Source organism: Aquila chrysaetos, chromosome 2, assembly GCF_900496995.4.
Source record: "Aquila chrysaetos chrysaetos chromosome 2, bAquChr1.4, whole genome shotgun sequence".
Lineage (NCBI taxonomy): Eukaryota > Metazoa > Chordata > Aves > Accipitriformes > Accipitridae > Aquila > Aquila chrysaetos.
The window spans coordinates 28,153,805-28,297,983 of NC_044005.1; the positions used below are offsets into that span (position 1 = coordinate 28,153,805).

General features: G+C 40.9%; 3 protein-coding genes and 1 long non-coding RNA gene across 8 annotated transcripts in view; 1 reads left to right on the forward strand and 3 right to left on the reverse strand.

Annotated features, from left to right (window-relative positions):
- Positions 1-30,366: 30,366 nt before the first annotated feature.
- TTC6 (tetratricopeptide repeat domain 6) lies at positions 30,367-93,980 on the reverse strand. Its single transcript, XM_030005044.1, has 32 exons — positions 93,759-93,980; positions 92,232-93,386; positions 86,037-86,105; positions 85,237-85,329; positions 80,402-80,532; positions 76,841-77,050; positions 68,778-68,937; positions 68,173-68,277; positions 67,075-67,176; positions 66,046-66,108; positions 63,694-64,121; positions 61,510-61,996; positions 59,753-59,882; positions 58,105-58,280; positions 57,540-57,676; positions 55,239-55,408; positions 54,070-54,190; positions 52,599-52,749; positions 51,106-51,188; positions 49,925-50,001; positions 48,890-49,050; positions 46,700-46,834; positions 45,236-45,385; positions 44,833-44,973; positions 44,078-44,191; positions 42,417-42,536; positions 39,874-39,947; positions 37,801-38,011; positions 34,363-34,515; positions 33,989-34,159; positions 32,324-32,549; positions 30,367-30,934 (listed from the first exon to the last, which is right to left on the reverse strand). Exons 2-32 carry the CDS (start codon positions 93,042-93,044, stop codon positions 30,798-30,800), a joined length of 5,499 nt encoding a protein of 1,832 aa, XP_029860904.1. The 5' UTR covers positions 93,045-93,386; positions 93,759-93,980; the 3' UTR covers positions 30,367-30,797.
- Positions 93,981-104,550: 10,570 nt separating this feature from the next.
- Positions 104,551-105,685, reverse strand: LOC115338572. 2 transcript variants are annotated; one of them, XR_003922433.2, is made up of 2 exons: positions 105,494-105,685; positions 104,551-104,876 (listed from the first exon to the last, which is right to left on the reverse strand). It is a non-coding gene; the product is annotated as an uncharacterized LOC115338572 (long non-coding RNA). The 2 variants fall into 2 exon arrangements; XR_003922432.2 differs by having other exon boundaries at positions 104,551-104,879.
- Positions 105,686-106,175: 490 nt separating this feature from the next.
- Positions 106,176-111,203, forward strand: FOXA1 (forkhead box A1). Its single transcript, XM_030007205.2, has 2 exons — positions 106,176-106,656; positions 109,140-111,203. The coding sequence occupies exons 1-2, from the start codon at positions 106,585-106,587 to the stop codon at positions 110,400-110,402; spliced, it is 1,335 nt and encodes a 444-aa protein (XP_029863065.1). The 5' UTR covers positions 106,176-106,584; the 3' UTR covers positions 110,403-111,203.
- Positions 111,204-138,157: 26,954 nt separating this feature from the next.
- Positions 138,158-144,179, reverse strand: part of MIPOL1 (mirror-image polydactyly 1) — a 195,291-nt gene continuing 189,269 nt past the window's right edge. For all 4 annotated transcript variants that reach the window (XM_030033201.2, XM_030033183.2, XM_030033194.2 and 1 more), the window contains one exon: positions 138,158-140,686. In XM_030033201.2, the coding sequence (XP_029889061.1) occupies positions 140,620-140,686 (67 nt within the window). In that variant the 3' untranslated portion in view covers positions 138,158-140,619. The remainder of the gene's footprint in view (positions 140,687-144,179) is intronic.

Sequence of the window (144,179 nt, forward strand, 5' to 3'; positions counted from 1 at the left end):
AGCCAACACTGATTTTTAATAACATGCTGTGATTCACTGGGCTACTGAAGATGTAAAGTACATTGCCCAGACAGTCAATAAGTAGAGCTAGACAAAGTACAGCACAAAGGTAATTTCTAAATAGAATTTTAAGCAATCATTGTTTATCTTTTTGCCAGCCACAGGCTCTAATATCTTTGGGGCCTGTCTGGAACAACTCGAGGGATCTATCAACTGCTATCAATTAAAAATTATTTGCCTTTTATTTATAAATAAAATTTACATAGATGATTCACAAGTCACAGAAAAAAGTAAATATCAGAAATTAGGTCCTGTCCTTGCCTGTGCCAGATCTTCCCAAATACAGACTTGGTCTTTCTTGTCCTCATCTGGTCCCTGTTTGTTTGTATTTTTTTAAGGCTATATCCTCAGTGTTTGACCTTCAGACAAACATAAACTAAGCCAGCCAGGAAACCCTAGTGACAGGAAACAGGAATCCATCAAAGTATGAGTCAGTTCCATCTCTAAGTCAACAAATATGTTGCCCTTGATTTCATAAAACGTTCAATTAGTCCAAGAAGCAGCTATGACCATCCTGTACCCTTCCCCTACATGCTCACAGTTGCACAGCAGTTAAACCCTGCCTTTCCTCACCAGCTGTCCATGCAAAATCCAAATTTGGATATTTATTACTGAAATAAATCAGTGATTCATTTGCAAAGTCAACAGCAAACATAAAACCAAAAGAAATTAAATCACACATATTTCTATGGTCTGTAACATAGAAAGGAAACACCTAACTGAAAATTCGTCCTGGAAGCAAAAAACATCTCCAGTAGTATACAGGAAAACATCCCTTCCATAATAAACAATTTAACAAAATTTTACTGGGTTCCCAACTACAAAATTCATTGAACTGGAAAAATAAAAGATCATTAATGTTACCCAGAAGTGTACTGCAGATGTACACAGATGTTTCCACTAAAACTCCTCCTTAGTCCAATGACAAGAATTATACTGTTACAGAGAAATCACAGAGAAAGTGATGTATGTAGGTAGGGCACCTCTCCTGAAACAAGAACCAGCATCACCCCAATGAGATTTTGAAATACCGTCTATATTGGGAAATAACAACATACTACATCAACTAAAATTAGGTCCTTTGGTTCTTTTCAAGTAACCTAAACACTCAGAGGATTTTATACTTGATTTTTAGTGAAATTGTGGTGTTCGGAAATAAAAAAAATCACTTGAAATCACTAATGTCATCACAAGTGGATGGAGGTTTTTGGATCATGTCTCTTGCATAACATTAGATATTCTTCTGTGCAAAAGATAGTTATTCCCCTTAAAAGAAAGGTAAGTGAACTGCTGTGATGAAAGTTTCGCTATATACTACACAACTGGTCCTTGTACACTGTAGGTTAAAGCACCAAACTACTGACACTGAACTTTAGATCAAAGTGTGGATGCTGGCATGGAAAGCTGTTCCCTCAGAGATTTAGGGTATCAAAAGATATCACAGAGCTTCAGAAAGCCTTGCAGAACATATGAGGACAGATATATTTTACAGTGAATCAGGAATAGTTTATCCAAAAGTCAAACAAAAAGAGACTACTACTTCTAGAAAAGAAAAGGAAAAAAAAAAAAAAAGAAAAGAAAAGAAAAAAAAAGCACCTCCTTCCTCCTCCCACATAATCAATTAAAAAACATTTGTTAGCATCACAACATGTAGCCATGCCTCAGCCTGCAAAAAAAGCCAAGTTCTTTAGTCTCATTAGGAAACCAGGACACATTCAAACAGGTCCAGTGAGGTATGGCAAAATACGCAGCCTACAGCAAAGCACAAAGGGCCAGTTCAGAGGTGTGTCAGAGCGATTGTTTTCCTTTTCTCACAGAGAGGCTACTATACAGCCAGGCTAAGGAATAAGTGGTACCATTTTGTGAAACGCTGCAGGGCTAAGAGGAAATAAAAGTACTCTGAAACAGTAATAAATTAATAGTAAGAGCAACAGAGGAAAAAACAGGTCACTGTATCCAAGCACAGTGACAATGATATTGATAATTTGCTAAGTGTCCGTTTCAGATTTCAGCATTGCGGTTTATGTCATTACTGCTTCCAAAACTACATTGTAAACACATTGTTTAAGCATTTGAACAGATATATTGCAGAAAACATTAAAAATTTATTTTATCTTTCCATTTGCCTATGGAGCTCATGGAGTTTTCTCCAAAATTAGTCACCATTTCAGAATTTGACCTTGTCAGATAACACAACCAAACACTAGTGTCAACTGCTATTTGGAAACCGCAAGATGCTGTATATTTGGAATTGGCAATCTTTCTTCTAATGTCACGAGATAGCATTACTATGTCCAGTGCTTTTTCAGGAGAGTGACGGTACACCTTGCGACTCTCTGCAACCATAAAAGATTTCAGTGCAATTTTTGCAAGACTAGATATGGTGTACACCAATGCTCTGTCCAATTTTCCTCTCTGCAAATTATTTCTCTTTAGTCTTTTTAAAGATTTCATCTCTTGGTATAAAATACTCTTTAACCCAAGAGTTGTACCCCTCAGAAGAAGAAATGTCAGTTCATGGTAGTAGTGCCTTTGCCTAATGTTCCACCTTTCTTCTACATGAAGGATTGTCCTGGTTTCATCTGGGATAGAGTTAACTGTCTTCCTAGGAGTTGGTACAGTGATATGTTTTGAGTTCAGTATGAGAAGAATGTTGATAACACACTGATGTTTTCAGTTGTTGCTAAGTAGTGTTTAGACTAAAGTCAAGGATTTTTCAGCTTCTCATGCCCAGCCAGCGAGAAGGCTGGAGGGGCACAAGAAGTCGGCACAGGACACAGCCAGGGCAGCTGACCCAAACTGGCCAACGGGGTATTCCATACCATGGGACGTCCCATCTAGTATAGGAACTGGGAAGTGGGGGCAGGGAATCGCTGCTCAGGGACTAGCTGGGTGCCGGTCGGCGGGTGGTGAGCAATTGCACTGCGCATTATTTGTACATTCCAATCCTTTTATTATTGCTGTTGTCATGTTATTAGTGTTATCATTATTTGTTTTCTTCTTTTTATATTATATTAAACCATTCTTATCTCAACCCACGAGTTTTGCTTTTTTTCCCGATTTTCTCCCCCATCCCACCGGGGCGGGGGGGGGAGTGAGTAAGCGGCTGCATGGTGCTTAGTTGCTGGCTGGGGTTAAACCAGGACAAGGATGCAATGCAAAGACAAAATGTTTTCATTGTAACCAAGATGGTCTTAATCAAAACCCACAGATAAACTGAATTCTTCAACAACTCATTAGCCCAAAGCTATATGCAGCTTAGGTAGAGTAGCTACAAGCATGTTTTGGAAAGGAAAGGAAAGAAATTATGCAGGCAGGTTGATGAGGGGTTTAGTACTACTTTGGTTCTCATGGCAAGTACCAGTACAGCCGATTTCTAAGTGCATCCATGCCTAGAGTATGCTATGTTTTAAGCAGGTTACATGTTAAACGCTGTGGGTATGCTACATCTATCAGCTTTCTACTATCAGTTGTATACTATGCTCATACTTTCTTTCCAGTGTCACTGTAACCTGACAGAAAGCTGAGCAAGCTGACCTGATTTTTCAACATGTGAAAGACCTACCAGAAGTACTTCTGACAGCCAGGTCACTGTTTAATTTATTCCTTCTTCCAAGGCAGAAAGAGCTGGGTAATATTTTTTGTTCACTGTTTCTCTCTTATTTTCTTCCTGTAAGCAGCATATGAAAAGGGAAAGAAAGGATTTCTATTCTGGACTGACCAGATCACTATCTTTATTAGTAATTTGGAAGATGTGATAAACTGCCTGTGACTTTAATCCACAGAATTGGAATGTACTTGATATACTGGCAAATATAAATGAATAATACAAAGCTGTCCTTTCAAGCCTTAAGCATCGGCACTGCTACCCTCTTGCTTCTCTCCAGCTCCCCAGTTTTCCTTTGTCTGTGATGTCATGTGCAGAACACCAAAGCCTATTCCCAGCGTGTGGCCCAAAATGCATCCCATATATCAGGACTGCAGTGGAATGACAGACTCATTCAGACTGTCTGTGAAAGACTATTACAGAGAAAAAATGGTGACTAATTAACAAAATACTGGACGGGGTGCAATGGTGTGAATCAGAAATCAGTTGGAAATAACTACTTAGAAAACGTCAATGCAGGAAGGGGCAGCCGTAGTAAATAAACCACAAGAAGGAGAGCTGAGAGATTCAAGTTCACAATTCAGCTTGGCTACAGACGTCTTGAATAGCTTTGGACAACTCAAATGGACCAAGATTTTTTTAATTTGGATGCCCATATCTGTGCATTAAATGTCACAGTTTCACCAGAGTTAATACTTCTGCACGTCTAATAGTCACTGCATTTTGACACCTCAAATACACGTTTAGAAGTCTAAAGTTCAAGCACCTCCACTTGAAAAGTAATTTTTTAATCTTAGTGTCTCAGCTTTTACACTGAACATCGTGTAGTAGATGCTAAAAGATCTGTTGTGTTGGCTGAGAAACTGATGGATTAATGATAATTATATCGATGATGACAAAAAGACCAAAACCCTAAACAGAAATAATGTACCAAAACATCAGTGGTATGGGAAGCTTCACACTGAGGCCCTGAGGAAAGATCATTCTATTTGACACAGCATTAATGCGGTCATTAGAGTGGTAATTTAAATTATTTGCAATACCATATCTTCTGCTAAGTGTATTTCCCAGTGGAAAAAATACGCCAACAGACATGATATTTGTTAGATTAACAACTTCCATCTAGCCTTATTTGGAAAGAAATAAAAAAAAAAAAAGGATGTGGTCTGTAGGACCTAGGCTGCATACTGATGCCCTCACACCACTCCCCAATTCTGACATACCCACGCATGCCCAATGGAAAATGACGTAGTTGAGGTAACACATAAGCAATCTCATTTTCTCACATCACCATTGTCTATGGTGCACTTTGTGGTCTCACCTAGGTTGTTCAGGAGGTCCCTGAGCCATGGCCAGTGCATAACCAGCAAAGATCGTACAAGCTTCACATCTGGTGTGATAGTGGACCTTTACAGCATCATAAAAGAGAAGCATAAGCATGGTAACAGTTTTGCAGATAAACCTCAAACTAATTCCTCATGCCAGTTCGTACCTGAAGAGCTATTTCAGGTTTTCATCTGTCATTTCAACTTACTGCTGATACCTGAAGTTTAGACAACCTTGCTGGCTGGCTAAGTCTCAGTACCAAACTGAAAGGTACTTTTCAGCAGGAGCAACTGGAGAGAAGATGCAAAATAATGTAATGCTACAACTGAATACTGTTTATTTTTTTAATGTCTGGTTATGCTTTTGGAAACAAAAAGTGTATGTAAAAAGTAAGACTTCTATCTTACTGACAGACTCATATGAACCAGTTTCTCCTATTTCAATGTTATATGCTTAATTACATTTATTGCACCTGTTTCTCCATGCTGATCACTTGCCTTCTTACACAATGCTGGACACCGTCCAAACAGAATTACAGGCAGCCGCAGTCCTGGTCTAAACAGGTGAGAGATGGGGAGTGGAGGCAGCAGTGGTGCTCAATATGATGAAAACAGACTGATGAAATCAATGTTTTACCTAAGGCAGTGTGAGCTAAATACAAGCAGATACAGGGATAGCCCAGGTATGCTCCAAAGCTGAGATGAAAAGGCTGCAGAGGAAAGAAGGGCTGGAATCAAATGCTAGTCCACATAAAACAGGGAAAGTCCAGCCCGAACTGGTGTTTTTTATTATCTTACCATAGGTGGGTTCATAGCAGCTGCTTCAGATCACTAAAGTCTCTAGCAGTCCTCTATCTACAGAATTTTTTGCCCACAAAGTTCATTTTGGGAGACTTCAAGGGATTACAAATGCCAAATCATGTGTAATAATAAATAAACAGCTTTTTACTAACTAGACCAAGACCACAACTTATCATACATTTTCTGGGTTTGACCCAAAATTGCACAGCATCCTCCATGCCCTAACTCAGGCAAAGTGCATTGGTAAGGAAAATATAGGTATTAAAAATTGTAATTCAATTAGCTATCAGACAGATTTGAAATGCTGACTAGTTAACAAGGAAGATTGCTGGAAGAAAGGTTTAGAAATAACACTTTGTATTCATAGTCAGGGAACTGAGTACTTGGTTCCTTCTGCCTCCTTCTACCAGGATTTCCCACACAGGAGGTACTGGAAATCACACAGATGTTCCATTCTGGCAATTTTCATTTGTAAAATGACACTGTAATAGGTGTGCAGCCATCTATGATTTAGAGAAGCTCTGGAGACACCCCCAGATTATAGTGGAGACTGAACCAGCCTCTTGCAGTGTCAGTAATCACAAACACACATGGGGAGCTAAGCTATCCTTGCATCCAGCCTCTCCTTGGGTTCTCTTAAGCAGAGCTGACCTAACCATGTTGTTCAGAAGACACTAATGAAAGCATACTTTAGAAATCAAAATACCATGAAAAGAAATCCTGTGGAGAAGTTTCTATGATATTCAAGCAATTACCCCCAAATACTGCTATCTACAGAAAATAAATTACTTTATTAGCTTCTGTTTGAAAAGACAGCTACTGGGTTGTGTTGTCATCGTAGCAGATAACAGCGATGCTGCGCCTGCAGGCACAACATTTGGGCACGATACAGAACAGAAAATAGCAAAGTTACCTCTTATAAATGCACCAGTTTTTGAACAGGAGCCTGGATGTTTAGGCAAAATTCTGCTTCTACTGCCATGAAGGTACTAATGCATTTTAAGACCCCTGAGAACACTGACATGAACAGAGCAGCACAGATATTCACTAGTGAGAGATCCCAGTGCTTGCTTTCTTAGAGTCCTTGAGTTATGCAGAACATACAACAGAATTAATTTGTCTTCAGTTATGCCTTTTCTGCAGTACACTGCTAACACACACTCAAATCAGAGCTGCTCCAGCAACTACTCAGCTTCTTTCTTTCACCTGTATTTACTGTCATAGCAATATACGCATGCTTGGAAAACTTTTATTCTTCTCTCTTTTTAAATCTGTCAGTTTATGCTTGGCCTTCCAAACACTACTTCTTCAGTCTGCATCTACCTGAAGTCTCCTCTCTGAGCCTTTCAGCTTCTCCACTGTGAACTCTAATTTCTTTTTCAGATCACTACAACTCCCATGTTTATTTCTCAGACAGGCATATTGTAGAGTGCTGCTATGTACCTACTGCTTCCTTTTGCTTCCATTTCTGCTTTGAAAACACTGCAGTTCTAGCAGGGTATTGCAGATAATATCTTGGCCTTTCTCTAGACCAGGCTTCTGCTGTCCCCATTCCCAGAATAATTTAGAGATCCCACACACTGACTTAACTCTTCATAGATAACAGTTTCCCCTCTTCCCAAGCTCACTTAGGAGTCCAGTAATGGAAATGTGTGCCACATTCATTCCTTCCAGCCAAATTCTTAACATTTCATTCCAAATTTTGGAAAACATTGATTGGGATATAAGCACAGTCTTGTCAGAGGAGAATTTGGGTCTCTGCCAATGCCCTTCATTAGAAAACCTGCTTTCCTTTGTCATTTATATACACTCACTGCATGGCACTAAATATGCCTAAATTTATAGACGACTGTTAGAAAAGACCCAACATCATTGTATCAAGTAAGTCTATTCTCTTGTCAGTGCAGGACATTTCCCTGTAGTTCAGTCTCAAAGCCGTTACCCTCTGTAGACTTTTAAGCAGTTCAGAAGGTATGAATTCCATCCATTACTTCTCAAAAGCATCTCATCTGCAAGCAGCCATTACCGATGCAATATTATTCATAACAGTTTGCCCAAATTTCTTTTGAGGGTTGTTCTTGGGCTTTTGGTGATTATTTTTACTGATTATTTTCTCCTCCATTAATTTAGACAATGAATTTATGTTTATGTGCACCAGGTTGGTTGTCATCACACAAAGAGATAGTCACAAATGCTAGGGAAGATAGGCGTCTCCTCTGGTGAATGAAGATGAACTTCCCCAGGCAAGTAGTAAGCTCGTAAGTCTAATCTGACTGGACTCTGCAAAAGTTCATCTCCTCCTTTTGACTATAGTAAGATCCTAGGTAGATTAGGCTTCCTAAGCTGAAATACTTTCTGTGAACATAGTCCATATTTCCTAGAGATCTTCATAGTCAGCTTATGTAAACTTGCCTTTTTTAAAAATAATTTTCTATATAAATTAGCTCTGCCTGACCTTTGATCTTTTCCTGTTATTGTTCCACAGGCTTTGACTGTATCTAAAAACCTCTTCATTGCTGAGCAATGCAGGTGGTACTGCCTGTGCTGATCTACGATAGGGTGTTTCAGTATTTACACCTCAGATTTGCCACTGTTTTTCCCTTTTACTCATATTCACCATTAAACTATCAGGCATTATGAATTCTAGTTTTACTTTAGCATAACTGCCTTCCGGGTACTGCTATTTCACTGTGCATCCTGATATTTTTCAGTGAGTACATTTTCCAAGAAGTATATACCTCCATTTGCCACTTCTATTTCTGTACAAGACTTTACATAATTGCTTTCACTTGCCAGGTGTTTTTACATGAGGTATATCTGTGAATTAACTCTTAAAGGAAAAGACAAATGAGCATATCTAAAAAGCGATTACCTCAAAGTAGTTCACATGCTAAGTTTATCTGATAGCTTATCTCCCAGTAAAGTATAAGTTTTTCACTACTCTGAGCTGGATTTGTTTATTGAGTTCCAAAATACCTGCTTATTTCTGTTTTCCATCAACTTCTGTCTTTTTTTCCCAGCCAAAACCATCTTTGGTCTAGTTACATCTTTTGAAGGACCAATTGATTTGCTACTCCACTATGTCAAAATTCTGTTCCATTAAAAGATGTTTGCGTGTTATGTTTTACTAATGACACTTCTAGGCGCTAAATGTCAAAACAATTTGATCAGTTTAAATAATTAAAAACATGAGTAAAGGCAATTCTACTGCATTACCCCTCACTCTGTTATGAATAGATGATCCCCAGTAAGAAGTCCTCATTCAAAGCACAGTTCTGGTCCCAGTTTTAGAAATGCAAATAAAATGGAAACAATGTGTTAATTTGTATAGTACTGAGCCAGCCTAGCAGCTCCATAGCAACCCTCTTCCTAGGTCCTGTGCAGGGAAAAAGGACCTGTTTAGCATGAATCTGTACAAAGGATAAAATTAGTCTTTAGCTGGCTGCAACATGCTGGAGCCGAAAATCTGCCTGAGGTATGTTCCACACTTTCCAAAAGCAGCAGCTCTAGATGTGCAGTTATAGCTGCTTATATTTTTTATTGAACATCTATGGCCTATGTTATAGAGGAGGTTAAATTAATTGACGTCATGGTCAGTTTGGGTGTTATAATTGAAAAAAATCTATGTTAACAAAGTAGCTTAGAAAAGACAGTTTCCTAGCTTCCCAAGAAGGATAACTAACGACATAAAGTCAAGTAAAAGACAGGCTTATAGTGGGAGTTGTTTTAGTTATACCGATGACAAATAATCAATAACCAGAAGACATAGATATAGAGAAACAATTATTCATTCAATATCAAGTAAATCTGTTGCACTTACCTCTGAGGAACATAAAACATTTTCTTGGAGATCTAATAAGTTTAATTTGAGACTACCATCATTCTTACATTCTATGTGATTATCTGAAGTATGTTCGACCAACAGTAAGGCTTTCAAATTCTTGTTTAAGTCCTCGTTTGTGTACTGTTAATTATTCCACGCTGCTTTCTCTTCTGTCAGAAAATGATTACATTAACTTTTACTTATATATTAACTTATTATTTGTATTAGCTCAGTATCCTGCATGGATTCTGTATAAAGCCAGCAAAAACTGTAACAGTTTTAAACCTGAAGTGTAAAAATGGATATGAAGTTGGCCATCTCCATCTGTCCATCTTAATCTCCCAGCTGAGTCAGAGACAGATATACATCATTAGTTTCCCTTTATAGCTCATAATCATTCAGGATTGGGCAAATATAACCATTTCCAAACGTGATTATAAAATTATTCAATGAGTTCTGATCCTGCGAGGACACCTAGTGAGCAATTCCGTATAGAAACAAAATAGTAACTGTTCCTGTAACATAAACTATGAACAAACATTTTCATCAAGCCTTTTATTGCAGACAGGTATTATTATTGCTGGTTGTATTACAGCAGCTTCTAAAGCCAGGCAGTAGTTGCAATAGGCTCCCTATATGCTTTCCTATAAGCGTACAGAAAAGAGAAATCTGTGTCCCAAAAGTTTACACTCTAAGGGAAAATTAGCTCACACATTTTCACGAGCACTTACACAGTCTCTGCTAAAATAACTTTTACAGCTGGTTTTAAATATTTATCCCGCTGTTATTCCTGTGACTGCCACGGGGCTGTGACTGTAGGCTTTCCCTGGAGCACCCCCCTTCTGGAGGGGCTCTCCAGGGAGGGAGCGAGGAGGCAGCTGCCAGCCAGGTGCACCCAGGCGCTCCGGGCCAGCAGGGAAAGCAGGCAAGGTGCAGGGGAAGGGATAAGGAGAAGGTCGCGTGCATTTCGCACAGACTGCACAAAACTTGACAAGTCTGTATTTGCAGAGGAAAAGAGAATGTCCCTGAGACCCAGAGCTCGATCCAGCAACCCTCTGGATTCAGTTAAGAACAAGGCATGGTATAAAGGCAGGCATTCTCACCCACGTTTTCTCATTTTTTCCAGGCAGGTTGACTCTCCAGGTCACTGCCATACTTTAATCTGCACGTAGTATTTGAATGTGGTTGCGATCACTGCTTTGTTCATGAGACTGAAAAAGAGGGACAGAAAAAAAGCTCTCAAAGTTTACAGAGTTTTGATAAATCATTCTGATGTTTGACCCTCTCTAGCTATAAAATATGCAAGCTTTGTATCAGAAAAGCAAGTACAATCAACAAATGATCAGCTGTTGAGTACCTTAGCTACAAAATATGCCATAACATCTTAATGAAATTTCAAAGGAAGGAAACATTTCAAAGAAAGTCTGTTACATTGTGTCTACTTGTAACATCTTAAAAGTTGGAAAATTTGGAAGAATACCGCATTCACCCTCCAAAGACAAGATTTCATTTTGTACAGTACATAAATAAAATGTTTGTTGAGTTGTGTATACAGCTGCACTTCCCTAAGGTTTTTTTCTGTTCTTTGCAAAGGCAGTTAACTCTCTCATTGAAAGACTGCATATAAGAGGCTCTGGGACTCTTCTAAATCAGTAACGCCCCAAACACTGTTTATGGCAGAAGTCTTAATTGATAAGGCCTCCAATTTCCACCTAATTAGTGCACTAGCCAATTTGTCCAAACCTTCACTAATATTTAAGAAGTTGCCAGGTAATGCAACAGCTTGATGAAGAACAGAAATAAGCTATAGAAGGAATTTTTGCTACACCTCATGGCATGAGCATAGGGAATCCAAAATACCTGTAAAACCTGTGAAAGGAAGAGCACACAAATAGATAAATGCTTCGGTAAATTCATTAGTTTTACCCTGTGCTGAGATTTTGCATGCCTGCCCTTTTTGGGTCATCCAGACACATTGTCGTAGTTTAACCCTAGCCAGCAACTAAGCACCACGCAGCTGCTCACACATTTCCCCCGCCACCCAGTGGGATGGAGGAGAGAATCGGGAAAGAAAAAAAAGTAAAACTTGTGCGTCGAGATAAGAACAGTTTAATAGGACAGAAAGGAAGAAAATAATAATGATAATAACGATAATAAAATTACAATATTAATAATAATAAAAGAATTGGAATATACAAAACAAGTGATGCACAATGCAGTTGCTCACTGCTTGCCGACCAATGCACAGTTAGTTCCTGAGCAGCGATCCGCCCCACCCCAGTCAAGTCCCCCCAGTTTATATACTGGGCATGACGTCACATGGTATGGAATATCCCTTTGGCCAGTTTGGGTCAGCTGCCCTGGCTGTGTCCCCTCCTAACTTCTTGTGCCCCTCCAGCCTTCTTGCTGGCTGCGCATGAGAAGCTGAAAAATCCTTGACTCAGTATAAACACTACTTAGCAACAACTGAAAACATCAGTGTGTTATCAACATTCTTCTCATACTGAACCCAAACCATAACACTATGCCAGCTACTAGAAAGAAAATTAACTCTATTCCAGCCTAAACCAGGACGCACATTTACACTTTCAGGAAACCTCCAGTCTAGAGGTGGTAGCTCTGTCATTACATTGAAAATTGCCCCCTTACATTAGTGGAACTAGCAGAGAACAAAGGAGTTAGTGTATTTGAAAAAGTTAATTAGGTATTGTTGGAGAAATATCTTTCTTAATCTTTTGTGAAAGCCATTCACAGAATAAACAGTAACATGTTTGTAAAAATAAGCAAGATTTAAGAATGGGTATGGAAATTCTTAAAGCGTACATTATTTTTTTTCTACCATATATGCACTGAATATTAAATAGTACTTACTGAAACGATTGTCTGAAAATATTTTGACAAACTTCAGAAAAAGAGTCTTGATGCTGATTTTATTTATGTAATTTTGTTAAACATCTGAAGGACAATTGCCATGTTATGTTATTTGATGAGTTATTTTGTAAAGAGTAACCTAAAAGAAGCTTATTATCTGGTATTGTTTCTGCTCTGAGTCTTTTTAAAGTTATCCACAGACATTCATAGTTACTTGAAAAAACTAACACTTGGGAAATAAAAACATTTATAAAAATTGTTGCAGAGGTTCTTTTGGCATGAGTCTTCATGTTAGTAGTCATGAATAGTTGGACGACCCAGAAATGGTAATATCGTAGACCAATAATGATGTGAAAAGTGAACGTTGGAAAGAATGGCAGAGAAAAAGTTAATAATCCTGATATCAACTCAACATCCAGTGTCTGCACCCAGTTTACTAAAGGAAGAAAAATCTCCATTGATCAGCAAAGCATCATTGATTCTGCCTCTCACAAAGTCTATAGCATCTAAAAGGAACCTGACAGATTTGAATAGCTATCTAGGGCAAGAGCCACTCACTCATCAAAATTAATGCCTCCTAAATGGCTTTGAAAAAGTGACCCTTGACAATCATTATACAGAATGCATAATATACAGAGAGCTGCACATAAAAATGATAATGCCTTATTTCACTGAGGGAAAGGTTAAAACATGACCTCTCATTTTACATAACATCATTTACAAAACTGTTATTTGATTAAAAGACTACTTAACATCATCTATGTCTAATTTAGTGTGTTTTAAATTTCCCAGAACAATAAATATGAAGATCAAATAAGCTGAATAATCCAGGAGCGCTTTCTGTCAGAACAGCCAAACCACCCTTACAGCACTGGCTGATGTAGCTCAGGCTCTCGTTTTTCTTATTGTTTCTGATTTCATAGCATGGCCAGACATCCTCATCCAGATGCAGCCAAGCTGGATTAAACCATTCCTGCCCTCACCAATGTTATCTCCTCAGCTTTGTTTGAAAAGGGGACATGGTGTGCCACTCTTAAACTGTGCAAGTCAGAATGGTATAGCTGAAGTGACTATGTTTACCTAAAGTAGTGGAGGAAGTGCTCCCACCACCTACTTCTACTAGCAAAGCTATGAACACTTCCAATGCACCTCACAGGTGTGAGGAGGTATGGTATCGTTTTTAAGCAGCACACAACCTTGGAAATAAAGCGGTTTAGGTGAGTGGAGCTTAATTCAGGCACGCTGCTTTGCAAATACACTTTTGCTGCTTCCACAGTAGGCTCAGATCCCCTTGCATGAGGCAGAACCAGCAGGGATCCCAGGGACTTTATGCAGACTTCTGCACCCCATTCTTATCATCAAAAGTGCCAGCAAGCACAGTGTGGAGAAGCTCTGCATGAGGTGACTGAGGTCAGCTGGGATTTCGAAAATCAGCCATGCCATCTCTCAGGTGGTGGGTTCCAAAACCTCCCTGAAGCCTGTTCCTTCAACTTGCTCCCTCGCAACTCCAGGTCCAAGAGTTCACTAAAGAAGGTGCAGTCACACAACAGTGCAGAGATCCATCTTGTGTTCATTGCTTCCTCTGCCTTCACACTTCTCTTTGAGAGCACTGAGGAGCAGAGAAAAAGGAGATACTTGATATGGCTATACAGGTGCCAGCCTACATGTAGTGCAGCTTATGCTGCACTGGATCTGAACCAGGCTGTGGGGACACCACTGTTGTAGGAGGGTTTATTTGCTTGACTCAAGGGTGGGCCTGAGTTGGCCATTTGTGTTTGCACCAGTAACTCTCCTAAGTAAATCGACACCTGGTTTTATGAGAACTTTCACAGTTATGCTCTTTGTCTGCATCAGTTTATCAAACTACTCACTTCAGTATGGCCATTGTTGGACATCGGACATCCTACTTCCATTTTGTTTGCCATTTCCCCAGTTTTCACTACAGCTGAAACACCTGAGTATTCACCATTACAGTATCATAGACAAAGGACTCCCTTTTACAGCGACCATACATACCTTAATGCCAACCATAGGAAGTGGAAGAATAAAGCAGCAATCCTTCCCTTGGTCGTTTCCAAAGCTGAATGCGTTATCTCCTCATTAGAAAACATATAAAATTATGGCATAAAAAGATGGGATGCAAACACCAACATTCAGTGCAACCTACAGCATGCAATGACATCGGTCTTTTTGGCAGTTATCATGTATGAATGTATCGATCTTAGACTTTCATTAATTTAAATGAAAATATCTTGCATTCAAGAAATGAAAGCTACATAAAAGCATTACAAAAAAATTTGCTCATTGCCAATGAACTTTATCAAATCTTAATACCAACTGTAGCTGAAAAAATGCCTGCAAAATTCAGTTACAAGGGAAAATAATAATGCTAGATTCTGAAGGAGTTTTATTTACTAATGTCCATAAATAAAAATATTTTCATCAACATAAAAATCCAATATGTTTATCACAACTCAGTTTATTTTCATACTCCATAGATATTTCCCCCATGAAGTAAGATTCTTACTGGTTTATTTGTTCCTGTTTCTTTTTTTTTTTTTTTTTTTTTCAGATAAACTCAATTAGGAATTTTTTTCCTACTCATTATAGTTAATTTTCTTTGTTAGCTTAGAATTTGAGCTCATGCTTGAATCTGAAGAGAACCATCTGGATCACATGCCTGGAGAACTGAAGCATGAGGATGAGAGGGGAAAAAGGAAGGAACTTTCTCAAACTTCAGACAGCGTTTTGCTTTAATTTTTCTCTTTCACCACGGCTATGTTTTGTTGCAGTAAAATGAAGTACTTACAGGAAAACAGAAATGGTAAAATCATGTACTTCTAAAAATTACTAATAGGTTCTAGATATAACTCCAAGTACACAAAAAAACCCCCACATTCAGAATACCGAGCCAGGAAAACTAAAGCATTCATCACTCACTGGCAGTATGGCACCAGAAAAATCACAAGTTTGAGTAAAATTTTCAAAAGAGAATACTCCCACACTGAGGAGAACTGGACTTTTTGTTTTTACAGAGAATAAAATTAATCTGAAAGCTTTCTACAGTTCAGAGAGTAAACAGGAAATTTAAACACCCTTGAGAAGTGATATTCCAAATGAAATTTTGTTTTTAATGGACTAAGATTTTATTTTAACCTAATTAAAATGTTATTATCTCATTTAAACTCCTTTCAGCTTTTTGAGTAAAGTAAAATACCACTTCTCAAAACAGAAAAGAGCTGTTTCAAAGCAAAGTCAAAGTATCCTGTTCTGTAAACATCAAAATAGAATGCAAATGAATTCTTTTATTTTGCTGGGCTTTTGTCTAAACAAGAATTCACTGACATGGGCATGCTTCCACAAAACGTCTGGGTTTAACAAAAACAACATTTTTGATAGAAAAAACTTTTGTCCAAAAATTTCTGATTAGCACTAATCATACTGTCTTTAAATGAAAGTCAAATTAGCAATCAGCTACATCACAGATTTTCAGATTTATATAGACACCTGAGTATATAGATAGTCCCCAGCTGGAATATTTTAAAGTATGTAAATGTATACATTCCTTTTGAAAATGAGAATTAGCCTTCTAATCCTTTCAGATACTTTTGAGAAATTAATTTAAATCTGATTTCGCTATCCCATTTTGAACTATCCTTGTTTCCTTCTTTCTCAGAGAATATCCAGAAAATTCTCAGTTTAAGCTCAACAGTTTAATTTTTTAATTATATTTTGTTTAAATAAAAATTGTTTTGGGAAATCCTGGCAACTATTTCCCAGAACAGAAGGTAGGAAAGATTCACCATTCATGTTGGACTGTGTTTTGCCATTCCTACTTGACAACACAGAGTCACATCAGTAGCTGGACTAATGGATCATTAGGGAAGGACTGGAATATCAGCACAGTTGGCTCTGCTCTACTCTTGGCTGCCTTGTTTGTTCTAAACAAGTAATCCATCTGTTGTTATTTTCCAAAATGTAGAGGAGGAACTAATAACCAGAGCTATGGAGCTGCAGTTGCCACGAACCTCCTGGCTGGACTAAGCTGGCTGCTCTACATGTTATCCCAATTCCCAGTAACTGACAGAAAATACCGCCAGCATTTCTAAAATAGCCAGCTCTCTTCATCTATCTAAGTGTAGCTTTCATTGCTGCAATATTTCAGACCACCTCAATATTTTTTGAATGCAGCAAGAGTATGTTATTCTATACTTTGCTATAGTATAAAGAATACCAGAGAAATCGAAGCAGAACAAAGAAGCAGAGGAAAGAGAAAGAGGGTGGGTATAAAACTATTTCTTCCAAGCTTCCAGAAGAAATAGCCACCTGCGTACGGACAGGCCTGATTTACCTCACTGACCTGTATAACTCAGTACATAAATCAGCCATGTTGTTCACATTTCATTTTCATTCTGGCGCAGCTCCACCATTCAGTGTTTCCAATTTTGTTTCAGACAGTCAAATCAGTACACCTACTAACATCTGTACCAGCCATTGTAACCCAACATTTCTGCATGCAGCCTGCACAATCTCACCAGAGGCATGTTATCACCCCTTCAAGACAACAAGCTACTTGTGTTCTTTCATTTGCATTCACTTGCCTTTCTCAAAGTAAGAGTTATATGGTCACCAGCAACTGGAACAAATCTTGAGTGGGCTCTGTGCCTCCCTTCTATCTGGGGGAGAATCTGTGAGCTGCCACGTGGAGGGTGCCATGCAAGATGTACTTTAGTTTACCAAGCTGATGTGTTAAAAGCACTTCTGTACGTGGGCCAGAAATGGACAGATGTTCTCACAGAATACACCCTGAAATGTTTCACAGAGAAGGGCTGCTAAGAAAAGTACTAAGAGCTCAGGATTTCAAGTGCTGAAATAGTGCCTAACTGCAGTTCCTTTATGAATGCAACTACATCGATATGGCTCAACATTGCAAATGCTCACATTCCCAAATCCCAGATAATGGCAGCAAAGAGAGAAAAGAGTCTGCAGTTTGTCAGACGAAGATGGTAAGGTATAACTTAGGTGGTAAAAGCCATCAATACCACAGCAACCACTGGAAGCAAGCAAGCGACACAGTGCCACCTGGGATCTCAGCAGTGCTGCAGACCCAGCCTCATCTATGACTTGCTGCAAACACCTCCAGCCCTGTCTTAGCACAGCTGCTACCCCAAGAGTTGCAGTCCTTGTAAGCCTTCAGAAGATAGTTACCTGCTCTCTTCTACCATATCTGCTCCAAAGGATGGCCTCTCCTGATCAGGAACAGGGCTGTTACGCACCCTTGCACTGACCCAGCCCTTTTACACAAACCTCTGCAAAGCTGTGAGAGCAAGAACCCCAACCTGAGATGGAGAGCAAGAGCTGAAAAAAGTTGACTGTATAAATACAGCATAGTCATACCCACATTGCTTGGATTTATATCTCCAGAAAAACAATCCTCTATCTCCTGTCCTTTTCTTATATACGTCCCATTTACTTTTTTTTTTTTTTAAATATATGCACCAGAAGTTTCACATTTATATTTTAAAATCTGACAGACTATTTGCAGTGTCCCTTGATATGGAAATAAACACTGCGATACTTAATGAGATTAGGCAAGTCAGCAAGATTTCAATATTGCTGGAAAATAAAATGTACTTTTTCCTTGTGAGCTCCTGAAAACAACCAGGAGAGAAGCATGGAATATTAGATAATATTATTATTAGAAAGCAAGGCTAATGGTTCTTGTACTAATTAGCTCCCCATTGAGACCACCTTAACACATTTGTTCTGCTTGATACACAGTTTAGTTACTAAAGAGCTAGTCTTCAATGATGCAGGTTTTCTTTCTTTACTTCATAGCTTCTGAATAGCTCTAATTAGAATTACAGTACTATTTGGAAAGCCTCTAGCTAAATCATTACTGGTTTTCTGAGATAACTGGTTATTTAAAGACTAGTGTATGAATTTCTTATTAAATCAGAGTCTATAGTTGATAACTGCATGGACACCAAGCTTGTCAGAGTCATCAGCATGTAAACTAGGGCCAGGCAAAAAGTTTAAAAAGCACAAATAAGATACCATTTGTGGTTTTTAAGTAAGTACAAATGGTTTCTTATTTATACTTTTCAACTCTGTCCTGATAGAGACTGGCTATGAAGATTAGGCAGGACAACACCTCCTACAGCTGCAGTTAATAGTATACATTTGCTGCCATAATTCCATAAAATAAGGACACTAGTGAAGTCGTGGAAGAGTGTATTCTGAGTTTCGTTTCTGCAAACAAGAAATTGTAATTTATCTCACAATGAGCAAGCCAATCAGTAAGGGCAATGTTCGGTACATAAAGCTGATCTTAAAAGAATTTCTCATCAAGCTTTATGAGGGAAAAAATCGGTTATGAAGTCTGGAAAAATGCAACAAAATGAGCTACACTAAAGACATCTACTGTTTTCTATATGGATTTTAAAAGCAGCAGCATCAACCTGAAAGATAATTCTTTAAAAGCTGTATCACTTATTGTATCAGTGGTTTATCCAGTTAGGATGGAGGAAGATCATTCCAAAAGGATCAGTGACTAGAGACAGGGATGAGGAATACATCCATTTCTTCTGTTCAGTAATTTTCCCCTTCTAACCAGGCCGCCATTATGGCTGCTCGCACCAGGAGGCCCCCAGGCTGGCCAGGGGCAATAAGACCTGGAGGTGCCATCAAGGCCCTGACAATAGGAGCTCAAGGGACAGCTGGGCTGGAGGGACCATGGGCCAGCCTGGCAAAGCTCTTGGGCCATTCCCCTCGGCTTTAGGCATGGTGGGAGGGGAAAAGGAACCTACATGCCAGTTATGAGGATATTCGTGTGCATCATCTCAGGAAGAAATGTCTCCTTGCACTGGGGACAGGCCAAAAGGCTCATCCCTGCCTGGAGAGCTTGTCCCTGCAGAAGAGAGTACAACAGTGTGAGCAGGACACGGCTGCTGGGCACACCACATCCATGAGACGTGGCTGAGGGAAGGGCCTCCTACCTGGATGCAGCCACGGTGGAACCAGGCATGCTTGCAGAAGGGGCACACCACAGTGGTTTAGGAGGTCCTGTCCTCCACCAGTTCCATGAAGATAATGCATGTGGTATCCTCCTCCTGAAGCACCTCCACGGTCTGCTGCGGGTGGTGCTCCCAGCAGAACGAGCTGGGGGAAGAGATGGAAAACATGAGCAAGGCCAAGGTTTACAGGTGGCCATCCACAGCTCTGGACGAGGTTTCCCCAAATGCTGGAGAGGCCACTGCCTCCCTGGGACATCAGGCACATGTCCCTCTTGCTACTCCTTTTCTCCCAGTATGCTCCCCACCGAAAAGCATGAGACACCAAAAGGTCTCAGCATGGTCTCAGCAAATGTTTCTATGAAAACACCGGGATTTCCCTCCCAAGGCTCAGGCTCACCTCCCACAAGCCCAGACTCCTAAAAAACAACCCATCACTTTCCACAATGTCCACTGGCCCTTGGATGGATACTGGAAGACAGAAAAGCCCAGGAGCTCATCAGGGCAGCGAGACAGGGGCCAGCACAAAATCTGCAGAAGTTAAACCTGCTGAGAGTTGAGACCATGTGTGGACAGGCAGTGCTGAACTGCAGGCTGGGTGAGCTGCAATAGTCGTCATCTCAGACCTGATCCTGAGCAAGAAGCACAAAGACCAGGAGAGCTGCACCCCAGGTGTGCTGTGGCTCCTCAATCATTTGACCGGGGCCATGGAGAAGGGCTAGGGACCAGCCCCGCAGAGGTGGCTACTATGGCTTCTAGAGCTATACAGATGCCATGCTTGGGTGGCCACAGTGGAGAGCCAGAAGAGAGCTCAGGAAAGCAAACCCTTGAGTTCCCCTGGGTTGGAGGATGCACTTGGGAGGACCAGATTGGGAGGGCTGGATCTCCCGCACACAGGGACTAGGGTCGCTCAGCAGCACTAGCATGGGGAGGCTGTGCTGGGATCTCTGGGGGAGGAGGTGACATCTGCCAAGTGGCCGACATCAGGGTTTCACAGCTGCAGACCTTGGGTGCCCCTTTGGGGAAAGCTGAGGGCAGCCCCCAGGCAGCTCACCATGCAGAAGACCATCATCCTGGTGCATCAGCCCACCAGCATCCAGGTCAGAGTCCACACAGCAGCACAGCACGCACTGTGGAGGCAGGCAGGGAGGGAGCAATGGGGGGCAAGCATCATCCCTGCTAAGCACCTCCGGAGAGGCCTGGGGAGGTTGTCCCTCCCCATACCACAAGCCTCCCTTGCTGAGCACAAGACAGCCTCTGCACCGGCGGCTCTGGGGAGCTCCTGCCTCCCTCCCTCCACCCTGCCCCTACAGCCCCTGCCCTGCCCTACCCTCTGGTTTCAGGGAGCTGCAGGGATAGTTGCTCTCACCATCCTCCCTTGACTGGGGGGCCTTCCTCTTCATGGCAGTCATGCTGTAAATTGGTGCCGACAGCTCCTCTGCCAACCCTGAGGGAAGAGCAGGAGCAGGACGTGACTCCAGCACCTCTCAAGGAGCCTGGGAAAGTCTCCTCAAGGGACTCCCCAGGACTGCGATGAGCAGGAGGTGACAGGCTGGCTGGGGAAGGGTGTCCCCAGGGCTCACAAGTCAAAGTGCCCCTGCACAGTCCTTGAGGATTTGCTGTCACAGCCAGCACCTGTCCACTCCACAACACATCCCACTCCTGCTGAAATGACCTCACCGGGCCGACTCTAGCCCCACGCTCTGGCCCAAAGCAAGGCTCCCTCCAGCACCCCCAGCTTCCATAGCTCCCACTGTCTCCATGTCCTCATCTTCCCCAGCCCTCCCCAGCCTCCTTGCCCGCACCAAGCTCTGGGCAGCACCTGGGTGAGCTGGAGGAGGGTGGACAGGGAGCGGGGGCTCGCTCTGCTCCATCCCCAAGGGCCTTCCCTGGCAGTCAAACTTGTCCCAGGCCAGGCCAGGAACAGACTGATATGCCAGAGCCTGGCAGAATTAGCCCAAGCCCTGCTCCCCACCCAGGTGCCAGGGCCACGTGCAAGCCACTCAGGCACCAGCAATCTGCTCTCCCGTTCTCATCCACGGGCTTCAGCTCCCAGGACATCGGCCCTCACCTCCGGCTCAGCCCACGCAGCCTCCTGGGAGCCAGCAGGGCCAGGACACGTACCGGGGCTGGGCATCAGCACCATTGCCAGAGGTCTTTGTAGCCAGCCGTATGGGTTGTGATTCCCAAAGTCCTTTGCTGAGACAAATGGGCCTGGGCAGAGCCCCAGCAGCCCTCTCCACTGCTTGGAGGAGCCCTTGGTCAGTGCCATCAGATCTGGGGCATCCCTCACCCCCTGGAAGCTCAGTGTCCCTGTAGGAGAGCTCTGTGTCTCCCCTCAACACCCCACCTCCACCTCTTTGCAAGGCTTTCAGAGACCTGGGCAGACCCTGCCCAGGCATTCACCTCCACCAAGGATGTGGGGAATTGCTCCTTTGCAGACTTACCCCTCTTCTTCCCACTGCTCCCTGCCTCCCCAGTGCAGACACCGGCTGGCATCGCAGCCCAGATATACGTTTGCTGCAGTGCTTCTTCCTCCTTCTCCTCCCAAGCTGGCTTCCTGCAAGAGAAGGAGGGAAAAGACGTGAACCTCCCCCAGCCCTGCCTTTGCTCAGCAAGCACCCCTCCTGGAGCTGGGACAGGGTTTGTGCACCCCTGCAAGCGGGCCTGTCTCCTCCTCTCCTCCAGGCAGCCCCTTTCCTTGGGAACAGCCTGGCTGGGGGCCCTTGAGCCATTTCCCTCTCTTTTAGGTGAGGTGGGAAAGAAGAACGGAACCAACATGTCGGGTACAAGGATCCTCCTGTGCATCGTCTCAGGAAGGAGCGTCTCCTGACCTTTGCAGTGGGGACAAGCACGAAGGCTCATCCCCGCCCAGAGAGCTTAGAGTATCTCTCCAACATTCACAGCCACCTGACATTTTTGGGGAAGAGGGACAACAGAGAGGAGCAGAACCCTGCTCTGCCCTGCCCTTCAGACAGGTTTTTCCTCCCTTTGTACCAGACATTTCTGTTTAAAAATAGTAGATGAAACATCCTGCTATTAGAGATGAACCTCTGTAGATAGAGAGCTCATCTACACCACACAGGTCTAACTGGGGAAGTTACTCTTAAGTAAAACAGCATATGAGTTTCCAGTGCATTTTTTTGTTTTGTATTTTCTCCCCATGAGAACAGCCTTAGTAAACAGTACACTTGTGAGACCACTAAATGAAGTTGCACACACTACTTGACAAAAACACTTCACTGCAAAGTTGTTCATATGTTATAAATTTACATTTTAGGAATTGCAAATAAGCTCTTTGGCACACTGTATCACTATCAAACAGATCAGGAAAAGCTGATAAATAGGATTGCTTTTCCAGTAACAGGTCAGTCACACTAGTCTAGTTTTCATAAACATAGGAAAAAGGAATGGCAAGGGAGTGAGTATTTGTCATTCTGTAGCTTTGACTCAAAATTTAGTCAAGCTCCTTTCACTCAATTTAATGAATTCTGAATACAGATTTTAATGACCATTATATGCACATATGCATCTAGTCACAAAAAACATAGAAGACTGCAACTCAAGTAAGAGTCTCACCCAGCAGAGAAACCAGGCTTGCAGCTCTGAAAATGCCTGATGCCTGCTTTTCTTCTATTAGAGCTGACAAAGACTTGCTCTGGAAGGTCACAACCTCTGCTTGCTACTCTAAGCTTGGGGTTGGGGTTTTTTTTTCCTCAGAGCGAAAGCACTTTACCTTTTTCACTCTCCACAAACAAAGCATTGTGTCCATTTTGAGAATGGGGCAAAAAAGGCCAGAGAGGAGGATTGTCTCATGAAGCAAGGTGTGGTCACCTTTTAGCTTTTCTGTTTGAATTCCGACAGATAGCAATGATAAGCCTTTTCCTTTTGCAACAAAAAGAATTTACTGACTCGGTGGAGTGAATAAAAAGAAACATGCTGTAAAATATAACTGCTGGGAGCAGTTAAAAGGTTCCACACCATTTGCCTGCCTTTTCTGAATGCCTCATTTTGACGAAAAGTACCTCAAAAGCAGGAGAGAAAAAAAATCAGGACAGGAAAGGGGCAGTTATTATTGCATGTGTGTATACATATATACATGGGGTGCGCTTGTGCACATGTTCATATACATGTGTTTACATTATAATCTTACAGTTTTATGTTACGCAAGTGCTTGTGAGGTATGATAATCTCAGTTATCATTTTATTATAACAGAACTGTATGTAGCATATCAAAAAGGAAGTGAGAGAACAACACTGTCAGTTAAACCAGAGGCATTAGAAAACACCGATATCAGCGCAATTCCATCCACACAAGGGTTACGAGAGCCAGAGGCTGCTGGTGTAGCCGGTTTGTCACCGGGGAGTAGAGCTGTTCCACTCAAGATTGCAGACTGCCATCTTCTGGCGGTCTGTCTTAAAGTCACACTTTGTAAGACAGCCGTCTTTTGAGTAAGGTGACTTAAAACACCACCTTTATTCACACTGACTTTTTCAGAGCACATTTTGCAAGCCCATTTTTTCCACTATATTTTTTTCCTGATATCCCACGGAATGGCTCAGGTTGCATCCATATTGCTTTTCAAGGTTTGGTCTGTTGCCAAATCAAATCCAAATTCAGTTTGCGTCCACATGAGCCCATGCTCAAGCACTGGCTTGAGCCGTGGGTTTGAAGACATAACAGGTAACTTGAGCTAATATTCTTTCTACCCAGGGATGCTCCTACCTTAAGCATAGTAGATGGCCCAGGTATACCACAGCTCACCAAAGGGCTCACCATACCAGCCTAGACCATCTGGTGTTCCATCTGCCCTTGTGGCAATGGTATACAGACAGTGTTACAAAAAGAAGACAGTCAGAGTGTCCCATAGTAAGAAACATCTTTTGTGTTGAGTCATAGGCAGCCTTTGCTCAGTAATGTCTATATAGCACTGCATGGGCATTATACCCATCCTACATCCTACTTCTCACAGTGTGCACATAGAAAGTTCAGGCAGTTTTGTAGTTGAGCTGGAACCTGGTTTTGGCTCAGCCTTATAAAATGCAGTACAGGTGTAGCATATGCATAAATAATGTGAAAAAACTGACATATTTCTCATTGAAATTAGAAATGCATTACCCACAGTTTTCTTACTCCCTTCCGCTAGGGTGTATTGCATTTGTTTTAATTTGTTGAAAATGACAAATCTGCTATCATTTGGCACAGCCTTCAAAACAAAATATGTTTCTGAAACATGTTTCTTAGGGAAAGAATGTTGAGATAAAAATAACACAGAAACTAAGATTTGATTCATCTCCCTAACCACTCAAAAAGAAAATTCACTTTCATATGCACACCCGGAAAGGCAAGACTAAAACCTGATTGCTCTGCTCTAAAACTACAGTCTAGTGAAAAGCCCATAGCAGCAGCAGTAAGACTATCCTTCTCTATGAAATGTAGTTGCCAGTCTTCCCCCACTTAAATGAACAAAGCCAGCGGTGCATTATAATTTACTGCATTATTTCAGGCCCAAGAAAAGTAAACTGAAAACACTACAAGCTCAGATATAATGATAGACCACTTGCATTCATTATATTTTGAAAAAGAGGTTTCCCAAATTACCTTTTAAAACTCCCAGGTTTTCTTCTAAAGAGTAGCATCTTTCCTGCAAGGCTTGTGCAGTGCAGAGTTTCGTTCACTTTCACACATTTTTCACTTTCACTGTTATGGAAATCTTGTACAGCAATCTTGTCAATCTGCTATCTCAGCCATACAGTCTTCAGCTTCAGCTACAAATTTATTTTCTGAATTGACTGCATTTCTCATAGATGTGGCCAGTTGGGAAGGACTTGTATTTTTTTGACAGGTATCCTGTCCCAAAGACCTGCTTCTCAATTAAAAACAACCCCACCCATACACCCAAACTATCTGAAACTCAGAAGAGCAGCTGACACTGGAGTTCAGCTGAGAACACAATGTTTTTATTTGCTTCTGTTCTGTTTTATTTACTGTTATTGAAGTTTTCAGTTTGTCACTTCAATGTCAATTTTCTTTATTATTGTCCTTCTCTGTAAGCTACAAAAAGCTATGTACAGCTTGTTCGTGCTAACTCCAAGGTGAACCTAAATATTTTTCAGCAATGATTTCAAGAGATTATTTTAAAGTAAATTTTATCTACTTATTTTACAAAGGTGGAGATCTTGAAGACATAAGGAAATCAATGACATTCATCACCTCAAATTCGTGAAATAACAAACTGCAAAATTTGAGCCCCTTACTTTTCTCTCACCAGCTACCCATCTCACTGCCACTGATTGTCACATTCTCTCTCAGACTAGATTATTAAAGTGGAGATATACTATTGCTATGCAAATGGCTTTTTGACTTGAGTTGTAAATAAATTAGATTTAGTCTGATATAAACTAAAGCCTGATCAATAACTTTAGGCAAAGATCTGCTGCAAAACAACTGCAAAAACCAAAACAACTTCCCTAAATTTATAAATAAACTAGTTTCCCACTTTGTTTCAAGAAGTACCACTTTCCTTTGCTTTTCAATGGAGGTAACAAAAGATCTGCTTCATCATCATGTTGGTGGTGCATCCCATCCAAGACTGTAAATTTTAAAATATTGAAAGAAAATGCTTTAATATTCAGTTGATAGATGTATGTAGGTAACTTACTATTCTGTGAAAGGTTATTCAAAACTTCCCATTCCCTTACTGGGCTTCAAATGGAGATATTTGCTTTGGTCCTTTTTTTATAACAAGTCATCTACTTCATTCTCCATTAATCAGTGTTACCTGTTTCCCAGTAATGCATGTATTATCAGTATTTTAAAGAGGGAGGAAAAACCTGAATGCAACTGAGGTTCCTTAGTAACTGTTTTTTTCTAACTACAGTCTATCAAAAGGATTTTCTAGAAAAAGAGAATGAAAGGAAATAAATGCAGAAAAAATGAAGCTCAGATTATCAGATTTTAAATCCAAAAAGAACTAATATGAACACATAGCAAAGGACAAGACCTTCTCTTAAACTGCATTTGTGAAGCAAAATCACTTTGATAATCCCCAGTATGAAAATTTACTGGATCTATTATTAGCAATGGAAGTAACCTCAGAGTTTAACACCTGTCCCATACTGGGTTCGGCAAAATTCAGAATGCCACAAATCTACCGTAGTCCCTACCAACAGGGAAGTTCAAGTGCTATTGTTCAGCCTGCAAAATACAATTGCAATTTATTAGTGGAACAGTGATTCTTAGAGTCACTAATGACTCTATTAATCTATTTTTTTTAAAAAGACATAAAAGAAGTGCTATTATACAAAATATTTCTACCTACTTTTAAAAGCCTTTAGAAAATATAAAATTTCTTTTAGATCACAAAGGAAACTTAAAACAAAGATTTGAAGGAAAAAGGAGCTGATAATCTATTTTTCAAAGAATGCAGTAAGACCATGCAACTTGATCATGCAGTTTGATCATGCAACTTGAAATTTTCATGTTCTATTGTGCAAATAAATTCTCCATCCACTTTCTTTAAAAAGCATCTAACATGGCCCCTGAATTCTGAATGAGAGTGATGCTAAATGATGAAATTGGAAATACAATGGGATACTAGCCATTTCCTAAGCATTGTGTAATTGATGAAAAGCTCTAAAAATTTAACTCCATGCAGCCAACCACAGAATTAATATTCAGTTTTTAAGTATTAAAAAAATAGACCTACATGATCCAGAATAAAAAAAATTACAAGCAGAAGACAGATTACAATAGCCCATATTATTTAAGTCAAGTCACTCTACCAATAGTGAACGATTGCATAACTGCATCATTGTGATTGCATCCGGTTTCAGTTTTTAAATGTGAAGATAAAAATCTTTTATGTGTCCATTTCTGTTTGATGTTCAAGAGAGGTTAAACTAAAGAAAATTTACATTGAATATCACAAGAAAAGGATCCAAGGAAAAGGCTCAACTTCTCTTCATTCTGATTTAAGTTTGATGATGCACTATACATGATGAGGGTACCACTATCTCACAACCCATCAGCAGGTAATTCGTAAGGAGGTCAAAGAAAGGAAAAGGCCATAGCATCATGCATAATTTAGCAATTTCATCAATAAACAATTCTTCAGATAATAAAAAAGAGCACTGAAAGAGGCATGTGGAGAAGGAGAAAGGGAACAAAAATACCACCAACACCATCTTGCAAGCAAACTTCGACTTTCTGTGCCTACAGGAAACTAGGTAAATAATCCCCCAATTTGCATCAACCACCATGACAATCACGCATGGAAATACAGACACACGTATATTTATACTTTGTACATTACACTTGATCCACTTGGTTAAGTGTTGTGCTTTAACCCAGCAGGCAGCTAAACAGCACGCAGCCGTTTGCTCACCCCCCTCAGTGGGACAGGGGAAAGAATCGGAAAAAAGTCAAAACTTGTGGGTTGAGATAAAGGCAGTTTAATAGGACAGAAAAGGAAGGGAAAATAATAATGATGATAAAAGAAGATACAAGACAAGTGATGCACAATGCAATTCCTCACTACCCACTGAGTGATGCTCAGCCAGTCCCCGAGCAGTGGGCCTCCACTCCTCGGCCAACTCCTCCCAGGTTTTTTTGTTCAGCATGACATCATATGGTCTGGAATATCCCCTTGGCCAGTTTGGGTCAGCTGGCCTGGCTGTGTCCCCTCCCAGCTTCTTGTGCACCCCCAGCCTCCTCACTGGCAGGGCAGTGAGAGAAGCTGAAAAGTCCTTGACTCAGTATAAACATTGCTCAGCAACAACTAAAACATCAGTGCGTTATCAACATAATTCTCACCCTAAATCCAAAACACAGCACTATACCAGGTACTAGGAAAAAAATTAACTCTATCCCAGCCGAAACCAGGACAGTAGGTAATGATATCACAAAAATAAATAAAGTAAATAAATAAAAAAGAACAAGAGGGGAAAAGTAGTAAATAATTATTCAATCACCTTGGACTTCACAAACTTATCTTCAGTAACAGTCAACATTAAAGGCACAAAAGCAAAACCTCTGAAGAGTAAAACTCTTTACAGAAACGGGTAGCTACAATGGTCTAATCAGACCTGACATAGTTATTCTGCTTCTTGAATTCTGTAATAGCCACAAAGAATTCTTCCTATTGTGTGTTGCAGTCTACCAGATTTTTTTTTTATTGTAGTGTGGTAAAACTAACACTTCTAAAAGCTATTATTAAAATTTTATATTTCAAATTACTGGAGAACAGAAAAGCAGAAATTGTTTTTTGATCATCCCATGGTCATGTGTTTTAATTTAATTTTAAGAAAAACTGTCATTGCAAATATATTTCTAATAAGTAATGCTCTAATGTATAATACTAGAAAGAAATATTAATATGCAACATCCTACAATGTCTAGAAATAATTTATTTTTTATACCTATAAACATTCATTTTTAAACATCAGGGACACTCATCATGAATAAACAAAAATTAAATACAAAATTTTTTGAACTTGTTTTAGCTTTTATACATCTTAACTATGGTGCATCTATTCCAGTCAACCTTATCACCACAGACCTTGCAGGTGCGTAGTCTCATCATGCTAGATATTAAATAAGAGGATAGTCAAGGAGAGTAGGGATGAGGTCAAATGCTTTACTGAGTTAACTGCTTTTAGCTGTGATAGTCTGAATTTCCTTTCCACAGTATTTTTTTTTTCAACCCAGATATCATAAGGTGACAAGCATAGGAGTTTTTACAATGTCATGTGATATTAGAAATGCAAAAATTTAGATACCAGAACAAAGCTAGAATTCCAGTCCTTGTCTATCACCTTGACTAAACATAAACTGCATAGAAATGCAAGAACAGATATTTTTACAGAAATAGCCTACAGCAATGTGTTAAGTACTCAGAGAAAATAAAATGCAATTCTTTGAGACAAAGCAATGACAACATTTTTTACTTTCATCTCCATAGCACATAAATGAAAAAAATCACTTAACTCCAGGAGTACAAAAAAAGGTCAGTTATAAAGTTAAATGGACCAACGTAACTCTTTAATACTGATTTTATATAAATTAGATGATTTAATTTTGATTTTATTCTGAATTATTCTCTACTATGTAGGGATTATTCCACATACAGAACATTAAGTAATTACAGGCACATATCAGCATGTGTTAGGTCTATTGTTTTGTGAAGGTCCCTCTCACCTTTTCCTTTTGGCTTTTTTTAAGAGGAAAATTGATAGCATTTTACATATAAACCTAACCTGAAATTACACGTACAATTCCTATACCACTGGGATTATGCATTGAAGTGCCTTTAGAAATCTTTCCACTGTATGAAACCACAGGACTGCCTGCATGCTGAATAAGATCTTAACATTCCTCTTTCTTCTCTTTTCTGAGACAAAGGCATCTGTTTTGCTTCATCCTTTTGCTATCTGCACCATACTATGCCAAACTTGGGGGCTTAATATAGTACATAGGTAGGGCTTGACAATTTTTAAATTTTGGTCACATAGATTTACATTTCAATCTCCACGTTTAGGTGAGAGCCTGTTCTTAAGCCCATTCTTACAGCTTAGAACACAAAACTATGATCTATTATTTATGCATTTTTACCTGTCTCTTCAAGCTGGCACAGTATAATATATTTAATTGGAAGCAAGTAGCCTCAAGTATTTACTCACAAACTGAATCATGTCCTTCTCAAATTTCAGTTCTCGGAGTAGTTCTCATGCACTGCAATAGATAGACCTTGCACAATGGCTTTCCCCAACCATGTGAGTGGCAGGGAATAGGAAATCTTATGAAGAGGTATAGAAGAAAGATCAGGAAGAAAGTGAGACCTAGTTAGCAGTCACAAGCATTTGGTAGCCATCTTAGAATATTTATTTCCCAGATGGTCCAGGTGACATATAATTAGCATCACAGTAAGCATTTATATCTGGGGGGAAGGGAGAGTGTACTCTCTTTTATCCTTCTATAACCAATACAGTTGAGGTCTTTTGCCTATAAATTCCTCTTCTCTGTCCTTCATTCTGCAAACAACGCAATCAATTATCTCTTGACACTAACAAATAAAGAACAATCTATATAACTCATAAAAATTAAATGTGGCATTCTATTCTTAAACAACTCTGGCTAGTTTTGCACAATCAAGGTACTTATTTAGGAGAATAAAATGTGTGTAGAATATATAAAAATGAAGATAAATTATAAATTTTTCTTGCATGTTGGACTTTTTAAATTATAGGTCTGAGAAATCTGTAAATAGAACACAAGTGGTATGAGAACTGGTATCTTTTCACATGGAATCAATCTGTTCTTGAATGCTGATTGCTTGTTTGTAGTCTTCTACAGCCTCTTTATAGAAACCCAATTTACCACGAATATCAGCTCTAAATTTATACATCAAGGCATCATTAGGTTGAATTGACAATGCTGTAAAAATAAGAAATAGAATGTTAGGCTTTTTTATAATCATGTGATAATGTTAAAAAAGAGAAGCATCATCCAAAAACTTTTGTCAGTGCTCAAATTCTTCTCCAGACATGCTTTCACAAGAGAAAACATATTACATACATTAAGTTTACATCAAGAGGTAGGCAACTTTGTTATGTTATTTATACTTTGGGGTTTTTTTTCTGGTTTTGATGCCATTTATGAACCCCACTTTACCTTTGCCCCAACAGCAGAAACTATGCTTTCCTCTGAAATACAAGCAAAATCTTAGAGAACTACTACCATCCAACTTCTGGAACATGGCAATGAACCCAGTATCTTATTCAGTTTCTCCATTGTATGAAAAGGATTCAGGTACTTGTTGGAAAGCTTAATCTGCTGTTTTAAAATTCTGCTTCAGAGAGAACATTTTTTGAAAATCAATCAGCTCCCTGGTCTAGTCAATTTTCACCACCTAACACTATGAAAACATTAGTCATGAAAGCCATGAAGTAAAAACACTATTTTGACAAATTTCACTGTAAAAGTAAACTAATTTCTTAAAAAAAAAAAAAAAAAAAAAAAATCTGAAGAGAGTTATCCTTTCAGGAAAGATGATTACCTGTGCAATCAAGTGTTGTCAAATCAAAGTCACATTACTAAATTTTGTTTCAGTGAATTTAATACAAACTAAACATAGCTTTAGTTACTGGAAGAAGTTTGCCTGTGTATCCAGAGTTGCTGAATCTCATGTTAGTAGCAATGACAAAAGCAGCAATGGAGTAATACAGTTCAGCTGTTTTGAACCTGAACAAAAGCTTTGGTTTTTACTAAGATCAAGATGAAAGTTTGATTCAGTTCCTTTTCTCTATGAAACATGTCTATTCCCAACAGAAAAGCTTATGGAAGCCAAACACTGTTTCAAAACTTATTCTACAAAGAGCACGTTCATTAAATTTCATGTTTATATATAAAATAAGCTACTTGGATGCCATTTTCTAGGCACCTACATATCTAACACACACACACACACAAAAACTCACAAAAAATTTTCAGACTTGGTAAGTATAGTATTTTCCCATTAACTTCTTGCTACAATTTTGTTCAGAATGGGGCTCTGTTCAGCTGCTAATGACACATATTATATGAAACAGTTTATCTTCTAATTTACATATTCTTCCAATTTTGAGAATGGAAAAAAAACACAATTAATTAGCATGTTTACTTTAACTTCCTCTTTTTCATCACAATATCTGATCAAATTAGGTAGAAAACATACCAGCCAAAATACACACACACTTTCTGAATCATGAAATAAAGCCAAGTAATTTATCATCATAATTGTTAGTATGCTACCAAACATAATCATGACAGGTAAATAAAGATTACCTGTTGAAATGTCTTTCTCAGCTAGTTCATATTGCTTCAACCCATAATAGAAATTTGCCCTGTTAAAATACACTGCTGCAGAGAATGGGCAGAGACAAATTGCCTTCTCAAAGTCTTCTTTTGCTTCTTCAATACTGTTTAGTAATGCATTTGTAATAGCACGATTCATAACAGCAGATTCATTTCTTGGGTCAAGTTGTAATACCTTTGAATAATAGCAATAGGCCTGCAAAACACATGAAGTGGAAACAAAGTACGCTGTTAAAATTTGAGAAAATGGCTTATGTACAACTTGTAAATTCCAGTTTGTTTCTTTTAGCTGTTAGTATTCTTAAGTCTTTACTCATTCTATTCAGTGTTCTTTGTGCATAGAAGACACACAGCACCAGCATGTTTATCCACAAATAGGTCAATCACCATCCAGACAGACTTTTGAAAAGTAACAGCTGTTTATGCTGAATTGTAATTGTAGCAGAAGAAATAAGCTATACACTAAGGCCAACTTGAATTAACATAGAAAATAGCTTATAATGCAACACCTATTCTTGAACTCCTTTCTTCATAATTAGACAGCCTCTGTGAGACAGTAAGGAGTCACAGAAACACAGTAAAAAGGAAGAACAGCCTACACAAGACCAGTCATGGAAGAATGATATCAGATGCATACGAAAACAGATTATATGATCACAGAAGAAGCCATATGCAGGGCACTGACCTTGGACTCCTAAGGAATTTCTGATCCAAGTCTAACTAATGCTGAAGAGCAACAAGGAATCTAACTCAGAGAAACAAACAAGAACATTAAATTTTTTTCTTACATGACCTATTTCTTGTGCTTTATGAAGTACAATCTAGGTTTAACACCGTATGCCAAGTCTGTACTACACATGATGAATTCCTTAATTAACTGCAAGCTGAAGTGTTTACAGATGCAACTCTAGGAGAGAATTAATTCAAGTAGATGAAATGTGCTGAAGCATCCATGCTGGTTCTGGGTTTCCACAGCTGCTGGACCACAAAGCTCCAATCAAACAAATGCCTGAGCCTATGCCCAGGAAATGTGACTGGAAAACCAAATAAAAATCATGGCACAGGCCTCCTCACTCAGATAAAAATAAATGATCCTTGCCTTCAAGCAGATTTCAGATTCTCTCACAAGAGGAATTTCAGTATCCAACTCTTCTGTATTTGAATATACCCACCATATTCAAGCAGAATTAGGTGATTTAAAACTCCAAAGTTACTGTGGTAACAGGAGGAAGATCTGACGTCTTGATTGATGGTCATCAGCAGGAGATTCTTTTCATTCTCCTTGTCATGGTGCTATAGTGAATCTGGGCAAGTTATTTAATGTGCAGGAATTAGACTGGGGGGGAAGCTACTGAACATTAGTGAGATTTTGGTATCTCAATTATTTACAAATTTTTGTGACGTGTATCCTAGGTGTCATGAAGCTTAGTTCATTCATAACAATGATAAAATACGCAGTAGTAGGGCAACTATTTGTTATTAATTACTACAGATCAATCATCTTCTGGCAGAGGACTATGAAATTCAAAGTAAGAAAGCCTCATGTTAGTTATACTTAAAGACAGCTTTATAACAACAGTATTTATTCAAGTAAAAAAGTTCTGAAGAGAGTATAAAGACAGACTGTAGACTTACCTGTGAAAACTGTCGATTATGGAAGTAGATATTTGCTGCATTGAAATAGGCTAATGCATAGTTTGGGTCAACAGAAATTGCTTGTTGATAGTCCTTCATGGCACAGGGTAGATATCCCATTAACTGACTGATGACACCCCGATTTGTTAGCAGCGGAGCAGTGGTAGTGAGCTGAAAGGAAAACATAGATGCATTCTTACTCAGGGAAAATTTACACTTTTGCAGTAATTTATTCTGGCTTTCAAAGATACATTTACTTTTAAAAAGATTTGAATTGCACCTTCTAATCCAAATTGGCAACTATTAATGTCAGTATTGGCTGGCTTCATAGCAACAGGTTGATTTTAGCAATATCACTTTAAGTTAACATCTACCTTTAGTGCGGCATTTATATCTTGAAATGCAGCAAAAGTTTCACCCATTTGAAGACAGACTGAAGCTCGTCCATCATATGCAGCATGGCATTTTGAATCAATGCAAATGGCAACTGTAAATTGGCTCCATGCTCTCTGAAGCTTTCCAAGGGCCTAAAATGAATTGCAATATGTCCATAATAAGAAACATAAGAAATGTAAAACATACTAATGGTCCCACTTAAAAAAATTACAGCAGAGAATGGAAGCATGCTTATATTTACAAATGCAGTTAACTAAATTTTTTTTAAAATTAGTTCAAATACCTTGTTAATTTTCAAATATCTTGTTAATTATGCAACACTCATTGTCTTTGCAACTGTCATGTATCTGTCACAACTGTTTTAACTGCAAATATTACCTCTTCTACATCACAGAATCACAGAATGGTTGAATTTGGAAGTGATCTCTGGAGATTGTCTAGGCCAACCCCCTGCTCAAAGCAGGATCAGCTGGAGCAGGTTGCCCAGGACCATGTACAGTTAGATTTTTAGTATCTTCAAGGACGGAGACTCCACAACCTCTGTGTGTAATCTGTTCCAGTGTTTGATCAGCCTCACAGCAAAAAAAAAAGTTTTCTGATGTTTAAATGGAATTTCCTGTATTTCAGTTTGTACCCATTGCCTCCTGTCCTGTCACTGTGCACCATTAAGAAGAGCCTGGCTCCACTTTATTTATAGTCCTTCATCAGATATTTATACCTATTTATAAGATTTCCCCCTTGACCCTTCATCTCTCTTTCCCTTCTTGTATGACAGATGCTTCAAGGCCTCAATCATCTTAGTGGCCAGTATGTTCATGTCTCTCTTGTATTGGAGGGCCCAGAACTGGACACAGTACTCCAGATGTGGCCTCACCAATACTGAGTAGAGGAGAAAGATCATCTCCCTTGACCTTCTGGCAATGTTGCTTCTAATATAGCCCAGGGTATCATTTGCCTTCTTTACTGCAAGGGCACATCACTGACAACTTCAGCTTGTTGTCCATCAGGACCCCCAAGTTCTTTTCTGCAAAGCTGCTTTTAAGCCAGTCAGCTCCCAGCTTGTAGCGGTGCATGAGGTTATTTCTCCCTAGATGTAGAACTCACTCTCCTTTGTTGTACTTCATGAGGTTCCTGTCTGTCATTTTTCCCAGCTGCCTAGCACATCATCCCTCTAAAAATGGCAGCACACCCATTTTGTAGATCAACCAGTCCTCCCAATTTTGTATCATTTGCAAACTTGCTGAAGGTGCACTCTACTCCATCATCCAGGTCATTAATTAAGATGTTAAACAGTATTGGACTTCCTACTGCCTGCTGAGGGTACCTCACTAGTGACTGGCCTCCAGCTGGACTTTATTGCACTAATAATGACCCTTTGAGCCTGACAGTTCAACAAGTTTTCATTTCACCTCACTGTCCACTTATCTAGACCATACTTCACCAGGTTTTCTATGAAGACCTTATGAAAGACTACTGAAAGCTTTGCTAATGTTGAGATTAACAACATTCACTGCTCACCTCTCATTCACCAAGCTATTCATCTCATCATAGAAGGCTATCAGGTTGATTAAGCAAAATTTCTCCTTCATAAACTCATGTGGACTACTCCCAATGACCTTGTCCTTCATGTGTTTAAAAATAGTTTCCAGAATTATTTGCTTCATCACCCTTCCAAGGACCGAAGTGAGGCTGACCTGCCTGTAGTTCCCCAGATCCTACTTCTTGCCATTCTTGAAGACAGGAGTGACATTTACTTTCTTCCGGTCTTCAGGAATGTTTACCGATTGCTATGACCTTTCAAAGATAATTGAGAGTGGCCTCACAGTGATGTTGGCTAGCTCCTCAGCACTTGTGGGTGTATTCTATTAAGTCCCATGGGCTTGTGTATGTCTATTTTGTTTAAATATTCCCTAACCTGATCCTTGTCCACCAAGGGCAAGTCTTCCTTGCTCTGGAAGGAAGGTCTGGTCACAGGGACTTGGGATTCCTGAAAGCCAGTCTTACCAGTAAAGACCAAAGTGAAGAAGGCATTGAGTACCTCTGCATGTCCTTTATCACCGCACCTCTAGTCACATTCAGCAGCAGGCCCATATTTTCCCTAACCTTCCTTTTGCTACTAATATACTTGTAGAAGCCTTTCTTGTTGACCTTCATGTCCCTCACCAGATTCAACTCTTGATGGGCTATATATGAGCTTGTGACCTGAAGACTTCACATGACAATAAAATTAAACCACTAGGTTGTTCAGCAAAAGTACCTCCCCTGGATGGCCAAATGGAATTCTGGTATACTGTACATTGTGAAGGCCTTAGCACAATCAAGAAAGTGCTTAATTCTGGGCAAGTAGGCCACTTGGGACCACAGGCAAAATGTAAACCTTTTACCTAATATATGTATTAATTAAGCAAAGGTGGAAGGCGAATCATCTAATTCCTCACATCAAAATACTTCTCCACATGTGTCTATGTTTAAGTCCCCAAAGGTATAAGGCTTAAGAGAAGGCATCTAGTGAGAATTAGGACTCTCAGAAATTAAGCACCTGCCACTATGTGAACTTTCTGAGTTGCCTCCTGTACCTAAGATGTCTAATTCTTACCTAAGTTTTATTCCTACCTACTCACCAATGTAGTCACTCCAGATTTTTCTCTTGCACAGTACTTCCCAAAGCACTGTGAAAGCATTAGTTAGAATTTAAGTGAATTGGCAAAGCTGTAAAAGGAAATTTGCATGACACGTATGCAAGACTACCTGACACAGGCTACTAACATTAATCCCTCATTTACATTGGCAAAAAATAATCCGCAACAAGAACCATGACAATTCAAGACATTTCAGACAACTGGATATAATAAAGCACAGTAACTCAATGACATAAATTAGACAGAGACAAAAACTGCCAAGTCATATCATATATCCCTTTACTAATATAGAAGTTCATTTTCTATGTAGGTAAGTAGTTTTCAGAGATCATTATATATAAGGCCTTTACCAAGGGATTTTAGCAGATTTGCCAACAGTGTAGTTTTGATAATTACATACAAGATTTTGTTTTACACAGATTTGTCAACACTTTGGCTGCTTTTTTACTTCAGTAAACAACTCATACACACAAAACATGCCAGTTCTTAATGTTAGTTTATCAGAGAACCATATACGCAAATCAAACAAGTATAAGGTTACTTGATATTCCATTATTCAAGAGCAGAACTCCAACAAGATTGGGCACAAAAGTGAAAAGAATAATGGTCTATCCATTTACTTAAAAAGACAGAAGATGCCATAAGGTTTGTCTAAAGTACATGGATGATTTTATGTTTATTATGATTATTTTATTTATTATATAAATGTATGCATATGAGATTGATGTTATTTTGTTTGATTAAACATAACATTGACAATGAATTTTGGTGTGTTACCTTAAAGTTGTATCCTAAGCAAATTCTGGCTTTTATACACTTTGGATTCAGGTGAATTGCTCTCAAGAAATCTTTCTGTGCTTGTTTACAACCAGCCTCATGTCCATTTTCCATGTACGAATTTCCTCGTCCAACATAGGCATCCACAGAAACAGGATCTAGTTTGAGAGCCTGGTCAAATGACCTCACAGCTTCTTCAAACTCATTAAGTCTAAAAATAGAGATATTAATGTTTGTTGTTTAAAATTTCTATAAATAAAATTCTTAATTTATGAATAATCAGCAAATACTACGCCATAATGCCCATTGAAAGTAGTTCAATTCTGGCTGAAAGGGACACTTTTCTTTTTTCCTTAAGTTTGCTTTCTGTATGTGCTCCCTGCTGTTTATAATATTGAAGGTAGTCTGTGTAAGACCTTGCAGACTTCAGTTTGAATTCCTTGGCCTGAGAAAGAAAACAGCTAAACTCTCATTAACTTTTGTTGGGCCAAGATTTCACTTTTCCAACAGTTGTACTCAACAGAGAGACTTTATCTGAGTCATTCATGCTGTCCAAATGTCATGACCAAACATGTTTTTGGTAGTCTGTTCAGACACAGATGTTTCAGCCATAAATAATTTACTTCTAATACAAGCCTTCTCTCTGTTTTTTCTCATTCCAATTCTTGAACTTATCCAAACGATGCTAAACTTGCAGGGTAAAGAGACAATATTCAGGGTTCTAAGCAAAGACCATGCTGGTCTAAGAGTAAGCCAAATGTAGAACTCCATTCTTAGATAAAACTTGATGCACCTGAGGTATACCAAGTAGGAGTAAAAAGGACTAAATACCTGAAATGTCAATGAATGCTAGTATCTTTACACATAAAGCAAAAACTTTAACATGTCAAAGTACAAAATTGTTTTACCAAGAAGATACTGAAAGATAAGGTATTGTTCAAATATAAGCTACCCGTGTCTACCTGAAGCACACAGCCTGACTTCTTTACCAAAAGAGGAAAGATTAAATATATTTAGCTAACAAATAACTTTAAGGGTTGTAAACTAAATGCTTTTTAAAAGTTGCAACAACAAATGAGGGCTTCATTCCAAATTTTTTTGATAGGCAGTCATGAGGTTAGAGACTACAGGATGAATCCCAAATGCATCTTAAAATGGGTTATATAGCTGAGTTATATAGTTACTAGGGACTCCTTTTGCCAGTTGAATACAGACATGGGCACCAAAATCATATGCTCAGTTCTTAGAAGCAGGATTCAACATTGCTGTATGAGTTCTACATCATCCAGACACTGAAAGATGGAGTCAGTTATGCCCTAAGTACAGGCATAGTAACACAAAAAGTTTTGATGCTACAGTCCTGAGTATGTCCACCTCCACACTGCCTTCGCAGCAACAAGGTTAAGCAGAGATAGATGGCAGAATAACTGTAGAATAAAATAGATTAGACTAAACTAATAGGTAGATAGCACTTAAAATTTCCTTTTTATCATAGGTGATATTTGTGTGAAATAGGAGCTATCAAATCCAAATGCCACTAGGATAAGTAGACTAAGATACTAATGTACATCTAATTTCTTCCACTTTATATCTATTTTAAGTGATTAACAGATTTAATTTAGTCTTTCTAAATAAACCTCACCTTGATGAAACTACAGTTTAGAATTTCCAAATAAAAAATCCAGGCAAGGAAGACCATTGAAGCTTTTGCTTTTCTTTAAAGGACAAAAATGCATATTTAAACAGAAATTGCACCCTAACTAATTCTGAACAAACCAACCCGACTCTGTTTATCTCAGAATTCTTTGTTCTTCATTCCTTCTCTTGGTTCTATTTTATCATCCTAGTATTTCCTCCTGATGCTGTCATGAACACATAGTCGCTTGATACCAGAAGATTTTAACACCAGTTGTTAAAATTGAAAAGTATCTAATTTTCTTTTTTCCATTCCTCTTTACTATTTTCCCCTCCCACAGTTCTCAGCATACTCAATACAAAAAGGTGAAAAGGAATATAAAGCTCAGGAATTATTTCATTTTTCTACTCTCCATCAGACAAAACTACATATCTTACCTATGATAGCAGATTCCAATAGCTTGAAAGATCTGGCTATCATATGGACTAAGCAACGTTGCTTCTTTAAAGTCCTGAAAAGAACAGATATCAAACCATGCAAACTGATATTGTTTCACTTCACCTACAACTGTGGTTTTAGCTAAACAATTTTATACTTCTATATAAAAACAGAGATGATGTCTGACAAAGGCATTATACATTCAGAAGTATTGGAGATGTATTTAACTGCTTTTATACTTCTTGTCCCAGACTTTGAAAGAATAAAATCTTCAAAGTTATGTGGTATCATGGTATTTCCTACAAAGCTGGAGGCACCATTTCCAGAAACAAAACCTTCCAGAAAGATATTTTTTCTTTGTTTTTAATGGAAATACTGTACCCTAGCTGCTATTATTAAATACATGTATATTGAAAATATATTTTGCTATACTCAATTTCAATAGAATCATCCCAATAATAAAATTACGTAGTTACTTTCTGTTATTACTTTGACAAATGGAGTAAACCAAACTCATATTTGCTTTGGGACACTCTATGCACAATGTTCCACTGAAAGACTTCATAGGGCTTCTGACTTTTGCCTTTTACTAACATTCAGAACATTTTTCAAAATGCTTGTGGTTTTGATATATGTGGTTCAATTGTAAAAACTGTACAGGTGCTTTTAAAATCAAATACAATCATTTCAATTATGATGTAAGGAAGCACTTTAGGCTTCTGCATGGGAAAGCAATCAGTATGTAGTAGGAGTGGTTTAGCTGATGCATCCACTGAACTACAACTTAGAAAGCATTTACTTGTTCAAATTGTAAAAATAAAATTACGTGGAAGATTTTAGTACTTTTGGAATTGCAAAAGTGGCAAAATAATGATATGCATATATATATATGTTAATATTTTGTTAGAATAAAACCTCTCTTTTGGTGAACATGCTATCATAAAATTATAGGTCTGTTTTTAAAAAACTACTGAGACACACTGTTCCCATCCAGCAAAGCCTTTCAAAGAATACCCAGCAAAGCTAATGGGATTCTTCATGTGCACAATTTGGAGCACACACTCTGCTCTGTGTATGGAGCAGAGCAAAATCAGGATCAGAGTTCCAAGGACCAGGTTTGGTTTACTTAAACCAAAGGTGCTATCCTTACAGGTAACTGCACATTTCACAGAATCAACAGGAAAAGACACTTCTATATAGCAATTCAGATCTTATATAGACTGAATTTTAACTTTTCCTTTGTCTTCCAGTGTACCCAATTCAGGAATACACTCACTTCAAGTAGTATGTATCTGTACTTAAGTAATTGCATCCTAATTCAACCAGCACTATATGCATATACAGATATACTCCTTGCAATAAAATATTATCAGAACTGACACATAAGGACTCAAGCATATTTATAATCACTAATGTTTTTCTTAAATAAGCTGTTATTTTTTGTGTCTGTTGTTCAATTACCATTTTGTATATTTGCCTTCACTACAATCCATTCAAAGAATTTCTTGCTCATCCTGCTGGTTCTGCCCCAGTCTCTTTCTACTGGCCTTACGTATCAGTTCGTACCACCTCAGCCTCTTTTCTGAACTATTCTGATCAACTGCACCTTGAAGCATAAAAGACCAATAACACAATATTTCTACTTAAATTATTTCTGCGCAAGGTCTACCAACTGTAAAGAGCTTTTGTTGTGCACTTCCAATAGGACACTTCCAGGTCATTGGAACGGGATTCATATTCATTCTTCATTTTTTATTTGCAAATAAGAAATATTACTCAATTTTTAGAATGCCTATACTGAAATTGTTGCTATCGCATAAAGAAGGTAACACATTTTAAAGTTACTAGTCCATGATGGAAGCAATGAATGCACCAGTTACACTAAAAATAAATAGCACTGCTTTTAAAAAAAAATAAAACTTTTAGAAAACTTTAAAACTATTTAAAATTAAAAAATGAAAATCCATGTGTGTGAAAGAGTAATGTTTAACACTGTTAGGTTTCAAGCCTGCTATTGCTATACCAGATGGAGTCCCACGGAATGAGAGTCACCTGCACTGTGAGTCAGCATCAGAAACACATACTATTTTTTTATATTTAAGAAAATTATCTTGAGGTTGCACCCTTCCTGCCCTTTCAACAAAAATGTTCAGTTACACAAACACACACGTACACAGAGGAACAAAACAAGCCCACTCAATGAGAACCTCAATTTGTTTAGGCTTCTGCAATGAATTAGTACTCATTTGGACTCAACATAAATTACTTCAAGATTAAAAAAGAAGGAAAAATCAGGTTCTTGCTTATTAAATTTTGTGCAACTCCCATGTTTAACTCTAGTAGCATAAAACTGTAAAACAAGTAAAACTGCATTTTATTTGCATCTTCACAGCCAGGCTGGTATTACGTGTTGAGCAAATGAGAACTGGGCACAAACTATTTCAGAAGACTATGAAAACTGTCAAGCTGGTCTTTATATCAGCAATGGCTTACGTTTAACAGAAAACTCTAAATTTCCTTTACTCAGAGAAGGATTTTGTACCTCACATGCATTAGCATAATCACCAAGTTCCACGTAGAGTAGTCCACAATTAATTAACACTTTGAAAGCTATTTCCTTACTCAATTCAAGCAGAAGAAGAATTCCATAATCTTTCAAAGCCTACAAAAACATAAAATGCATTTTAAACCATAATTCATTCAGAGGGATACGATACTTCAAAATTTAAACGACACGCTTACAAATTCCTACAAATCATGTGCTTAAGCACAGACTTCAGTGTGTCTATTCCAATGTTTCACTGTTTCCACATTGAATTTAACTGAATTTGGAGCCTCCTGTAATTACATAGATACCCATTTCTAGAGAACGGAAGCAAAGATAATGCAAATATATTAAATAGACATAATTAAAACTTATTTTGCCATTATATAAATTTCAGAGTTAGAAATAAATCTTAATTACTTCTACTGGTAAATTTTATGTCTAAATTCTTTTTAAAAAATACACAACAAATTATTCTAGATTAATTCATCATTAATTAATGTCAAAGTAAGGTACTTTTAAAATCAAGCATCTTCAAATATAAATTATTGCTATTGAGAAATCTAAACACTAGTTGTATTAACTAAATTTGGGTTTAAATTTTGTAAAAGAGCAAATAGTGATATGATTAGGTAGACTGAAGAAGCCTCAATTCTCAAATTATCAAAACTGAAGAGTATTTCAACAATGCTTGATCTGAAGAAGTTCTAGCCCAACTCTTTTTTCACCTGAAGAATGAACTTATATAGTATACTTAAGAATAACTAGACAGTTTAGAGGTAATATGACAAAAATGTCCTTGATTGCATTATTCCATATACTAGCCACTTAAGAGAAGTTCTATTCTTTGTCACTTCTAAACTAAGCTAGATATTAGAAACAGCTTTAAAGAAAACAATCCAGTTCTTGTTAGATCTTGTAAATTTCTTCTGTCAATAATATACTACATTTTTTCTGCAACTTCCCTTGTACTTTAAGTGGCTTTTCTGGAGAGTGATAGCAAAGAACAACTTTCATAATACCTTATTTATGAAGGACTATCATTTTCACATCTTAAACTTTTACCTTCAGTTACTGTAATCACCTATTTTTCTTTACCCATCTGCATCATTCTTGGCCAATTAACCTCTAAGCACAAATGGCCTTTGCCCAAGGTCGATTTGACTTGAGACATCTGAGCTTAAATACTTCGGAACTAACTCTGTCTTGGAAAACAGGCCTCATCAAAATGACAGTTCAACATCATTGTGTTCCCAGTCTGATGCTTCACAGTGCCTCTGCGCACCCTGTTGTGCCTTTGCTTTATAACAAAGGTAGAAAGCAGAAACACTCAGAGGCAGCTCACAGGCAAGTTGACAGAAGTGTCAACATGTCCAGAAAAACAGGACTGTAAAAGAGGGTTGGATGTAGGCCAAATCCCTGTTTTGAGGTAGTCTTCTTCTGGATATAGTTCTTATATTTTCGAAGGGATATCAAATGCAATTAATATGATAGTAGAGACCCAAAAAACATTTATTTTAAACAATTTCCTGAAGAGCACAATCATTCAGGAAGACATTGCAAGAGGTCATAAATTTAGACTAATTGTCAATAACAGGTTACTAGCTAATATGAACAATTGAGTGCTCGTGTGATGTTGAAAAAAATTAATACCATACTTTTTTGAAGTCCTTTATTTGATGATAACAGACGGCTCTGTTATAATATGCCAAAATGCAGGTTTTGTTGAGGTCAATAGTTTTTGAAAGATCTTCAATTGCAGCTTTAAAGGTCTGCAAATGAAAAAACACTATGAATAAATTGTAATTCAGAGTTCATGGTACTACATATGCTTCCTCAAATAATGGCATATTGTAAAATTTTATTTCATAGTTCTACATTTTGGTTCTTCATTAGTACTGGAAGGCATCCAACCATTTCACTATGTCCTCTATGGACTACTTACTGCAGTCCTTACAGCAGTGGGAGCACTTCTTCAGAAGCTCTATTTGTGCAAAGACTGGGCAAACAAACATTCTTAGTGTTTTCTTACATCACATCCATATACTGCAATACATAATCGATCCTTAATTTTACTAGCTTACATTTTATATCTTAACCTAACATAGAAGGTATCTTTTGTGGAGTTTTGGTACTTCTGTCTATCACTAGGTAAGAATCTATTCCATGGAACTTAAGAGGAGAATAACCAGGTAGATTTCCAGTAGCTTCTCCAACCCATCAATCATTTTCAGTTACACAGAACAACCAGAGAGTAGCTTCAATGCGGAATGGGAAGTATAATAATCAGGTGGAATTCCTGGTTTCCATTAGCAACACTTCTACCATTATTTCACCATTCTCAAGTGTCAAGTAAGACACATTATAAGTTTTAAAGGAGAATGCAAAAGTACAACAACAAAGACAGTCCCACCTTATTCTGATACTTTAAAGTTCCTCGGTAAAAATAAGCTCGCGCACTGCTAGGCAGAATTTTGATCGCCTCATTGCAATTCAGAATTGCCTTAGAGTATCTACCTTTACTTCCATAGTAAGCAGCACGACTCATATATGCCTGTAGAGATGAAGACAGAATGATGACATGGTAGAAAACAGCTTTGTTTAGCATTATAAAACAAAGGTTAAATAGAAGACAGAAATTACAAGTTTATAAAAACATACATCTTACAAAGCTTGTAATTTCTTTTATTCAATGCTTGCCATGTGTTTGCTGGCAGATTACAAGGCAATACACCCATAAATGCAAAACCTTTCAGTCTTTGAACCCATCCAAAAAATCTCCCACAGAACCAAACTATCAGGAGTCTTTATATTACCTGGAAATGTGATGGACAAAGAGCAAGTGTTCGATTGAAATCTTGGATGCATGTAGCTTGTCTGAGCTGCATTCTACACAGCCCTCGCTGATAAAAAGCATCAGGGTAACTTGAATGTAGTCTGATAGCCATACTAAAAGCATCACAGGCCTAAAAGGATGACATATCATCAGGGTTAAATATGGTCTTTTTTGTCAGCTGAAACCATAGCCTAACTAACTGACTCTTTTGTACAGCTAGATATGACCTATTTTTGCAGTTGGAACCCACCATGTACCTGCATTGTTTTTTATCACTTTCATCCATTTACTGCTACTTAAAATTTTGTAACATTTAACACCCTACCTAATGCAATCATAACCTCAAGGAGGCACAATCTAACTCATTTAATAATCTCATTTCTTCAGTGAGACTGCAAAAGTTTAACCACACACATGGTCTTCTGTCTGTAAGAGATGAAGTAGTGAAGTTGTTTATTTTGATGGACAATGGATTAACATGGCTAGTATGCAACTCCTTTAAAATACATCCAGATACTTTTTTCCTCTACATTGTACATTAGGTTACAAAGTCATGGGCTTTTCCAGGATCTACAGCTGTAATATCAGATGTACGTTGACAAAGAAAGTCACATTTTGCAATTGTCATGTATTACCACATTAGATATTTCAGACAATTTTGACAGCCTTCTTCCAAAAGAGTATCACTTTTGACAAATGGGGTTGGAAGCAGACAAGGCAAGAAATTGTTCTCTTCCTTGTGAAATTTTGTTATTTCAAATGTTTCTAGTTTCTGTCTTGAGCCTTTTAGCAAATCAAAAACTGAAACATTTATTAAAATATCAACATAGAAAACATTTGCATGAACTCACACTAGGCCTGCCACAAAGCTCACTGGTAAGCTTTCAATAGTTTTCAACAAAGAAGTCTCTAATACAGTTAAAAGTATTGATTTGTTGAAAGAAGGGAAGTATATTTTTCTTAGGTAATGCAGTTTATTTCTTAAGTGTCATACATAAGTGCCGAAGAGAACCAGCTAGGGGTGTTATGAGCTACAGTAATATAGAAAACAGTTAACAAATTACAAACAACTCCATAATATAATAAACTAGGAATTCCTTTGTCCAAGTTTACTACCAATTCACTAAGCCACCAATACTCCTACATGAGTGTTGTTTGTCTGTAGGATCTGTGAAGACATTGATAAACACAAAAGAAATTCATGTTCTTTATTCCATCAGAATGGCAATTAATGACATACATTAAAAAAGATCATAACATTAATACTGGAAACATGACTCACAAGCTTGCAAGACAGTCTAATGTACATCATGAATTCAAAAGAAAATTGCTAAAGGCAGTGGAGGCTGTTTAGAAATATTTAAATAATTCACTCAGTTATCATGGTGGTTGTTTACAAGCAGTGGAGTCAAAGGCTAATGTATTCTATATAATTAACACCAACCCATAATAAACTTTTTTGCTCCATGTAACACAGGCCTGTGAGATAATACATTTCTGCAGTCTCAAATGTATTAGGCAGGATTTTTGCTGAGGTCATCAGGAGCTTCATAGCTTTTTTAAAACTCCTCACAGCATCCTGCAATACAGAGAACATTAATAGTTGTAAAGCACTTAACTGAAAATCTGCAAGATTTTTTAGACATTTTAAATTATTTTTAAATTTTTTTTTTAGTCTTTCTTTGGAATGTTATGGTAAAAATGACTAGTCTAGTGTTCTTTGATGTTGCTGGAGTTGGACATACCCTTGATCTCTGAATGGTTCATATTAATAACTGATTAGAAAAACAGAAATATTGCTGACTTTTATTTATATATGACAAAGTAGCTAATGTACATGATCTAGAAATAACATACAGTTCGTTTATACCATTATTTAGGTACATATTTAATTATAATTATTTATTAATTTTACTTATATTTATTTCCTTGGGAAGAAGAGGTATACCTTCTGATGGAGTCTGACAATAATAAAGTACTTGTTACAGGTTTCTTTATGTAAATAATGACAAACTATTTATTCCATAGACAACACACTAAATTTAATAACCATTAAGAAATATATCGAAAGGATCAATCCTGTATAGGTATTGAAGGAACTTAAGTGAATAGCCTCTCAGAATTTTACCATGTCTCATAGATCTGGGCAGTAATTTATGCATATTTAATAATGTTTTGGTTTAAAGGAGAGTGTAAGGAGAACAACAAAAAAAATTAAGAACAATTAAAGATAAGCCATTCCTTAGCCTTTGAGGATTATGAAGGGACCACAGTTGAAAGTTTCAATATCAAGAAGAGTAAAAGAATTACAGCATTTTGTTTCTTAACCGAGTCTTTCAAGCTGAAGAAGTATTTGTTTAGAAAAATCAGTTTGAAACACCAGTGCCCATAGGGCTGTCTGCAAATACTACACCTGCCTCCCTAAGTTGTCAGGGTAGTAGAAGTTTTAAACGAAACAGGTCTGCATTCACTGCTATTTAAAAATCATTTTTCTCTATACCTACATCCAAAAATACTCATATTTTAAAAGGAAAAGGAACTGTAGTACTTGAACTCACATATAATTCTAAAGGCACAGCAGGGCACTATAGCATGAAGTCTGATCATTTTCCTATATTGAGAGTATTGTGTTATTCTTCTCCAGAAGAGGTGGCAATGCAAGTCCTCACATCTGGGTGAAGCCCTCTGAGAAATCAGGGAATGACTCTAACACACATCCTCTTAACCACGACAACTGAAATGGGTTGTATTGGAGCGTACTGATGATCACTGTCTTTGACTTAGCATTCTTTCAATAACAGCAAAACTAGTAATGTCCCATTATGGTTTCAGACAAATAAAACACCCACGCCTAATGAAAAAAGCTGAATGGATCAAGATGTTTTATCTGGTACAAGCCCAGGGAGCAGGAGCATAATTTTTGCAAAGTGAACGCCTTTTCATTTAAAAAGAACCTGCAAACATGAGGCTAAGAGGAAACAGAAAGACTATGCCTTTCAAACACAGAACTCAACAGATAGGTAGATTCAAGGTTTTATGAATCTACCTGTTGCTTGCTGTTATTGTGTTTAGGGAAACAGGACTCTGTACATTTTGTATAAACAAATAGGACTGTACAAAAAGAAACAGCTAATCCATACTCCCAATTTCAAAAATTCTGCAGGCCTCAAATATTGGCTAACTGCAGGACTCAGAGTAGTGACAGTATTGGTTAAACCCTACAACATATGAATATTCACAAAGTTGAGAAAACACCTGTAACTATACATTATACATTCAGTTCACATACCTGAATTAAACTTTTGTACTGCATTTTATTAGACAAAAAATGCTAGACATATTTCTGTATTATTTTATTTCAAAAGAAGCAAAATCATTACATATAATGGACCTCAATCTACATAATTGTATCTTTTAATTGATCACCTTAAATGTTTTAAAACTAAAATTGTCTAATTTATGCTGAACTATTAGTGCTGTTGCTGAAAATTCTTACTCAGGTCTTCTTATAATTTAAACAATAAGATACTCTGAAGGTTTATTTATCTATTAGCACGTTTCATAAAATCTTAAAAGAATACAGAAAGAAAAACATTGTCTTACTTGGCATATATATAATGTAAACTTTTCTAACCTTAGTTTTCTTGGCTTTCATTTGTATTTTTCCTAAAATAACAAACATCAAAGGCTCATGTTGAGTTGCAGCAGCTTCACGTAAGCACTCTATGGCCTTATTGTGATTTTGACAAAATGACTGAATGAGTGCTTGCTGAACAGGCTGAGACATAAAGGATTCTGGAAGGAAACCACCATGAAAAACAATAATCTCTTTTTACTTCAACCTATATGTTTTCCAGTATAAAATACCTTTAAATGATATGCAAACTTTAAAATACTATTAAAATATTTGGAGTATCAAAGATTGTTTTAACATCCATAAAAATACAAATGTAAACAAAATTCCTACAAAAGTCTGAAGTTGAACAGTTATTTATCAACGAGTGTAGTTTGATTGCTAAACATCTGCAAATATTTACCTCCCTTTCCCCACATCTAAGAAGGCTTTGCTCTGCAGAAGTATCACCATATGCCTGCTTTGTTTTTATATTCTTGTGTGCCCTGTGTATCCACTCTTAGTCACTACCAGAGACAGGGAGTTAATCTTATACAGTATGGCTATTCATATGGATTCACCAAGAGCTTCAGGATGCACTGAACACTGCCTTTTTATGCCCAGCACATAACAAGAAACTACTATACTGCAACATTTTTACTGTTCAAACACATTGGGAAGGTTCAGTTCCAAAGCTATTTGATATTTTGTTAGGAAAGACTGTACATAAGAACAGAACAGAATCCTTACTCAATATTCCTTTAAAGCAGAAATTACCAATATTGAAAGGTAGAAATAAAAAACAAGAACTCAAAAGATAAAGGAAATTCTGAAATCACAGGTGATAATACAGGCAATAGTGTACACCATTATTACCTTTAAAGGCTTCAGACATGCAAACAAAATACTCTAGATAATAAGTTCCTATATTTTAGCTGATTCATAGTACCTAACCTATTTGCATGCTTGAACTTAATTTTTTTGAACAATTCCTTGGTTACAGACTGTTGCCATGGTTCACAACTACCTAAGAAAATTGATGGAAATTGACATTACCTTCATCCATTTCTGCAAGTTGGTGAATACATAAACTTGCCAGCTCATCTTTCTTCAACTCCATTAAATACTGTCCCCTGTAATGAAATATTTGTTGGATGTAATTAGTAAAACTATTTCCAGGCATTTCTTTCAAAGTGCAAATACTACTGAAATATGTTTTCACTAGTATAAAAAGAGAAAAAGGAAAAATAATGCCTTCCAATAAAAACATCCAAAGTTTTTCCCTTTTTTTAATCAGAAATATCTGACAAATTTTTAATTTTTTCTCTCACATCACAGTACCAAGAAATTATATGCTTACCTCTCTTCAGACTATAGGAGTTTCAAAAATACATTTTCTTTGGATTCCACAGATAGTAATCCTTACAATCTCAAGAACTGCAACAATAATCTTAATAATATTGTTTGTAAAATCCACCACAGACTGATAGCTGATAGATACATTCTGTTTTCAAGGACAATTTTTTGCCTCTTCAGATATCGGCATCAGTATAAGAGGTTATGCTAGCCAAACCACACTGAGAGACAACCTGAGCAAACCCACTCCTAAAACTGGGAAAATACAGTATTATTGACTGGAACATAGTAACTAATTCTCCTAATACACCTGAGGAATAATATCCTAGCATTTCCTCCTTAGTTCTTACAGCTTTTCAGGGGAGGAAACAGGTTTATCTAGTAATTTATTTTTTAGTCTTGGCAAAGGTCACTACTTCTCACTGGGCTGAAGATGGGGAAGAAGAATAGTTCGAACCTTAATTGGTCTGGACTTAATCCTCCACATTCTTTCCATTATGTGGATTCTGCAGACAAATCAGTGAAGGACCCATCCACTTAGGGAAAACATTTAAAATTATTAAATTTTTAAAGGTTCAGACTTGCTTTTTTTGTCACGGCACCTATTTACTTCTTTTTCCCCAGAAACTACATGTACCTCAAAGAGCAGAATCCTGTATATGAAACAAGGTTTCTCCCTCCAAGGTAATGATTACGATAGTTGGGTGACACTATGCAGATTAAGTTCTTCAGGTCTGGAAATGCTATGAAAATACTACATTTTTTTAAACCCATTCAGAGCAGGTTTCAAAGAATACAAGGGTATCTCCCAAGAGCATTCCAAATGGAATTTTTTTTAGAAGTGAGATATCTGTGCAGTTCTCAGCTAATCACTTTCCTACCTTAACATGCAAAGTTGTGATTTATTTGGATAAAGATGAATGGCTCGGTTTATATCCTTCACAGCATTTGGTAAATTATGAATCTGCAATTTATAAAGAACAAACAGCAATTCAATTGCTAATATGAACACAATTTGGAAACACAATTACTATTTCTATAAACTTAGTTCTGCAGGATGTAATGCCCACATAGTAACAACTCACAAGGCACATATGTCCTCTATAAAGGAGCTCAACATGTTTTTAATAAAGGTCTGAAACATTTACGCTACATATTTCCATACTTTCCCACAGGGTAAATCCAAACTCCAGACAGTTTCTTTACTCTTCCAAAATCCAAAGAAGAGTCTGGACTATTGGGAAGGAGACTAGGTCATGAGATCCACATGCACATATGTCCTGATGAATCTTCATTGCTGTAATGAATTTGCATTTATTTTTCAAGTGTCTGTGCATGTGGTCCCATTCAGAGTGCATCAGATGCTGAGGAGAAAGGAGATCATTACAGTGAAGATCCCAAGGACTGATTCATCCAGCTGGGATAGCTGCTAACTCAAACTCTCACTGAAGAACAGCATTGATGGAATGCATGTACTGAGCTTTATTTTACTGCTTTACATTGAAATTTAAAAAGAAAAAAAAAGCCAAAAAAAAACCCCACAAAAAAACACAAAAAACCCCCCTACAATAGCAACCTGAGCATTAGTGGATGACCTCCAATATAAACTATCAGGCACAAGTTCTTAAAAGACAATATCAAAAAAAGAATATCATTAATCCACTTAGACTGTGAGTTAAAAGCCGTTTCCTTTAGTTGTGGAAGAAAAAGAACAGTGTGAGCAATTTCTCAAAACATTTTGAAAACAAACTAAGCACTGTGAGACACAACAGTTGTTTGAATTCTGCCAATGAAATCTACACAACTTAGGTCACATTGAACACTCCATTCCTTGTACTCCTGAGAGGGTCTCAAAAACCCAACTGCTAGCAGAAATTATTCTCAAATCCCATGCAGAAGTAGCATACACTCTGTTTCACAGTAAATTAAAATACTGAAGATGTTTTCACTCCCATTTATGGGGAAGAAAATTTGAGTTTCCTGAAAAATAAGTATTCTCAAGAAAATTCTGTTTAGAAAACACTGTATTTCAAAATGTGGGGTTTTATATTTAAAAAATACAAATTTTCAAAAGAATAGTTTTGAAATATATTTCAAAAAAATTTATTAAAGCTCAGATTAGATGTACACTGATGTAGAAAAGATAAAATGACACTTGAAATATTTTGTGTCATTGCATTACATGGCAACAATATTCTACAATTGCAATGCATGTAATTCCATTATGTTGACAAGGACTACTTGAAACATATTGCTATAAGCAGGTTCTAACACCTGTATAACACCAAGGCATAAGTATTAAAATCCCCACAACAACAATAAATATAAATAAAGCTATATTACGTGGCAAACAAAAGCAAAAGGAATGTATTACCTTATGATATGCTTGCGCTCTGCATACATAGGCTCGAACATTGAGAGGATCAATTTCAATGGCATTAGTAAACTGTCGAATAGCTTCATAGCACTGATCAAGATGCAACAGCAGTATCAAACCAATATTTAGGTAAGCAAAGATGACAGACCTAAAAACAGAATTTTTTTTCCTTTTGTTATTGCACAAAATATGTCATTGTATTAACCACAGCTTACACCAGCTTCATCTACTTTTGTGACATTTACCACACATCTATTTTGTGATCACACTGAGCTAAAGAACTGTAATTGCCAGCAGAGGAGATAGCTCATTAAAAAACCCCACCATTTCAGTAGCTTGAAAGCTAGAAAGCTTGAAAGCTTCAGTAGAGGCTCCCTGATCACCAAAAACAGCACTCCAAATGTGAATTGTGAAGAAATGATGACAAGTCTCTGTCGTAGAAGCTGAACTAGAAATAGAGCTAGCTAGTAATTTTGTATATACTGAATAGACCGAGAAATACTGAATTCTTCAACACTAAAAACACATTGTAGATTTAAAAGACGGACAAAGCTTACACATTTGCCATCTAGCCTGTCCCTTATTTTCTATCATTTCACTTGGCTAGCTGCTAGGGAGACCTGGGTTTCCAAGATCTGCAATATCTTGTGCAGCCCACTCTTGCAGACTGTTTTTAGGCAAAGTTCAAGACTTCCTATAGCAGAACCAAGACAAAGGAAGAGCTGAGGAGTCTTTAGGCCCGACACAGATTAGAATGGAAGCCTTTGCTCAAGACAGGACTGTTGAGGTTGCCCATGACTGAACAAGAACTCAGTACCTTTAGAGTAAGGCAATTAATGCAGCTAACTGGTATGGGAGGGTTGTTGCATATTGTAAGGCCATTTGCATGGCAGGGCTGCTACAGATATAATCTGTTTCTGAAGTATTTTTAAGTGGTAGGAAGAAATGCAATTCAGACAAACCACATCAGCTTCAGTCATCAACTATCAAGGACCACAAACAGCATTTTTAAAAATTTTAGTTCAGGGACACCATTTACTAGCTTTTGCTAAAGAAAACATTGTGGCATTTTCTTTGGGGAAAAAAAAGTAGTTTGACTTTTTACCTGCATTGTGGACACATTCCCTCCCAAAAGACTAACGAAATTATTATTGGCATGAGTAGTCAACTTTACTTAGGACTTCAGTTTCATCTTTTGTCTGCCAGACCTGAATAATTTATTTGGCAAGTTGCCATGTAAGGCAAAATAAAATTTAATTTTTAAATACATTAATAATTAATTTTATTATACTCGGACTATAGTAAATGAGGCAAAAGATACTAAAAGACGACGTTATGGTTTTGTGTGTTTAATTCCAGCCTATTTGCTGAATAATGGTTCTGATTCTACTTTCCTTTATTAGTACTTTTATGCACCCAGATAATCAGAATACAAACAACATATATTAAAATTCTCAAGTCCAATCACCTGTCCAAAGCTAGGACACTTTCAAAGTCACAGATTGCCAGGGACCATTGACACTGTTCTGAGTAAACAATCCCACGATGAAGAAAAGAACAGAAATTTTCCTGAGTGTCATTGATGAGTACTGTGGGAGAGGCAGAATAAAAATCAGCTGTTCAGATATTCACATATATTTCAGTTACTCCATGCAACTTATTTGCACAATACTTCTTACTCTAGTTTTCTCAGAGTTTTATAAAATATCATAGATAAACCATAACAAAACATTAGATCACAACAGAAACTGTTCATTGTGGCACGAAATACCTTCAAGACATATTTGTAATTCTCAGTTACACCCACTTGAATTGTTAAAAGTGAAGCAGAAAAGCTTAGGAAGCAGAGGCAAAATAACTGAAGAAAAACAAGCAGTAAGAGTCAATGTCTGTATTGGGTCTGGCTGAGATGGAGTTAATTCTCCCCATAGCAGCCCTCATAGTGCTGTGCTCTGCATTGGTAGCTAGAAAGGTGTCAATAACACACCAGTGTTTTGGCTACTTCTGAGCAGCGCTGGCACAGCATCAAGGCTGTCTCTCCAACATTTTCGCCCCCCTCAATGGCAGGCTGGGGCTGGGCAAGATCTTGGGAGGGGATATAGCCAGGACAGCTGACCTAAACTAACCAAACAGATATTCTATACCATATGACGTCAGCTCAGATATAAAAGCTAAGTAAAGGGAGACAGAAAGGGGGGCATTTTTGTTTTCCAGAGCAACCACTACGCGTACTGAAGCCCTGCTTCCCAGGAAGCGGCCAGACATCGCCTGCTGATGGGAAGTAGAGAATAACATCATTTGTTTTTCTTTGCTTTCACTTTATTAAACTGTCCTTATCTTGACCCACAAGCCTTTTGTTATATTTTCTCTCCCCTGTCCAGCTGAGGAGCGGGAGTGATAGAGCAGCTTTGGTGGGTACCTGGCACCCAGCCAGGGTCAACCTACCACAATGTCTAAGAGCAAACTTAATAGAAATGAAAAAGAGCAAGTTATTACCAAACACTGAATGACAACCATACATTTCAATGTTTGCAACATGAAAAATCTGTGTTACATTGCAGTACAGTAATTACTAGTGAATTGTCATTCTTCTTTTTAATGATAAACATACACACCATTAAAAGAAACAAACAATACCAGAAACACTGAAGTCCTGCACAGCTCTTTTTGGATCAATTTGTCGTAGTATGCAACCTCTATAGTAGAATGCTAACCAACAAGAAGGGTCTAGATGAACCGCTGCTGCTAAGTCCTGTATTGCATTTCTGTACTGTTGCTGCTTAGCATATGCTCTTCCTCGATACAGCCTAATAAGGAAGAAAGTTTCTCTTTAAATATAATTTCCCTTAGAAAATTATACCTACAGAATGAAGTCACAATGTGAAGTCATAGACTATTATTTATAATATTAACAGGTTGAGTCAACTTAATATCAAGAGTTCTTCCACTGTTTTTGTCATGCTACCTTCAAGTAATTATTCAGGAAAAAACTGTAGAAATATAGAATAAACATTCAATTTTATTTCTGAATTTAATAAAGCAAGTCTGAAGTAACAAAGCCTGGTAGTCTATACTGTATAGGCAGATCACTGCACTTGCATAAACCAAGTTCAATATAATAGAACCCTGTATCAGCTTTGGACATCACAGAGTTGAATGGAACTCTCCAAGTTCCATAGTCTATTGTGCAGCAGTTCCTGTATGGGAAATATCAGATTTTGTTAAATCTGATTTAAAAGAAAAAAAGAAAACTGCCCTCATTACTATTAAAGCTTTCTGAAAACATCCATTCTATTCTTCAATATTTCTTTCAAACAGTCAAGTTTACAAAATCAGATCCTACTATTTTACACTATTCATCCCTCAAATTCAGGAAGCTAGCAATATATTTAAAAAAGATAAATCACAAGCACAGGTGAAAAAGTGTGAATAGACAGCAATGGCTGTCAAATTATTTTATCAATGCAAAATGTAATATATAAAACTTATATTTTTGAATTACCAAAGATAGCTTTCACATATTAAGCAGGTCTTATGCCACATCCCACTTCTATGTAGAGTTATCATGCAAAATATATACTAATCCTTTTTCAATGTAACACAGTAAAGTCAGTTCCTCAAGAATTTAAATCACGTGCTTAACACAAACACAAGGCACTTATACTAACCATACTCACTAGGACTATTCACAGAGCCCACACATCAACATGTAAGCCTCAATGAACTAGTGGATTTCAGGAAGCCAAATGCAGCTTTATGTTGCTTCAAGATTTTATTTCAGAGTCAGAGTCTTAAGGAACATCTGTAAATTACTTTAGTAGCACAGGAACCTAATGTCATAAGAAAGCTTTGCATGATGCTGTGGTTCCCTGTGATGAAGGAAATGGGCTGACAGGTAGAAGATACACATAGGGGAATGCCTCCCTAGCCATTTCTATTCAGTTTGGATGGGGATCAATTCCAGAATAAGACATCTGAACTTAGGTGTCAATTTGTAGATGTCTGCAACATATGTTAGGTGTCTGACTTTCCATTACAGTTGACGGAGATCTAGTCAATACAATCCAAGGAGATAAGAGCATTTCAGTTCATCCAAAAATATACACTTATTCTCTGTTTAGCTGAACAGATCTCCAGGCTTTATAGAATAGTCTATATTCAGTCTACCTAAAGTCTACTAAGTGTATTGATTAGAGTCCTTGGTGATAATGGCTGCTTAGACACCTACATCCCATGGATACAGCAAGCTGACACCTAAATTCTGGTATCATAATCTGGTATTGTATATCTGCTTTTATTTTTATTTTACCTCTATTTTCATGAATCCAGAATAGAGTATAAAAAGAATGTAAATCTTTGCAGGAATGATATTAAGTAGAAGTCACATTTTCTAGTAGGGAAATCATATAAATTTTTTTTGGTCTTTGTAAGTCAAACCTCAAAATCATTGTTATAATTCAAAAATAAAGATGCTTCTCATTCATAGTTCAATTTTTTTCACAGAAAACATTAATTCAGCATAATGATAAAACTAGAAGTGTCAAGGCAACCAATGGCAATTAGGCATAGAACTATGTAATCCTTAAGGACTTTCTTCACTTTGAGCATGTATTTAAATCCAGTTCTTTAGAGCAAAGCACATATGCACGTGCTTAAGTCCAACTTACTCTATATTTGCATTACTCCAGTAAGATCTAAGCACATGGTTCTGTGCTTAGTTAAATTAAGGTCTAGGGACTAATCCAAAGTCATTAAAGCAATACAAAGATTCCCCAATGAATATCATGGCCTAGAAGTCTTATTCTATTTCTATTAGACACCTCTTCGGAAATGCAAGTGCTTTATTATTGTTTAATGCATATTCAGTCTTTTACATATTTATATTCTTTTAATAATCCACTTAAAATTCAAATACTTTTGTCAAACTATATATTCTACCTTGCCTGAGCATTGCTGGGGTCTTCCTTGATCACAGCTGTAAAATCCTGAATAGCTGTAGGCAAAACTGAACGGTGAAAGAAATGTATTCCATGTTTCATAAGTGCATCTGTTCTTTTAGGGTTACACTGAAAACACTATAATGAAAAATTATAATGAAAAAAAGTACATTATGTTACTCCTCCTTCTTATTATTTCTGATGATTAGAAGTCTTAACCAAGCATAAAAATAATATATTATTTTATTCTCAGATTTTCTTTTTTTATGCCTTGGTCCTTTAATGTCTATTGTCATTTCCATTAACTGTAAAGTGAAATAAAAAAGTAGTGATGCAAACTTATTAGTGGCTGATAATTTGTAGACATTCAGTAATTTATTGAATTAGCTGGCAGGAGTAACAGAAATTACTTATTTATTTCCATAGCACTGATTTTTTTTAAACATCATTTATTTGAAAGGATATCTGTTCTTCAAGCTACTTACCAGATATATCCAAATACAGTTTACTTTTACTAAGACTACACAAAGTTACTACATTATTGTAACACAAAAAAGTGAACTTACTTTGGCATAATCATCCATGGCCAATAACAATTGATTTTCCTCAAAATACAACTCGGCTCTCCTAAAATAAATGTCATCATCTGTAGGGCTGCATTGTATTGCAGAGCTATAACTGATGATTGCCAATGTATTATCACCTTTTTTCCTGTAAATTTCAGCCATTGACAGGTATGTATCTGAAACAACCACCCAAAATATAAAAGGCACTATTCAGCAGTCCAGAACAATAAGTCCTTTCTTCTTTACAGGGTAATTAACACAAGCAGTAGAAATAGAACAGTAGATTATATAAAAAAAAGGAAGTCCTGTTTTAATCTGAGCAACAGAACTCAGAAGTTTAGAGCTCTAGCTGTGTACTCAATCGTGGAGCCCATGCAGCTGTAAACTGATAGCTCTTGCTAGATTCACGGGTACTAAAAATCTTTGCTTTCTGTAGAGCTCTGTAGAAATGGCCCATCAAGCCATTTAGTGTTGACCACAAACAAATATAAAGAGATTTAGTTTAAATGGGCCCACGCAATATTTATCCCACTGTATTGGGTCTGGTCAGGATAGAGTTAACTTTCTTCATAACCGCCCATAGGGTGCTGTGTTCCAGATTTGTGACTAAAACAGTGTTGATTACACAACAATGTTTTAGCTCTTGCTGAACAATGCTTGCACAGTACCAAGGCTTTCTTTTTCTTTTTCCCCCACTCTGCCCTCTCCCCAGCAAGTAAGCTGGGGGTGGGCAAGAAGATGGGAGGGGACACAGCTGAGACAGCTGACCTAAGTAGGCCAAAGGGATATTCCATACCATATAACGTCATGCTCAGCATCAAAAAAAAAAAAAAAAAAAAAAAAAAAAAAAAAAAAAAGGTAGAGGAAGAACAGGGGTGGGGGGAAGGTGTCTTCCAAGTCCATGTCCAATCAAAATTTCCTTTGTTGCAACCTGTGACCATTGCCTCCTGTTTTGCTGTGCATCTCTCTGAAGAGTCTGACTCTGTCTTCTCTGTTACCACGAATTATGTAGTCTGAGAACAGATTTCCCTCTTAGCCTTACCTTCTCCTGGCTAAGTAACTCATCTCCCTCAGCCTTTCCTTATAGAACTTAGGCTCCAGACCACTGACCATCTTAATGGATTTCTAATGGACTCTCTCCAGCTTGTCTCTCTCATACCAGGGGTTCCAAAACTGGACAAAGTATTGGAGGTGCAGCATCACAACCTGGGAAGCACTTCACCTGACCTGCAGGGTCTGGGCTGTCAACCAGGTGGTATCTTCCCCTTTTAAGCTCCTCCTTCCCAGTTTAAAGAGTATGGCAGAACTGGGCTGACCTGAAGCACAATAGCACACTGTCTCCATTACAGGCTTGTTATCAGCTTTCCCCATTAAATTAATGGATACAATTTCCATCAGTCTTCCTTTTTTCTTTTTTTTTTTTTGCATTTTTTAAAAACACACTAAAATTAAGTACTTTTTTTTGCCTTAGAAACCCAACTTCTGTTCCAAGCCTTTGAAGATTCATGTCTGCTTTGTATAACATGGATAAAACAACTGCCAAGGTTAAAGACATACAAAAACATTTGCAGAACTAAGGCCAAAGGCAACTAGAGAAAAAAACACTATGAAAAGTTAACTGTTAAGTTACACTTCAGTAGTTACTTACCTGCTTTATTTTTGCTCCATTTAGTTATAAAATTCAGGTCATCAAAAGCAGCAGAAATTCTGTCTTGAAAGAGGTAAATCAAATGTCTATGCCAGTAAGCATCAAGCAGCAGTGGTTCTAGGCTTATGGCCTATAAACAAAATAAGTAAATATTTTTTTTATATTGCAGAAGGAACTTGTCAAATGTGCTAACAACAGTACATAGGAAATGAGAAAATTTTTGCACTGAAATTGTTATTACTATTTTTTTAAGAAAATTCCTAGACTGACAAACTTTAATTTAACCTAAAAATCTGAAAAATTTTACTAATGTCACTTGTTTCTTTAAAAGAATCATGTACTTATGCATATGCAGAAACAGAGTCCAAGCTACCAGAATATTCAGCACAAAATATTAATCAGCTGGGATATTATCATGTTTGATGATTTCTTCAAAATAGTTATCTGAACTATTTCTAGAAATCAGAATTCTTCTATTTGAAAGTGTGGTGGTTTAACCCCAGCCAGCAACTAAGCACCATGCAGCTGCTCACTCACTCCCCCCCACCCAGTGGGATGGGGGAAAGAATCAGAAGGAAAAAGGTAAAACTCGTGGGTTGAGATAAGAACAGTTTAATAGGACAGAAAGGAAGAAAATAATAATGATAGTAATAACAATAATAAAATGACAATAATAATAAAAGGATTGGAATATACAAAACAAGCGATGCACAATGCAATTGTTCACCACTCACCGACTGATGCCCAGTTAGCTCCCGAGCAGTAATAACTCCCACAGACTAATATCAACATGAAAGATCTGGTTAAATCTTGCATTATCAAGCACTCCAGTACAAGGATTCTGAACCCCAAAGCAGCTGCTGAGGACTGCCTCTCCAAACACCAAATGCTATGTTAAAAGCCGAGATGTTGGTTAAGGAAAGAAGCACATCTTTTGCTCTACAACATTATATATAGGATGAAGTACTTTGGGGTCCCAATCTGCTTATGACTAGCTGTGTGTAATAAAGATGTTAAATGACAATGAAAATACTATACCGAAAGTACAACACATGACTTCTCTACCCAGGTTTCACAAACATACAGAACTATACCTTTGCTTAAAGAATGCCTTTGAAAGCTTTTACAGCTTCCAAGTTTAAATTATAGACTTTAAAAATCTTCTTTTTCTTTCTGGTTTTTTTCAGCAACATTTTTATTGTTTTGGTTGTTGCTTTCTAGTTGTGCAGGGTCTTGGGTGGAAGCAATGGCAGGTTTGTAGCACTACAAAGGGAACTTAAAACTGGTGAAAAAATAAGCATACATAGAAAAACACTAGTAGTATTGTATAAAATCTTATTGTCAAATGATAGTTTAAACAGGAAATACACGACTTTTAAATTTATTTGCTTACTATGCTTTTGCAGATATTAAAAAAATATTTGTCAGCTTTGCCAGCAACAAAACTTGAAGCAAAAGACTTTCTGTCCTTTTTGTCTATCCTACCTCCAAATCTATTTAGGAGTGTTGTATCCTGAGCAAGGGTCTCCAAAGAAACATGGTGCTTGGAGAATACTGGGGTAAATAAACACAGTTTATTAAGAGCCTTCATTCTTGTGGCACTAAACTTGGATCATGCTATCATAGAGAGGTAAAAGGTGGCAGCATTCAGCTAGTTATCAGCTCTCCTGCTTCTAGTTCTTCACCTGTTGAAGGACTCAGAAACTCAATTTTAAAAAAAAGTGCTTGATAGAAGTAAAACTTGGCATTAAACTTACTTTTTCCAAGTCATCCATAGCTGACTTTAACTTGCCTAACTTTCTTTGTATTGCTCCACGCCTGCAGTAGTGAAAAGCTGAAGGATGCTCTTCCTTTTCTATTAGCTCAGACAGTCTTCTTACTTCTTTTTCTAAATCTTCAATACTAACTGTTGCTCCTTCAAGAAGAACAGGCTGTATTGAGTCAACTAGTTCTATTTGTAGATTTGCTTCTTGAGAGTCCACCATCTCAGTTCCTTTTAGTAATTCAGTATCCTTCTCCTCAGAAGCAGTCCCACTAGGAGGGAAAGTTTCATCAAACCAGCAGTTCCATATTCCACTGACCCACATGCGAGCAGAAGTTTCTTCTGGAATTCCACCCCTCACTTTTGCAAACTTTTCAAAATCTAACAAACAAGGGATGCTGGGGCTCTGATATTGTTTGATTGCTGAAGACACCTTGGTACTGAATTCATCACAAATAGAAAGCCTTCCCAGAGACACAGACCTAAGGAAAAATATATTAACAATTAACTAAAGTTTCCCAGATATAGTAACGATATCAAATTGCAATCTGCCAGTCAACAACTATTCAAAAACCTGTTGTTAGCTCTCTTGTTAATGATAATATTTTAACTTATCAGCCATTTATCGAAAACCATTACTGAAGCTGCAAGTAAGCAGAATTGTTCTGAATCATTCATGTCCCCAGAATGTTCAGCACTTATTTGCAGTTGCATGCTTATTTCCTCCAAAAGCTTCTAATTTAGGTTTACGAGGACAATACTAAACCTAAGAAAGGATGATGTTTCATAGTGGACAGTTATCAGCCTGGCTAAATGATGATAAATCCTAGATGGATCAATATATCAATGATAGATCCCAATGATATTAGGAAGAGGCCATGAGAATATAACCAGAAGCACCACCCAGAGGTGAAAGCAAGCATTTGAGTTTACAAGGACATTTCCAAAATTATAATCAGGGAAAATTCGTAGCTTCCAAGATGAGAACCTTCACAAATGTTCAATATCAACATCTGCTCTGAGACATCAAAGTGAAAGAAACTGAAGACTTTAACAGAAACACTAAATCTTTATCACAAACAATACTAGCCTTGCTAACACAGAAAGGAATACCAGAAAGGAATACAGAGAAAATATTTTATACATATATATATATTTATAATACTGTGTACCTAATATTCATAATATTTTGTACGTAAGGATCCTACTAGAAAAAAAAAGGAAATTAAATAAAAAATGTAGCAGGCCCATGCATGAGAGACATGCAAAATAGTACAAAGATGAAATCTCCTTGGTTTAGCAAAACTGATATGAAAGCCTTAGACAGCAAAGAACATACAGTACCTCAGTCTAAAACAAGACTTTGAAAAAAGGACACCTTCTCCCTTAGTCACAGCTCACTATAAAAGTATTTCACACCATTTAAGTATCTTTGATTTTCTTAAGAAGAAACCTACTGAAAGGTGCCTAAAAGCTTAAAAAAGAGGCAGCTGAATGGAAAGCTGGCCTGAAGGACCAGGCCTGAGCATCAGTGTAAGTACAATGTGGACACATATGACTGTACACAAAAATAGACAACATTTGGGGTTTTTTTGCAGGTCACACTTCAAGCATAAGTATTTAAGAAATATCAAAAATCTAGCAAGAACATGAATTTCTTTTCTTTTTTTTTTAATACTTGAATATTTTCTAAGGTATCCCATATCTGAAGTATGTAAATAGTAAACATTCACTAGGAAAATATTTAGAGTGATACATGAAAACAAAAGGTAAAAAGCAAACTACTTGTTTGATGTAATCTACAAATTTCATGGTACAAAGGAGGTTAGTCCAGCCTAGCATTTTGGTTTCCTAAGAACTTAGAATTTTCCACTTGTCTTTCAGAAGCTTGACAATTTAATCATGCATTTATACTTAGATAAAATTTCTTCTGTTGTTGCATGAAGCAACACCATTTCCATTTAAAGTATAATACATACTAAATGTTCTAAAGATACCTGAGCAGTACATATTTTTTCTTTGCATTAAAAAAAGTATATTATTCCTAAATAACTAAACTATTATTACTTAATTTCAGAGCAATATTAATATTTAAAAAAAGATAAAACCTGTAATTAGATAATATGGCTACAAATTAAAATACATTCTTTAAAAAGGCAATACGCTAATTAAAGAAAACCTTTTAAGAATCTTTGGGGGTTGACTTAATTTCTTAATCACAGCTTCTAATTTTCTAGGGTTTATTATTTTCTTTGATTTCTTTGTTTTCTTTCTTCTTGGGAAAACAGCGTATTTAATCCCAGCCTTTTGAGATCGCTCCACAAGAACAATGTCATTCTCACTATCCTCTTGTCCAGTCAAAGCAGGCGTTTTTTCTACTGGTATGTCTGTCTGCATCGACTGAAGATCGTCACAGATTTCATTCAATAGATGCTTGGTAGGGGAGCTTTTCCCGATCTCTGTCTCAACCTCTGACTCAGCTATCCATTGCTTCATAACTTTCAACTCTTTCATGCTGGTTTTGAAATTAGCTGACATAATTAACGTAGTTTCATCTTTGAAAGCAGTCGTCTCCAGAGCTGAGACTGATCTTTTAATCAAACTTGTCTGTTAAAAAAAGGAAACAATTTATTTAGATGTTCATTTGAAATAAAATTTATATATTACATTTCCTTAGTTGGACTGGATTTTATTTTGTATAAAATTGTAAAGAAAAAAAAGAGGGACATGGGGACTACACTGCTGAAAAAAAATTATAGTATTTAATGGGAAAAAAGATCTGCATATCTCAGGATATGTGTCAAAGCAAAGAGATCTGAAATATTAATCCGAAGTTATTTGAAGCTCATGAAGGGCTAAAATCAATCTTCTCTAAAAAGTATCACAAGAAATTTGAATTAAATACCCCTAGTCCTTGTAGGAAAGTTAAATTTTAAAATCAAAAACGTATGTCACTGGCGGTGACATTTACAAAAAGATGAACTGAGATATATTCATGAACTCAGAAGAAAAGACAGGAGGACTCTGTATAATGTTTGGAAGTACAACTGTATTACATGGAAACACAGTTAATATTTGAATGGAATTATGCACCCTCATACGTTGTGCCCCCATCCCTGAATTGCCTGATGAAATCAAAACCAAAAGGATAACTATTATCCTCTGGTGTTTAATTGTTATTAATTACTAAGCAAATACTATCTGCAGTAACAAATGTATTGCTTCTCAGTCTTTCTGTTAATTCCAGTTCACTAACTTGCACTATAATACTAGGCATAACACATCTTTGTCAAAGAAAATAAAATGCAATTTCATGTCCACTGCCTGAAATTTACTGAGAGAAACACTTGTTAGTAATAAATAAAATAAATGAAAAAATAAATGAAGCATTTAAAAATGTTGAATAATTTTTAATTAGACTCAAAGAAGCACTTTTTCAATGCTTGGTTACAGACATCTGCTAAGAATTATTTAATTTGTATATTTATTAGAAAGACACTGCATCAGCCTTGTGGTAATGCATTATACCCTGTGGAGTTCTGAAAAGATAAAAAAAAATAATGTCATAAGTGTGCCACTTTTCTTTAGGAAAATTATATTTTTTTAAAAAAATCTAAGCTTCATACTGATTTATTTAAAAGCTGAAACTCAATGTAAAGCTATCATTTATCACTACATGTATCCATCATTAGCTGTCATCACCAAATCAAATAGTTCGACTGCAAATTGCATAAATATTGAATTGTTACTTGATAAATTCTTTTCATGAACTATGCATAGTTTTGCTAAAGGATGGCTAGCTGAATTCAACAAGACTACTTCTATTTGAACATGAAACTAGTATTTTAAAAATCAAGCATCAATGCTTAGTTCAAATTGCAAATCTGGTGTTTAAATTATAAATTTTATTTATCATTGCATACAAACTGCTGCCATGCTTCATGTCCGTCTTTAAAACAACATGGTCACAACATTTTAAGCAGGTTTTTATGGACTATATAGAAGTTTTAAATAAATACATACTCCTCAAATTCTTACTCAAAATCAAATTTGTTAATAAAATATTACTTGTATAATGCTACCAAGGTCATCTTTGCATAGCTGTAAAATTTACATGGTTTATTGCTGCTTTATGTATTTTGTGAAACAGCTAGCATAACTTCAATAGCCATAAAAGTACATAGCACTTTACAGATTGGAAACTTGACAACATTGATGCCCTGATACATCTGAAATCCAAGGACCTGATACTGCTAATCTTTACTCAGATATGTTGTCCCACTCATTTCAGGTTAGCTAGAGTACAGCGTATTCACACTTATCTCTATCCAAATGCCTGTAAAGTTAACAGGGGTTCTCATTGCAGAGCTACGTTCTCCTATTTAATGTAACCAATCCACCTGAAAAAGACCTCTGAGACTCTCACTTTTGCATTTAGTAGGAAAATATTAAGTTCAATTCAGTTCAGTGGAAGAATTTCTTCCACAAAATCACAGTTCAGGAACAAATACAAGTAAATATAAAATAATACCTCTGAGCTCTCAATGTCAGAAAAGTCAGGCAAGGATTGGCATCTTCTCAGTAAACTTTTTGTCTATAGATAAAACAAAAAGCAAAATAAGTCTGAATCAGTCTGAGCCTAATATGAATAAAGCTTTCAGATACATTCTGCTTTTAAAAGCAGAGACTGACGAAAATAGAGCTAATGTCCAAACAAATCTGTATTTTCACCAAAAAAAAACCAACCCCACCTTTGCCAGAGTGAAGTGAGGACTGCATTTCCCTGGATTTCTGGATGTCTTAAGACCATTCCACTGCCAGATGTCCAAAAATCTGAGACACATACAACATGCTTATATAAATTAACGCTAAAGAGCAAGCAGTCAGTGGACATAGATGGTCCAGTGCTGTAGATGCTCCAATCTCAGAACACACTGTGAATATGCCATACTGTTGAACACCTTGTGAATTTACTGCCTGTATGGAGATGTCTTTCCAACAAACATTCTGTAACTGGAAAGACCCACACTGCAACTTAGAGCCACACTTCAATCTTTCACTTGCAAATCACCTGCATAGAATTGTTTGCCTATCCTTTAATATTACATTCAGAGAAATTCTAGATTTAAAAAAAAATCACACACTTGGAAACATCTCTTTTCCCCTGTTCTGCTTCTTGACTCTTGCAGTTTTTTTAGATGTCTGGGCATAGTGGAACATCCCGTAAGCCGCTTCATTGAGATATGTCATATTACTCAAAACCTGTTATTTGTAATCACAGGCCCTCCCCTAAATCATCACCTAGTGCTATAATAACGCAAAATAAGAAGCATCTTTAAAATATGCAATGACTCCTTCCAAGCACAGTTTCAAGTTTCAGAAAGTGAGATTTAGCATTTTCTAACTATTAAAAAATGAACAAATACCTAACATAAAATTGTTTCTAGAAGTCAACTACATAGAAATGTTTCGTCTTTTGACTAGATCTTCAAACTACAAATTGTTTTGCTAATCTTATTTTTCAGTACTACATTAAAAAAAATTGTACCATAATACACACCAGCCCATAATCATAGAAATCATGATCATCTTGCTCAGCTTCTAACTCTTCATCATGATCAGTGAAAAAGCCTTCAAATACAACATCCTCAATAGCATTGCTCTGAAATATTAATATATTTGCATATTTGAGTATGTGCAATACTATTATTTTAGTCAGCTATAGAAAACATAGTAACAGATAATAAAGCCTATAACATATTTGAGCTAAAGATTAATGATGAGCAAGACCAACATCACAGAAACCATTTATCCTAGGCTTCTGATGGAACACATTCTTTAATGTGATCAAGAATTACATGGTGCAAAAGGGGCAGAGAACTGAGGAAACTGATTATTGCTACCTGATTCTCTAAAGTTTTTATCTTTAGCTTTGGTAATTTATGTCAGGTCGCAGTAGTCCATACAGTAATAACCACAGCTCTCAATTTGGTCATTGTAAGGCTAGGAGATGGGGAACTATGTCAGGTCTATTCCTGCTATCAATTAATCCATGCATAAGTGTGCTTTATCTCTTGCACAGGAGTGTGAACTGGTCATGAAATGCTAGTTTCTCTGTAACCTTTGCCATATGAAGGTGCAGAGTGCTACAAATACAGGCATACAATAGGCATGCTCTTTTACATGAATGGCTCATCTCTCACAATAATGTAATCACAGTGGAGATTTTACATTCAAAACATTTCAAAACTCAAAAACTTTGGCATTTTCTAAAATGGACTTTGTTAAATATAAGAAATATTTTATTACATTTTAATAGAAATCACTGCCAGCATAGCATAGCAGAAGAAAAACTATGCAAAAGTATCTTTCAACATAAATGTAAAGACATTAAGCAAGATAACATAATAGCACATGGTAATTTAGAATAATTACTACCAGAAACTTTATTATTGCAGAAAATGAAACAATACTAATCAATACATACTATTACAAATTGTACGATGACTTATATACTGTGATTACAATACACAAACACAAGAGTGCTAATAAGATAGCAGTATAAAATACAACTGTTACAGTTAACAAATATAATGTTAGAAAAAGATATATATTTCTGCAAAAGATGGGAACACTAAAAATACATTTAAATATTTACCTCATACATAGGAAATAAAATTTCCTTTAATGAAGAAATTGGAGCAGAGAATTTTGGTGGAGCTGGAGCCCAAAACATTTTTAAAGCTTCTGGATAAATGGAAACCTTCAAAACCAATACAATGCAGTTATCAACTAACATAAACCCAGTTTATAAATGAATGTCTGTACTGAATCTGAACTATTAGGTGATGAAATGCTGTTTTCTGCTAAACATGGTTTTGTCAAAAACAACCCCACCAAATATAATGAAATCCTATGAGGTATAGGGCTCCACAGCCTGAATGAACTACCTGGTTTGCTCTTTTAGTATTTTTGTTTGTTATTAATCAGCACATTAGCATATTTTATTACTTCAGAGAAGGAATTAAGAACTGAGACATGAGATTTCAGAACAACCCTCCCCATTGATGAAAAACTCCATATACATTTTAATATTGCATATTGTCAAATGTTAAAAAATCAGCAGAACTTTATTTCCAAGGTGTTCTGTTCTTTTGTTGCATGACAATTAAAAAAAAAACAACTTTTTTTTCCCCCAGATTTTGTGTCTTCATTTGTAGGATTGTGCATATACAGCACACATTTATTAAAATTATTTCTTACTTTCTCTCCTAACAGTTGCAGTTGTGGCTTTCTAAGACAATATTCAGCAATTTTTTGGCATTCCGTTAGGCTTTTTGATGTATGAGGGGGAAGAAAGTGAATCCCATCTGTCCAATTATTCTGGAATTGCTCTGAAATAGGAACTCCTTCATAACAAACTCTGCAGGAACATAAAAGATTAATAAATTACTCTAATTATGTGAGATAACAGCACAGAAATAGCTTAGTTGTTAAAGACAAAGAAAATTAGGTAAAGTTTAAATCAAATTAGAAATAAATTATGAATAAAACTTTGTTTTATAAACTAAAGATTGAAATTACATACTATACAATGGAAACCTGGTGCCAAGCTTGTAATTTGTTTAGTCACACACCAAATAATTTTAAGACGACTTTCATGATCAGGTCCATGGTGTGTATTATAGAAGTCACAAGAAAAATATAACACTAAGCTCTAAATTAGTACAAAATGCATTACATGCATAACTTCATGCATGGCAAATACACCACACAAGTGCTGTGCTTACACTCAGATATACTTAAATGCCAAAAAGAACTGATTTCACCAGGAATGTCTGGCTGGTTTTGAACAGCACCTTATGTGATTACTTGGGGATTGGATTCTGATTTTTTTTTTTTTTTGTCCTTTTTTTAAATAAATCTACCTATGGCAAACACCTCACAAAAGGAATATTTCACTTCAGAAAGCTGTAGTTTGAAGTAATTATACATCCTAATTTCCTATCTATCTACAGTTTCAATTTCCAAAAACAGTGAATGCTTTTACACAACACAGTAACTCATAAGTATGTTTATATATGCATGTGCGTATATATATATATTAAAAAAAATCCTGTAATAACTGTTCTACCTTTATTTCCTTTGTTCCTGGCACCTCTAAAGGGAAATTCAGATTTGAAGGATCTATTACTACTACCAAGCTGGCAAAACTATTTTAGATATTAGTAGCAACAACTATTAACATTATCACTTGAACTGATATTTTATAGGATTTATATATAAAATTATAAATGAATGTTTTTATTTAATGGAGAGAAGGTTACATTCATATTTTTTGCTATTCTTCTTGTAGCTTGTTTTATAATACAAGAATTAAGTTCTCACTTATATAGTTCTTACTGTACTACCAATTACAAGCACAGAATGCAATAAATGGTGAAATATGTAATGTATATACAAAAGAACAAGAAAAAACACTTAATTTCATATATTCAGGTATCCATATAAGTATGTAAATTAAAATGCACATTACATGGAACAGTTTTCTCAACACACTGGCATATGTCAACACTGACATCTACTGGTGTTAGTCAGGTTTGGGGTAGTTTTTCTCCAAACACTAAATAATGAAGTTTCTCTGTGCATTCATGGAACTAAAGTGTGTAACTTCTGTTACTTGCAATTTCACCATCAGACGTATATCTGCTATATTGATTCTCATTTATGCTAACTGCAATGTACTTCCATTTTAAGACCTATGTAAATTATCAGAATACTGTATAAACGGGGGGGGGGGGGGGGGTCTCAACATAACTGAGAACCAGCCATTTGATTTAGCAAACAAAATGCCTTCTGAAGTACATTTGGAGGTTAAAAATGAATCCTTAAAATGTAGCACTAGCCCAGAAGCTGTAGTTCTCACACAGAGAGAAATATTATAGATCTGGGAGTAGTTCTTGAACTCTTTCTGGAATGTTCCTTTCTTCAAGTGGAAGCTTTGACAAAAAAAACTATTTCTTAAAGAGAAGAAAAACAGGAACTGAAAACCTAACTTTTGACAAGTGTTTGGCCTTCCTAGTTTTTCTTTACATCTTAGTATTTGGTGGTGAATTGGGTTTCCATGGCAAGGTTTTGGTAGCGGAGGGGCTACAGGGGTGACTTCTGTGAGAAGCTGCGAGAAGCTTCCCCTATGTCCCATGGAGCCAATGCCAGCCGGCTCCAAGACGGACCCACCAGTGGCCAAGACCGAGCCCATCAGCGACAGTAACAGTGCCTCTGATATAACATACTTGGGGCAGGGCAGGTGGGGTGGAAACTGCGCAACTGCAGACAAAGAGAGAGAGGAGTGGGAATATCTGAGAAAAACAACCCTGCAGACACCAAGGTCAGTGAAGGAGGAGGGGGAGGAGGTGCTCCAGGTGCTGGAGCAGAGATTCCCCTGCAGCCCGTGATGAAGACCATGGTGAGGCAGGCTGTCCCCCTGCAGCCCATGGAGGTTAACAGTGGAACAGATATCCACCAGCAGCCTGCGGAGGACCCCAGGCTGGAGCAGGTGGATGCCCAAAGGAGGCTGTGACCCTGTGGGAAGCCTGCACTGGAGAAGGCTCCTGGCAGGACCCGTGGATCTGTGGAGAGAGGAGCCCACGCTGGAGCAGGTTTGCTGGCAGGACTTGTGACCCTGCAGGGGACGCACATTGGAGCAGTCTGTTCCTGAAGGACTGCACTCCATGGAAGGGACCCATGCTGGAGCAGTTCATGAAGAATTGCAACCTGTGGGAAGGACTCGCATTGAAGAAGTTCATGGAGGACTGTCTCCTGTGGGAGGGACTCCACGCTGGAGCAGGGGAAGAGTGTGAGGAATCCTCCCCCTGAGGAGGAAGGAGCGGCAGACACAACATGTGATGAACTGACCACAAGCCCCATTCCCCGTCCCCCTTGTGCTGCTGGCGGGGGGAGGTAGAGAATTCAGGAGTGAAGTTAAGCCCAGGAAGGAGAGGGGCGTGAAGGGAAGGTGTTTTTACCATTTGGTTTTATTTCTCATTATCCTACTCTGATTTGACTGGTAATAAATTAAACTAATTTCCCCAAGTTGAGCCTGTTTTGCCTGTGATAGTAATTGGTCAATGATCTCTCCTTGTCCTTATCTCAACTCACAAGCCTTTCATTCTATTCCCTCTCCCCTGTCCAGCTGAGGAGGGGCAGTAATAGAGAGGCTTTGGTGGGCACCTGGTGTCCAGACAGGGTCAACCCACCCCAGGTGGTTCTGACTCTTCAAGGTGGGTGTCTCCACAAAGGAATGTCAAGTGAAGTTATACAAGATATAAAAAGGTAAAGCAATCAAAATATTCCTTAGCATTTGGCAGTTAAGAGTGTTTTAAGTGAAAAACATAAAAAGAGCCCTCTTTTAGGGCACTTTTGCCATAAATAGTATAAACTCCTTGAATTTAAAACTAAGTAATCAACTGTGATTTGATGCAAAACAACATTCAGACTTTTCATTTCTGGAAGAGAGATGCATCATGGAGGAAGGCTCCAAGTAATAATAATACTGATATAATCGTTCTGTCTCCATCTGCTGGTAAAAAACTGTAAAATCAGAATGTCTCAGGGAGATGCAGGCATTCCTGCATGAAGGAATCTTAACAAATATAACATGAAGCTACAAATCCTGTTAAATTTTTTGTAGGATATCTGCCAGGAACAGGTTTGACTATCCATATATACCTTTCATAAAAATATATTTAGCTTAATACTTGTCTTCATGGCTAGAAAAGTAGCTTTTTTAACTCTCAGATAACTAATGCCTGCCGAGTATACCAAGATTAAACAGGAGTGCAAAAGCAAGGCATTTTTGCTATCTGATGAAATAAACTTAATACAGTCAGTCCCAGGAGAGAGCTGTAGCTGACCTTGGGAAGTTTACATCTTGATAAATTGATACAGCCTGCTCCACAAGATGTTTTTTGCAGACATCAATGAAAAGTTATATATATTTTTAAGCCTGTAGATATTTTTCATAGTGAAGACAAGACTTTAAAGCAAGAAAATTATTGCTTTCTTGATCTGATCTACCATAAAACCCTACCACTGTAGGCTTCTTTGGACTTTGTTACAGTCAAACAAGATTCTTTCACAGAAGAAATCAAAACTAGTAAAAAAAAAAAAGATAGATCTATTGCTATTTAAACGGTTGACAGTCATTTGAATTTTACTATCCACAACACAGAAATCACGCTTACCCCTACATAGATCATTTGCATTTGTGAAATTAGCTAAATGCGGGGAATAGGTCAGTAATGAAATGTGAACAGCTTAAATGGACCTAAATTAGTGTCAGGTAAATGATATCTTTGACCTTCAAGGCTCACATAAGGCAACGAGTTTTAAAAATTAAAAACAGAAGAGGATGGTAGAGGATGGTGCCACTAGATGGCAGTGCTCCAAAGAATTTAGTTTTCTAGATTTCGAGGACTAAACAAATTCAGCAAGGAATTTTGGTATGGGCTTCTTTTTAAACTTTAACTCTCTTCATCTCCGGGGAATGTAGCTCTCAATGTAAAAATTTCTTCCCAAAAATTTCTACTGATTCATAAAGCTCAGACTCACCCTCAATTTCCTCAACCTGTTGGCTACTTCTTTGAAAACCAAACCTTTCTCTTCTTCAAATCCTATCCTCCCACAGTTTCTATAGTTCATCTCTCCTGGTCCCACTCCCATCTAATTCCTTACACTTCCGGAGTATTTCAAGAGGTTCTGTCCCCTACTCTCTTCTCTTCTTCCTCTATTTCTAGTAATGTTCTAGTCAAAGACCACGTACAGTTTCCCTCTCCATGGTAATGAATCGGAGCGTGATTTGTCACTGTGTTCTGCACCAACAAAAAATCAGATGATCTTCCTCTTAGGGATGTCAAGCTGCCAGTGCTAGTTCAGCAAGGCTGAAAGATAAGGATCTTATGAGCCTTTCCCTTTTCAACCTTCATGGCCTCCCCACTACTTACTTTCTTCATCACTATCGCTAGCATCCCATCATTCACACAGACTCAGAACACAGGTATCATTCACAACATTCTAAAATTAAAGTATTTTTCTAATCTCTCTACAAAGCTAAAGTCTGGTATCTAATTTCATATCTCGCTTGCTGCAGCATCCATTTCTTTAGCCTAGACAAGCATCACCTTGTTCTGTTCACATTCATTCAAAGCACTACTGCAAAGATCATAGTTGCTTGCTTTGAACGTTATCCCATTCTTTGAAGTAATAGAAAAAGAGAAGCTCATTCAAATATAAGATGCTCCTCTGCTTTCAAAGCTTTCACAGCCTTTCCTTTTTTCTCTCTAGATCAGTAAAGCGATAACTTCTGGTTTTGTGACTTCTAACTCCAACACTGACTTCTGACTCCATCACCAGTTTCCTAAGTTTGAGGTTTTTTCCTTTTTGAAAACCTTTTGCCCACCCTCATGTTGCCTCTCACACCTGAGAAAAGCTCACTACAGCCATCGATTTATTCTCTCAGAATTTCCTTAAATCCTCTTCCACCATGACCTGCAAAACAGTTAATGACTGGGTTACTGGTATGCTGAAACCCCTGCTTACAATGCTGATCAGTGTCCTTATTCTCACCGAGTCCTTATATTCTCTGTCTGTATCTGTCCAACAGACAGAAAATGCTGCTGAATCAAAAGCAAAGACTTCAGTTATGGCCATGAATGATATTCATATGCTACCCAAATTCCTGACAGAAGCAGAAGCTCACAAAAACCAATGGAAAACATCAGGGCCTAATTGTATACCCTGAAATAATGCCATCCTTGATGGTTAGGGTAATCTTGACTACATCAAAAGAATTCAATGACTAAAAACTTTCATAAGGTAATCTATGGATTCACATTTTAAGGTCAGAAAGAAGCATCATGATTACTTACCCAACCCGACCTTCTAAATAATACAGATAATAAAATTTCATCAGTACTCCTGCATCAAGCTCACAATTTGCTGGATGAAAGTCAGGATATACCTCAGAAAGAAATCCAGCTTTGATTTAAAGACTCTAAGTAATGGATAATTTCATAACCTGCTACTTTCATTGCTATACATTGAAATCTTATAGCTACTCTCAATTTGTCTAGACTGAAACCTCAACTACTGGGTCTGTTATGGTTTTGTTTAGCAAATCCTTTTGCGTCAAAAACTATACCATGCAGGTAACATATTCAAACCATCTCTTGTGTAAAACCAACATGATGATCTTTTAAAATGTCTTAATACAGAACTGGTGTTCAAGAAAAAGAGAGATCGCATACAAGAATCAACACTTGTGCTTGCTCCCCTAGAATGGTATTTGGAACACTCTGTTAAGTGCATTAAGTGCACAACATTCCTACAAACCTTCAAATGGAAGAAGAATCACAGATTTAGCCAACAGGAAATCTGCTGCCCCTCTCTGGAACTTAGATTTTTTTCAGGGGCTGCAGGCAAAAATTTCCCTCCATTTCAAATCCAGAATACAGAGCCTTCTTCTAAGCGTGGATGCATCCATTCTTTCAAGGAAGGGCAAGGTGATTTTTTTTTTTTCTTTTATAAGACAGGGAAAAAAACCAGAGTGGTGATTTCCACCTCTTTATGATAATTCATTATTGAAGCAGAGAGCCAGGAAATGAGAATTCATTGCTTATCTGAGGATTCAAACCTCACTCACCATTAGATTATATGACCATTCTGGGTACAGGAAGTTAAGCTGTTGAGCAGAAAAGAATGCAAAAGTCATACAGCCAAGAGACAGAACAAGTGGTGACATGACTATCTCAGTTGTTAGAGCACTTACTTGGAACAGAAAAGCTCTGTATAATATTTCTAATCCCAAAACTTTTTTTCTATATTATTGCTAAGGTCTCACCTCCTTTATTTTAAGGTAAACATGTTTAATTTAAAGTTCAGAGAGTATTACACAGCCATCTTCTGTTGCTTATCTTTCAAGACTGTAAAGCTCCTTTCAGAGTTACTGCTTTTCAGGATGCAATCTCCCCTCCTACAAAGGATGACCCTAATTCTCTATTCTTATCCTTATGACCTTGCATTTGGCTGCACTAAAACACATGTTTTTCAAGTGAGCCCAGGTTAACAAGCTACACAAATTGCCCTGTAAAACTGACCTAGCCTTATCCTTATTTACCACTCTATCATTCTTTAGATCACTACAGACTTTATGAGCAATAATTTTGTATTTCTGGAGCTGGTGATACACAGAAACTACAAGTAGCAAATGGCCAGTCTGAAAAACCATCAGGGAAAACTTGGAGTATTAAGGCTCCAATTCTGAATTTTTTGATGTTACTATATAAACTAGAAAAGCACAAAAAAGCAAAAATGTAACCAAAGTAATAAGCAATGAAAAAAGAATACGCTTCATATTCATTTATATGCACATTATTTCAGTGCAAAACACGTCAAAAAAAAAAAAAAAAACCCCAAAGATTTAGGAATTCACTACCATCAAATATAAAAATTGGTAATATAATAACATGATAAAACTGAGTAGGCTTATTGCAAAATCCATCTACATGTCCTCACTACTTCTTATAGAACAAATTTTTTTTTGACAGATCTCTTTTTACATGCTGCATCAACCTCAGAAAAATTAACTATTATGCATTTTGTTCTACTTCAGCTCCTCATTCATTAAAGATGCAGGATCCTGCAGTTATCACATGACTACCTTTTACATATGCAATGAATACTTTTGACTACAAGTTTCTCTAGGTCCCAGTTCTGTATGTGTTTGTGCATGTGTTGAGCTCAACAGAACTACACTCCATTACTTAAAGTTATGTTTGTTCCTTGTAGAATCAGGATTGAGGTAAGATTGTCTCTGTGATAAAGGGCTAGTGGGTGTGTACTTTAAACCTTTTACTGTTGCAGAATTTTATATTCACAGAAAGCCTACTCTATTTGCTCAGTGTTTCTTGTTATTTCAATGGGACCTCTCGTGAGTAGAATGAAGTATAAAACTTCATATATTTATAACCCAAATTGTGACATATAACTTAAAATATGTCTGTAAAATGCAATTTATGTAAAATGCAATTTATGTTAAAAGCAAATAATACATTTTACAGTCTAAGCAAGATACAAGCCTTTTAGTACCCTTGTTCTAATTATTTTAAAACACATCTACCAAATAAGGCAATTTTTTTCAAATCTTTTTCTTTGCCACTTCTTTGAAACTACTAAATACTGAAACCATGAAAGTTATTTCTCAACATATAATCCTTTAACTTACAAAGTTAATTAAATCATAGTAACTCTGAAAATAAGTAAGTTCATACCTTTTCCTTTCAGCTTGCTCTTTCAAATAAATACCTTTGGAACACATTGGTTCTTCCTCCTTATTGTCCATGTCCTCTGCTGTAAATAAGATATTGTGACCTCTTCTGTCTAACGTATGATAAACTCTAGAAACCAGTTGTAAATAAGGAGGCAATATAAAACTAGGAAAAGCGGTACATAGACGATGAATGCTTGGATAATGTTGACCTCTAGAAAGGAAAACAAAGAAATCAAGAACCTTAATATCCATTCTCTATATTCTAAAGTACATAGTTTATCAAATACGACATCATTACATACATCAGACCATAGTATATAAATTGCTAACATAAATACTTAGTATAAAGTGCCTGGTAATTTCTACTAAAGGTAGAGATCACATTATTTAGAAAAGAAAAACAGGTAAAAGCTAAAACGTTGGTAATAATTTTGAAGTAAAAAATAAGTGTAGTAGTCACAATTTTACTTTCCCAATTTAAGTAGAGCTTTCACTTGGTGCACTGAAGACTTAAACCAAGTAATGAAGATTTACAGCTTAAATTTGGTATGTGAATAAATGTTATGTTAAAATGTTACACATACGTTCATCTGCAAATTCTCTCCCATGACAGAGTACCTTGTAAATACCCTTGAAACTTTGAATTAGTTTTATGATATGCTATCAGTTGAACTTCTTCCTAGCTTTTCAATTCAGCTGCTGATTTAGAGGAAACGCCGGGTCTTTGACTATCTTTGAAAAGTTAATAACTAAAAATTCTACCATTTAACCCTCCCATCTAAGTTGTACTGAAGATGATGAAAGTCTACTGACTTCCATAGGCCACGGATCAAATTCTAAAAACAGTCTCTGACTACTGTATGAACTTTAAAAAGTTAATAAATGTCTAACGTGCAGACAATTACAACATGAAGAGCAGTATACGGAAAATGTCTGAGATGTAAAAAACTCAGAAATGCTCCCCAAATATATGCTACTTTTAACTAAAGTTCATAAGTGCCTTCATATTTTAAGAGAAAATCCCAAATTAAAATAGTTAAAATTCCACTTAGAAATTACACTGAATAGTTTTCAGGTTTAACTATTTTTCTGATGTTTTCCTGAGACAATGACACTTTCAACAACTTGGTTTTTTGTTTTACTGAGCACTATGCCTTATTGTATGAACAGATATTATAAAGGGGAAATCAGCGAGAACTACAAAATGAAGTAAGGAAAAACACAAGATTGATTTATTATGCAATACATATTCAAGTTACAAAAATAGTATTTTATATTTGCTTAAGTTTTCTGAAAAATAATGACAGCAAAAAAGTAAAAAATAAAAATCACACATGTAAAGAAAAAAACCATGAAAATCAGTGTAATATAGCAGAAATTTGACTCACATTCAAGAAATTATCACATCAAGTATATACCAGATATATCTCTGTTGCATTAATATAGTTTGAGTCCCTAAGTTTATAGGCACATGACAACCCAACAGGAAAGAATGCCAATAAATCTTTATTTTAATTAAAACTGGTCAAAATAATTTTTTTCAAGCCATACAACTTTAATATACAGAGAAGAGCCTAGTTAATTCATGCTTCAACAAAACAGTTTCACCAGATCTTACAATCCAGTCTCTACTGAAATCAGTGGCATTTTTGCCTGAATGAGAACAGGGTCAATGAACTAAAATGTGAAAGTTAAACATAAAAATTAAATATCCAGTTTGAAAAGCAACTCAATCACACAATACATGAGACGGATTAGGATTTAAGGCATGCTTACAGCAACCCCATTTAATGCAAAGGATTTTTTTTTTTTTTAACTAATTGAATGTATTTACAGCATAAATGGAAGTAAGTAACTGTTTTGGAGTGTCAAATCAGAGATCAGTGCTTTAATAAGTAGATCACATTAATTTAAAATTAGAAATAAATATTTCACACTGGTTTTTTAACTTGATAGAGAGTATATAATCTTCATAAATGTTCTTAGTAGTTTACCTCAGGATGCTCTAATACAGTTCACTTTCTCTGCAATGCAATTACCACACAATTAAAACAAACAAACAAACAAAAATAGACCGCAAACAGCTTAACTTTGAACTTGCAACATTTGGAGTGATTTCTGTAAATGATGGCAGGCAAAATAATTCTAAAATTCTCTAGGAACTTTTTTCTTAAGTTTGCCATTTAATTTAAATAAATAAAAACAATTTGAATGTTATTTTTATTGCATTATCATTACTGCTCTTGTATAGAAGTTTATCATTTCATTGAATGAACTAACTGAATGCTTTATCAATGTAAACTGAAATATTTGGGGCATGCTGCAGGTAAAGGTGAATGTTTTTATAGCACACACTATCCTAAAACAGACTATTTATCATTCTTTGAAAAAAGGGGACATGAAAAAACAATACTATGTGTGTGGCCTACATTACCTTCACTTAACGCACTAAATATGGGGTTTTTAGAAAATCGTGCAGTTTCTGCACCATTGATAATCTGACAGTAAGTATTTATTGAAGGTAAAACACTCATTGTCTGTTGACACTATTTGTTTTAATATATAATCTTGCTAACCAAATGATCTTTAAGCAATGCAGATAAGCAATGGCATGCAAAGGGTCACTTAAATGCCAATTTGACTGTTTCATAAACTTAAGCATTCTTTTCCCATGACTATTCTCAGCTACTTAATTGAAAGTATTATCCATTTACAAACTTTAGGCCTGCCATAAAAAGGCTCTCTTCTGTATCCAATAGACCTTTCAGGACCCTAAGAACAACAAAAGCTAATAATTAAAGCTTCTTTTTTTTTCCCCCTTTTCTCAATAGAGAAGTGAAGAAGCAACCTATGGTACATCTAAACAAAGCTATCTATAAAGATCTTATTACCAGTGAAGACCATAAAACTGAAGAGTGTCACTTCACATGGGATGGACAGGATCAGTTAAATTAGGACACAGTCTGTACTACTTTTGTAATCTGCACTTCTACTACAGAATGACAGATACAACCTATGACAAGAGCAAAGCAATAAGCAGTTGTCCTTAAATTACAGCTCTCCATGTAAAATCTCCTGAATTTCAGACAAGCACTGACTGTAATACAAATTCAAGTTAATGAATTTTTAATACATCATCTCTATTTAAAGATGATGACTTACAGCTGGCATTGCTTATATTAAATTTGTGGTATTTTCCATTGTTTGTTTTTAATTATTTTGATTAGATTATGCTTGGAATTGCATGGACAAATTCAACCCCCACATAAGCAACTTCAGTTTCTGCTGCAGTCAAGAGAAGTTTCATCTGCATACAGCAGGACTGAATAGGCCCTCTAGATTTTAAAAACCATAAATCAGAACTATTTCAAGGAGATAAATAGAAAATTAAAACTAGAGATACCAAACTAAACTTGATAATTTAGATGAGAAATTGCAAGTGTTCAGATCCAAATTTGGGGGGATGGCATTATTTCTTCTCCAAACTTACCTCTTATGCTATGCACTAATAATATATTTTCAGTATTTTTCTTATAATAATGAAAGAAGATTAAAAAATTACTTGACATTTGAGGCCTGAGGAAGCAAAGATTGTTGCAAGTCGTGTTCCTCTTGTAGCTCTTTCTGAACTTCATCTGGTTTAATTTTTGATATTGCTTTTCCTTCCACCTGTAGCGCATCTGAGGCTGGAGCCTGAAAATGTTCATGAACAGAAGATAAACACAGTGTTACAAACTGATAAATTATATGGACATTATTATTATTATATGGATATCCCACTCTGGAGTAGAACAAGGAGCAATGGCACACAAGCAACTCTGACCACCAGAAAACAATTCAATTAAACTAGAGTACTTTAGAACTGCTGTCACTACACAGATCACAGCAGCGCCCACAGCTATTCAGGATATAGAATAAGCAGAAAAGTGTGATAAAAATAAATTTCCAATGTGCCCTACCTAAGCTGCATTTCTGAATAGTGTATAACATAATTGTATGTCAATATATTACAAAGAGAATAATCAAAAAAGCATAAAAATCATATTACTATTCCGAACTATTAAACTTAGAAGAGCATGAATACATCTAAAATTTGTATTGTATTTTTAAGCAAATTCTAACAGATACATATAGTTTAAAGGATGACAGTTTTAGAAAAGTTTCTTCAAGGCTATGTTTATTAAATACAGGAACTTCAGCAGGAATACAAATGTAAGGAATTCCTACTGTTTCCACGCACAGCTGCTCATTCCTATTTATTAGAGCACCACCTGCTTAGTTGTGCCAAAAATTGTTTTTCACACTGCGAAATAGATCAGAAAACTGATCCATGTTGAAAAAAAGTTTAAAAAATGCATGGAGGGAAGGTAGAAATTAATCTAGATCTCCGATTCCCTTTGTAGCGAGTCCCTACATAGAAATTTTGTCAGGCACAGCTCACTATAATCCAGGAGTGAGCAAACAGCAAGGAAAAGGAACTACCAAAGTCATCATTGCTGCCAAAGTGTCTGCATCTGCTTCACAAACTCAGCTTCGGAATCTATACCCTTGTGCTGCATTTTCCATACTGCGATGACCTCCAGAGGTCCCTTCCAACCTCAACCATTCCACAATTCTGTTTCCTGCAAACTGTTAAACATCTTCCTAAAACAGACTAGAAGTGCCATCAATAAAAAGGATCCTTCTGAACTCCACTTAAAAGCTTGCATACATAACACAACAAAGCACATTCCACAAATTAAAGTATAATCACAACATAACACAGACAGAAACAGAACAACACAGTGGGGAAAACAAATTTTAAAGTGCTTTGTCTTGAAAAAATTTTCTCTCTAAATATGAAAAGTAAGTCCACTTTTTTGCCCAGCTCTTCCTGATACACCATGGTAATTACTTCTGTAAGACTGGCTAGCTTAGTTTATAGGGACCCAAATAATACAATTGTTGTAACCAAATGCTTTTCTAATTAAGATTTTCCATCACATATCTGGTTAAATTAATCACAAAGGCATAAGATTTTACTCTTCTTTGTTCACTCACATGCTTTATTTATCCCAGAATATAAGTGGGCACAATGTTTATGTCTACTGATAACTTCAGCAGTATTTAAGTTCTTAGAAAAAATCACTGCATGAAAAAATCATGGAAGTTTATAGTTCATCAACAAGCATATTAATCATCAAGTAAAAGATACTAAGAACTGCAGAAGATACCTAAATGAGTCACTACCTTCTGAAAAGGCTTACTCAAAATTAAAATGGTTTCATATATTGTTAGTTTATTTTTGAAACCAACACCACTCTTCATATCAGCACATCCATGAAAAAATATGAAGGACCAAAGTCAGATATTTGATGTTTACCAAAGAAACTAGAAGTCAATCAAATCAAAGTCAAATCAAAATTTTACATAGAGCAAACAGGCTAACAAAAATAAGGAATACAGAAAAGTCTGAAAGTAATATGTCTACCTGAAAATGTATCATTAAAATGAGCCAAATATAAGACTATGATTTTTGCTTTTGAATGTCAGCTAAATGTTTCTGTCATGATCTCTTGTCCAGTTTAAAGAAAAAAAGTAGCCTGATTGGATGCATTGCCATTACCAGCTTTTGGAATGCCCAGATACTCAAATAATTTGAAAAAAATGCCACGTAAATGATATCCAAAGTAGATAGAAGTTACTCAACAACACTTGTCGATGTCTTAGACACCAATATGGCTAATGAAAACCTCCAAAACTAAAATTAGAGCAGCTACTATTTTAAAATCATAAGCCAAAGTTCTGTGACCTCATCTTTTTTGTGAAACAGATCATAAAGGGGGACTTTAACACACTCTTGCTAATGAATTATGGAGACTATACTAAGTAGAGGGGAGATCCTTTAAGCTTAAAATCAGAGAACATGAGCCAACACACTTACTATTAGATGGACATTTTAAATGTATGTAATCTCATATTTTATTTCATTTTCTTTGTAGAAATACCAGTGAACAAACACACAACTTTTTATTCAAAATATTTATGTAATTCAGTTACAGATGTAACATAAAATTACAATAACTAAAGCAAATATCTGTTTTTTCATCTAACTGCTTTGTGTGTCACCAAATTTGCAAGTTCATCTGCCCGGTCAATCAATTTACCTTGAAGATGTATGGGCCCTGCAGCCCACTAAGCAAAGCAAAAGATGTCACAAAAACATGCCAAAGAATAGTGTTCTATAGAAATACTAATATACAGTACATTGCTGTTTCTCTGTATAGAAATACTTCTGCTAAGGATGCGATAGAGCATTTAGCTAATATATATGGGTTCTTAAAACCATTTCTCTTTCCTTTTCTAAAATTTTGTCTCCATTATTTTTTCCATGTGTAAAAGTGAAAGCATGCCCTTTCAAATTAAATAATATATTTAAATTGCGTAGTACGTGTGTTAAATGGAACCAAATATATGTTATCTTTTCAAGTGCCAATCTTGCAAACTACTTTGTGCTGTAAGATCACTGAACACCACTGATGGGTGTTGTTGCAACAATACCACCAGTGCATTACAGAAGTGGCATGCTGCCCAAAATAATACTAAAATATCTAAAAAACATCATCACAGTACCCCAGTACTGTTTAAATAACTGGGAAACTGTTGGCAAATAGTATATAAACTAGAAGTAATAAATAATCTTACTATATTCTGGAACATTATAAAAATTACCATCAGTGACGTTGTGCTGTGTATTGTTTACACATCATTTAGAATATTTAGTTTAGTAACCAACAGATCAACTGAAGTTGCAGAGTATACTCTTAAAACTACCTGCAAACACCATTATTAATATTAATTATATAAAACATTATAGCCAAGTACAGATGGCACATGAGATTTCAGTTACCAAAGGATTAGAAACATTTCTAAACTACAGACAGACAAATATCATAAGGAAAATTTCAAAACACAATATTTTTTCTAATTTAGCAGAATTTTTAAAAAGTAATATAATTTCATTTTCATCCATTTTCTTCAACAGAACTCTAACCCATCTAACAGAAACTATTTTGCTACCACAAAAGTTGCTAGGAAATATGAATTCTTAGCCATAGAAGAATGCCTGCCAACTGGAACCGCTCAGGCCAGCATCACCAGGCCACTTAGGGCTCCACTTCATGTCCACTGTAGGCCCATTGCAGAATGCAGTGCCAGGATTGATGGGGAGTTTCTGTCACCTCCCTGTGACTCATTCCCAGAGATCCCCTGTCCCTTAGCCCTTCAGGGTAAGCTGTGTGCATCTTTGGTTCTTGGCTATCCTAAAATTGATCAGGAAAGTTGGTTGCTAATGCTCTGGAATTCTAGGCATGTGCCTACCTCTCTCTATTCCTTTCTCCATGCAGCTTGAAGGAACACAATCAGGGCCAAACTACAGTCAGTAGGAGGAGCTGAAGAAGCAGCTGAAGCAAGGCCCTTAGACATTCATATTTTGGCTAGACCTCTGGGTTATGATGACTAGACCTTGAAACAACACACTCGCAAATATTGGGCCATCAACAAGCATCTCACATGGGTGTCTCTCATCCTCTTTTCATTTCAGTCCCTTTAACTCCTTATTTTCAACACCTGTATCTGTCTTCCCATGCAGCTTATCCAACCTTAAGATCATCTCATTTATTCAAGTTTAGGCCAAGGCTATCTGGTATCTCTGCACAATAACACTGCCTCATGGAAATATATCCCATTCTTGGTTGTCCTTCTCATTATACCATTGTAAACACAAATAGTGTTATTCTGTTTTACAATAAGCATATATAATAACTTTAAGGCAAAGTAATCATTTACATTGAAGCTGCAGAAGGAACAAGGTTAGCGTTTTATTTCAGTATCTGGTTATAGCCTTGCAATACCAGAATGCTAGAAACTGACAACATATGGGAAAAGACATTATTTGGTCTTAGCAACAAATTTTTCCTCTGTGGTAGTCTATATAAACTTGATACATGTTCACTACTGAAAATCTAAGCTTTATAGAGTTGATATTTTAATGACAGTTTTTGTCATGTGTGAAATATCACAAAACCAAAAGGATATTGAGCATTATGCCATTTTCCAGGAAGGCATCCACTTGTTAAATGTAGATTAGGATTCTATTTATACGTTGTTTCATTTGTAATCTTCTTTCCAATCTCATAAAGAAAAGCCTAACCCAACATCTGACCGAATGAACCTTAATTTGTTTTTTCCTCTAACCTTAAGCTGCAAGACCAGTATGAAGACCTGTTTTATAGAAAATCTTCTTTTAAAGGGCAGGTGGTAAAGAAACAGCTTGCAGACCTCTGTATGCTCTAAAGCATCAAAACCTTAAGCATGGGAAAACTAATACTATCTCACAATAGTACTAAACCTGCTTACCTGCTTCACCTGCTTATTATATGTTAACAGCTCATCTTTAGGCTGAGATTCAGTTTCTGCTGCTTGAGATTCTTTCTGAACTACTGGTGTCTTCTGAGGGAAAGGGGGAAAAAATGTAAAAGGTGAATGTACAATATTTTTTTAAAGACACTTTTGTGCTCCCTGAAAGGTAATTCAGTACAATATTTATTATAAGCAATTATTCTTTCATCATCCATTTATTTTATGAAGCACCTAGAACATTGTATCAATTTTCTCTTAAGCCAAATATTTCCTCAACAGCTAACTAGATTTCCAAAAATAAATATAGTAATAGGCAAAGGACCTCAGAAATTTATATCAAGAGATCTATGAACTTTTAAAGCAAATAAATCATTAATGCCTCTAAACATTAAGCAATCCCCCAAACATATCTAAGTTTAAATATTTAAATTTTAAAAACAGTTTGAATGAAAGGCATAGAATGATGGGCACTAATACATGTGAATATAGATGAATGTCTTACAATTCCATTGCCCTAATCGGCATGCTACTTAATAAAAGTTAAATTCATTATATCCAACAGCTGGAGAATCAAATCCCATAAGAAAAGGAATGAACAAGACACAAAAGGGAAAAAGAGAAAAATAAAGGTATACTTGTGATTTATGAAGTACCAAAATGTTTTTAAGGACTATTTCATTTCCTTCCCAGTTTTATCAGTTTAAAATATGAACTACCTATCTTAACAACTCTGCAAGCAAATAGAAGCACTATTAACTTATTATATTTTAACATTCCTAGATAATGCAGAATGTTACCAGGCTTGCTTGGTGAAAACTTGGCAGGACTTGAGATTCAGTTTTTATTTCCTCATGTTCAATTGGTGCCTGTTGTACAAGCAAGAGAAGAAAACTAGTGTCGAACAAGAATGTTAAAAAAAAAAAAAATTATTCATACTACCTTACAGAACAAAACAACATCAAAACAATATATATGCATAAATTAAAGTTTGGGTCTTCATTACACAAATTAGTCTGAGAGCAACAAGTACATTCAGAGACAAATGATCTTAGGCTCGTCTTTTTTTACGCAAACATTTACGCACATGCTTAACTCTTTACTATAAATAACTTCTCCATGGAACTACTTAGAGTAGAGAAGTTTAAAAGCTGAGTGCAATATTCAGTTAATCAGTTTCTCCACAGGAGAAAATTATAATTGCTTCACTTGCAGAAAAGTTACTACAAAATTTGAAATCATTCTTAGTTCCCAGACATACTATTCTTCCTCGTCAAAGGAACGGTTCAACAACTCCCCTTTGGTTACAGTATATCCATACAAAAAAAGCAGAAATAAAACACAGCAACAACTCTCCAAATAGATGGTAGTTTTAAGGACAGTGTGCTTTCTAAGCACCTGGTTAGCATACATGTACGTAATCCAGCACACACGTACTTTACCGTATGTGCCATACACTGGCTTGAGGAACCAAGTTTTAAAGAAAACAGTAATAAACAGAAGTATCACATCTAAAGTACATTTCATTTTAGAATAGAGTTCTTTAAAACTGCTACAGAAATGTTAAATATTTCTAGGGAAAATATTTCAGAGCCACAAGTTGATGCAAGAATGCATTAAAGCTATCAGTTGAATACGTGTTAGAAACAGTCTGTCACGTCATGAAAAAAATCCTTTGCTGGCACTGCAAACGTCCATTTGCTCTTTTAATGTAAGAATCTTCCACACAGTAGAATTTTTATTCCTTTGAGTGTATTGTCCACCTAACAATCTAAAAATATTAATTTTTTTTAATGCCTAGGACTTTTTGCATTTAACTTTAATACCACGTAAGAAGCATACTCTGAGCTGCAACATTTTTTTCCTTGCATATTAGAAAATTAAAAGGGAAAAAAACGGAGTCTCCAGGCCAACACAAAGTGATAAATGCACATACTACCACAAAAATGTAAACTATAAAGCAATAAAAAGCCACGGGCTTGCAGAAGATTGTACATGTTGGTGTTTTGCTTTTAACCAAAGCCTTAGTAATTTATCTACCTTTGACAGAAAAGACAGCTTAAGAAAAATACAATTCATATTGCATATTTTTTTTCATCACCATGACAGCAAGGAACTAAAATAGAGGAATGTAGTAACAACTCAGACTAAAAGGAACAGATTCAGCATTATCTTCTCAAGCTATACCAAACAACCTTCCTCCTCTTTGCAATATGTGCATATTTTCAAACATGGTGATTACTATGGACTATTAATTATTACAGTCCCTCTTAGCCAACCGTAATTCTTTTCCCATGCAATTTATTATCCAATTCATGGAATCAGAGAGAAATTTTCACAAAGCCTTTCATTGAACCAGACTGGATCAACTTACTTTTCTAAACTATTGCATAATATGTAAATTACAATTTTACATACTAATTTTCCTGTTCTGTCAAAACCAACAGAATTATATGAGCAAATATTATCTTAATTTCATTTTAGACATCTGTACATGTTATGTGATTGCTCTCCTTTGTTGGGTGCAGTGTTTTCTCTTTTGTCCACTCTCCAAGGGAGAATCACAGGCACAATGCCATTCTGTTATTTTAATAAAACTATGTGTACTGTCTATATATGTACTGTGGGCTGTGTGTTTGCATTAACAAAAACAATGCCAAAGAGGTGTGATCTAACTTTGGGAAACAAAAGTGTTGAGAACTGTGGCAACTTGTAATTCCTGTGTAAATCTGTTCTTGAGTGTTCTGCCCATTCTTGAGGAAGCTCTTTCCTGCACTGATATTTTAACCTTGTGATGGAAACTTCTACTGTGCCTTTTTAAAGCTTTATTAGCCATAGGCTTCCTCCTACAGGTGTAGAAAACTATTTAGGTACCCAAGCACCTTGATAATTCACTAGAAACTATTTTAACATTTTCAGTCATTTTGGTATGTCTGTGGTATCCTTTGTAGCTGAAAAGACTCATTGCGAGTCCTGACATACAGAAAATTAAGTTGTTGTTGTATTTAAATATTTTCATCTGGTATTTCTTTGATTCCTCATTTGATAGTTACATGCTATTAAAATAAATTATTTTCCTCTCTGTTTTGACAAGTCTCTATCACCAGTGCAGAAAAGACCCTGATAAATGACAAAACAAAGTCAATCTAGACGTGTGAACATACAAATATTTTAAAACCTTATTTTAACATGGTGAATTTATACAAGTTATTTATACACAAACATAGCTAATCACCCTGTACTCCTTTGACAAAGCTTGAAATTCTGGGAGATTACAATCTATCTGATAAAAAACAATTTGTTCTCATATTATACAGCAGCTTACTGATCTACTGAAGATTAGTCTCCCATTTTGTTAGACTTCAGGGCAAGATAGTCCTTGCCCCATAAAGCCTGTAGCATTTTTTAAGACAAGTATAAATGATGTGGGCCTAATGATCATAAGGAACTGGAAAGTGATTGTTGATAAAATGTAACAAACTGCACAACTGGATTGTTCTTAATTAGTTGCACTGGTAACTTTGAAGAAATAGATAGATTTCAGAAGTCCACATATGTAAACCATCTACCCAACATCTCTCCCTAGGCAGTTTCTTGCAACATTATGAAAATAAAACATCTTTTTAAAAAAAAATATCTAAAGTAATATGAGTTAACTGTTCTAGAAAAAAATTTTCATGTATCCAGGAGTGGTAGTGTCCACCCCTGAAGACTGAGCTGCTCCCTTCAGCAAGCGGCAGGAAGTGCCATAGCCTTTGCCATGATTAACCTTATAATGTGTGCTTCCTGAATTAGCAATGTAATAGCAAACTAATAATAAAAAGCATCATGGTCTTGATTTAGCTACATTGTAATGGATGCTAAGACTGTGAGAAGAACATTCCACAAGCCACCCGTAAGCAGAAAATAAGAAAAACAATAGGAAGAGTTAAGGTTTTCACAACTTAAAGAGAACTAAATGAAATAAATTGAAGTCTCTTGTTCATTTCCATGACACTTAGAATACACCTTATAGCACCTAAGGGGAAAAAAATTAAATATTTTCAATAAGCCTCTTAAAAATAGTTTTATCAGAAAGCAGTAGATAATCTGTTTATCAGAAAGCAGTAGATGATCTGTTGCATAATTTTCCTATCAGCTAAAATATAAAGAACATATAGAGCAATAATAAGTGAGATACTGTAAAGTTATGAGCAAATACTTGTTTGTATTTGCCGATAGATAGAAAGCAAATACAAGTCTATCTCTTCCTGAATTTTAACAGTAATTAGTCTCCATCAAACCACTTTAGGGACAGTATTAATGCATTACAGAGAAAATCTTCTCAAGGCCTCGCTATTGAGATTAACTGACAAGAGCTAGAAATGTTTTTTTAACAGTACAGTATATTTTATGTTAGCTTGCTGCTAGTACGGTGCACTGTGTAGTCTTTGTTTAATAGAAGTATTCATATTTGATGTTATTTTTCAAGAACAAAAATGTTGTTCATTTAGTTACCACCCTCACAAGCTCATCTGAGGTACCAAAGAACTGATCTGCTGAAAGCAGTAACTAACTAAAGACGAGCTGCAGGTTCATCACCAAGAAAGCTGCACATCAAGCTGAATACCAAGAAAATGCATTTCCGAAATGAATATAAACACCCTCCTATGGATACTAAATCCAACATATAACTTAATAACTCAATATACTTCAGGAGTAGCAACAAGCCTCAAGGCAACTAAATTACTCCGGGCATTGGAAATTATATTATTCTTATAATAAAAATTCTACTTTTTAACAGAAGATGTGGTAGGAATCATTATTCATAACTGATTTCCCGCAAAGGAAACAGGGCTAAGTACTAACGTCCCACTGAGCTGGCATTCCATTCCCCAGATAATGCTCTTTTCAATGGGAAGGGGGAAACAGCTCTCAGCCTCCACAGCAATATCATAAGCTATCAATGCTAACAAGTCATTAATGCAAGTTCAAGAATAAGATAAAGAGAACAGAATATTTTTTTTGTAAGAAATTAAAAACACATTTAATTCTGAGAGCTTTTTTCATTTTAGTAGTTCTGTTCTTTTCCTAGGTATTTCTATTTCATTTAAAAGAATGCATTTCTTACTTCATTAGAGAAGGCAAGCCTTGAAGCTCAGTGTAAAGTAAATAAACCGTGCATAATAATAATAAAGAATTGCTAGCATCTTCATCCTATTTATGAGGTCACAAAAGTTCAAAAGACACCTGCTGCAAATGCCTTGGATTAAAAAAAAAATGTAATCAGCAAGGGTCTCATTCATCCTCACTGATGTCCATACGTCCATACCTAAAAAAAACACTAAACAACAAACAACCAGACCAGAAAGTCATCACCAAGCTCAAATTTTCATTTTATTTTGAACCTGACTGATGTAAGTTTTAGAAATAAAGAATTAAACATCACAGTACTCCAGAGGTCAGATTTTCAAAGCTCAGAGCCCAGCAGCTCCCACTACAAACAACAGAAAATCAGTTCTCTTCAATTTTAGAGTATCAGGACTTGCTAGAGGCCAGATTTTTAAAAATCTTACCTAGAACATAAGACATGTTTATAAAAGAGTAAGAAAAACCATGCAACTCAGCACGTTACCGACCACTAATAATTATTTCTGGTAAGTTGAACAAAAAATGGTTTTCCAGGTCCAGGATCTTCTCTAGCCCTCTTCCCATCTGCCTGAAGTATTTTTGTAACCAAATGGCAAATGTCAGCCAGACAAAGAGAACAGTCCCAAATAATTACATTCCTAAAATACAAGTCAAGCAAAGAAGAGGGGTTATCTCAATGCTGCCACACTGAGGAAAGTCTTCTCTGATTTCAATCCCAATTGAAAAACACCAGAAAATATACAGAGAGTGGGACACACTATGAATGCCTCAACCACACAAACGGCTCTCAGAAGAAAATCAAATCAGAGGACATAAATCTACTGGAAATGCAGTTTCAGACTATTGCTGCTCATGGACTTACACATTTAAATTAACTCAGTTCAGGATTCTTTTTTCTCCTAATTTTTGTATTTAATCAAAAGACAGTCAATCTCACATTAAGGGAATATAAGGTACTACACTTACATTCTATGAGAGATACTCTATGATCATAAAAGGTAGCATTTTGATAGTTGTGGGAAAAAATGTTCTTTATCACCTCCTAAAACACAAGTTCATACGCTTTTCATCAGTCTTCCACACTTCCTTGCAGAGGCAGTTGCTGCTGAAAAGGAGTAGTTCACCCTCCACGGGTCTATTCATTCCATGGCATCCCTAACAACTGCTAGCATGAATACCAAGTGTGATAGTGATTTTCATGACATAAGTTTCAGCCATCTTGGAACTAGAACAAAACTATCAGTCTTGCTAAGAGAGTTCACAGAGCCATCTGATAGTAAGTTACTAGTCTTGTTAACAAATTAATCAGCAACCCTCTGGTGAAAGTGTAGGAAAGTTTTCTGTAGCATCTACCTGATGCCTACTACTACTGATATCTGCTGCTGTAATTAATTGGACTCTCTTACAGCTGCTTACACAATCTACCTAACTGTGAAAATAAAGAATTTATCTTATCAAGACTTCACAGCCTAAACAATAACTAAAAGAAGCAATACTTCTAACAATATCCCAAATGCATTTAATGCACTTTTTCATCTGTCAGACTGGAATATGTAATCTTAAAAAAGGGATAGTAAAGAAAAAGGTGTATTAAACTATAAGCAGTATAATAAAAATAACATCCCAGAAGAGCTTATGTTTTAATATATTTTTATATTGGCTCATTTTCATTTTTAAGGGACATCAAAAAAACTGGCAGAAGAAACAGTGAAGAATATTCTGTGATACATTAGTGTCTTTATCCATTTGTTTTGTCTGGCTTCCGTGTTGTAACACATTGTAGGAGCTGGAAAAAAAATATACAACTCTTATAAAAGTAATATTTACCCAAGAGAAAAATATTGCTCTTGTTCTGGTTCACCTACTTCCATTTTTATGTTGTAGTTCTGGCCAAGAACACTCTCCAGGAGTTCTTTGATCGTCTGGTCTGAGGGAGATGGAGAAGTAGACTGCAGGGAAGCAATTATTTCACCAATAGACCTTGCAACCACTTTCACAGGCAATGCTGGTGTGGAAATAGGCTCTTCAGGTTTGCTCTGCTGGAAGTTCTTCTCGTATATTTTTGAAGTGTCTGGTCTAGTCACATCTCTTGACTCCTCCAACTGTTCTCGAGCAGACCTCACACTTGGCTGCTTGCTTCCTTTTCTCAGCACTCTTCCCAATTCAACACCTAAATCTTGTTGCTTTGCTTTTGAAATCACTCTGCTTCTCTTCTTACAGCTTTCCCTGGTTATTTTTCCCTTTCTTGAAATACTTTTGTTTTTATCAGAATCTGTAGAGCAAAATTCATCACAATCTTTAATCACAGTACCTATTTCTTCAGTTTTATCTCTGTTTAAATTCTGGAGATCCATCTGTAGCATACACCCTCTATCCTTTACTTTACTAACAGCTTTTGTCTTTTCTAATGAGATTGGGGAGCTATTAACATGAAAATTAGACCTGTAGTAACTTGGCTTCTGAGGTGGTGCTGGGTGCTTGAGCATTACAATTTTTTTAGTGGTACCTGCAAATGATGCTATTACTGGCAGTTTTACTACTGTGCTTTCGTGACTACAAGTGGCATTTTCTCTGTTAACTTTTTCAGAGCAACTTCTCTGATTTTTGTCAGCAATATCTTCTTCCACAGACTTATTTCTTTGAGTCATCACCCTGAGATCAGGAGTTTGTTTTTTCATGTCTCTTACTTCAGAAGATCCTTACTTTCTGTGAACTTCAGAGCACCCAATGAATTAATTACGAATATTTTTATTTATATTCATGACAGGCTTATGTGGACTCTTTGACCTCTAGGGAGGATAATGTTCTTAACTGGTGCGATTGATCCAGTGTTAAATCTTCCAATAAGGGCTAAATGCTCACGTTTCTAGGAGCAGTAACTATTGCTTATTTGATCTTCAGACTATCCCACTGAGATTCCGTGCATATAGTGTCATGTTCCTTAATCATATTCAGCTCTTCCACATAACTCAGTCCAAAGTGCTCATGCTTTCTAGCAATTTTCTCCTACTGTATGCAGCCTGTAAATTCAAACAGAAATGAGTTTATTTTATATACCAACACAGAACCCAGTCTTACAAAGACTACTTCATTTTGCTAAGGGCCCCATTGATGTTAACAAGACTGTTCTGAACACGTATAATTAAGCACTGGCAATGGCTATGAGCATTTTACTTGAGGAAACAAGTGAACCATTTCTATCTCTGGGAGCATAAACTGGGAGCTGGACAGAAACTCCCGAGAAAAAAAAACTGAGAAAGGATAAAGCTCAATGCTTTCTCGAAGTAACCACAAGAAGCTTTCCACCTACAAAAACCAGTGACCTCGGGCCCCTCCAAGCCCCCCTTCTCCCCTCGAGCAGGCAAAGGGCCTTCCTCCCCTCAGAAAAGTACCTCACAGCCCGGCAGCGCCCACAGCCGGGCCGCCGGCAGGAGAGGCGAGGCACGGCACGGGCCAGCGACCCCGCCACGCACCGACACAGGCCCCGCGCAGGAGGCCTACTAGTCTCCCCCCGCACGGCCTCGGGGACGACAGCGAGCCGGGCCCGCAGCCCCAGGAGCAGCAGCGGCAGCAGGAGGAGAAGGAGCCGCCGCCGCCGCCGCCGCCGCCGCTCCCACTTGAGGAGGCGGGCGGGGGAAGGACGCGCTCCGTAACCGAGCGACGAGGCTCCCGCTGGGGGAGAGAGCGGGGAGCGCCGGCTGCCGGCCCCTAGCGAGCGCCCCCTGCCGGCGGGGAGGGCTCGGCCGGGGCCAGCCCGCGCGGCGCAGGCAGGCAGCGTGGCTGGGGCGCCGGCGGCCCGCGTGATGCGCCCGCCCTCCCTGCGCGCGGGAGGCGGGGGCGCGAGGTCGTTGGCGGGGGCGGGCGAGTTTCCTCCGTCGAGTGAGCTCGTGCGTGAAGGTGCGCAGGTGTCGGCGTCATCCGGAGACGTCGTTGGAAAGGTTCGGGCTTCCGCCGGGCACGGTACGGGCGAGGTCGGTGGTGCCGCTTTAGCCTTGCTTCCCCTCTGTGCATGGCCCCCCTTGTTCCGCTGTCGGTCAGCGGCTCGTCGCAGTTTTGCCCTGAAAGCCAAATGTGCGAACGGCATTGCTGCGGATTCGTGTACCGTGCCGTGCAGCCGCTTCCGAGCCGTAACTACGGATGCGTTTTTCCAATCTGATTTTCCTGATTGACAAAGAGTCAGCTTGGAGAGGAGAGCCTAACTCAGCTGTGTGTGACTCGTTTATCATCATCAATAAAGTTTCTGTTATCGGGATTTTATTTGCAGTACTAGGGATTGCCTGCAACAGGATAGACTCCATCTCGGACTCCATAAACCAACCAGCTTTGCAGTATTAACACGAGCAGAGCCTGTAAACGGTTCTCTTGAGAGGAACCCTAACCCCGTGTCTTGGAGTTTTACTAGCCTGTCCTTCAGAGAACAGAGGTATCAAATATATGTGACAGCTGCCTGGTGAAAGTTAAATTTTAACAGTAGTTCTTTTCACACATGAAGCATGAAGTATAAGTGGACGAAGAAAATATATGACCATTTCAGTGGCCAGCAAATGTAGGGATGATAACACGTGCCAAAAATCATCAAACTTCAGGAAAGAAATAAAAAAATGAACATATAAATTAAAAGAATATGTGAAAACTCAAAGTGAATCTATCAAGATGGTCATAACTATGGCAGAAACCTACAAGGTCACATTGACCAGGATCCCAAGAAGGCTGGTTGTCTAGAACACAGGCAAAGAGAAGCAGGTTATAGCAGTAAAGGGGGGGGGGGGGGGGAAGTTTCCTGTATATCATCTGAACTCAGAGCACTGGAATTTCCATGAATCTCTGGGCTACAGCAGTTTACAAAATTACAGCTGTAATCCACTGAAGTCTCTTATGGTGGGTAAAAATAAAGGGTTTTTTTCAGTTTGGGTCCCCAAACACCCATGTGATAACAAGGAACCGTAGGGTCCTAACTGCACATATTGGATTCAAATATGACACTCGACTGATTTAAAGGCTCCACTGATCTCACAGGCAAATGTCTTCTATTATCCTCTCCTTTCTTTGTAGCTTTCAGCTACAGCTTTGTAGCTTTTTTTTTTTCCCACCTAATTGTATTCCTGGAGTTCAAAGAGGTAGCCAGTGTACTTCCTGCAAACAGTGCTTCTTACACTGGGCTAGATGGCCAACTTCTAATGCAATGAAAAACTTGGTGAAGATGAAAAATTCATTACGGGTCGCATTACATCCCAATCAATAGCAGGTTTTCTTCTTCTGATAGCAAGATAACTGATTAAAGCCCTGCAATACGCCCTAGGAAGCCTATCTATTTGGTGTCTGATTCGCTTCTTCCTCTCTCTAGCAGGAATCCGAGCGTAGTTGGAGGAGCAGAAGGTGAAATATGAAGTAGTTGATCTGTGTTGAAGGATTCCCGTTAGCTGTCCAGGCCATTACAGCAGTTCAGAACAGGAATGAAGTGTTCGATTGCCTCATTGAAGATGAATCCCATTAGCAGTTTAATGCAGTTGTAAGCCTAGAGAACAGATTCATTTCAAACTAGTTAAACAGTAAGTAAAGCCTCAACAATTGTGTTTACCTAGAACAGTTCCTCTCTGCAGGAGTCACAGTGGGATGTGGAAGAAAAGGCCCTGCATGTGAAGAGGTATTTGCATCAGGAAGTTCCAGTAAGAAGCTGCTGAATGGCAAGAAGGATTTGCATCAAAAAAATCTTAGGAAGAAGGAAAAAATCCTTAGACATGGGTTTCTTCTTTAGGTTAATAGTTGTGGTAAAATGGAAAATGAGTATGCTGTGTTACCTTCCCGCATCTGTTGTCTGTCAGTTCTGCTTGCAGCAGACCAGGGGATGACTCCTGGAGAATGTAGTTAGCTTGCAAGAAAGGTTCAAGCCTTGATTCATAAATGTTTCCTGGTTTACAGCATTTAGACACTAGGTCTTGTAAGCAAAGGGAGTAAGCACCCAAGGAGACCTGATGTCAAGTTAAATCCCAAATGCTGTATTTTTCCCCTACTAAGCCACACACATTGCTTAGCAGTCATTCCAGGAGTAAGTGTTGCTGATACATCCTCTAGATCCTCAGCTTGAGCTCCAGAGATGACAGCTGCAGAGATTCTTGTCTCTGATACACAGGAAAACAGGGAAAGCTTTTTCCTCTTTCCCCATGTATTATTAGCATGTGCCCTTCTCTTAATGATCACAGTGATGCTTGAAGCCTGAAGGTGTTTTTTTATTAAGTATTTAGTTAAACAGGTTAAGCCCTATCTCTGTAGCTTGCAAAGTCCAAAATTTAATCAGTAGATGAATCCTTATACTTAGCAAATGGATCTAGATTTGGAAAACCTTGTGCAAGTTCAGTCCCTGGGTACACATTATTATTTTTCTTAATTAGGCCTCACCAGATCACTAAGCTTTCTAATATCACATAAATTGTATCATCTAAGTTATTAGCCTATTAATGTTACAAGGAAGGGTTTTTTTCCGTTTTAGAAAGAAAGAAAATTAAAAAATTGTTCAGTTGGTTGAAGAAAGTGAAAAATGCAGTTTCTTTTCTTCTAAATTGTCTGCGTCCATGCCATCCATGTAGGAAGTCCCACCCCCAGCGCACATTGTTGCCATGATCCAAGTTCATGCTGGAATGAGACCAAGATGCACATAGTGCCCCCACAGGCTTTGGGTAGAAACTGGGGCACAGTCAGGAGGAGTTAATGGTGCTGCCAATAGTCACCTTCATCTAGGCAATCAGGAATCGGGACAGTGTGGTACATACGAAATATGTACAGCCTGGTATGGGCTCTCCAGAAAATGCCAGAAGGAGTCCTTGGAAAGTTGAATAGCAATTACTTAAAGGAAAAAGAAAAGTAAGAGCATAACTACTTTGCTAGTTCTTCTGTGGCTTGCGTCTAGTTTGCCACTAGATGCTAAGCCTCACCTTGGTATCCTTTTCCATCTGGCTGTGAAACTCTTTTCCCCTACAATAGTCCAAAGCCCCCCCCCAGCCCTGCTGGGGGTTGCTGCTCTTTCCCTTTTGGTGTGCTACAGCCAAAGCGCTAGTCTAGTCTGCCTCAAAATGGCAAGTACACTTGCTCAAAACTATTCACCAATGCAATAGTTCTAGCAAGAATAACAGCGTATTTGCAAATAGTTTTACTATGATGTCCAAGTAGCATTATCCCATTTTAGAGGCCACGAGCTAGAACAAAGAGAGTCTGAATGACTTTCCAAAGTCCCCTAGTAGAACAAGTGGCAGATTCGTAACTGAGTTTGTGCTTCTGACTGCTAGTAAATAGAAAATCAAAGGTATCTATCTTCAGCCTACAGGCTATTGTTTGCTCTTTCAGGGCATCAACACCTTTGGTTTAATATGTCTGCCACATATATATATAAAATGGCCATAAATACTCAGAGAAAATCAATTAATTATAAGCTAAAATACTGAACTGTGAAGTATGGCTGCTGGGAATGTAGCACACAAACTTCTCTGACAGTTACACTGTGGGGACAGTAATCTGTAGCAGAGGAGTGGAGTAAACAGGTAGGGGGGGAAATAATCTCTTAAATCTGAGAGTGTCAATAATGAAAAGCTTTTTGGTTAGTTGCAAGGGTTTGATCCAGCTGAGCTGAAGGAAATACGGGGGTTTTTTTGGTGATCAATCCGTATTGAATCCTTTGTGCAGTAAGCAGCCATAGAAAGGTTTTGTGGAATTAGTATTATAAATCACACATTCAATCCCTTTGTGAGTGTTGAAAGCATTGTCATTCTTCTAATCACTATATCCTATCTTTGATCCATAACAAATATGCACACCCAGGTCTACTAATCTCCATTATGATTGTGAGATATCTGCATTTGCCACTACTATGCCAGCAGAAATAGTTAAAATTTTTCTTCCTCCTATGATTTTGGGCTTTGCTTTTTTTTTCTCTCCCGATTGAAACACATTATTTAAATAATGGCATTTCCTTTATAATTCAAAATAAAAATAAATAAAAAGTTGGAAACAAGGTGGAGCCCTTTTATTTAAAACCATATTTATAATAAGAAAATCATTACAATGAGAGAATCATTTGGTCATTTTGAGTGATCATGAATGCCAGATTTATTTTTTAGTATGATGTGACTGTCACATTTCTAGATATGTGCCATTTTATTACATAGCCCAAGAGAAATAACATTAGTTACTTCTAGAAGCCCATCACACATAGCCCTTATTATAGCCACAAGGTCAGAGACACTCCTGTCTTTGAAGAAGGCTGTAAGCAATAAATGGAGAAATTACAGCTAAACACCTGCCAAAGTCTTTGCTGGGCTCAGCCCTTTACTTGCTTTAGTTTTAAAATTTGATCATATTATCTCTGCTCTCCGTTGTCTTTCAGTTAATACAGCAGATTTTCCAGTCAGCTATTCCAGTTCAACTCTTCTGTTCTCTTAGGACAACAGCTTGACTGTGGATATATAGATGTAGATATATATGTGTGTTTTTGTAGATCTCATAGGTTTCACAGCTGAAGACTCAGTGTTGGGGGACACAGGAATCCCATTTAATCACAAGAAAAATCTTCACATCTGATCGGTTTCTTCAGCAAAAGGAAATGCCCTGCAAAGGGTGAGGAAAGGCATCTCCAGAGGCTGAAGTTCCAGCTACCTCTAAGGGTAATGTTAAAAAGATTTAAAGGATTTCTGGCACAGGATGGATGGTGAAGTAAATATTCCTAGATATTGATCCTGAAAAGGGGAAAAGGATTGTTTGTTCAATGGGTAATAGGAAAGCCACCTGATGAGCTATGAAATTGTTGGGATGGAAGAGAGGATCTCTGTCTTTTGGAGGAACTGAAGGAAAGGTCAGGTGTTGGATTCCCTCCCAATCATCTCAACTTAAGTCACTACCTAAAGAGTAAACCTGAAACTACATGCACTGCAGAAATACTTAGGCAGCTGCCTTGGTGGTTGGGGAGGGGTGGAGGAGGAATGAATTAAATCTGATTCTTCCTTGTCTCACCAGTAGCTGCACAAGGAACTGAGCCCACGTGATGGCAGAAGGGAAGGCACATGGTGACCTAAGTGACCTTTCTGATGTCATTCCCTTAAAACTGCTCAGCAGGGAGATTCACCCTTGAAATGCTTAAAGCAGCAACAGAAGCTTAGGCCAACTGCTGGGAGGACCAACCACTCTCCAAAATACTGAACAGCTGCTGCCCCTGAGGAGTCCTAAAATGTTACCAAATCCAGACCTTCCTCTACTTTCCCATAGACCCTAGTTGTCTATCCTATTTTATGGGCCTTGCTTATGATTTTAGGGTGTTAACAGTTGATACTCACATTCTCATATTTCAATGTAAAACTACAGGACGTGTTACATAGGGCCTCTGGGCATCCTCTTCCAGGACAAACATAATTTTCCTATACGTAGGTTAGAGTATGTCCCCTGATGGAGTAAATGGCCAGTGTTTCTGTATGTGTGATCATGCTGCCACACATCCCACAATTGCTCACTGTCCATATTGATACAGCTCAAGAAAATGTGCAGTTAATGCAGCCTGAATTCATTTATGCTCTAGGAACAGCAAGCTGGGTAAAGCTGTGGAACTGCTCCCTGGGGAGGAGTTTAAGTAAGCCAGCCTTGATTTTGTACATTTGATTCTTCAGAGCTGAAGCCAGCCAAGAAAGCCATTTATGATGGATACTGGTCTCTCCCAATGCTTTTCTGTAAAACTGCTGCAGAGACAGAGACAGGGAGATGAATAATTCTTTGCAGGTAAAGGAGAACAGAGGAAACAATTTGAAAATATGGTGCTATGCAGTGAAAGAAGAGTAGCATTCCTCCACTCTCCATCACTCAAAATCCAAGGTACCAAACCAAGTCCACCTTCTGCATAGGAAGGTCAGTTTGTAGAGGAACTGGAGTATTACATTGACATGATTACAAAGAGTTGATCAGCTCTGCATCTGTTGTCCAATACAGCAATATTTGGTTTACATCAGTAAAACAGATGTTCTCACAGAGAACTCACTGCAGGTTTCGGAGAAGCAAGACTCATGGAGAGTGGAAATACCTTTTGTTCAAGCAGCAGATATTGCTGGGGGGGAGGGGAAGGGCAGACTTTGGTCCATTAAGTCACTTGGGTGACTTTAACAAAGAAGTAATTCTAGGATTCATGCAAAAGTGTCTCTCCTACCAAGCTTTGTTTCTTATACCAGTTTATTTAGATTAACTGCACTCACTTAGTGCAAAGCCTTAGTTTGCTTTCTTGCTTCCTTATATGTGTACTACAAAAATCTGTATATGTCCTGAAATAGCACTTCTGCAATTTGGGTGAGATTCTACAAAGTGGGTGCCATTGATGTACATGTGTTTATCTGTGTGCATAATCGAATTCCTGTCTCATCTGATACTGTTTCTCCCATGCCATAGTAGTGCAGCTAGTTTAAAACAAAACACCCTTTAAAACAAAGCAAAACAAACAAAACTTTCAAAAATATATCGAGTAATTGCATAAGAATTGGCACACTGATTGAAATGCACAACAGAAGCATTTCCATTTATGTTTCAGTAAATCATAACATAAATGAAACACCCAATAATTGAAATAAATACCTACATGGCTGCTCTTGAATCAAATGAGAAATATCAAGTGCATTTATTTTTACATAAAGTAAGTAAAACACACTTGGCCAATCACACACTGCAGTGTGGGCATCCTGCCAGCTGGAGTTCTACGAACAGCACACACACATCTAACCATATTAGCAAAAATAAAGTGATTGTATACAATGGGTCATGATTTGCCTAGTTAAGAACTATTTTGTTACACTAAAGTAAACAAAAAAACCCAGAGGCTTCCCTACTCTCATCACTGCAACCATCGGATATTAACTTATTCGTAGTTTTTAATTTTGTTATTTCTGCCTCTTTAGCTGGTCTGATACATGAGTATTTTTGGGCGGGTGGGGTATTACATTTTATGTCAAGAGTGTCGCTCAAGTCTGATGATGTCAACTCTGAATGATGCCTAGAAAAATGAAATGCAATGAACTGCACTGAAATAAAAGAGAAAAAAAAAAAAAAAGATTGAAATAAAATAAAATAAGAATCCGGCAACGGCAAGCGGCTACTGCAACGAGCCACACAATGTCTGCCGGGCCTCGTACAGCGCCCACGAAAGGCGCGCCCTGAGCGTGACCCGTGAGAGCCCGGCAGGCCCGGCGTCCCCCGGGAGCGCTCCCGGTGCCCCGAGGGCGCGGCCCCGGCAGGTCTGGGCCTCCGGAGGGGCGACCCTCCGCCGCGGCCCCGCCGGCAGCAGGGCGGCACTGCCCGGGCTCCCGGCCGCCCCGGACCCCCCTGCGCCCGGCGGCGGCGGCGGAAAGGGCGGAGAACCGGCGGCCCAGAAGCGGGCAGCGGGGAGGCAGGGCCCGGCGGGTGAGGGCTGCGTCCCCCCGGCCCTCCCTGCGGGAGGGCACGTCTAGTCCGCCCAGGAGGATCCAGACCGCGGGTCCTTGGGAGGAGGAGGTGCAGTAAGGGAAGGGGGTGCCCCCCTCCTACCTCGGGTCGGTCGGGGGAAGGGGGTCGCTTGGTCGTCACGGTCGGAGATAAGAAAAGTTCACGCAGCAAAGGCTCCGAAGCAAGTGTTGACCCCACGCGGTGCCCTCACCTGCCCGGGCGCTGCTCCCGAGAGGGAGGAAGGAAAACGCCGCCTTATCGCGTGGCACCGGCTGGTGAACTCCGGGGGCCGGGGCCGGGGGGGGGCCTCCGGGCAGCGGGAGCCCGGGCGGGGCGGTGGGAGGGGGGCCCGCCGGCTCTTCTCGATGAGGGCTCAGCGGCAGGAGCGCAGAGCCGGGGCGGCTCTGCCAGTGTGAGGGAGGGAAAGGAGCCCCCGACTGCGCCGCCGTCTCGATGGGCTCCCTTCGGAGCGAGGGGCGCTCCCGCCCGTCACGGACCGCGCTCCCGGGGCGGCCCAGGACTGCCCGGGCTCCCACCCCGTCCGAAGGACCCGGCTCTGGGCAGCGGCACGTTCCCACCCGATTACTGTTTGCCCGCTTGGGTGGGGGAGGATTTCGGGTCGGAAGCAGACGGGAAGAGGGATTTCCCACCGTCGGCAGGGGTGGATGAGTAAGGACAGGGAGAGGCTGAGGGGTTCCACGGCGTTTGAGGAGACCCGCTGCGCAGGGTTGGGCCCGCCCGGAAAGCCGGGTACCAGCGACCCTCTGCAGGAGACAGATCCCGGGAAAAGAAAAGAAGGCTGTGCGGTGAGGAGCAGGGAAGGCATCCTGATGCAGAGGGAACCTCGCGGCTCCTTCCCGAGCTTTCCCGCACAAGCACTGCCAGAGATTCCTGGCCAGGAGACGGGTAAAATCAATTAAGACCCTGCAAATTAAACCGAAGGGGTGGCCGGCAGACCCTGCCCCCGCCGGGGGAAAAGTAGCTCTTACGCCGGAGCCAGCTGGAACAGCGCTCCACAGTTAAAATTGAAGCCCCCGCGGATTCTTACGGCCGCCCGCCCCACGCGTGGGACAGTACCTGCGGGCGGCGCTCACGAGCAGCTCTGGGCAAGGGGCGCCGACGAGCTCCCGGGCCGTGGCGGCTCCCCGCGTGGGCAGCGCCGCGCCAGTGCCGGCTCCGGTACCCGCGGCGCTGCCGGAGGCCCCTTCCCACGGCCGAGGCCCCGAGGCCCGGCCTGACAGCCGGGACCCCGCAGCGATGCGCTTCCCAAAAAGTGGCTGCTTGCTGCATGGCCTCTGCGGGGCCCAGCTCTCACTGCCAGAGCTGGTAACACGGGCTCCCGTGGACGTCCTCCCCCCGCTCCGCACACACCCAAACCACACACGCATACTTTCCTGTTTTAGGTCAGTTATTCTGTTTGCCTCCTTGGCAGCGCGCACCGGTGGAGCCAGGAGCTGAGACCCTGCTCCCGTTTAGACAGGGAAAATACAGCTCACCTCAGCCGATGCTTTTCTCCAGGCTATGCGAACAGCTCCCCCGAAAAAGAAAAAGAAAAGGAAAAAAAAAAAAGAAAAAAGCCAGTGTACAGCTTGATCAGAAACTGGCGCTACTCTAACCAGAGCTGGGGAAAGGCTCTCTGTAAATCGGGCCAGGGCTGCCGTCGTCAAGTCTAGAAAACCCATAAGCAGCTAAACGCGTGTGGAGAGCTCCTGGCTGCTATCACGCGTCCTCCATCCTAGGAAAGTCTCTCCCTTCCCGCTGAGCCTGCTGTAAAGGGTGCGGACAAATCGCGCTGGACTCTCGGAGCATCCCACACTACAGTTTCGCAGAGGCTCAAGTGCAGGGCAAGGGCAACTACCGAAATACCCTCTTTTTCCCGTGGTCGTGGGCAGAGCTGTCATGACCCTCCTCTTCACGCAAGGAAGGCTTTTCTCCACCGGGGCTGCAACACAGCAACCCGGGCTGAAGGGAATTTCCAGGAACGGCTAACTCTGCCTGGGGCTTGCTGGTTTGCACACCAAGCCGAAAGGCTCTCTAAGGTTGCAGGCAGGAGCCCGCCTCTGCTCTCACCTCCGGGAGCAACCTTGGGAAGAGGGAGCCGAGCCCGAGCCGCAACCGGACAACAGGAGGCGCTGCGACTTTGCACAACCCCCGGCCTCCCCTCCCCTCCCGGCCCGGCCCGGCCCGGCCCGGCCCGGCCCGGCCCGGGCCGGCCGGCGGGCATCCCGGCGGGGGCGTCCCGAGGGGCCGGCCGGCGCGGAGAGCGGCTTTGCCGGGCGCCACGTCTGCTCCGCCCGGCGAAACGCCTCCGCGGTTCGTAGCAGCATCCGAGGAGCGGGGCCGGCTTCGTGCCTGCTCTTTTTTTCCAGGGACGGAGTGAGCCCTGCGTGGGCCGCCCGGCGTCCCGGCGGGTGTTGCTCCCGCGGGGTTGGGCTCTGGGAAGCGGGACAGCACCGCCCCGAGGTCGTCCGGCGGGGAGGTGCCGCCAGCAGGGTCCCTGGGACGGCGGCACCCCTCCCGGCCTCGCCGCATGCAGCTGTACTTCTGTGGGGACCTCAAGCACTGAAATGAACAAGCCACCACCGAAGGGTCTCTATTTTCAGACGTACAGACCGCTGCCATTAGTGAAAGAGGGAGGGTGCATACACGAAGACCGCAATTTTAACATCTCTTAGGTTTTCCACTGGGGTTTGTTCCAATTTCCATGGGTGCAGTTTGACCGTTTGAGAAAGTAGGGGTTTAATCCAGTGCTTTTATCTATTTTATTTCCTTCAAGACACATTTTCATCCCTTGTTGTCGTCTGCTGAGTCCAGAGTTTTGTTTGTTTCGAGGATTTGACTTGATTCTGTTGCCAGATTTAAAGAAAGAAGGACGAGGAGGGAAAGAACAAAGAAAGGGATAACAGAAAACACATTTAGAGGACAAGTTAAAACGTATTTGTGGAAGTGGAGATATGCTGTACCTCGTCGTTTGAATCCTGAGTCTCTGCATAAGGAACTTTAAAATCGTGTTTGTGAGGGTGACGTTTTCGCAGATCACTCGAGGACAAATCACTGTGGAAGCAACTGTGATCCTGCTGGACGATAAACATGCCAGGCAGAAATTCAGACCCAGATGTGTGTTTTAGTTTGTGTGGTATGATACGCAAGTCTTTTGCAAAACCCCAAGAAACTTTATTTCCCCTTCAAATTCCCGTTGCCCGAGAAGTTATTTGGGTTTGGGGGGGTTGGCTGGTTGGTTGGTGGGTGGGGTTTTTGGGGGTTGTCTTTTTTTTTACTATCAGGTGATAAAGTGCTGGTAGCTCGGCAGGAGCAACTTCATCAAGGATAGAGCAGAGAAACCCAAGAAAAGTCTGTGATCTTGACATAAGCTCGAAGAGTCGGACAGGGCAGGAGCAGAACAGAGGACGTTCGATCCGTCTGCAGAGACTGAGAGATTCCCTCCATAATAATAAAGAACGTTGTCCATTGTCAATTTTTTTTATCGGTGTTGCCCCTTTTTACCTTTTACCAGCCCGTGTAGATTCCTCCTCCCCTGTTCTTTGCGAGAATCAGGTTAATGGGCAAGAAGTCGGGAATGAGATACCCGCTATTTATTATTGCTGCTCCTGGGTGCCTGGAGCCTTCCAAGGGAGCCTTCTGGGCTGGAGGCTTTCCACAGTAAAGATATAAAATGGTTCCAGTGACTCACCTGATGTTTGCCAAGTGGAGGTTAATATCGGTGGATCCGCATTCAAGCCTCTGTCCGCATTTATTGGGTGCCTCTAGTGTTATGTCTCAGCGAGGTGACTCACATGGTTTCTAAACCTAAGGCACCAGAAAAGAACTATCACCATCACCAACCTACATAGGACGGCAGCCCCATTTGAAAGGCTAGGTTTAGCCCGGGGGGGTGGGGGGGGGGTCGGGAGGCTTTGGGGAGCGGGGAGCCGAGCTCTCCTGCTCGCAGCCCGGAGCGCCGAGGCCGGTCCCCCGCCCCGAGGGGGCTGGGAACGGGGGGGGCCGCGGCCGGGGCGGGGGGGGCCCGCGGAGGTACCTGCGCGGTAACCAGCTTTGAAGTGAGGGGCGGGAGCGGGGGGGGGAGCCTGTGGGCTGCAGGACTCGGGACTTTGGAGCACGTCCGGGCCACCAAGTTAAAAGAGCATCTACTGGACTTCAGTAAATATTGCCCCTAATCTCAGGGGTTTAAGGCTGGATGGCCTTTCGCATTCTCTTCAAACAGAGGGGCCTGCCCTTCCCTTATCTACCTCATTTCATTTCCACCGATCCCTCCTAGCATTCGTCCTGTCCATCTGAAAGGGTGGGTCGTCCCCCCCCGTCCTTTTCCTGCTCTGTCCCCCTTTCCCACCTCTGTCTCTCCTTCTTTCCCCACAAGCTTAAACCAATTACGCCGCTTTGCAAATAAAGTGCCGCCCCGGGGGGAGTTGCAGGCGAGGGGAACTGCCTTGTTTGCAGGTGCATCTCCGGCTTTGTAGGTGCGAACGCCTTTGTGCGGCGGACAAATGGGGAGAGGAGGAGGAGGAGGTGGGTACTTCTGCGACGTAAGATACACATCAGCTCAACTCCACTCACATCCCAGCCGGCACTTCCTCACTTTCTCAACTGTCTCGCCCCACACCGCTCCCTGCCTCCTTTTTGGCTGGTTATAGAGGAGAATTCAGCACCCCCCGCCCCTCCTGAGAGCTGGCTTCCTGCTAGGTCGGGCTTTCGGGCTCTTTTCCTGCTGCCCGTCGCTCACTTGCAAGAGGGCTGGATGGTTACACCGGGCAGGTTGGCTCCATAATGTTAGGGACTGTGAAAATGGAAGGGCATGAAACCAGCGACTGGAACAGCTACTACGCCGACACTCAGGAGGTGAGTAAATCCCAGGGTCTGGCTCCGCTGCTGCCCCTCTGCAAGGGGGGGGGGGGGCCGGGGGGAGGGCTGGGGGTCTGGAGGGGGGCAGCAACCGGAGGAATCGGTTTGCGCTCCAGATCCTGCCAGCGCAAACGTGCCTCCCCCCCTCCCTCCGGCGCTGAAGCCGGCCAGTCTTCCCCGAGGAAAACACGGCTTCCGAGAGCCCCGGCGGGCCTTGGAGGGAGACCCGGGGGGGCTGCGGGCCCGCCGGGAGGGCCGGGGGGCCGGCGGCAGCCCTCGATCTCGTCTAAAAGGCGTAATCTCCGCTTGCGGCGCGCACAAAAGCGCCCCGAAAACTCCTGGCTCGGGGCAGAGGACTCGCCGCGCTGCCGGCCCCCGGCTCCTTCCCGGCAGATGGCAGGGGCGAGAGAGCCGGTCGCAAGCGCGTCCCGGGGCGGGGGCAGTGCCTTCCCCGGGCTCCTCGGCGGGGCCGCCGGCCTCTCTGCTCGCCGTCGCCGGGGGCCTCACCTGTTAAAGCCGAGCGAGAAGAAAGGCGGGGGGGGGGAGAAGATAGCCGTTCGTTCGTACTTCGCAAGAGGGGCTGCCTGCGGCGTGCGCTGCTGCCGCGGGCCGGCGGGCGGCGCTGCCGAGAGCGGCCCCGGGCTCCAGAGCGGGAGCGGGGGCCCGCACCCGGCCCCGCCGCCCCGGCCCGGTCCGGCCCGGCCCGGCCCGCGGCACCCCGGGAGGCGCTTCCGCCCCCCGCGCTCGTTTGGCAACGCGGTGCAAAAGAAGGGGGAGAGGCGGCCCAAGCGCCAACACCTACGGCGGAGGAGAGAGCCACGGAAGCGCCCGGAGCCCTCCCCGCGGCGCGCCTCGGCCCTGCGGGGGCCCGCGGGTCGCACTGTGCCGCTGCGGCTCTGCAGCGGCGGTCCCCGGGAGGCGCCGGCGCCCAGCACCACTGCCAGCAGCCCCTCGGATTCCCGCCCGGGAAGGAGCTGTTTTAAGGAAGTGTGGTGGCGAGGCAGGCACCTAGGTGTGCGCAGCCGGGCATTGCATCAGCACACCCGGACGCGGGGCTCCGCGGTCCCCACGCCTCGTCCCTGCACCCCGGAGCTGGCACACAGCGCCCATAGGGCCACGCGGGCACAGGCAGATACGTGTCACCCTGCTGGCATCGTATTTAATAGAGGAAAGTCGGCTAAGGGCAAATAAGGGTCATCCTAATTATGTGCCGTTTCCAGACTCCATTTATCCTCGCCGTACTCATTACCCACAAACATAAAGTTAAGCGACCTTGGCTTTTTGCTGTTTTTTAGCCTCAAATCTTTTCTCCTTTCCTGCTATTTAATTTGAATCACTGCACGGATGCAAGGTGGGAAACCCATCCGCGTTCTACCATCTCAAATAATTAATGTGATCCTCTAAATTAAAAGCTCATTTAGAAGCTCTTGGAATTCGTAGTGAACAGTAATGAATTTTATACATTTAACCGTCGCCTAAACCTCCTTTTCTTAGCCGTATTGCCTTTGTTCGAGGTAAACGGGGAACGTCTTTCTCCCTCCTGTTAAATCAGATGCCGTACTGGAAAGCACGATTTCAGGCTCTCCTGTTCTGCTTTTTTTAAGAGTTGTGTTATGCGGTAGGGTGCTGCAATTTTTGCACGTCGGGCAATTGTAGAAAATCTCAGGCAGGGAAAGTTCAGGCTTTTCGTACTTTGGGAAAGTTTGGGGTTTTTTTTTAACTTTAATTTAAAGACTGACTTGATAGAAAATGCAGACAAGGGGGAAGCTTTCCGCAGATAAAATGCGCGGACATGAGCTGTTGGGCTTGGGGGTTTTGGTTTGGGGTTTGCTGTTTTTTTGGGTTGTTGGGGTTTTTGTGGTTTTTTTGCGACGAGACATTATCGCATCTTATGTAAGAATAGAAATTTAAATCAGTGCAGGGTGGGAGAGATGCATGAGATTATTCTAAGAAAGTGCAGGCAGCTGAATTTCTCCTTGGCGCAGTCAGCGTGCGCCCGTAAATTTCAATAATCCGATGAGTTTAAATACTTAGCTAGCGAGACGGGACACAAAATCAGCAAAACCACGGGAATACTCCGGGAGAAAACCTCCTCCCGGGGCAGATAAAGCCCGCAGCCCGGCTCTGCGGGGGTGCGGAGCTGCTCCGGGAAGGCCGTCGGTCCGTGCGCCCCGGTGATCCCGGCGCAAGCTACGGCACGCCGGTAGAACGGGAGCGCGTCGGGAGCGAGCCCCCCCTCTTCCGTGTCTGTTTATAAACACGTATAAGTATGAATTAGAGCTTTTCATCGAGCCGGAGGCCTTTCCGTGTAGCTTTTGGAAAGCGCTTTCCCGGGGGTCGGGGAAGCAGGAGGCGTCCCGCGGCAGGACGGTCGCACGGCTCGCTGGGCAGGGCGGGCAGGACGGGTGGATCCGGCCCCGCCGGGGTCCTGCCCGCGCCTCTCTCCCCTCTAACCCCCTCTTTCCGTCTCGCTGCCCTAGGCCTATTCCTCGGTGCCCGTGAGCAACATGAACTCGGGGCTGGGCTCCATGAACACCATGAACACCTACATGACCATGAACACCATGACGACGAGCGGCAACATGACCTCCAGCTCCTTCAACATGTCCTACGCCAACACGGGGCTGGGGGCCGGGCTGAGCCCTGGCGCCGTGGCCGGCATGCCGGCGGGCTCGGCAGGGCCGGTGAACGGCATGCCGGCCAGCGTGGCCGCCATGGGCACGGCGCTGAGCCCCGGTGGCATCAACGCCATGTCTGCCCAGCCAGCCCCCATGAACGGGCTGAGCCCCTATGGCGGCATGAACCCCTGCATGAGCCCCATGGCCTACACCCAGTCCAACCTCGGCAGGACGCGGGACGCCAAGACATTCAAGCGGAGCTACCCCCACGCCAAGCCACCCTACTCCTACATCTCCCTCATCACCATGGCCATCCAGCAGGCACCCAGCAAGATGCTGACGCTGAGCGAGATCTACCAGTGGATCATGGACCTTTTCCCCTACTACCGACAGAACCAGCAGCGCTGGCAGAACAGCATCCGCCACTCGCTCTCCTTCAACGACTGCTTCGTCAAGGTGGCCCGCTCCCCTGACAAGCCTGGCAAGGGCTCCTACTGGACCCTGCATCCCGACTCAGGCAACATGTTTGAAAACGGCTGCTACCTCCGCCGGCAAAAGCGCTTCAAGTGCGAGAAGCCAGCGAACAGCAAAGCCCCTCAGGAGGGAAGGAAAGATCAGGCCGGGGCCTCCAGTTCCAGCTCCAACTCCCCCCTGCACAGAGGCCACAATAAACCAGCGCAGCTGGACACCACCACCTCCCTCTCTAGCTCCAACCCGTCCACCAGCCCCCAGTCTATGGACCACAGCGGATCGAGCACGGAGCTAAAGACCTCGGCCTCGGTCGCCTCCTCCACCATCAGCTCCGTCCCCGCCTTGGCCTCCGTCCCGCACCCCCCTCACTCCTTAGCCCACGAACCCCAGCTCCACCTCAAGGGTGATCCCCACTACTCCTTCAACCACCCTTTTTCCATCAACAACCTCATGTCCTCCTCGGAGCAGCAGCACAAGCTGGACTTCAAAGCCTACGAGCAGGCGCTGCAATATTCCTCCTACGGGGCCAGCATCCCCGGCGGGCTGCCCCTGGGCAGCGCTTCCATGGCGGGCCGGAGCAGCATCGAGCCCTCGGCCCTAGAGCCTTCCTACTACCAAGGTGTGTATTCCAGACCCGTGCTAAACACCTCCTAGCTCTGCACCCCCATCGCCAGCGTAAGCCCCTCTCCCCCTCCCCCCCAAGCCCCTTTCCTGGCTTCTCTCCCCGCTTTCCCTCTCCCTGAGAGAAACCGAGGTGTTTCCGCACGCTGCATACAAAGGACTGTTACTTTTTAATTGTCTCGCAACGCGTTGTGTGTTGTTATGATCCACCATGACCTCCTGCAAAGCCGGCCCCGTCCCGCTTGTACATACCCCCTCCCATCTCCCCGTCCCCCCCGCCCAGCCCCTCTCCCCGGAGATCCCCCCTAGCCTTTGCAGGGTGTTATTAAAAAGAAGAAAAAATTGTTGAGCTTGTAAACTACTTGTTTGTGCTTTCTGCCCCCCTCGTCTCCCCCCTTCTGTGCTCTATAATCTCATGTAAGTTTACAGGTATGTGGCAATACTTTAACAATACGGAGATGAAGAAGTGAGTAGACATTTAAGACTTTTTTTAATTAAAAAGGCTTTGAAGGACAATACTGCTGTGAAGTAGCAAAACACTAAGAGAATCTCTAAGCAACAAGAGGACTATTTACTTTCTTGGATCATCCTTTTGATACTCGCAAAATAAACCTTCGGCTAGTACAACCCGCATACACCCAGATGCTGTGGGCCGGATCCTGCACTCCCACGGGGACCAACTGGAGCTTTGGAGTGCAGGATGCGACCCTTATTTTTTTCCAAGTGTTACCTGTCTTGGGATGTAATATAAAGTTACAAGAGGTCACAGCCAGTCGGATTTTTTTTTTCCTTCCCATCTGTTACTGAAGATTCTCGTTCATCAGGAACTCTCATCAACATTTGGATGACATGCTTATTTAATTTAAGTGTCTTCATCGTGTACCAGCTAGAACTGTGTATCTATAACAAGGTTATTTTCCCCCTTCCCCTGGAAACGTTGACTATTACACCGACGCAAGGAAAAGAGGAGACCTCTGTCTCTCTCCCCTTTTCCAACTTGTTTAATAAATTCCACATCCAATTTTTTTTTGTGGCCGTTTAATTATCGCCATCGTCAGCTTGTTTCATCCAGTGTTAATGCACTTTCCACAGTTTTACACGGTGTTAGCATAGCCAGACGGGTTTTATTATTATTCCTGTTCGCTGTCTCAATGTTCTTAATTTATTGCATGGTTTATATTTTTTTTCTTTCTCCACAGCTGGAAATTGCTTTAAATGACAGTAAAAGAATTACAAGTGAATTTAAGAAATTTTGTTAATTTTATAAATGTGATTGTAATTGAAAAATATTTTGATTTAAAACGATAACTGAGAATTTAATGCGTGAAGTATGTTTTTGATCATTTGCAGTTAAGGACTTTAAATAAATCAAATGTTAACAATGCAAGATTTCTGCTGTTTTCTTTCAAAATTTCTGGGGCGGGTTACGGAGGACGGAGCCAGCCGCCAGAAAAGCAAACCTAGCGCTAAAACGTGGATGTGAAGAGGAACGATGTGTACGGCCAAGCCCATGCGGAGGGAAGGAAGGGGACGCGCCCGCAGGGTGTGTGTGCGGCGTGCTGCGCTGCGGTCCTGCCGGCGTGTGCGGGTGTGCATGGGGTTTTTTGTTTGTTTGTTTGGGGTTTTGGGGGGTTGGGTTATTTTTTTTTAGTTCACGAGGTAGAGGGAGGGAAAAAGCCACCCGAGGCGGTGCAACCTCCCGGGTGCTTTGTGGCTGGGGGCAGCCAGACCCGGCGTTTCCCCGCCGGACGGGACGACGCCCGAGGGGAGCATGCCTAGCCCTGCTCCACCTCGCCCGGGCCTCCGGGAAGGCCGGGCCGGGCTCCCAGCCCGACTCTCGCTTTGCAGCCCTGGCTCCCATCGGCGCCGGTAATAACAGCAGCCGCGCTGGCGAGCGCTGGTCCCCAGCAAGCGGCATCGGCGCGGGGGGGTGGGGGGGTGTGCGTGTTAAACGTGAACAGATTTCGCTGTGCTCAGCCCCCTTCGTGCACGGCCGCCGGATAAAAGAACCGTGTAATTCTCATAATTGTCACATAATTGGCCCCTGACGGGTTAGGGACAGCAGCGACGACCTAAATTTAAGGGTCGATTTAGGAAAGCCAAGCCAAGCCAGCGCACCAGAAATCTCACCAAATTCCTCCAGGGCTACTACCCAGCGAAAAACGAGAGAAAAAAAAAAATATCGGAGAGCCCCTCCGCCCTGGGCTTTGCAGGTGTGGCCGGCCCGGCCGCTGGCAGCCCGGCGGCGAGGGGCCGAGATGCGGGCGCGGCGCTCCCGGCGATGCGGGGCCGGCGCCGGCGTTGCGCTACGCGGATGCGCTCGGCCGGGCGGAGATTTACCGCGGGTGCCGCCGGGCTGCCGCATGCGGGTCCTGCAGCGGGAGGGAGCGGGGGTTTGTGCCCGGGACGCCGGGTTTCGCCGGGTACCCCGTGAGCCGGCCGTGCGGCTCCTTCGCCCTCTGCGTTTCCTGAACCGGCCGACACCGACAGCTCCCAGGGCTGCAAGCTCGGGGTTGCTCGGCACCGAGTCCGGACAGGTGGCTCCTATTTAAAGTCCCGCTTCTTCTGCCAAAAGGAGCTTCGTGCGGATAGAGACAGGACGAAGGCCGTTTGCAGCAGGACTTCACTTGTCTCCCACAGACTAGCCTATAGAGAATATGCCACTGCAGAGTGGAGACATTGATTTAATGCCTTGGGCTTGTACACAGAAAATATCAATCGACCGACAGCGATAAGGCAGCAGGTTTCACATATCAGCTGAGGAGCACAGACCGTGTGTAATGGAAATATTCGGGGCGTGGGTAATAAAAAGGTTTAAGCGGACCGACGCGGCTCCAAACCTCTCATAGATAAGGAGCGGAGCCTGTCACCGCTACAGCCTGTGCCCCTTCGCCACTCGCCATCAGGATTATATTCCTTCCCTTTCTCCTCGTAGGAAAACGGGGGCTGCGGTGGGCAGTGGTCCACCGACATAACAGGGATGCGGCGCACGTTAAAAATGCTCGTACCCGACGCAGAGAGCTGCTGACTTGGAAGTCACCGGAGGGGAGAAGAGTCCCCTCTTTTCTGTCCCGCTCCCAGCTGCCCTGCTGCTGCTTTAATCCCGTGCTCAAGAAGCCCCCAGCCACACTGCAAAAATAAACTAGAAGTAGGCTCCACAGGAAGAGGGTGCATCCCCCCCACCCCGCAATGTGTAGAGGGCAGCTTACGAGCATCTCTCCTTCCAGCCGGACCGCTCACTCTGCGCCGGGAGGGAAGGAGCTGGCGGGTGCGGGGGGTTTTGCCCGTGTCGGAGGTGCTCTCTCAGCCCCGCGTCCGAGGCACAGGCAAAGCGGGGGCCCGCCAGGTTGCGGGCTCCGGCCGTCGCCGCAATTTATAGGGGAACTTCGCCTTTTCCTACACGGCAATTATCTCCCACCGGCCACGTGCGAGGGAGCGAAACCGGCTCATTTAACGTCATTAAATACAAGCGGGGAGTAATTCAGGGCGGCGGGGGATCTCTGTAAAGATTTACGCGGAGTTTGGGCGGTGAGGAGGCCCCCGGCCCGGCCCGGGGCGGGGGGGAGTGGGGGGTGTCGCGGGGGGGGATGTCGGGCGCGTTGGCAGGGCGCGCCGGCGGGGCAGGGGCCGTCGAGGCGGCGCGGCGGGGCCGGCCGCCACTCCTCGGGGCTGGGCAGGGGCAGCCCCCGGTGCCGGGGGCGAGGAGCCGCGGCGGGTCCTGCCCTGGCACAGCGGGACCCTCCTCTGCCGCGGGGTCCGGCGGCCCTGCCTCCGCCGGCAAGGCGGGCGGGATGGGCCCCTCGCCCGTGGCACCTCCTCGGAGCACCTGCGGACAGCACTTCCCCCCCCGGCGAAGGGACGAGTCGATGGAATAAAAGCAACTTCAGCCGCCCAAATCAGGGGGGAGAAATAAAATCACAAGTACCTCCTGGGTTGTTTTCCGAGTGCGAATGGACAACACTGACATCTACATCGGCAAACAATCGGAGGGTGTACGTTTATTGGAAGGAATTAATTTGAAATGTTCGGGACTGAAAGATGAGAAAAAATATTTCCTGATCAATTTTCCCCTCTGAAGCTTAGTCGTGTCAATAAAATATAAGTAAAACGTAAAAGAAGGGCGCGAGAAAACACTTCAGCCGTTGGCATACCTTCAAAAAATTGTTTTGAAATGTTGAGTAGATATTGAATACTTGAATGGTTACTGGTGCGTCAACAGAAGCCCGAAATAAATTAATTCCCTTGCTGTAACGCCAACTAGCCTTTAAAAGAGCAATTGACTCGGTTTTAATTTTACAGTGATATTGTAGATAAAACGCTTGATTGCGATAACAATGCACCTTGTATTATTTCTTTTCTGTTATGATAAAACGGGATCTAGACATATATGTGTGATCATATGTGGTTAATCACTCTGAAAAAATATTTTTAAACCAGAGACTCAATAAACATGTACTTTTCGCATGCATTTTCGTGATGATTTTAATTCGCGAAGAAGCAAATTATCCTCACATAAACATGGGAGAGAAAGTTCTCTCGGGAGGCATATCGATGCATATTTTGTATATATTAACATACATATAATTAATATGTATTTGTTTCCAGGGGAGACAAGTGGAAATATACACAACACACAATGACCAGGCGAAAATCACACCACAATAGTGCACACAGAGTGACCGGGATACGGAATGTACACGTAAGTCCTCGCAAAACTCCCACGCTACAATATCGTGTTAGGAAATATAGGAGAATGGTTAATAGCTAAAATAAAAACGCAATTAGTTTGATTATTTAAATGTCAAGGGCGGTGCTGCAAGATGGGTCATTTTTTTTCTCCTAATGCAAACCCAGGCTTCTCAGCTACTAGCAAATGCAGAGTAATAACTAAAAAAAAAAAAAAAAAAAAAAAACCAACAAAACCCAAAAAACCACCAGATTGAACGTTTTCTGCGATTTGCAGTGTCGAAAGGTCTTTTTCAGCGGGAGAAAATAATCGAGGGAAGAGAAGAGTGGAAAACGGGAGGCGATAAGAAGAAAACCTGCCTTTGTTCTCTCTGGTTATTTTCTACTAATTATTCTGCCCATTGTGACAAAGTAGCAGTTAAGGATAGATTAGTGTAAATAACCTCGCATTTCACTCCCGAACCGTGCAACTTTCTGGCCCAAGCCGTGCCATGGTGTTTGTGTTTCTCCCCTTCACCTCAAACAGAAACTCATTGAGATTTCAGATCTTTGAACTTTGGACAGATCAAACTGCCAGCGCTCACCTTTGTCTCCAGTCATTAGGATTTAAAACATATGTAGCCTCATGGCAGAATCCATTTGTCTCTACGAGGGGAAAAAATTGCAGTCTCCTCTCTTCCCCCCACCCCAAAACTCCTACATTTAGTTGAATTCATTGAAACGATCATTTCCCGGAATGGCGCCTCTGCTGCGGGAGCATTGCTCGAACGGGTTTTGCCCAGGCGGGTTATTTTAGGGGAAGCTCGTCGTTATTTTGCTGCTACTGTTTTACTGTTGGTAATCTAATTTTTCCCACGAAATGTTCATACACCTGCTCGTTATTCCAAGGGGGAGCTACCGGCAGAATGGGAAACATTATCATTATCATTATCATTATTATTATTAATTATTATTCCAGCCAGCAGGCGGAACACGCGCTGAACCTGAGCGTTGCCGTGCCCCCGCTGCCCTGGGCGCTCCTCGGCGGTCCCCCCCGGCGGCGGGCGATGCTCGGAAGCGGCGCGGAGGCGACACGGGAGCGGGCGGGCGCGGGGCGCGGGTGCCTTCCCCCACCGCCCCGGCCTCCTGCCCGGCCCCGGTGGCCCGAGCCTTCCCCAGCGGGAGGCGTTGCCCACCTGTGGTCCAGCCCAGCTCTGGGTTTGCGACCCCCGTCCTTCGCCTTCCTGGGGTCCCCGCGGGGAATAGCGGGGGGCGGGGGTGGCCGGCTGGACGTGTTTCGGGTGACCGCATTTCTGTTTCCGAAATGGGGCCCGTTCGCACCCCTCTTGGCAGAGAAAGGGGGCCGAGCCCGCCGTCGTCCGGGGGAAAACCCACCCCCGTCGGCTGGGGCGGGGGCATACCCTTCACGGACGGGGCACCCCTTGGCCGTGAGCAGTCAGATGGAGGTGCCGCGTGCCCCGCCCCCCCCCCAGGGCTGGCACCCGCTCCTGGAGGGCTCCGGGAGCTGCCCCACGCCGCTGAGAGGGGGACCCGCGTGACTGCACCCCACGGCGCGCTAGCGGGGCACGGCACGGGGGGTGCGGGCGCGCTCGGGGGCCCGGCCGGCCCGCAGCGGGCTCTCACCTCGCTCCCAGCCAGCCCGGGCACCAAGGCGCAGAGCCGCCTGCCCCGGCAGCAGGATCTGGCCCTCTCGCAGCAACCCCTTCTACGGCAAACACCGCCTTTGTGCCCGAGACCTCTCTCTAAGTGCTCCCTAATGAATCATCTACATTTGCAATCTACTGCGCAGCAGCTGAAATATATTTCCCCCTTTATTCCTTCTCTTCTCCGAGCCTGCCCGGCGGGTTGCTAACACACGTTTCCTCCGGTTATGACCGGCGGAAAATGTAAACATGTTGGTAACTAGGAGGTGGGCCTCATTCTGCAAACCGGGGTCTCTCCATAGTGACTCTCAGTAATGACCTCTTTAGCATAATAAAGCCCCGGGGGCGGGGAATCTTTGAACTGCGGGACAGGAGATTGGAATAAGAGCACGTCTGAACTTATTCAAATGTATGCAACAAGTTTTCGAGTTCTAAGGTTATCTGATGTGACCAACAGACTTTTTCCCTCGTCTTTTTTTCCTTGCCTGGTTGCTCTATCTAAGGAAGTACTTTACAAACTTCAGGTATGGCATTACGTTATATGAAATGGAAAGAGAACCAAAAAAAAAAAAAAAAAAAAAAAAAAAAAAGGCAACAAACCCAAGCCCCGACCGCACATTTAGTGGAAAAAACCCAGTAACAGAGAAAGATTCCTGTTTGGAGAGGGGGAATGCCCTGGCCTCCAAACACATGGCAGCCGACCTAACATCACGCCCCGGCCACCAGGAGCCCTGGCAGAACCATCAGAAACTGTGAGCGGAGGGGACCCCGCACATCCCCACCCGCCCACCGGGGTGCCCCTGTCCCCCCTCCCGGGTGCCGGGCTCACCCCGCCTTCCCGCTGCTTGGCCCCGCGGACACCCGAGCAAGCCAAGAGCCACGGAGCATCTCCTCGGGTCTCCCTTAAAAACACCCCCATCGGGGCATCGGTGTCCAGAGGACGGGGGAAAAAAAGAGCCGCTGGCCGGCGCAGAGCAGAGCTCTCCCCCACCCCGCCCCCCCCCGGGCAATTGTTCCCTTGAGCCCCTATTAATGCGGGACATATGTTATCCACAGGCAGTAGGCAGCGGTAAGACTTCGCCATCTAACTTGTTGCTCAACTTACGAGGCGGTTCTCATCTTCTCATCAAAAGCCGCCGGTCTTTCTTCAGCCGTATGGACAAAAATGTGAACAACAATGCCCGCCTCCCTTCACTTCAAAAGCTGCCATCGCGGAGGCTACCCAGAGAATTTTCTCTCTGCCTTTCATTCCCGGTTTGAAAAAAGGCACTACAGGGCCAAGGCGCTCCTAATACTCTTTGATGGGGATTGAATTCATTATCTCCAATAACACAATTGTGCTTGGCCAACGAAAAGAGCAAAGTAATACTCATCTAGAATTAGAGAGCGGGGCTCAGAAGAAAGGGAGCGGGAGGGTGAGGGGGGTGGGGGCATTTCAAAGGAAAGGGGGGGGGGTGGAAATGAGAAAACACCTATATCGAAAATCGGCTTGGAAGGAGGGGGTCCCCAGAAGTTTAAATTACAGAAGTGTATTAAGTGGCGCATTGTACGGCTCAAGGCGCGTTGGTGGTCTGACTGCGCATTCCTCCCTCCGCCGGCCGAGTCGGCACCGGCTGCGGTGGAGCTTCTTGACATTTCCCTCCCCGGGACGGCCCCGGGGCCGGCGGGCCCCGCCGCTCCGCGACCTGCCCCGGCGCCCCCCGGCGCCCGTCCCCGTGGCAGCCGGGCTGCAGGCGGGGGGACCTCCCTGCCTTGGGCCGCCGGCCCTTGCCCGGGTGCGGCCGCAGCACCTGCGGTCCCCGCGGGCTCACGCTGGCGTGGCGGAGGTGAAGCAGCGACGGGGAACGGCCGCAAGTACAGAGCAGCCAAGCAAGCAAACGGCCCCTTCCCCTCCCACCCGCCCGCCACCTCCAGGGACGGCAGGGACCCCCAGAAGGCTCTCCTAGCAGGGCTCGGGACCGGGGCTCTCAGCACCGTCCCACCCCGACGCCGTCCAGGGTGTTGCAATGGGTGTGCAAACGAACCCCACCGAGGGTTACCGCCGCCGGTGGCAGCAGGCGCAGCCCGGGATGCCGCGGATTCGGTCCCGTCGGTGGAGGGCAAGAGAGGGAGGAATGAATGAATGGTCGAGCGAATGAATGAATGAACGAACGAACGGAGCGAATGAATGAATAACGCACACATAAATAAATAAATATTCGAGCACAAAAATCAACCGATTGGAAAACCGCTGTGTTAATATGAGAGATTAAAATATTTGCCTGTTTGGCTTCCAGCGTAAATGTTTTCTATCGGGTGTTATCCAAACAGGCTAATTTTCAAAGCCAAGCAAAATACAGCGACGAGCGGTTAAAAGCATTGCACGCGTGACAGGCGGTTACGGGGCCCTGTGCGGATGCGTGTCACACGCGTGTCCGCAGGCACGCGAGGCGGCGGCGAGGTGGGCTAGAGCTGCACACCTCCGTGTCTCACGTGTCTCCGCGCACCGGCACACACACACGCATCCATCCCACCGCAGAACCCACTTGTGCCGCCCAACTCCCCAGCGCCCACGGCAGGGCCCCCCGAGGAGTTTACGCCGGCGTGGAAGACCAAGGGGGAGCGGCCGGGGCGGCCAGAGCTGCGCCCGCGGGGCCCCAGGGAAAGGCGCGGACCCCCAGCCTCACCCCCCGGGTGTTTGCCACACGTTGCCAACGATGTCTTCCGAACCGTTTTTCCGAGACAATGCCCTTTAGGCGTTGGCAGTCACACGGAAGGGGCCCAGCAAAGCGTATCGGTCACCCAGGGACTTCCTGGCTGTTCCCGGGGGGGGCAGGGGGACACCCCGCTTCCCCAGAGTCAAATTGCGTGCCGGGGAGCAGGAGTCCTCCCACCCCACCCTGAACTGGGAGCCGGGAACCCTAAACTGGCCAGCTGAGGAATTCCGTCTGGGAACAAGAAATCCCATCGCCTTCGGTGGAAGGGTTGCCCCAACAAGGGACACATCGGCCAAAGGGGGGGACAGGAGGGGAGAGAGAGACGACCTCTTCCAGCCCCCGTGGGGGTTTCCTTTCCTCATGTGCAATAACGCTGACCCCGTCGCCTTTTCCTCTCACAAGACAAAGCTGACCTTGACGGGACTGGTTTCTGTGGATCCACGCTCCTCCTTTTAAACACTCCCTGGACGGGGGGAGGTTTTTTTCTTTTTTCTTTCCCTAATGTGTGGACCGAGATTGCGCTACCCTCAGCAGAGTCCGAGGTTCAAGGATTTCAGGGTATTTCCCACTTTGTAAAGTGCTTTAGGGGTTTATTTTTATTTGAGGGGAGGGGGCTGCTTATTTGTTCAAGAAATTAAAAACCCCTAGAATAAGGTGGTTGTTCCCAGGGAAAGCAGTAGCAAAATACTCTTGTCGTCTGCAGAAGCAGGAGGGAACCTCACGTTGAGGTCTGCTCAGACCAAGCATATGTGTTAACTGGCTAACTGAGCATTTTACTGTTTGTAGTTTACCTCCCCGTGCATAATGACTTCTCCAAAGTATACATTAAATGACCACATACTTCATGCCCAAGAATTACTTTTTACAAGTCAGCTTACCTTAACGATCAATGTGCCATTTATACTTTTACACAATAGACTTTAATTGTTACAAGGCAGCCCTTTGGTCTATGAGAAATAATTTGTTTTGTGCCGTAGCACAAACAGAGGATTAGGAGTTCAGGTAAGGAATAAGCAGCAGCAACAACTTAATTCCTAGGCAACAAAGATCCTGCTTTCACGCCAGATTTCTTTCTAGTAAAAAGCAGGACACTGCACCATCTCCAGCTCACTGGACCAGTCAGACATTAGTTAGCCTGCATTTCTTTCTGGTTTAAAACTGTCCAGGGTTTTCTGTCCTTCATCCCTTCTAGGGCCAAAAGTTGCATGTGATGCTATGCAGTGCTAAGTAAAAATAAACAGAAGAAATTTGCCAAATTAAACAGAATTCCATTTTTAAAAAAATCATGATTTAACAGGCAGAAGTTGAAGGCAGCTCTGTGGATTTAATTTTTAGCCTTCCATATTTCCAGTGAAACCAGTACAAAGGTGATTGGATTTAAAAGTATCACTTGCATTTGGACTGATGGCTGATTATTTTTTTTTCCCCTGCGATCACCAGCATATCCCAAATTCAGGTAGAAATTGTAAAAACAAACCAGGTTTAAGATGGAGACTGTCTTTCCCTTCCAGTGGCTGGGCACAGGCAGAACACCACGGTGGCCCAACCCTCACCCCTCACCTCTGTGGGATGGCGGGTGGCCAGGGGACACACACCTTGTTTCTGAGTTTCCATGGGTGTTTCAGCAGAGGGGACAACCTGTGCACATGCAGTGGGTGAAGCCACTTGGAACACTTTCACCTTTGGAAACAAACCCAGCGACAAACGGATCCCGAGCTCCGACCCACCAGCTTCAGCCTGTCCTGAAACCAGCCTGGCCATCGTCTGTGACAGGCGGCCTCAAACCTTGGGGCTTGGGGGGGATGGGGATGTCCCGTGGGGTCTCACTGCTGCCCTCAGGGGGTGGGCACCATGGAGGGAGCTGTGGGCAGCCTCAGCCCGGCTCCTTCACCCCTAGCTCCTGCTTTTCCCCTCGTCTTTCTTGGCTATTGGTGCCCTTTGACAACAGTGAAGGTGGGAATGGCTCACTCAGACCATGATCTCCTCAAAAATTAAATAACTACAAATGAGGGACATACAAGTTGATGCAGGAAAAACCTTTTGCGTGCCTGTATGAGTGCAAGCCACTACGTCAAACCCACTTGAGAACCAAGATGGATAGGAGAGCGAGCCAAGAGATACGTGGCAAAGCTCTGCTGAACGAAAGCAATCTCCAAATGCTTCCCCTTCCATTGACACAATCTTTTATCAACTCCTACTTCAAGAATGAAGCCATCTGAGATCACCCACCTAACACTACTAAGCAAGGGAAAGAGGTGTTTAAGGATGCCCAAGGATGGCTGGGAGGACTCTGGGCTGCAGACAGTTTCTACTCTTCCATTATCAGCAGTATACATTAGCTGGTGGGTTTCCTTCTGCTGCTTCTAGGAATCTGGGAGAGACTGACCTACTGATGAGTTTCTTCCTCACTGGCACTCAGTCTCACACACACACGTACGAGCACAAGCGCACACACACACACACACACACATGACTGGACTCAAAGCATCCCAAGGGGAGAGCTGCACTGAGAGGTCAGCTGCTTAATGCAGGTCCACGGGGAGCCAACTGCGTGGGCCTTGCCGTGCTCAAGCCAAATGCAGGCTGGAAATACCTTACTGGCAGAAGCAGGGGGCCTTTGGAGGTACTTCCAATCTTTGGTTATCAGCCTTTTAAAACAGAGACCATTGTTTCACTCTGTTACAGAGCATGTTACAATCCATGGGTAACTGGAATGTAATAAATAAATAAGACCTAATTAAATACTAGCAATTCTAAGTGCCTCTAAGAGATGCACGGCACTTTGCAGGATGGAACTGCAAGAGCCACTCAATATTTTTTAACAGTAGTTCAGATTTTTAAAGCTTGGAAAAACTGTATGTGTTTCCAGACTCACCTTGATGCTATGAAAATGTGTTTCTTTCACTAAAAATAAAGAAAGGATACAGTATTTTTTACATATTGTCTGATAACAGGGGTTCTTCGCACGGTAGTTCCGAACTTTTTGGCAAATACATGTTCATCTGAGAAACCACAACATTTCAGTTTAATGTACTGACAGATTTGCCAATACCTTTAAGTTTCTGGTGATGTGCAAGACTTTAATATGTATTAAAATGTTTTTTAAGGCATAAGTGTGTTCCCATTGTATATATTGTCTCCATTCTAGAACTACTGGAATAGGATAAAAGCTATAGTATGTATTAATCAGAAAATACATTCATGGAAAGGAGTCGTTCCTTTTCAAATTTGTAATTTCGGAAGAAGGAAGGTCACTATACTTAACCAGGTGGATTGTTTGTGACAGGGTAATCTAAGACCAAACAATCAATATATAAATTTTGGATCGAATACTTCTTAACAGTCAGATCCTCCAGACTGCAGCAAATACACAGCATGTGTCAATGAAGTCATGAAGTACAACAGTCCTGTTCCCATGCCACTAACCTTAGTAAGGAAAAAAAATAGAAGCAGGAAAACCACAGAGAAAACATCAGCTGTCATTATACTTTAAAAAAAAAAAAAAATCTTTTTCTCAGTTTTTCCCTGGAAGTATCAATAACGCCTTTCAATATTGAGCTGCAAACCACAGCTAAAACCCTATGAAAATAGTCAATACACAGACACACGAAGACACAGAGCTCTCTAATTTACCAAAGGCACAGGCTGGAGCTCTCCTCATCTGCAAGGACCCGTGCTCTATAGGCTTTGTGGTTTGGCACATGAAACACGCCTGAGCCAGTATGAGCAGAGCAGGATACTTAGAAATTAAAGACCTACGTGGGGAAAAAAAAAAAAAAAAAAAGAAAGGAAAGGAAAGGAGAGGAAAGGAAAGGAAAGGGAAAAGGAAAGGAAAAGGAAAGGAAAAGAAAAGAGAAGAAAAGAAAAGAGAAGAAAAGAAAATAAAAGAGGAAAGAGAAAAGAAAAGAGGAAAGAGAAAAGAAAAGAAAAGAAAAGAAAAGAAAAAAGAAAAGAAAAGGAAAGAAAAGAAAAGAGGAAAGAAAAGAAAAGAGGAAAGAAAAGAGAAAAGAGAAAGGAAAAAAGGGAAGGAAAGGAGTTTTTCCAAAATAACACTGGTTTAATTACAGAATTCTTGCTCGGCTTCCTAAACACAGGGGCGCCTCGAGATGATCACGGGGGGAACTAAAGCTCGGGCCGCCGAAAGGCGTTAGCAGTCCAGCGGGTAACAGGCTGGTTTGCCCGGCGCCCTCCTCGTCCCGCCGGTTTCAGAGCGGTCAGTGGGGCTTCGCCTCCTTTCGGGGGGCGGAGGGGCTCCCCGGCCGGCTGCTGCCGGCGTTGCCGCCGTCTCCGCCGCCCCAGGCGGTCACGGCCGCGGCTGCGGAGCGCCGGGCGGGGGGACCCCGAACGCCGCCCACGCCCCCAGCAACGCGCGGGGATTTCCCCCTTTTCCCGTCCCTCCCCCGCCCCGCAGGCGCACAGCAGTCCCGGGTGTGTGGGCTGCGCCGGCGGCAGAGGGATTATCGGTCCCGGAGCGGTGGGGGCGGGGAGGCTGCGGGCAGGGAGCGGGAGCGGGAGCGGGAGCGGGAGCGGGCCGGGGAGACTCCCCTTGCGCGGCGAGGGGCGGGGGGGTGGCCGGGCCTCTCCGCTGCCAGCCCTGGCCGGGGATCTGGCCTATTCGTCAGCCTGTGACCGGGCTGAAAACTCCCCCCCCCCCCCCAAGCCCCTAAAAGCAAGGGCTTAGTGCCCCCCGCCCCGCCAGACCCGGCTGCTGCGCCAGCTCCGGCACATCGCTGCAGGCGGCGGCCGGCCGCGGAGTCCCCGCGGGGCCGGCAGCGGCCGGAGCGCTCCCGCGCGCCGGGGGATTTCCGCCTCCTCCTCCTCCTCCTCCTCCTGCCCCTCTTCTTGCTGCCGGCCGAGCCCCGGAGCGAGCTGGGGCAGAGGCACCCGGCGGTGGCGGCTCCCGGGGCGCAGGGCCCCCCCCGTCCCCCCGCACCCGCGCTCCCTCCGCGGGGCTGCAGCCGCCTTCACTCCTCCGTGGGGACAATGGCGCTTCCAGCCACCGCTGAGGCGCCTGGGCCGCAGCTCCCCGGCGGGCGGGTACCTGCTAAAACTGCCTACCTGTCCGAAAGGTTATTTCTTTACTTATTTTTTTAGGCGCGAGTAACTGTTCTTCTGATCTGCGGTTTTCTTAAAAAAAACTGGAACCCCCCTCCCCCCCCCCAAGTCGGGCTTAAATATATGCCAGCGGCCCCTGTAATAACCATGAAATCAAGCCACCTCCATGCCATCGGGGTTGCAATGTGTGTGAAAACGCCAGCCCCGTCGAGGGTGGATGTGAAATCTGATCTCGTTTCGGCTTCAACTGAAAGACCAAAGTGATTCATGCTTGACTCTGTCTCCTTGATATTTCTTATTTCGATTTTTCCTGCTTCCTCCCTCTTGTCTCCTGGTGCACACTCATTCCAAGGGGTCCTTCAAACACTCGAGGAGTGTAAGAACAATGCTATATGCAGTATTTCCTTGAACGGTTTTATTACTAGGCTATCTAGAATGAAAACAAACGGCATTTCGCAAAACACCTCTTTAAAAGAAAAGCAGCTGGCCGTTGTTAAAAAAGGGGAGGTTACACGGCAAGCCACTGGTGCATTTAATAGTATCCTCTCTTTCCTTCCGAGCCGCATGATATTTGGTCTTTATTTTGAGCAGTCGTTGTGAATGGCCGATTCCTGCCTTCAGTTTTAAGAAGTTTGCTCCCCAGGTGACGGACACCATTTTTGCTAGCTGGAGTGGCACCACCGGTTGCCCTCTGCCAGGTGTCTGCCACATCTGCCTGCAGGTGAAGGGAGCCAGCGCTTCGCAAAAAGGGCCACGGGCTTGGGGGAAGCCAGACCCTGGAGAGCCAGGGAGAAGGCCTGTGACTGTGGAGCATGAGAGAAGCAGGGATGGGAATAACGAGCGACGAGGGCTTGGAGGGAAGATTGAGGATGTGGAAGGAGGGGGTATAAAGCAGGCAGTAAGCAGGGGAAAGCGGACCAAGTGGTCACACGTCAGGAGAAACTGGAGGATGCTGGGAAAGGGAGCTGACTGCAGGGAGCAGGTGGCTGATAGGGGACAGCATGAAGGTGGACCACACCTGGAGCAGCTGACTGCCTTTTCTAGGAAGTGAAAAGTAATAGGAAAGCAATCTACTGGCTGTTCCCCCCAGTGCAGGCGATAGGAGACGTACAGTGGAAGTCCGCCTCTGAACAGCAAACAAGGAAGCTTGCTTTTTTATGTGTGTGTTTAAGGTTGAATTTTGACCCTGAGCTGACGTCATGCAAATCAAGGGTTGACTGCTTCCCTCTAAAGGCAAAAGAAATCCAAGGAATCAGGTTAAAATGAAGAGTTAGTAATGTTTAAATATCCCCTGGTTTGGGGTGTAGGGAGCGGCTGATGCCGGGGTTTCAGAACCTGCTGTCACCTTTGCCAGGGGTCAGGAATAACCACGGCTGTTTATTCGCGGTACGCACTAGGCCCTTTATAAATCCGTGGAAGGACAGTCCCTGCTGCCGCCGCACCGTGCAGCCTAAGGACTTGCAAGATACGATCATTAGGTGTTTCTTGGTATTAAAATGTCACAGTGTCTCCAGGTTGGTTTTAAAGCATGTAAGAGCATGTGGAGCGTACTACTGCAAAAGTTACAAAGCTATAGGCAATAGAGACTCGGGTTAGATAAGGGGCTGGCTGGGTGGAGCTGGTGAACAATGCACGAAAGTGCTTTTCTTTCACTGATCTTGGTTCAAATTAAGGTTAAATTCCAACGGGAGTGTGTGGGTTTTTTTTTTTTTTTTTTTTTTTTCTCCAGGAAGAGGTTTTGAAGGGCATCATTTTCAGTTAAAAAAAAAAAAAAGTCACAAAGAAAGATACATGTTAATACAAATGTAGCATTCCACAGAGGGCAGCTAAGAGCTGCTGGTGTCGCACCCACAGCTTTTATTCAGCCAAAGCCAGTTCAGCAGTTTCAGCACCTGGCAGGAGCAGGATTGATCCTGCTGTCAAGAAACGGCTGTAGAAAAAACAAGACCGCATACAAGCCACAGAGTCTATACAGAAAAAATGCTGATATATAGGAATGGAAAATGGGATTATGAAAATAATACACAGAATTCAAATAATTTTTACTAAAATGGCACAGTTCTTACTTTGTATGGCTTGGAAATCCATACCTTTACCCTTGGAAAAAAGACAAATTAAAATCTCATCTATGCGAGTATATAACAGAAGGAAATAGAATATGAATTTTGCTATTAAATTGACTAAATTTGGTGTTGTATCTAAAGGAAGAAGGCAACAAGGCTTCCAGCTAGCTACTCTGAGACCTGCTTTTGTTGGGGGGGGGGGGGGGGGGGGGAAGAAAAAAAAAAAGTTGGATCAGCTTCTTCACAAAGCAAACTTCATAGAATTTGTTTTGCAACCTGTCCATCATTAGTTTTCTGCTCTAGAGGCAATGTTCCAGGGCACTGTAAGAAAGTGCAATAGATTCTGTGTCCTTCCAAAATCTGAAAGCAGTCATGTGGTCTCTCCTGTGATAAGAGCTCCCCAAAGTGCAGGGGCAAAGGTGGCACACATTTAAAGCTGGCTTTTCTTTGGTATGACAAGAGCTCTTGAAAATCAAAGGGGAAATCTGTGGTCTTGATCCCATGAGATAGTACGAGTTTGCTATAAGGGAGTTCTTGGCTTTCAAAGGAGTCCACAGGACCTCCACCCACCCACTGCTCTCTAACTAGAGGGGTGCAGTCGGCTTTGCCATGCTTAGGGTCATTCATCATCCCTATGACTGCTTTTGTCTTTTAAGATATACAAGACATCAAAATATGTTATATGCCAGCACAAACTACCATTTCCCCCTTAGTAATAAGACTTGTCTGCCACATACACAGTACATCCTACAGAAACACAAACCCCCAGCCTTTCTGTTCTGAGCTTTGTCTCTTTTTCCCCATCAAAATAAAATATTTTGCCCCATCGGTAAAATGAGTGCTCTTAGTATTGACCCTCAGTAGCTCCTCATTACCATAAGAAGGCTGCAGCAGGGACTTAAGAATGATTGCTTGATGTGTCTTACATGGCTTTACAGTCCAAGGTAGCTGTGCTAGGTGTATTTCAACTGAAGTGTTAACATTCCTAGGAATACTTTGGTCAAAAGCTGCTGCTACTCCATGCCAGTCCACCTAAATAACATCTAAGTGTTGCAGAGCACACAGGTCTGATAGCATTGCTTAATCAAACAGCAGTAATCTAGGGTCCATCAGTGCCACAGCTGATGATTGAATGCAGCCTTTACTGATGGACACAAAAGCTAAGCTACGAGCTGGATACCCCTCTAGCTGTGAGGGGCAGACACTGTTGTCAGGCAGGGCAAATAAACCTCAAGCGAATTCAAGGTTCAGCCTTGTCAATGTTGTGAAGTGCCTGCCAGGGAGGGTGGATGCTCAGTGCTGGCATTCAGCTCTGCAGTTCTGTTCTTGTGATATCCTTCCTTACATCTTTGAGTCCCGCTTTTGACCTCCTCCCTCTTAACCAGCATCGGTGCAGTGTTTCTCACCCCCTTTTCATGATCAGTGCAGTATCACTCTTCCTGCTCAGCGGCTGTCATCCCTCGCCGCCAGCCCTGCCCGCCTCTTGGCACTGCTCCCTGTCATGCTCATGCCAAGAACAGCCTCACCCCCTCCCCGGGAGCGGAGCAATATTCCTGCCCATCAGATCTGCCCCCCCAAATCACTTCTTTCCATTCACATTCCACTAACCTCTACCCAGCCACTATTCTTACCATCCTTTGACTTAGCTCAGATTACAGTGTAATTAAAATCACCATGGAACACAACTAAACCAACAAGATTAACTACACAATCACTTCAGGGTTTTTCTGTAGCAGCCTTGCGAGACATCTACCTGGCTTCAGCAATGCTGACTATCAGATGGTTATGACAGGGATGTATTTCTTTCCATATTGGGCAAGATTCATGGTCCAGCAACAAAAATACAGGACACAGGCATCACCATCAATGAAGCAGAGTTTGCTGAAATGAGCTTTCTAACTCTATTTTACCATCTTTCTTTCATCTCACTCTTTTGTTATTGTTTTCTGCCTCAGATAATTTTCTGTCTGGTCTCTTCCACATCCAGAAAATTTTAGGGAGGAATGGATCACACATACACGTACTCTGAAGGGCTGTCTAGGAGTGACACTGAGCACGAGGTCCTGGGGTGATGCTGTGCCTTAGAGAACGAGCATGGTCCTTGGAGTCAGGAAAGTACACAGTAAGGGCAGGGAGAGATCAGCTCCATATAGACCATGTCTGAGAGCAGGAAAGGAGTGTTGTGTCCAAGTCAAGCAACTGCATGCCCAAGAATTAGCAATGCCTTACTGTCTGAGCAATACCTGATAAGTGATATCAGAAACTCGCCCTGTTCAGTTTATCCAAGAGAAGATTAATGGTAATCTGTTCATGGACCCCCATTATCAAAATAGGAAGGATCTGGGGTAGTAAATTGCTCTTTAGGTTCTCAGGAAAAAGAAGTGTAATGAGACCTACTGGTCTGAAGTTGAAAGAAGACAAAGACAGATTAGAAAACAAGTTCAATAACAGCAATAGGTTCTCTGTGGTGTCCTTAGTCAGGGATCTGTAATTCCCCACACATCTGTAGTTACACCTGAAGGCCCGGGACCTGCTTTAGGTGTAACAGACAAAGGGGCGCTGGAATTAATGCAGTTCTGGTTGGCATCCAGCTTTCCTAGGGTGACTGCACCACAAAAGCAACAGTAAATCAAGGAGGAGGAGCCTGCCATGTAGTTTTTATATGTTGAACCATTCTATAGGGTTTCTCACTTTTACAATGCACAATAGCTTTCCAAGCCAAGGAAATCTTTTTCTTTGGATTGAACTATATACTATATGCACATGTTATAATTACCATACATTGATATGGTAGCTAGCTAGATACATGTGTTGTATATGAATCACTTAGGTAAAAGAGAACTGAATAGGAACTAAAGACACAATTTACAGGTTTTGCAAGGCGGGGGGTGGGGTGGAAGGCGGGAACAGGACATGCCTATGACAGGTGGTGGTATATCTCCTACACATCCTGGGTCAAGAGGGTAATATGTGGTTCAGCCTGCCAGACCTCAGCTCGCTTTACTACTAGTGGAAAGCAATAGTCACAGCACCTAGTTAGACACCTGCAGCAGGTGGTTTTAGAAGTGCCATAAGAAGATAAAATGTCAATAGCACTGAAAAAAAAAAAAAAGACTTTTAATGAGATAGTAGGTAGCAGGTCACTTGATAACGATGGTTGGCTCTACGGGAAATGAGGCTGTGTGAGGGTGAAGTTCTGGATGAAACACCTTATAACATGTAATGTTAGTCATTTGCAGACCAGATTTCAATGACTGGAAAATTACAAGGATAATGCCATTACTGAAAACCAGGGTGGATAGTTACAACAGGCAGTTGTGGATTTGCTATATAGGACTATTGAGAACAGTCCTGTGGGATTTCACAAAAACACACACTGACGAAAGCATATTTTCTTCAGGCACAGGCAGTTCAGTTTTATAAGAGTCTTACTCTAGTGGCTGTTAGAGCTCTGGGGAAATAAAGTTATCATGAGCAGACAAGCAAAACGTGGAGGAAGCAGGACATTTAGCTGCTTGAAAAGTAATTGAGCTGAGTTTCTCCATTATGTGATCAAAAAAGAGCAAAACTGTGAAGCTTTCTGGCCTTCATTCCAGCACATGCTACGGCAATTGTTGCTGTATTCAAATGTTTGATGCTGTAGTTCTGCAGACACAAGCAGTCCCTCTCGCTCTCCACAGATATCCCTGCACACCGGCAGCACAACCCTTAGTCAAGCCTTTGCTTAACACAGAGCGCAGGTTGAGTTTGCACATCTTTGCCCTTGCTTCTCCTGCACTCCAGGCTCTCAGGAGGTGAGCAAACTATAGTCCAAAAGTACTATAAGTGGGTGCAGTTAGTCCCACACGCAAGGCCTTTGGGTCAGAACGGGGGAATCTCAGCCCAGCAGTGAGCCCTGCTCTGTGCAAAAGGCCAGACAGACAGACGTCTCTGAATAGCGAATTCGTGAGGCAGATTTCACTCAGGATGCATCTATATTTGTGTTTTGTTTGTGTTAGGGGTGCACTTTAAAAGCCACTCTCCCAGCCGGCTCTGCTTTCTGTGCTTTGGTTCTGTGCTGTCCCGGAGCAGTCTCGATGCACTGAAGATCCCACAGAAATGACACGAAACTGAGAGAGATGTGCTTCTACTGCCCGCTGCCAGGCAGCCCACTGAATGTAGTCCAACAAGCAGATTCTATAAATGGCTTGGGCTGAGATTTGATTGCCTGAATGAAACAGAGGTGACTTCAGGCACGCACAGGCATTAGTTGTTGTCAAGGGTGGGAATGGGATTAGAAACTTGCTTCCAGTTCTCTATGGACACAGAGGCCAGTGGGTCCCTGTCTGCTGGGACCACACAGCCAGATGGTATCTCAAGACCCCGCAAAGATCTACAAAACACGGTCACCCTCCACCCTTCCTCCCTCCATCCTTCCTGTCTTGACCTCTCCTTCCCCACTTGGCTCACCAGCACATGCAGCACCACCCTTCTTGGCCACAGCTGGTCTGATCAATATTTATTTGGCTGGTTTTTATGGGGACCTGCTGAATTAAGGAAGAACTTACCTCAGTATAGGAGATGTCTGGGCCCAAGTGGTCATACGGTCTGAAGGGCCAAGTGAGCATCCCTACCTTGGCAGTGCACGCGTGTGCACCAGGCGAGGAATCCTGCACCCCTAGGGAAGGGGGAACATGGGTCTTCTAGTCAGCAGAAGGCACGGCTGCCTACACGGTGCTGCTGCTGAACCTCAGTTACTGCACACAACGCAGCTGCCCCCACAGGATAATATCCCTTAGGGAACAGTCGGTCCCCAAGTCCACACTAACCTTTCTGAGCCCCATTCCCTATGACACATCCCCTAGAAATCTGCTCACTTTCACAGTATTGTCCCTGTATCTTTGGATGCCCTGAAACTCCACAGGTTCCCCTTTGCCTCCAAGTGAGCCCGTCTCCCTTTTGCAAAGCTGAACATTGCTGCAATTGGCAAGAGAAAAAAAAAAAAAAAATTAGGATGGTACAATTCAGTTTTGTTGACTCTCCTGGGAAGTTGTGACCAGTTCCAGAGATTTTTCCATGGCCCAGTAGCGAAACATTAGTCTATAAAGCAGTCCAACAGGGGTATTATTTTTCTTAAAGACTACAAAATTCCTTTTGTACATATAAAATTTGTTGCTGATATGATTTTATGGCTTGACTTAAAGCAACTACCCAGCAAATAAAGGCACATTAAAATTTAAGCCACCGACCGAATGACAACTTTGCTATAGACATGGCCCTTACTTTTATTTATACAGTGGCAACTCATTATCTCAGACTAATAATGGAGACAGCCCAGAATGAATCTCTGAGAGCTGTAAATTAGCAAGGACTAGATCTTCCAGATGTTCCCAGTGGTCACCAGTTCGGCCCACTGAAAAGGCTGCAGCCCCTCAAGCTGTTTGTCGCTACCTTCCTACACAGAGCTGCCACACATCCAACCAGCCAGCTCAGCACTGCCTAAGCTAGCTAAACTAAAATCAGCTGGGTGAACCAAGCCCTGCTCATTCTCTACTTGCTTGGACAGAAGCCGCCACGACTTTCTAAACCAGAGCGCGGGAACCATTAGAAATGTGAAAGAGCTGTGGATGGCTAGAGGTGGCATTTCACGAGTACAACTGAGCCAGAATAGTGCTTTGGCATCTGGGAGTGCTGACTGCACCAACAGAAGTGGTAAGATCTGCCTGGAAAATCCTCAGTCTACTTTAGTCAATTCTAATCAGGCCCAGAGTGAAGAAATACAACATGCAGTCAAATGCTCATTTAGGCATTTCTTCTACCAACTTAGGGACAAAGTACTATTATTAATTTTCCTTTTAAATGTGTGCTGAGATTCATTGATGAAAATTGTAGAAGGGATCAGATCCTATTAAATATAATTAAATATTTACTATTTTGATATCATAATTTGTGTCATATTTATAGCAAGAAAGCCTCAGTGATAGGACAACTGCCATTTCTACTGCTCAACCTGTGAGAAGTAGAGGGGACTCTGCCAATTTTCATATTGATTATACAGTGACCAAAACAGCTAAATGCTAATTAGAAATGTTGTTTTATTTGAAATTTAGAACCAGGGTAGCTTGCCCTATCAAACAATTTAGTGAAAAAACTGAACACAACCAAATTTCAACAAATTTCCTAGCCTTATGCTCACACACCAACCTTAACCTTAGTGAGACACCTACTCTCAAATATCACAACAGCCATATCTTGCTTTGACTTTCATGAAGTTTTCGAGACTTCTATGTGTAAGCGAAGCAAAGTATTTCTGTCGCTGCTTGTAACAAGTTTTCCTCCTTTTCTACACCTGAAGCAGGCAAAGCTTGCAGACTGATGTGTTTTTGGGCTTCACCCAATTGCTTTCTGCTGTTCTGTTCAAAATCTAATTTCTATCTTGCACTTTCTCTGGTATGCTGCTTTAGGAACAACAGGACAGTCCAGGTGTCCTGATTTGTGCCTTCCTTGTCTAATGGGAAGAAGGGTCCCATTCAAAGCTGTGATTTATCTACATCTTTCACAGTTTGCTGATTTGAGCTCCCTAGCCCAAATTTTGGCGACCCATAGCTCCATATCCATGCCTTGTACCGTGGATATGAAGCCCTGCATTTTTGAACTGTGGGTGAAGGTAGTGTCCTCTCCAGTGAGAATATGGTTGAGTGATAGAGCTGGTCTGCCATACCACAGTCATAGCTTGAAGTGTTTCATTTTCTGCACTGCCATTTTAAAACAAACTGATGTAACAAATATCATAGCTGATCACATTCCTAATCTTTATTCCTGCATCTCCCTCTCTTGCTTAACTCTACTGCTTACGTTTAGTAACCGTCATCTGTAATACTGATGGTCACCATGCATTGGTAGCATGTTAGGGGTGAGAGAGAAAATTTTCCCTATATAAAGTGGAAGAAACAAAGCTGATAATTTTATATAGCCTGTTAAAGCACCAAAGGGGGTGATATTAGTGCTGTGAGCATGTGCTGATGGAGGCTTCCTAGTTATTCTATTTCTAGTCTAGTGTACTTTCACAGAGGCTGCACATGAGTTGAGTATGTTATCTGAATAAGCTAAATATCCAAGTGAAGAAATTAACTTTTTGAAAAGCTGATTCTTACAGATATTTGAAGTCTTGCTTTTAAGCAAGATTTCAACTTCTAAACTGATATCTCTATCAACTTAGACACCAGTAGCCTCAGTTCTCAGAGACTGATTTTTGAAAACAGTTTAACTCTTTGATCACAAAACTTGTGAAATAGTGGCACTACATTAGTGGAAGTCAAATGTTCACGAACGCAGTCCTGAGGCTTCAGACAATGAATCAGCATAGTACCAAAGTAGTTTTTCATTTTTGCATCTTAACCTTTTGATATTTTTTTTTCTTTTATAAGTTTCGTTCTGGAATTAGTTCTGCTAATACTTAGTTCATAAACAAATACATCAGTTTCCATCCTTTGAATTCTTCGGTAAACCATTACATTTTTCAATTTTATGTGAAATATGGTGTGCATATTCATGCGTGAGTATTAATCATCGCAAATTCATGTAATGTATTCTGCAAGGGTTATCATAACCTTGCTTTAGCACAGCCACTGGGAAGCAGTTGTGACCAATTCTATCAGGTACATTGTTGTTTTACCATATAACAATGGATCTGCTTCTATCATGTTCAGAAGCCATCCAAATAATGATGAACTTCTGTGAATGTGACACTGCACGGACCTTTGGCCCAAGGTAACCATGGAGGGAACATGCCAAACTCCTCCTGATGACAGCCTCTCCGAAAGGAGTGTGACCCTTTGCAGCTGGTGACTGGCTGGGCAACACACCAAAGCATGCGCACAATCGTAACCGTGTGTTCCAGGACTTGCTGAACAGGGGTTCTCACAGGTTTTAGACAAAATGTGGTGGTTTCAATTTATACATTCTCAACTTTGTAAGTTTCAGTACAAGTTTCAGGTTGAAACGTATGAGAAAATAAAAGCTGTTGTTTTTTTTTTTTTTTTTTAAGAAAAAATTAGACTAAACGTTGCTGCTGCCAAGGGAAAGAAAAGAAAACCAACTCCAGGTCAAAGACAGCTTTTCCTTTTCCTTGAGCTACTCTATTTTTTCAGTTCAGTACACCTTTTCAACCTGTTTTCTTTATTGCCTGGCCCTGCACTCACCATCAGGGTTAGTACTCAGTCATCACAGTACATAGTATGACTAAGAGTAAAAGCACTGCAGGACTTGGCCACCATTCCTGTATTTGATTAGTTTTACAACCAAGTCTTGGCCACCAACATGAAGCCCTAAATTCTGAAAACACTTCTGGCTTTGCATTTCTGATGGTTAGTCAAACAGAGTTACCAGGTAAACGTTACCTTAAAATTGATTAAGTTAATGGCAATATTTTACAATTAACAATAAAAAACCACACTCCAAACCCAACTTTTTTTGCAGGCTATTTTAATAAAGGGATTATAAAATACAAAAGAGAGAGAGACAGGTAACCCGAGATGCAATTTTGGAATGCAAACTTTTAGTTCAAATGTGCAAGCTCGAACTTAACAAATGTTTAAAATATTTGAGTTTTTCAAATGGTGCCAAAATAAACCATGTCTTTTCTAAAGACTACATATTTAGCTAGGCACTGGCAATGTAAATCTTTCAACCATTTCAAGTATTTGTTTAAAAGCCTCACAGAACACGTGTGCTCCCAACAAAACTGAAGAATGAAATGTTTAGACCACTGAAGCTCAACAGCTGACTTATAATCAACCTAATATGAGAACACCACTTTGGTTTTTTGGACTTGTGAATACATTTTATTTACCAATGCATGAGAAGAACAAACAGAGAAAGTCCAGTTCTGCAGACCTGATGTGAAATGGTACAGCGGTAAGAGTCAGTACATGTAATGCTGCGATCATAGCAAGCACAGTGTCAGAGAAACTGCCGGTCAGTGATTTCATGTGCCTCACGGTTTATTCTTGCATGGGGGGAAAATCTTCTGAGGTACAAATTAAAAGGAAAAAGCCAACAAACCTAACAGCCTTCATCTGGAATTATTCTAAATGAAGAAAATAAAGGCACAGAGAAATCCTGACATTTAGATAGCAAGTTCATTTGTGTACGTGGATTAAAGATGTTGCAACTCTTAATCACCTGATAAGAATATTTATAAAGCCATTTAATTTGAAAATTAAGGTATCTTGTAAGAAGTCCTGTGATTTGGAATAATAAATAAATAAATAAATGCACCTATGACAACATATTGACATTACTAAACTATTTCAATATGATAGCTTATTTATAAAAGCAGTTTTAGTATTCCCCTACATTAATGATTAACTAATGAATCTTACTTTCTTGTGGATATGTTTAAAGAGGAATCAAACCAACCTCATCTACAGGATTCCACTAACACGACTGAGCTGGCTCTGAACTTTTCAAATATCAGCAGTTTTCCCAGCACTAGTACAGAAAACCATGCCACAAATTTTGGGCTGTGGGCTGAATGAAAAACAGTGCTAAATGACTAAAGGTCCGCAGTTCTTTTCTGTTAAAGTTGATTTGTCACAATATTGTTAATTAGTGAGGGCTTAGGGAAGGCTTACTATGAATATAATTACAGTGCCGAAAAGCATTAATAACGCTCTTATCCCGAGCCAACATGACGCTATTTACATATTTTACCCTGGCATATACCAGAAATGGCTCCCAATGCATAACGTGCTGCCGGATCATCAAGAGAAACACACAAAATCTCACAGGGGAAGGACGTTTCTGAGTATCTCAGTGCTCTTCAAGACAGCAGGGACACTAATTTGACCAGTAATTACAACCGTCACCATAAGCATTGCCTATGGTGAGCCACCTTTCATCATGAACTGCTGTTCCATCGGGAGGCAAATGAATTGCTGCTCCTGGTACATAATCTGATGCAATCTCATCCTTCTCATAAATTAGGACAGAAGAGACAATTGCATTTGTCTGCTGTATAGGATCAGGCTTCTTTTCACTGTCAGAGCTCTGTGCAGACATCAATCAGTTCTCAATGAATAAACTATATGATAAAAGCCAATTAGCCCGTGTTATCATTATTGCCTATTTCTACTCGCCAGACCAGAATCCCTGCCCTCGTTACGCTGAAAGGCAAAACTCAGACTGGGTTCAATGGGGCCAGAAATTCACCCGAGGGCACTAAAGGCTGGGCCTGCATTACCAGACCTGTGTGACTTTTGCTGTTCACTTCAGCTGGTGAAGAAGCGAAAGTGCTTTGACGTTAGCCACACAGATGCTTTTGCAAACTCCCCCGAGGACCCTAGGCACCTCTTCAGGGGCTGCATACCTTTTATGACTGTCACTAAGGGATTTGCCAAAGACCACACACCAGGTTGTTAGCAAGGAAGAGTGAGAACCCAACCGTTTCTGAATCTTCGCCTCTCAGCACAGTAAATTTCCCAGGGTCCTTTTCAAAGAAGACAAACAATTCTAGCTGAATTTTAAAAATTAAAACCTAATTTAAGTGTGATTCAAAGTAATTTATCTACAGGATGATAAAACCCCCTAACTAAAAAGCTTACTGAATTTCAGGCTACTTGGTACAAGACATAAGACAGAGTCAGGAAGTATTTTTTCAGCTTAGGTACAATGTGGCAAAAGGAAGATTATGAAGCAACTAATTTTACTGAATCCAGTATTACCCATAACCAGATGTATCTGACATCAAGCCTGCTAGATGGCTTTTGCCTGGCCAATCCTACTTTCCCAAACAAAGCTAGCAGACGCAAGAGGCTGGAGGTCAAACAGTCTTGCTGTACGAAGCTTGCACTCACAAGATTATTCGCTCAGAGGCAGGAAGACTTGGGGGAAGGTGAGGAGCTCTCGATACTCCTAGGGGAAGGAGGAACTTAGCACATTCATGCATGGAAAACAAGCCCTGATTTAGTAAACTTGCATTTCCAAAGTAGCAAACAAGCTTCCTCATCAAAGCTGCCAAGGAGTAAGAGGGAAGATCTTTACATCAAAAAATAAACAGTTCAAAGTTAGATTAAAACAATGGGTAAGAATAAATGTATCATTTTCACAGTGAAGGAAAGTTACCTTATTGTCCTACAGGAATCTTTGTCCCAAAGCCCATGTTGTTCAACTTAACTAAGAAATCACCTTGAAGAGGGTGTTAATTTGGAGATGGTGGTATTGCATATCACCATTTTCAGCATGGAGATGCTGATGATATTATATTACTGTGAGTAGTAAAAATGAGCTGTGAGAAGAGATGGAATAGGAGCTCATGGTCACCAGGGAATGCATGCTAGAACAACAGATGCCATTCAGTACCCATAAATGCAAACTATGCATTCAGAAAACAGTTCCGTCTGCATACACCCTATGATGAACTCTGAGCTGAATATTATAACAGAGGAATGAGATCTAGAGTTGTTGTTATTATTACAGAAATATTAATTCCAAGAAATCAGCTGTCATAAAGCAAATCCAATGCTAAAAATCATTACAAATAGCATAGAGAATAAACCAGACATAATTATGACAACTGTTAAAGTCACAATTTGTCTGTATCTTGAATACCGGGCACAAATCTGGTTGTATCTCAGTAAAAACACTGCAGAACTGGAAAAGAAATCGATTAGCATGACAAGACCAATTAAAAACACGAGACAGCTTCTTTACAAGAGACTAGGGGTCTTTCTGGAAAAAAGATGGTGGGGGAAGGATGCCAAATATGTAAAATTACAAGGGACATGGAAACAATATGAACAGGGAATGGTTGTTCACTGTTTCTCTAATAGAAAAACTAGGTGATAGCAAATGAATAGACTGGTTCATAACAAAGAAAAGGAAATAGTTCTTCACTCAATGCATCATTAACTGCATAAGTCCTCGTGACAGGAACAAGTAGATACTAAAAGTTTAAATGGATTCAAAAGCAGGTCATGAAAAAATGCTGCTAAATACAAAGACACTACCTCTGGCTCAGAAAGCCCCTAAATAACAAATTGCTGGGACACCATTTAGGAGGAAGGTCACTAGTGTTGGCCTGACTTTATACCCTTTCCTAGGTGTCTTCTACTGGTTATTGAGAAAGGCAGTCTTTGGGCTAGTTGGACCTTTGGTCTAGCACAGTATGGTAGTCCTTACGTTCTCATCTTTATTCCTTCCTCACCACTTCATTAGAGCAGAAATGGCTCAACAGCACTGACAGCTCAGGAGATCTTGTCTCTCACTTAGTGCACTAAAGCTCAATGAGGAGAGCAGGAAGAAGAGCAGTTGAGTCGCCCAAGCGCTAGACAGCAGCACACGGGAGATGGTGAAGGGGCTGGGAGCTGGGGGGTGACAGTCCTCTAGTCTGGAAGCAGTAAACTTTCTTCCCACTGAATAGGTGTGGGGGAGAGACTCCAGACTCACTGGCTATCTTAGGATTGACCAAAGGTCAAAAAGCAGCACTTCAGAAGTTTCTAGAAGTGACTTGGGTAAATTTGGCTTGGAGGAATGCTACTTGTCTCCCTGCAAGGGGTTAGGTTTGGGCAACTGAAACTAGGAGGAGCTTAGGTCTGCAGATGATGAAGGTTGAACATGGAAGTGCTTGAAAGGAAAAACAGGCATTGAAATGTCTCCCCTATCCAAAATGAAAATTTCACTTTTTTAAGCTAGACTGCCCTATCATGACATCTGTACAAGCAAACATTAAGAGGCAAGACAGCCTAACAACATTAAACACAAAGCAGAGTAGGCAAATGGAAGCCTTAGGAGCTACATCCACCCTGCCTGAGCTGGCTGGTCCTGGGACTGGGCTTAAAGCCCACTGTGCTCCTGAGATTCATTAATGAATTTGGGCTGCTTAGAGATTACAGGTGCCTTCTTGAGCAGGTTTATATGAGCACTGACCTGACCCTTCTGCTCACCTTTAGTCATGTGGCAAAGACATACCGAATACAGGGAGATGTTTGGGTCACAAATGTAACTCTAGGTCCAACTCTCCTGTATCTGTAAGGTCTATAATGTCTGTGTGCCCCAAATTTTGCTCCTCACCCCTCAATTTCTCCCCTCTCTGTAGGAGTCTATCTTTCAGACTCTGAGTTCAGTCCCAGGGCACTTCAGGAGTACACAAAGCAGAGGGTTGGCAGTCTGGCCTCAAACCCAACCTAGATGGTACTGCTGCACTGCAAAGCAGTACAGTCTACAAGAGGTCTAGAAGCAGCAGGCAAAAAGTCTTGCAGGAAAGGGGTGAGGGAACCACCTTACACTGAAAAGGTGCATTTTGACTCTATAAGGTGGTTTCTGAATATTTGAGAGATTTTCCCTCATAGGAAAAGGACAGAGGAGTGACTAAAAACAATACAGGAAACCTTCCCCACTGTCTGAGATATGGTACAATGTCACAAGGCTTTCACGTTGCAATTTATGAAGCTGTACCTCCAGTGAAACCTAACTGTACATTTCTTTTTAATGTACGCTGAAAATGCCATGTACTAGCAGTAGCTATTCAACCATTGTAGAAAGCTGTTTATGTATCCTTCCTTTAGACGTAGCCACAGTCACTAGCTGCAATTCAATGGGCTATGACTAAAGAGGAAAAAATCTCCAATACACTAGCTAGAGATATTTCTTGAACGTGAACCTACTTTATCGATTAATATATTTAACATACAAATACTGGACTGTTTGCAGTCTCACAAAATAACATAAGGGATTTAAATTTTGAAACTGCTTTGCAGGATTCTGCACCTGAAGCCTGCAGTATTTGAAAACATGATCAAGCTGTGCCTTGCAGCAGACTATAGTCTAGTAACACCGAGAGGACAGACTGTTAAAATAAGCATCTACATCATTTTTCACAGTACACAGTGCCACAATGCATCTGCTTAAAAACAAATATATGTTTGCAGTGAAACATTTCAACAAATCACAGAACTCAGCAGCAAAGTAGTTAAACATTTATGATTTGATTTTATCTCAGCTTGGAATGTCGCTGGAGTGTCCCACTTCTAACAACTGTTTGCTAAGTTAAGGCTTTAGTGTTTACACAGTGCTGAATGAAGCAGCCTGGTCACCAGATGTGAATGCTTCCTTAGACTAGAGCTTTCAATCAGATCACGGTCCTAATGGTCCCTGCTCCAACCTTCTTCCTCAGGACGTCCACCAGCCTTTCCAACCTGAGAGGGGGCAGGGGAGAGGGAGAGGAGAGAAAAAAAAAGGAAGCTAACGTTAGGAATGTTCTGGCTGAAAGAGACAGTGTTTGCACTGAACCAAGCTGTCCTGGTGGTGGTCACGCTCAGAAACAAAGCACTACTGTAAAAGACAGACATTAAGGGAGAATGCAGACCACTTACAGAAAACTTTTTAACCTACAACCCAACCCATGTGCAGTCAGTGATATGTATCAACTCACTTTTCTTTTGTAGTATATGTAGTATCTGAGGTCCCCTAAGGCATTAACACAAAACCCTCTGCAGCAATCCTGTGGCACATACACACCTCGGTGTAAGCAGGACATTCAGTTCTTGCACTTTTTTAAAAATATGAGTGGTCCATGGCTCTTGCTAAATGTAACGCTTAGCTGTTGTTTCCCCTTAAAAAATACTCTGCCCATTACGCAACAGATACTTTTATTGTCCAGTTTATAAATTTATGCCTAAACCCCCATGTGGTTTATGTCAAAAACTTTTTCAAAATACTCAACAAGCCAACTTCCTGAGGATGTGGATGATGATATTTTGAAGGTGGCCCGTATGATTATTATGTTGACACAACTACAGAAAAATTATCAGTCTAAATAAGCAGGACAGAGAGCCACCTAATCCTCTCTTAGTTTTAAGGCACAGGCTGTAAGCATGTCCAGCATCTCACTGGCTTAATTTGTTCTTTCCCTTTGTTAAAGTATGCAGGCAAATGCAAAGGGCTAAATTTGTTCAGCGTTTTCCATTCACCCACACTTATCTTCAGCACTCTAGTAATCATGCATTCAAGCTATTTCTTCAATTTATCTGTATTTAATGGAATCCTTCAATAAAAGCTCTCCTACAAATAAACTAACTATATAAAAGCAGACACTGTGTAGTAAAACACTTTTAGAGCCATGTCCAGCATTTTATACACACAACTTCCATAATGGATAAAAAGAGTTGCAGGTTCAAATAGCTGTATTCACTGTTGCAAAGTTGACTATTTTTTCTTATCTGAAAAGACAGGTTTGGGTTTTTTTTTTAATATATTATACAACATGAGGAATGCAGATAGGAAATAAAAATAACACAGCTTTATCAAAACTGCAAAATTCATTTTATCTCATGGATGCATTAGTACCTTCAGTGCAGGAAAACTAGTTAACACGTCTTGGATTTATTGCCACAAGTCATGACTAACGCACATGGTACGTATTGAAACACTCTTGTTTTCCAGGAACCAGCAAGCACCATGAAGCTACACCTTTCATTGTACTCACCAGGTGACTTAATTCTTGAAACGAGATTAAGAATTCACCACCCTAATGTAATTATCAGACACCAGGAAACGTACGTGGAAAGTTCAGCTGGTTCTAGCTGTACCACAGGGACGCTAAAGGAGTGAAAGCACAGGTGAAAAACTACTGCTTAGCTACTCCTCTCCCTTCCGTTTTCCAAGTATTGCTTTTCCTTTCTAACCAACTAGTGCATTTTTCATGGTTTTGTAACATACATCTACTGCACTTCTTCGTCTTTATGGAGGCAGCACCCAGACAGTCATAATTCAGTGCAGTCTGTCCATGCAAGTATAAAGTCAGGGCTTCCACAAGTTATTTGCTCCTGAAAGTTTTCTCACAGTGGATAAATCAATGTTTTCTGGGTTCTAAGGGTTTTAACTCAGTTACTGATAGGTCATAGTTTCCCAGCCTCTTTTACTGAGAAGTTTCCCTGTTAAATCAGTTGTTAGTCCACATGCAATTTCAGAAAGCAATGGCAGATCAGTCCTTACTTTTAACAGCACGTATGTTCAGAAGCCTTGCAGCTTTCTCGGCTACTTTATTACTGGAGGTCTCTTTCTCTCTCACACTAGCACCCTCTCCAATGTGCTTCAGAGACTTAAAGCACAGAAGAAATGTTTCAAACTGTCTGGACAAACAGAAGGTTTGGGCTGCAAATTGTTTTCTGGGAGACAGCAGAAAATAGTAAAATCCGAGATCATGGCTCATTTAAATCACTGTTCAGTTAAAAAGAAATACTCCGTGGCTTATACAAGTAGGGGAAGAATGACTTCAATAATTGAGGTTTCTTTTGGGGAGACATAGGTCGGAGGTCACTGCTTACACACTGTCCTGCAATTGGCCTTAGATGTGCACCACTCTGTGACCAAGCAATGACACTGCACACCAGAGCAGAACAAGTTAGCGAAGAGCTGCCCATGTTTGAAGAGAAATACCACTGGGATGAAAGTAGCTGTCTTCTGTTTAACCTTGAAACTGTCAGGCTTCATTGAAAATAATGAGGCTTAACAATCATAGCTTCTGCTTTTCAAATGAATGACTGAAATCATCAAAATGAGGTATCCCACACCAAATACAAACCGTGCAGGGCTTATTTGCCTTTTGTTTCAGTCATGTGTGGATTTGCAAATTTATTTATTCTTTATTAGAAGAAAGAAAAAAAAAAGCAGCAGGAGATTAAGAAACCATACCTTTGAAAGAGATTTAAACAATAATGTAGAAGAGAAACTGTAACAGCTATTTATAAGATAAAATAACAGAGGGCAAAATTCACCCCTACACAGACACAAGACCCAATATACCACTGAAATCCCACTTAAGCCTGCAAAATAATGCTATGGGCTGAATCAGTGGTTAATAACTCTTGATACAGGCCTCAGGGGGCTTTTCGGAACGATAATCCTGGACTCTTTGTTCACCAAGGACCCAACTCTACCATCCTGAGTCACACTAAGCAACATTTTTCTTTGTGAGTAATAAAAGGCAGCTAACAAGGCTGGTTTTGTGTCAATGAGGTATATACTACCTGCAAGGAGTGAGAGTGGCAGAATTGCCCCTTGTCGATAAGGCTCTGCACCCAGCCCAGTGGGATGCTGCAGGCAGCTCCTTTCGGAGGCTGAGCATTTTAATCTGTGGTAAACTGAAGGAATAGTCTTATACCTCAAGACCAAAGGTAACTTAAATATCTAAACAGACAAATGGGAGGTGCTGGGAACTACCCTAAAAGTCTCAGTGTTTGCAGAGTTTTATTCAAAATACGGAAGACATTGACCTGAAGAAAGCAATGTTTATTACTTTGTGCAATCATGATATATCTGCCAGTATAATCTCACCATATTTTACTTAACTGAAAGCAGTACTGACTATGTTTGACTGTATCCTAAGACACAGATTTAACAAATGACATTTGTCTTTTTGCTTGTGAAGGAAACAGTCCTCATAGTATAAATTAAATGTGCAATATGACACTCTTCTCCTGAGATGTAAGCACAGACGCTCATTGAATTTACATCTCATGAAGTAACCAAACTAGTCATTCAAGAAGAAATTAATTAGGTTTGTATTTTAGGTCAGACAGAAGAATGGTATGGCTGGTGACTCTGCTGCAGTGCTGAAGGTCCAAACGTGCAAGGACACACAGGCACCTTTAGGAATGTTCAACAAAGCCTCTTAAGGTCTCGTGCCTC

Excerpts from the sequence above, each read along its gene's own strand:
- TTC6 (XM_030005044.1), bottom strand. The coding sequence starts at position 93,044 with ATGAAAAAACAAACTCCTGATCTCAGGGTGATGACTCAAAGAAATAAG. Across the intron at positions 39,948-42,416 it reads ATTATGCTAATGCATGTGAG|GACTTTAAAGAAGCAACGTT; the intron begins GTACAAAATCCT and ends TGTTCTTTTCAG. Across the intron at positions 32,550-33,988 it reads ATAATCGACAGTTTTCACAG|GCCTATTGCTATTATTCAAA; the intron begins GTAAGTCTACAG and ends TGTGTTTTGCAG.
- FOXA1 (XM_030007205.2), top strand. The coding sequence starts at position 106,585 with ATGTTAGGGACTGTGAAAATGGAAGGGCATGAAACCAGCGACTGGAAC. Across the intron at positions 106,657-109,139 it reads ACTACGCCGACACTCAGGAG|GCCTATTCCTCGGTGCCCGT; the intron begins GTGAGTAAATCC and ends TCGCTGCCCTAG.